This window comes from Asterias rubens, chromosome 10 (genome assembly GCF_902459465.1).
Source record: "Asterias rubens chromosome 10, eAstRub1.3, whole genome shotgun sequence".
In the NCBI taxonomy this organism is placed as follows: Eukaryota; Metazoa; Echinodermata; class Asteroidea; order Forcipulatida; family Asteriidae; genus Asterias; species Asterias rubens.
Genome location: NC_047071.1, coordinates 17,417,866 through 17,540,310, shown reverse-complemented (window position 1 = coordinate 17,540,310; position 122,445 = coordinate 17,417,866). Strand labels below are relative to the sequence as shown.

The window sequence follows — 122,445 nt, the reverse complement described above, 5'->3', positions numbered from 1 at the left end:
ACCTTTTATAAGTTTATTATTATTGACATAAAATGTGTGCGATGAACTAAAAAGCAAAGTAGCGTGACGATACTTAACATGGTGTGTGTAAATTTGATAAGCGATTTTTTGTTTGCATCTAGCATGTCGCTGCTTTCAGCTGACAAGTGCTTCTGTTGCATGCGTTTATCCATGAAGGTAGAATTACATCCATGGTTGATCAGTGTATACAGGACATAGCGATGACCTGAGTTTTCAAACCCGTCCTCGCCAAAAATAAATAGTAGACCTACTAAAGTTGTTTCGAAGACAGGACGATTAGGGTTGTTGAATGGATTTTTCTTTCCTGCGAAGTGGCAATGAGAAACAAACTGCCATTACTCTGGCATGCAAGAGAACACTGATAGAGATTTCAATCCAAATTTCCTGGGAACATATTATGAGTCCTTGCTCTGTGCATTGAGCCTGGTCCTTGCTCTATGCTCATTATGAGCAAGCTAAAATACTTGGACATCATGTCCGAAGATATCTTGCTAAACATGAGCATCTCAACACAGGACCACTATGCGCAAAGCACTAAAGGCACTGGACACATTATTGGTAATTTAATACTCAAACTAATTTTTAGCATAAAAACTTACTTGGTAACAAGCAATGGAGAGCTTATGATAGTGTAAAACATTGTGGGAAACGGCTCCCTCTGATGTAACGTAGATTTTGAGAAAGAAGTAATTTCTCAGTAAAATATTTGAATTTATTTCGAGACCTAATGGGAGGTCTCGAAATCAAGCAGCTGAAAGCACACAACTTCGGGTGACAAGGGTGTTTGTCTTCCGTAATTATCTCGCAACTTCGACGACCTTTTTTTTTAGTTCAAATTTTCACAGGTTCGTTATTTTTGGCATATTGAGATACACCAAGCGAGAAGACTGGTCTCTGCCAATTACCAAAGGTGTCCAGGGGTGGATTTCACAAAGGTAGTCCTAACTTAGGACTAGTCCTAGGCAATGACTAGTCCTAGGCAATGCTAAGAGAAGAGATATGACCAGTCCTAATAGGACTGGTCCTATCTCTATGCTAAGAGAAGAGATATGACCAGTCCTAATAGGACTGGTCCTATCTCTTAGCATTGCCTAGGACTAGTCCTAAGTTAGGACTACCTTTGTGAAATCCACCCCAGGTCTTTAACTTCTAAGAAAAACCATAAACCAAGAACGTGAAAATTACCTCCGAGACAGTTGAGCGATAAGATCCCTTATCACAAGTAATAATAAACCTTCACACAGTAAAACTTGACAAGGGTTGCCCAGGGCCCAGTTACATAAACCCTGCTTATGAGCAGATTACTTATCGTTCATAATATTTTGTTTTAATAGGTAGAATATGAGCTCTTCGAGGAGCATTTACAACTTGATAACAATATTTTAGAATTCATATTCGTTTTCTTTTTCTTTGACGAGAATAATTCAAGTTTGAAGTTAGTATTTAAGTTTTAACAAAATAAAAACAATACAAACAAACAGACAGAAATTAATTGTTTAAATCGAAAGTCAGGTTGTTCAGTCGTTTTAAACAAAATTGTAGTATTTGGTAATAATGTCTCTAGAAACGAGTCCCCTGTGTAGCATCATGTGTAAAGTTTTCCACTCGCAAACATAATATTAAAGGAACACGTTGCCTTGGATCGGACGAGTTGGTCTATAAAAAGCGTTTGTAACCTATTTTTATAAAATACATATGGTTGGAAAGATGTTTTAAAAGTAGAATACAATGATCCACACAAATTTGCCTCAAAAATGCTTGGTTTTCATTTTACTGTGCGAACTAACACGGTCGGCCATTTATGGGAGTCAAATTAATTTGACTCCCATAAATGGCCGACCGTGTTAGTCGACGAGGTAAAAGGGAAACCGTGCAATTTAGAGGCATGTTTGTGTGGATCATTGTATTCTACTTTTACAACATCTTTCTACCCATATGCATTTTATAACAAACGGTTACAAACGCTTTTCAAAGACCAACTCGACCGATCCAAGGCAACGTGTTCCTTTAAGTATAAGGTTCATGAAGTCTCAAACGCGTATTATCCTGGGGGGACCCACCATGGTGTAGTGGGTAGATGTCAGACTCCGAAGCGAAAGGTCCCCGGCTCGAGCCACGGTGGGGCCAGCGCGAGAAGTGGCCGGCCGCGAAGTCTCGACTCACCGCGCAGTGGAACTCCAAGTACACCACATACACTATGTGTTGGCTTCGTGCGCAAAACAATCATCTTTATTTTTTAGGCTTCAATGGTAATTTTAACTTATATAATTTTGGGGTCTAGCAATGAATAGGTTGTTTGACAAGTCATCACAATCTGTGGGTTTCTTTGCCTTAAAGGGAAGGTACACGTTTGGCTATTACCCAAAACAAATATTAACTTAAAAACTGACTAGGTAACGAGCATTGGAGAGCTGTTGATTAAATATAAAACATTGTGGGAAACGACCCCCTCTGAAGTAAGAGAAAGATGTTATTTTATACACTAAAATAATAGAAGTCTTTTATTCCTATCTGAAAGCACACAAATTCGTCCATTGAGGATGTTTTTTTCTTTCATCATTTTCTCGCAACTTCGATGACCAATTGAGCCCAAAATTTTCACAGGCTTGTTATTTTATGCTTATGATGGGATACACCAAGTGAGAACACTGGTCTTTGACAATTACCAAACGTGTACAGTGCCTTTAACCTTTGTGGAGACAAGGACAGGGTTTAGACCAAACACCAATAAAATAATTGAAAATGAAACATTGTGTCGTTTTTTGAAAGTACTTTACTAAACATTATATACAGAAGCTACATACCTAAATTAAGTTTATGTGAAGTAAGATTTTTCTGCAAAAAAGAAATCGAGTAAAATTTCAGATTTTATATTTTTAAAATATTGCATGAAAAAATGGACGAACAGTCTGACTTTATACTAACTAGCAGACTGACTACTTGAAACCAGAAATACTGATTAATGATAATTGTTTACTGATTAATGATAATTGTTTACTGATTAATGATAATTGTTTACTGATTAATGATAATTGTTTTCGCCAAACCGTATTATGTACATAGCCTCTATCTGTGAATTAAATTAATTTACTTACTAGAAACAATAGTTATTTACACTGACTGACGATACACATACAATCCTAAAAGGCAGTGGACACTATTGGTAATTGTCAAAGGCTAGCCTTCACAGTTGGTGTATCTCAACATATGCATAAAATAACGAACCTGTGAAAATTTCAGCTCAATCGGTCATCAAAGTTGCGAGATAATAATGAAAGAAGAAAACACCCTTGTCACACGAAGTTGTGTGCGTTTAGATGGTTGATTTTGAGATCTCATCTAAATCCGAGGTCTCGAAATCAAATTCGTGGACAATTACTTCTTTCTCGAAAACTATTGCACTTCAGAGGGAGCTGTTTCTCACAATGTTTTATACCATCAACCTATCCCCATTACTCGTCACCAAGAAAGGTTTTATGCTAATAATTATTTTGAGTAATTACCAATAGTGTCCACTGCCTTTAAAGGTATTAGTAAACAGCATGTCATTACACAAATGGCAACCTAGTTACTTATTTTATAATCATCTTTTACGACTTGGCCGTTTCTTTTCGTCTTGCCTTTTTACACCATCTTTTGACCAGACAAGATTGGGGGCATGGTATAGCCTTTCCTTGCAAAACAAAAACACTTTTCAAAAAATTTGTTGAGCCATCGTACTAAATTTTGTTCCCAACGTTGGTCTTTAAAAAGCGTTTGTAACCGTTTGTTATAAAATGCATATAGTTAGAAAGATGATTTAAAAGTAGAATACATTGATCCACACGAAATAATTTGCCTCGAAATTGCGTGGTTTTCCTTTTACTTTGCGAACTAACACGTTCGGCCATTCAAAAATTTGACTCCCATAAATGGCCGACCGTGTTAGTCGACGAGGTAAAAGGAAAACCACGCAATTTCGAGTGATACTTGTGTGGATCATTATATTCTACTTTTAAAATATCTTTCGATTCATATGCATTTTATAACAAACGGTTACAAACGCTTTTCAAAGACCAACTCGACCGATCCAAGGCAACGTGTTCCTTTAAAAATTAGGGCTTCGTTATATAAAATTGAAGAAATTCATATCTGTCATTTTTTAAGGATATAAACTAAATTGGAGACATTTGTATGTACAATCATGAGTATGTTACAATGGAAGGCATTTGTTTGTATCTATTGGCAATCAACAGAAGTAGGCTAAATCTGTATAGCATATATACATGTATAACACTGCTAGTCTTTACTCAAGGCGCGCATGGTACATCCAGTCGAAAGGGGCTAAGAGGGAAGACTTCGCCATTCAAGGAGCAGTGGCATTAGTTGTTCACCAACCTGGATTCCAAACGCGCTTTGATCAAAGACTAACACGAGTACACAGTGTGATGGCGCCAATTTCTGAAAAAATGTATATGAGGCGGGAAATTGTGCTTAGCTAATATTTCTAGGCTAAGCAAGAATTGACAGGGAATCAGTTAGCTCTAATACTGTTTCTGCTAAGCAGGTTTTTTTTCTGTGCTCAGAAATGTATTGTGTTTTAAACAGCTTTTATGGAATTCGGCCAGGGTTGTTCTTGCATACTGCTAATTTTGTCTGTTCAGTAATATATTAATAATTTGTTTACTATTTACAAATCACAAAAAAAATACATGCAATACCAACTGAGGCAATCTTAATGCCTAAAAAAAAGAAATTGAGAATTTATGTACACATTAACAAGTATTCAATTATTTACAGACTGAATGGTTGCAGCTAATAAACTGAAGAAACCTCACAAATTGTTTTTCAATTTAGCGTTGATCAAAGAAAAAATTACTGGAACTAGGTTTGATCCCCAACTTCTGGATTACTGTCCCAGTGCTAAACTTTTTGTTAACAAACAGTAGAGGGCGTTTTGCACACGCTTCAGAACGTGAAGATTAAAACGCCGTTATTTTGGTTCAGTGTATGTACATGGAAATTCACTTTAATCTAAGCTTTTCAAAGTAAAATAAAACAAATGTGTATGTCAACTTGTAAACTTGTACACGAAAACTATTAATTAACTTGTAAAATTATAAATTAACTTGTAAAATTGTACATGAAAGTAATATTAATAAAATAACTTGTAAACAGATTATAACAAACGATTATCCCTTCCATTTTTTATAAAATTTATTATATATTTTCTTTTCTTTTCTTTTTGTTTGGGTGGGCGGGGGGGGGGGGGGGTGGAAGCAGTATTTTCTGCTTAACATTTGAAATCATGGCCTGGTTGAATACAAACTATTTGTGGAAAACTAAAAATTAATGTCAAACATTGTATTAATGATCTAAGGTTTCTATTTAAATAATCTACATCCAAAAAAGCTGGATCCATTTGTTTTTCTGGAAAAAATATCTTATTAATGTTAAGTCATGTCTGCACCAAAGTAAAATGTTCATATGAAGGTACTATGTATAAGCAGTAAGCGTTAATTAATCCAATCATCAATGTAGACAAAACTCTAAAGAGATTGTTGCTTAGAATTTTTTTACAAATGGGTTCACTGAGAGAATCTGGACACACGGTGGCAGCAGACAGACCAGGGGTGGATTTCACTAAGAGTTCAGACTAGTCTTATCTCGAGTTAAGACAAGTAAGGACTAGCCTTAGGTTTTAATATCTCCTAGGACTAGTCCTAAGTTCTTTGTGAAATCGACCACTGGCGCATACCATAGACCTTATTGCAAATAATGTTCAGTACGTGCACATTAGGCGTGGAATGAGGTGCATTACTGGTCTAGCTACTCAAGTTTGATCCCTAGCTAGACCAGTCAACAGTTAGCGCTTGCGCAATGGGTGTTTGCGAAAAGGTCTACGCATTATATGTACAGAAACTACTGGTTGGCAAAAGCCTTAGACTTGTGAACAAGGCAGATGCCTAGCGCCACCCCACCATTATTACCCTCATACAAAAATAGGTGCGACACTCCCTCACATTTCATAGAGATGCTTTTTAGCAGAAAAGTTGCTTAAAAATATTCTGAGCTAAGCAAAAATAAGCAGGATACCAGTCACAGCTTGTACATGTGACATGGTATTTCAGCTGGTTATTTTATGCTTTTAAGCAGAAAAGTTTCTTTAAAAATTGTCTGCTTAGCAAAAATAAGCAGGATACCAGTCATAGATTGTACATAAACAAGGTTTTTATTACAAACAGATTCTTTACTTCCTGTCTGCGTTGTTCTTGGTGTGGATTCCACTGGCGCGTTGACATGATAAGAAGCTACATCTGTCAGTCGCAAGGTGGATAAATCAGATCTTGTATTTGTAGAAGCTCGTAGAATCTTGAAAACAAAACGACACAATACAGTTTAATTCAAATAAAAGTTATCCATTCCCTAACCTGAATAGCCGACTCAATGCTCCACAAGAAAAATAGAAAGACATTGAAATACTTTCAAAGTATTTTCTTTTCTTGGAGATTGCCTGGAACTGGTTGCCTGTAAATTGCCTTGCGTAACATGGCCTCATCTAGGCGCTATATTAGTTGGAACTATTCTTAAAGCCATTATACACTTTCGGTAAAAAAAAAAAAAAAAAAAGTTCACAGATTTACAAATTATTTACAGGGTTTACAGAAGGTAATGGTGAAAGACTTCTCTTGAAATATTGTTCCATGATATGCTTTACTTTTTGAGAAAACATTAAAACAATATAAATTCTAATTAGCGAGAATTACGGATTTATTTGAAACACATGTCATGACACGGCGAAACGCGCGGAAACAAGAGTGGGTTTTCCCGTTATTTTCTCCCGACTCCGATGACCGCTTGAGCCTAAAGTTTCACAGGTTTGTTATTTTTATGTATAAGTTGTGATTCACGAAGTGTGGGACTTGGACAATACTGTTTAACGAAAGTGTATAAAGGCTTTAAGCTGGGACTGCATTCGATTGCATTCACCAGATGATATCACCATGTTGCAGGCTGACATGATGCTGAATGTAAAAACCACAGAGGATGAATTTGTTGTTTGTTTATTTGTTTGTTTGTTTGTTTGTTTGTTTGTTTGTTTGTTTGTTTGTTTGTTTGTTTGTTTGTTTGTTTGTTTGTTTGTTTGTTAAGATGATCTTTCCATCAAGCCAATCTCTCTCATGCAAACATTGCGTTAGGCTAACCTCTATGACTATGAACTGTACAAGTCAAGAAATAGTGATTCAGTAACGAGATGAAAATACTTGTTCTAGTCATTGTGAAATCAGCGGTTAGCTGGATGGTAGTACAGTATGGGCTCCCAATTGCACATTTGGTTCCACAAACTTTTTTGTAATAAGGGACCGTTTGTTGTTTACTCTTATTACCTGTTCTGATAATAATAAATCCAATGCCAGAATCTAGTGTGAGTTTGCATCAAATACAGTCATATCTTCATCTTCATCATCTTGTTCAAGAGGTCTCAACTCCACTTCCGATCCATGAGTCGCCAGAACTCCGTACTTCTTTGTTTTCCTTCTACCCTTTGATCTGTAAAAACACAAAATAAAAGACGATAATACAAAGTGGTATAATTTTCTGGATAAAATACTTGATTAGCATCACTTTAGACGATGTGACCTCTGATGTCACTTGAAAACTGTAACATGATTCGTGTGCATACCGCCGGGCAAAACCTTTGGCAGCCAGCTAGAAAGTGTATGCATTCTTACCATGACTACGAGTCTTTTTCTTTGCCCGGCGAAACATGACGTCTACAGTGTTTTGTCAACAGAGGGCGGTTTGAATGTAAACATAGGTCACATCGTCTATACTATACTTCAGTAGAATTCGTCAGAACAACTTCACACAGAGAGTCTGTAATGTTTGGAACAAACTACCAGCTGCAGTTGTTCATTCTCATTCAACTAACATCTTCAAAAATGGCATTGATGAGTACCTCACCAAAAACATTGACATGTACAGTTTTGCAGGATGTTCACCACAGGATATATGGAAATATTAAGTCCATTCTCTTCTGCTCTCACATTTGACTTTGCTACTTCCATTGCATTCAGTACTTTTGCAGTAAGTTTTGTGTGAATATGGATGGGCGTTTTATAAGGCTTCATTTGGCCTTCATTATGCAGAGCCCGAATCTACAGGTAAACAGGTAAACAGGTAATGAATTTGTCACCCGATGATGATCAGTATGATGATCAGTGGCTAGAGGGTTTTGAAACTCGAACGACCTGTTTGATTAAGAAATCCCTTTGTTTAAAATTTGTAAGCTTTATAGCACAAATTTAACAAAAGGGATTGGTATCATGCATTATTTTACCCTGGAAACTTTAGGCTTGCGCTACTGAAGTCCCACGCTGAAAGAAAGCAGACGTTTTGTTCTGAAATATTTTGCAGGAGTTGAATACAGTATGATTCCGGGCTTTCTTGACAACAAAGCACCGTCAACAGACAATGACACATCTGACCTTACTTCTAGAAACTATAAGGCTCCCAGGGGAGCCTTTTTCTAGAAGTAATCTGACCCTAGGTACTACCACGTACCAGTACCATTACCAGGGCCACTGGTACCAGCATGTTAATTACCCTGCCCCTACCTATACAGTAGTATACATGAATAAAGTAAACAATTTATTATATTTTTTTATAAACTTTTAACTTTTCGAAACGAAAGTCAACAGAAAAAGACCATGAAAATAATTTCATTTATTTTAGCATGTTTTGTTTAGTGAAAAGAGAAGGTGTCCAAAAGTTCATTTAGCTCACCTGACTATTCTGATGACAAAGTAGGCAATAACCAACGATGATATTCCAAGTAAAATAAAGAACACTGTTTTCATATCCATGTGATCCAGATCCATTCCACCCACATCATAACTCCCGGCCCTGGTGTGGTTTAGGTAATTGCCCGTCTGTTTGTCGCCTGTCTCCGGTGGTACTTGCGGCGGCTGTTGCTCTGCTGTTTTTGTTGGTTGCACGGTTTCCACTGCAGCCTTCGGTGTGATCATTATCTTGGGTTCTACTACGGAACTTCTGTATTGCTTTAAATTGTCTCTGATCGTGTCTGGGTCTGCAGGTTTCTTTTCGTGGAGAGTCCTGTAATTACTACGGTGTCTGCCCTTGACTTTGGAACTGTGTTTATGCTGGTCGTACCCGTCTAGTTTACCGACGATGTTGTTCCTTCTGTCGTCACCAAAGGTTGCGAAGACTACAATCAACTCGAAACAAATCAGCACAATCAAGGGATAATATATATGTTGAAGCTTCATCTTGCAGCGATTTCTTGAATTTTAAAGAAGAAGAAAAGAAAGAAAGTGTGCTAAAATGACAAACATACGCTACTTCCAACGTGTATTTACTACGCACTTTATTGCATTTTCCCGTTCTCTGGCCATAATATTCAGTCGTCGTATACATGTACATACATCACCACGCGCAACTTCGATATTTTGGCTGGTAAACTTACGTATTTTGCATGGGATACAGTCACATGTCTTTTTTTTTTGGGGGGGGGGGGGGGGTTAGGGGCAACAGCGCCACCTCTTGTTTCATTACACAAGTTCTCTTCGAGTAATGTGTCAAAAAAATATATCTGCTAAAGATGACTCACCTATTCTGTTAACAATAATCAATAGAACTGTCAAGCACGTTTGAACATGTATATGGCAAATGAATTATTGGTATTATCCCGCCATTTTATAAAACCTTATTATATTATTTCTATCTGCATGATAAAACACATTTTTATCGTGATGTATCATAATAATTCATAAGTACACAATAATCAGAGAGAACTTCATTTTTTTATGGCGGCAATTACGCTTCCATATTCTACCTCTCCGGTTTGACAAACAATAATTCTAGACACTTTGTTGGCACCCTTTTTTTTAAGTAACTTCAAGATTATTGCTTTGCTGCTTTGTTCTCATCAATTAATAATTAGTCTATTATTTTGTTTCTCCAACGTGAAGCATTTTTTGCGAAACGGCACAAGGGAATATCCACTCAATGAGCCGGTTTGAAAACCTACAATGTTTTCACAACCCATTGTTTTTTCGTTTGTTGAATATTGAGCTTTCAGATTGTTCTTTCAGTCACTGAATTAAAGCGCCCCTCTAAAAGGTATAGCTAATAATCGATCACTGTGGATTTTCAACATTTTGTGTTCCTAAAAGTGTCTGACAAGATGATATAAAACCTTCATTAATTATTTTGTGTACTGATTGAAGCCTACATGAAAAACGTTATGTAAATTTTGGCACTACCTTGCCTCTTTTGACCTTCGATGATTCGCCTATTAGCCTAGGTCACGGACGTAGAATATTTCGGGCCGTTTGCGGCGTGTCTGGAATTTCTCTTTCCCTGGGACACCAGCAGCGCGCCGCGGCGGTGGGCACGTATGCGATACCAGCCTTTTTCTAGTGTGCTGTTGTCTCTAAATAAAAAGTTCAAATTCAAGCAATAAACCGAAAGGGAAAAGTTTCTCTTCAGTGGTAGGATGTTTTTTGATTAAATTCTTTTTCTTTTCTTTTTTGCAAAAAGGCATTTTGTGAAGACATAATATTATAGGAGACTAATAATTAATTAGATTGTTGTTATAAGTAGCTGTTTTAACTTTGTGAAGTGCACAGCGATGAGATTATTGCAGTGATTTTTTTGTGAATGTGTGGATTTTTTAGTAGGGACCGTTGTCGCATAATATGCAATAATGTCTATGCAATAATGTCTGCCGGACGGTTTTGCATATGCAATCATGTCCGCGCGGACGCTGCTGCATAATGCAATTGTGTCCGCCCGGACACATTTGCATATGCAGTTGTGTCCGCCCCCGTGCAAAACCGTCTTGCAGTAAATTAAACGCCCCTTGGTTGGAACACGTTCGCCATTATTTTTTTACAAGCTATCATGAAAGTGTATGTCATGAATGACATGGGAAACGTTCGGCCGTTGGGTATTCGCTGCAATCATAAAAATACGTGAATATTCATGCTCGCTTACGCGCGCACATACATGTACAGTCATGTACATGCACGCAGGACGGTTTTTGCATAGCCCTGGCGGTTGCATTATTATGCAAAAGTGTCCGGAGCGGACAGTATTGCATACGGCACAAATTTCATCTGACACGGTCCATAATCCGAAATAAATAAATAAATAAATAAATAAATAAATAAATAAAAATAAATAAATCAATAAATAAATAATGGACAGTAGCGGGCGCCCTTCCAGTACTCCGTTCGCCAGCCGGATACCCGCGATTTTTTGTCAATCAATTACAACCTCGTTTCTTCGCTCGTGTTCGGTATGAATTAGTACAGGTTTCCAAGTAAAATGTCCCAGACCGGGGGTGGAGTAATGCAACAATAATTTCGCGTGTGTTGTGTTCATCTTCAAAAGTCGTAGAGTCTCATAAGCATTTTATTCCGTATTTCCAATTTTATTTGAGAATATGGACGTACTAGATTTGCACGAAGCCGAGGAAGACGAGGAGTTTAAAGTTGACGAAGAATCTGATCGTAAGTATTATTGTAAAGTTTGGTTGGAGTGCTTTTGTTTTTATTTTTTGTGAACGTTGGTTGGAATGATGATGAGTTGGTCAACTCGTCCCACGGCCACATGTCCCATAGTCAAGCATCACACTTCCGTGGGTCTTATAATTTCGTGGTAGGGGCCTACCAGAAAATTAATTTTTTCGTTGTCAAAAATATATCATCTATCTTTACTTTTTTTATACGATGAATTGGAAGCCAGTACTGGTACCCTGTGCGAGCTTCATGGTTCCGTGTATGTTTTGTATACACAAATCACGGATCGTACCCGCCCTCTCGTGACGCACTCTCGCAAAACAGGGTAATTTTCAATTATTGTTGGCAGAGGAGTAACACGTACAGTAGATAGGGAATCCGAAATTACGGTAAGAATTTATAATTTTTAACAATTTTTGAGATTGCGGAGTGGATTCTCTGGTCGCCCCCTGGCACATTGATATATCAAAGGACACATAGAGCCTAATTTTGGCGAGATAAAAAAAAAGAAAAAAGAGAGATTTCTGATTCCAAAATTCATTGAACCATGGGTCGTTAAACGCGTGAGAGATGTTCGTCTATGAGGTTACGGGAGACGATAGCCGGACGAAACAGAAATAGTTCTAGGAGTACCCTCATCACATGTCAGTTTATTAAAAAACAATAAGTTAATTAGTCACGACTAGTGTTGCAGTGACAACTATTTTAGGCGTGACTAGTCACGTAGTAAATTTCACTACACTAGTCGCTCAGATGCCCAGTCTGGCCAGCAATACATGCTTAGAGAAAAAATTGAATATTTTTCGCATCAAGTTATACATATAATTATAACTTCCCTGTGTGTTACCATTAAGCTAGTGACAATGACAACAAATATGTCATTCCTTTATGTCTTTATTTTTGCAGATGGAATCCAGAAACTGAAGCAAAACGCGCGCAAACGCAAAGGAAGGGGCTTCACTGGTGGTGAGTATAAAATGCCTGGAGAGTGCGCACAGGCTATGGAGGCCATGTCAACCATTGCCCCTGGTCTTTGCCTTCGTGCTTCTACTAAAATTTCCCTTTGACTTTAAGATTTTCAATCGAAGTGCCCTTTGCAAAATGAAAATGGCCTTGCCTGTTCACAGATGAAAGTCCAGGCCTAGTTGAAGTCAACCTATTAAGTAATAGATGGTACTGTTTGTTAGCAATGACTGAAACTTTAAATCGGCAAAGACCCTACATGTATTTCCTAGTCTCGGTCTTACTTGACACTGTGTCATTGAGCAAGACCGTTGGGTTGGAGGTAAAACTGTTATGTTTTTTTGTTTTGGTTTTTTTTTGTAAGTTCTCGCTAATAAAGTGAAGGCAGTTTCCACTGCAGCGATAACGAGAACGATAACAATAATGACGCAAAGAGAACGCATTCCATTGGTTAAATGAGCATGTGCGTATTCTGCATGGAGAAATTCAACCAATACAATGCGTTCTCTGTGCGTCGTGATCGTTTTCGTTCTCGTTATCGCTGCAGTGAGACTCGGCCTTAAGGGTCTAAAGTTTTAGTAAGAATAACCAAAAACATTCCATTTTGACAATGACATCCCTTGACGTGTCAGCGTGTCGTGGCCGAGTGGTCTAATTCAACGAAACCAAAGCTCTGGTTTTACCAGCAGCAGAGGGTGGGTTTGTATCCTGTTCATTACACTTGTGTCCTTAAAAGTTCGAAAGGTAGTGCATTCTGCTCTACATTTGTACCCCAGCCAGGGTCTTAGTGGATATGCGAACATCTTTACGAACTGTAAAGGGGGTACCCTGTTTCAGCACCAGAAGTAGCTGGTAAGGTGTCCTCGGAGGCAGTTGATGCCCAAATCAGTCAAGTGTAGCCTTCACCTTGAAGTGGCTGTCCGTCCTTGTGATCTCTCATGATAATGTTTAAAGACACTGGACACTAATTGGTAATTGTCAAAGACCAGTCTTCTAACTTGGTGTATCTTAACATATGCATAAAATAACAAACCTACATATGAAAACTCAATTGGTCGTCAAAGTTGCAAGATAATAGCGGAAGAAAAAAACACCTTTGTCACACAAAGTTGTGTGCTTTCAGATGCATTGATTTCGGGACCTCCCAATCTAATTCTGAGGTCTAGAAATCAAATTCAAATTTTTTAAAGGAAAATTACTATTTTCTCGAAAACTACGTTACTTTAGAGGGAGCCATTTCTCACAATGTTTTTTACTATCAACAGCTCTCCATTGCTCGTAACCAAATAAGTTCTTATGCTAACAATTATTTTGAGTAATTACCAATAGTGTCTAAGTACTACCTTTAAAGGCAAGGGTGTTTTTTTCTTTCATTAATATCTCGCACATTCGACTTCCGATTGAGCTCAAATTTTCACAGGTTTGTTATTTTATGCATATGTTGAGATACACCAACTGTGGAGACTAGTCTTGGACAATTACCAATAGTGTCCAGTCTCTTTAAAAGGGGAATTGTAACATGTTTGGCTGCTCATTGACCATTTCCCATCTGTTTTCCTTCTCTTCTAATCAGATGGACCTGGCATCAGGACGGCCGATGGCGAATTTGAGGCCATGGATATTGACACAGGAGAGAGTGGCCCACAAAGATGTGAGTAAACAAAAAACATCTCTTCGTAAAATCTCTCAAGTAATATAGCACTGAATTTTAAGGTTTTTTATGATTATTAAATAAACTTTGTTTCCCTGTTTTTGTTTTGTTTGTTTTTATTTCAAAATTAAATTTCATTTCAGACGGTGGTCATGTTTTGAGATATCGCCGCAAATCCTGAGCGATTATATCCATGCAGGAATAATAATTTTAATTGGAATACACAATCTGAGAAGTATTACTGACAGTAATGCTTCGTAGATTCAAACTTTGGGGCATAAAAACTGATATCCTTTTACAAAACCACATTACCTTTAAGTGAAATGATTCTCAAAATGCTTTATACTATCGAGAGCTGCTGTAGGCTTCTAACGACTTAAAGGTCGTTTTGCCATTCCATTTAAGAATGGCTGCTGTAGGCTTCTAACCAAAAGTTTGTATTGCCTGCCACTCATTTTAAGAGTGATTACCAAACATATGCCTTCCCTTTAAAGGCAGTGTACACTATTGGTAATTGTCAAAGACTAGCCTTCACAGTTGGTGTATCTCAACATATGCATAAATAACAAACCTGTGAAAATTTGAGCTCAATCGGTCATCGAACTTGCGAGATAATAATAAAAGAAAAAACACCCTTGTCACACAAAGTTGTGTGCGTTAACATGGTTGATTTCGAGACCTCAAGTTCTAAACCTGAGGTCTCGAAATCAAATTCGTGGAAAATTACTTCTTTCTCGAAAACTATGGCACTCCAGAGGGAGCTTGAGCTATTCTCACGATGTTTTATACCATCAACCTCTCCCCATTACTCGTCACCAAGAAAGGTTTTTTGCTAACAAATACATGTAGTTTGAGTATTAACTAATAGTGTCCACTGCCTTTAAAAGAATTCCTGATTATCATTTTTGCAGCTGTAGAGGGTTGGATTCTTTTTGTGACTGGCGTTCATGAAGACGGATCCGAGGAAGATGTGAGGGATAAATTTGAAGAATACGGAGTGATCAAGAACATCCACGTCAATCTGGACAGACGAACAGGCTTCCTAAAGGTTGGTATCGGCGTTTCAGTGCGTGAAGGTCACCAGATGAATTTATCCGCCAGCGAAATTGTGTTTATCCTATCCCTGCTAAATACAAGGAAATGTTGCCAAGTGGTGCAATATGTTGTTATTTGTTGCATTTAGCAGACTACTTCAATTCCATACTCTGTTGCACTGTGTTGCATTTTGCAGGTTTCTACATGGCAATGACGTATCCCCAGCAAACTTCGATGCATATTGGTACATATTTAGCAGGATTGAATGCCAAGGCTGGTGTTAACCAGTTTATATGTACTTCACAATGCAACAAAATTCTCTGTTGCATTCGGCTGGATTTAGCAGGGTTTCCATTTTAACTGTATTGTATTTTGAACAGTTAGCAGGGTTTTAATTTTTAGTGTGTTGTGTTTAGCAAGTTTGTCATTGGTACACTGTTGTATTTTATTGCATTTAGCAGCGTTTTGATTTGTTACTGTGTTGTAGTTCGCTGCATTTAGCAAAGTTTTCATTTCAATTGTGTTGTATTTTGCTGCATTTAGCAGGGTTTTAATTACAGCTGTGTTCTATTCTGCTGCATTTAGCATGTTTTTAATATAACTGTGTTACATTTTGATGCATTAAGCAAAGTTTTCATTACAACTGTGGTGTATTTTGCTGCTATTAGCAAAGTTTTCATTAGTACTGTGTTGTATTTAGCTGCATTCAGCAAGGTTTTTATTTCAATTGTACTGTACTTTTTGCATCTAACTGTTTTAATTTCAACAGGGTTTTCATTTCATTTTTGTTGTATTTGTTTGTATTTACTGGTTTTAGTTCCAACTGTGTTGCACTACGTTGCATTAAGCAGGGTTTTGATTTCAAATTAAAGAAATAATTAGTTTAGAATGTAAAAGATAATTCTTGAAGTTAGAGACCACTGGTGATAATCATTCATTTTTTCCATCAACTTTGAATCTGATCCTAATTCCACTTTGTTTCATTCTCATTTCACACTCAGGGTTACTCGTTAGTTGAGTTTGAGACGTTCAAGGAGGCCCAGAAGGCCATGGATGCGTTGAACGGCAGTGATTTACTCGGTCAAAAGATCGCAGTAGACTGGGCCTTCGTTAAAGGACCCCACAAAGATTCCAAGAAACGGTATGTAGATTTCACACGTAGTCAGGATCCAGATTTATTTGACTGACTTTACTTACATAGGCTTTTGTCAATTATTATATTTTGTGATTTGTCAGAATTAAGATTATTTGGTAATCGGTGGGTTCAAATCCCACATTTTGGTCACAGAACTCAGGAAAGTACTGAGTATACTGTGCTTAGTACACATATTGGTGTAAGGGTAAAAACCAAATTAAATTCTCTGACCCCAATGCAAAATTCTATGACATTTTTGCAGCACCCATTGCTGATTCAAACTGCCGCTAGCTCAGTGGTTGAGTGGTGAGACATCTGATCTAGGTTTGATTTCACAAGGAGTTGGGACTCGTCTTATCTCGAGTAGGACGAGTAACCCGTCCTAACTTAGGATTTATCTTAAGGTCTGCATGCTACAGTGCAGTGTTTGGACTCGTCCTAAGTCCTAAGATTAGTCGTAAGTTAGGAAGAGTTTTGTGAATTCGACGGCTAGCAATGCAAAGATCTCGGGTTCGAATCACACCTGAGTAGTTTGCCTGTGGATTTGTTTTGTTTTACAGTGCATCAAACACATCAGGAAGGGGTAAAAACCAAAAAGTTCTTTATCCCTGATGCAAAAAATATTATCTATGAAACAATGCTCCTTGTTGAAGTGTTTTTTCTCTCTTTTCATTTTTCTCTTTTTAGGAGTGGGCGTAGAAGATGAAGATCCTAGCTGCCTTTCTATCACTGTCTTGCGTAGTTCTCTCCTTCCTCCGCCATTTAAGTTGTGTCCTCATTTATGTACTTTTCCCTTAAAAAGACGGCAATCCCTTCATTTAAAAGTAGAAGGAACATGAGATTGTTTTTTATTTGTTTGAATAGTTGATCTTCCCACAAAGGGAATTCGGCAAACACAAGGGGATAATAAACACCAAGCTGGCAACAGACAATCTCGCTTATACACAAACATTGGTTTAACGTCTTTGATTATGAGTTGCACAAATCAAGAAAATTGTGATTCAGTAACTAGATGACAATACTTATTCAAGCGTTGTGAAATTGTTAGCTTGGTAGGATTGAACCTGCAACCTTGTGATTGCAGGTCCTGCAGTCTAACCACTGGACCATGGTGACAATTAGTTTTAAAAACCCTTTGGGTAGAATTCTGCTATTATAAGTTCTCATGGAGGTGATTACACTATGGACGCAAGGTCTAGAGTACTGTCAGTTTTCAAAAGGATGTCAAAGGTCAGTTTCCACTCGCCTCTGATCAGTTTTTACCTGAAAATCTTTGTACATTAGTAACATTAACACAAAGTTCGGCAAATATTGCCATATCCTGAGTTCATTTTCTTCAGCCAATGTAATCTAATGTTGAGTAACACACATCGAGAGAAAACATTTTCAAAGACAATGGTATGGCAGGAGATTCTGGTGACCCCCCCCCCCCCCTCCCCACTCCGGAGATTTTACCCACCATACAGCAAATTATGTAAACATTTTGTCTGAGTGATGTTGTCCTCTTTAACTTAAACCCTTTTAGCCCATGTTAATCAACTGTATGGGTGGACACATACACACACACACCCTTTGGGACAAAAACCCCTTTGACACCTGGATTCAGAATTAATCAGATTGTTATATTCCTTTATTAAGAAAACATTTAAATCAAGCACTGTCAAACACCTTAAAAACACCACATGGATATGTGTGTGTAAAGTTTTACAAAGTGTGTACAGTCCCTACATTGTGTATAGCTCTTTCGTCCAAAGTCCACACTTCATATGTAACACTTTTAAAAACAAGGCAATCGGCTGTTTCTTTCTTGCAAACGATAATTTAAAAATGAAGTTTCTTCTAAATGTTTGCTCTCGGAAGGTAATGGAAACAACGTTTATGGATTAAGCCTTTTTGTAAATCTTACTGGAAGTTCTTTTTAAATAATAATAAAACAAAAGTTTAAACAGAATGTACGTGTAATTGGGTTGTTTCTTCATTTAGTAGTTGTGAAATATGTGCATGTCTCGGGCCTCGCTTGTTGGACATTTTCGTTGCCATACCTACCCACATTTTCCCCTTTTTTATCCCCTACCCCAACCCAAATCTGTCATCTCATCAAATTGCGCAACAAAAACGTGATTGCTTTATTTAGGACTCGTGTACACAGTTTTGCCGAATGTTGTAACATTCCCACGATAGAAAAAGGGAAAGGAAATTATCTTTGTTGGAATTTTAAACGTATTTTAATGATGCATCAAAGATTGTTCCGATAGGCAGGTGAATAGGGTCAATAGCTTTTTATATATTCACCTCTTTTCATTTTTTTCCCCCTCCTTATTTTTGTTCTCTCAAAAGGTTTTGTTTTACTCGGTGTTTTTTTTTACTCCAATTTTTCCCCATGAATGTGGGACACGTATAAGGGGTGTCTCTAATACCGTTGCTTATCATAAGCATCATATCAGTTGAAGCGGAAAATGAACACGTGATACCATACATATATTGATATGAGAAAGATATGACAAGATACTAAGCTATAGACATTCAAGATACAAAACATGGTTTGCCTTCCCAGGGTTTTGAAACCTTTTGTAGACCAAGGTGTGGTCTTGACATGAATCCCTATTCACTGTGAACGAAGATGTATAAAATATAAGATTTTTGCATTTATACCATAGGTCCATTAATTGGTTGGTAAGTTGTTTTTCAACAGCTAAATTGTGTTTTCTCAAATATAAATTACTTTAAAAAGTTTCAGCTTCAATAGTATTTAAGGTGGGGGTTTTTTCAGAGCAAAAAGTTAGAAGTCAACAACCCTATGGTCACAATAATTATTGGCTGACCGACTCTCCCCCCTCTTTTTTATTTTAATGATTGCACACTTGTGAGAATCGAAAATGCTTAAGGCCGCCCTCTCACGTTTTGCATGTTAATAGCGTAATATTGTCCTAGGGCTCGCGCTACGCCATTCAATTAGTTTTTCAATTTTAGCAAAACAGTAGACCAATGAGCTTGGAGAACTCAACTGGCTACTAACTGAGCATGCGTGGTCACGCCCTTTTTTTTTTTTTTTTTTTCAGTTCAGTTTTTGATGAGGTTTTGGCGGGAGAAGTACGAAGCTTATCTGACCGTCACTGAATGGCTTCACTTTCTCTGTCGGCAGTTGGCGCTGGCCTACATACACCGGCCACATGCCCACGACATGCACAACAAGCCGTTGGTGACAGAGCGAATTTTGATATTCGGGAAACACCAGGCCAGTATGCTTCGTTTTTGAAAGGGCAAGGACGCCAAGACATTTTCTCCTAGGTAAAGGGCACCCCATGGAGGCAATCGCGTGCTCCGTGAAGTATCAGGCCTCTGGGGACCCTAATCTTTGGGTTCAGCATTGCCCTATACGAATCATGAGAAATGTATTACTATATGCTAATAATTGGAGGGGCTAAGTCAGATATTATGGCAACACGTCCCATTGATTCAAAGATATGGTGATAGCCCTAACACCCAACTGATTTTGGTGTGCAAAGTTAACCAATGCACCAGTGATGAGATAACGTCATTATCAATATTAAAAGCAGTGGACACTATTGGTAATTGACAAAGACTAGCCTTCACAGTTGGTGTATCTCAACATATGCATAAAATAACAAACCTGTGAAAATTTGAGCTCGATCGGTCGTCGAAATTGCGAGATAATAATGTAACAAAAAACACCCTTGTCACAAGAGGTTGTGTGCTTTCTGATGCTTGATTCGAGACCTCAAATTCAAATTCGTGGAAAATTACTTCTTTCTTAAAAACTACGTCACTTCAGAGGGAGCCGTTTCTCACAATGGTTTATAATATCAACCTCTCCCCATTACTCGTAATCAAGAAATGTTTTATGACAATAATTATTTTGAGTAATTACCAATAGTGTCCACTGCCTTTAAGCCATGATAGAAAAAGGGTATATTTAAGTACGGGTAAAGCAATACTAGTTTAGTTCATAGATAGGCCCATAGTCTTCGCCTTTTTGACTGAAATATTGTACAGTCGGTGAATTTGTGCTGCTAATCGGGCAAGCACGGGAACATCTTCGGGGACGATCCTCAGGCCACACCCCCTCTTGTCCTAAAAGGTGGGTGGTATTTAACCCCCGCACCCCCACCTCGGGGTTTTGCCCGTGTCTTTGAAGTCAATTGATCGGAGCAACTGATTTAAGTCCTCGTGTTTCTGTGCAAGGAGCTGGAGAGGGGAGACATGACGCTGAAAAACATCTTTACTCCCACTTCATCGAACTCCTACGATTTGTTGACATCTAAAGTTGGGTCGAAGATTTTAATTTTGTCAACACTTTTTTACGTCACAGTGCTGTTTTCGCAGAGAATGTTTCACACGAACGTGTGCGAATTATTCGTTTATTCGTTTGGTGACGTCAAAATTCGTGTAGTGGCTCCCATTCGCATGAACGAACCGGGCCTTGTGCTTTTTTTTGTAGGGACAGTTAATATCTGAATGCACTGGATTTACTCAAAATAATTGTTGGCATGAAAACGTGCTTGGTAACGTGATAGTATAACGCATTGTGAGAAACGTCCCTCTCAAGTCTTAGTTTTTTTAAGAAAGGGGTAGTTTCTCACTCAAGCATCTGAACTCACATCAATTTGTACAAACAGAGGTGTTTTTTCTTTCATTATTCTCTTGCAACTTTAAAGCCATTACAATGTATACACTTTCGTTAAACAGTATTGTCCAAGTCCCACACTTCGTGTATCACAACTTATATATAAAATAACAAACCTGTGAAAATTTAGGCTCAATCGGTCATCGGAGTCGGGAGAAATTTAACGGGAAAACCCACCCTTGTTTCCGCACGTTTCGCCGTGTCATGACATGTGTTTAAAATAAATCTGTAGATCTCTATATCGAGAATTTATATTGTTTTAATGGAATAATATTTCAAGAGAAGTCTTTCCCCATTACCTTCTGAAAACCCTGTAATTTATTTGTAAATCTGTAAACTTTTTTTCTTTTCTGTACCGGCTTTAATGACAAAAATTGAGCCACAGGTTTGTTATTTGATGCAATTGTTGGGACACACCAAGAAAATAATACTGGTCTTTGGCAATTACCAATAGTGTCCAGTGCCTTTAAGAGTGAATATCAAGCGTATAAACCTTCCCTTTAAAGATACATCCTTGAGGAGGGTCCTTTAATGTGGGCGGGATCCACCCAGTGACCTTAAAGCAGCCGTCACGTCTCGACCGAATTCCAAAGACGGTATCAAATCGTTCTAAGAAAATTAATTTCATCCCCCGCACCCCATCCCAAGATTAAATTTGTTGGTTTCCCAAGGAAACAAAATTGATTTTTTGAAATGCAAAATGCAACTAGGTAACTAGGTTAAAAAACACCCACATTATCAGAATTCCCTGCCTACCCTGCTGTGAACATGTAGCTGCACAGAGTTCAATTGGGCACCCATTCAATCGTCTAACTTCCAAGACACAACTTTCCCCGGGTGAAAAAAAAAATTCATACAAATAAAAATTATTTGGTATTGATCATGATTGTATCCCAATTTCATTGGTATCGCAATTTCATTGGTATCCCAATTTCCAATCCATACTTGCCGTATAATTTTTTTTATGGACGACCGTTAGATTTTTCAGGCGTTTATTATTTCATTTTTTAATACGAGTGTGACCGAAATGGGTCAAATTGACGCAGAACACGTGACAATCCAATTATTTGACCAGTTTCTGGGTCAGACTGACCCCTAGGGTCATGTAATCTGGGTCAAATCCGGAGAGCAGAAACGGCTCTCTCGGACGCAACCTACAGTTTTTGAGAAAGGGGTAATTCGTCACTTAAATATAAAAAGACGCCAGGCCTGAAACCTTTTATTAGGCATCCGAAAGCACACAAATTGGTGTATGAATATAGTGTTTTTCTTCGTTATTATCTTGCCGTTCAATTACCAATTTTTGTTTTTAGTCAACATTTTCACAGATTTTTTATTTTTTTTGCATAATTGTGTTGGGATAGACCCAGTGAGCATATTGGCCTTTGACGATTAACAAAGAGGTGTGGTCTACGGACACTATTGGTAATTGTCAAAGACTAGCCTTCACAGTTGGTGTATCTCAACATATATGCATAAAATAACAAAACTGTGAAAATTTGAGCTCAATCGGTCATTAAAGTTGCGAGATAATAATGAAAGAAGAAAACACCCTTGTCACACGAAGTTGTGTCCGTTTAGATGGTTGATTTCGAGACCTCAAGTTCTAAACTTGAGGTCTCGAAATCAAATTCTTGGAAAATTACTTCTTTCTCCAAAACTATGGAACTTCAGAGGGAGCTGTTCCTCACAATGTTTTAAACCACCAACCTCTCCCCATTACTTGTCACCAAGAAAGGTTTTATGTTAATAATTACTTTGAGTAATTACTAATAGTGTCCACTGCCTTTAAGTTGCCATTCCTTGAAAAATGATCTGAGCGTCTGATAGAATCGAAGCGCCTTGTACTAACACCTTGTAAGGCAAAAACAACGCGAAACCGTTCCAACTCACTAATGAAATATTAATTTAAAGGTGCGGTACACGATTGACAGTATTATATAAAAATGAAAACAAATATTATGAAAGCATTATTTAGAAATTGAATTCTGGTAAAACCAGGAACCCTGAAAACAAATCCGCGTGAGATACTGTCTTACACTGCAAGATAATGGTTATTTTTTTATGGTCATTAAATATTGCAGTACAGTCTATTCACCTCTATTTTAAAGGGGAAAATAAATATCGCCAAAGGATTTAAATACAAGAGGAACCCAGGACGAAAGCCCGCAAGTGTTGTACTAGCCCCGCGTTATGTAGAAAAAAAGAAACAGAAACACCATGGCCCGATATATAACATTATTATATTCTTATGAAAAGAAACAGACAAAAAATAATCATAATTGAAGTCTTATATGTGGTGCCGGTGTCAGATGCAATTGTGTCCGCCATGCAATACTGTCCGTTCCGGACACTTTTGCATATGCAATCGTGTCCAGGGCTAGGCAAAAACCGTCCGTTGGACATGTATATGACTGTACATGTATGTGCGCACGTGCACTGAACCTGTGATTAAGCAGCATGAAATGAGTATTCACGTATTTTATGATTGCAGCGAATACCCAACGGCCGAACATTTTCCATGTCATTCTTGACATGCATTTAGCTTGTAAAAAAATGGCAAACGTGTTCCGCGAGCAGGAGCGTTTAATTTACTACAAGGACGGTTTTGCACGGGGGCGGACACAACTGCATATGCAAATGTGTCCGGGCGGACAAAATTGCACTATGCAACAGCGTCCGGGCGGACACGATTGCATATGCAAAACCGTCCGGCGGACATTATTGCATGCAATATAGTCCTCCGTATAGTATTGCATAGAGGACACAATTGCATGCGACACCGACGGACATTATTGCATATGCAATACTGTCCTTTGTATAGAAATGCATAGAGGACACAATTCCATGCGACACCGGTATACGCCAATGCAGGCACTCATGGCGCTTGCTCCCAAAATCTGCACTCTAGTCAGCTGAGCTCCAAATGCACTGCTCGTGACAATAATTACATTTTTATAAAATGCTCTGTTGAAAACACCATTAACATCATTGTTCTATTCTTTTGCGAACAGCTGACTGTGTGTGTGTACCTTTAGGTCATTCATTATTGGAGTACTAATCTATGAGTGGGAAAACTAAATCTCGCCAACTGATTTGAATACAAGAGAAACAAGGTACTTATAAGTTAAATGTACTGTCCCAAAAACCCCACCATTATTTTATTCTTTTGCGAACAGCTGACTGTGTGTACAGGCCTACATCGAGACTACATGGGGGAGCTTTGTCAGAAGGTGAAGTTCTGAATTGTATTTATTGTTCTAAAATGCCCACTCAATCACCGCTCGGGGATATGTACGATGTAGTACAGGCTGAACTTTGATGCAATCTGTCACTACAACGAGCAGTGCAATTTGAAAAGAATGTACTGTACTAGTTCATCATTTCCAACGACTGGGAGTCGTCGAGAGAGTTGATTCGGAAGATGGCCGTGATGTATGGTCTGTGTATTGACCCAGATTGCTGAACTCTTCCGTGTAAATCCTGCTGCCGTGTCCAGGGGCTTGATGTCAGTCAACGGCTAGTGCCGGTGGGGATGAGGGAGTGAGAGGGAGGTCCCCGTTGGGATTGGGATTAATGTAGAAAATGGAAGAACAACAGGAAAGTTGTTGACTAAAATACTTCCCTTTCTTCTTCGTGATCGTGGTGTGCTGTGGGCTTCCTTTGGTCCTTGGAAAGGGGATTTTGGTAGAGCTATGGTTTGTGAAACTCCTTCACACACGCCAACCACAAACTATTTGTGAGCAAATGTCACGGTGAACTCCAACTTTAAGGACAAATAGCTATACCGGGTACGTAGGATGGGTACCGTTTTGAGCAATCAACAAACTTTGATGGGCTTTGATGGGCTTTGATGGTACGGACTTTGGCACGCAGTCAGAAAATGTCAAACAAAATTCGGCTATTAATTTTATAGGTCAGTCGAAGATACAATTTTTTTGGCTGTCATTGCTTGTGACACTATAATTTTTTCAAAGGACAAATCTGTGATGTCACCATCGCCAAATATAATTATTTATCATGACGTACTTCGACTGTTGTGTCTTAAAGTCCGTGTGGGTGACAACGCACAACCCTAACACCTACCTAGGTTTCCCCGCCATTTTCAACAAAACATCCATTCATTTTAACACACAATTTTGTTTGAAAATAAATGCTCCATTGAATCAGCATTAGACATGCAAAAGGAGTAATTCAATTCCATTGGTTCGACATTCAATGGGCAAAGTAAGATCATTCAATTTCCTTACAGGTTGCAAGACTTATTCAATTTCGTAAAAGCCAGCAGCAAGAGCTGGTCAACCATTCAATTTCATCATGTGTAAAATAGGTAGTGGGAAACAACTTAAGAATTGTCCAAGTGCGTGTCTTTTAAGAGTCCATCAATTTCTCTTCAAATGTTTGGCCAGGATTGAGCGCATCTAACAGCCTTCGCGCATCTAACAGCCTCTAGATCTTCTTTGCAGCACTAACTCCTTCTGGGATGGGTATCGTATGAGGTGTGGCATATAGTTTGGGGTAGATGTGCCACAATCGCGTTTGGTGTCATCATCGTCCGACGTATACATATCCCCATTTCTTCATGTTGTCTTGAATTCCCCTGTCGGCCTACAGCTAAAAGGAAACCGCACTTTGAGTTGAATATGGTAAAATGCATGAATTTGAATGAGTTAAATGAAATTGATTGAACTTCTGCTGAAATTTGCCGTGTAAAACCCAGACAGATATAGACACGTTCTATCCCGTTGGTATACTAAAACATCGCTTCACACAAAGAAGGAACCAGACTAGTCTTCACTTCCAGCCTCGCTTTGGTTACACTTAGTTGGAGTTGGGGTAAAACAAAATTGTTGCACCACTCATTTAATGCTCTGTGTTGACACGTTTGATAATAATTGTCAAAGACCAGTATTCAAACTGAGAAAATTTTGACTCAGTTGTCATCGAAGTTGCAAGAGAATAAAGACAGAAAAAAATATCCCTTTTGGACAAATTAATTTGGGTGCTTTCAGATGCATAATAAAAGACTTCGGCTGAAGTATTTTATTATTTGAGTGACAAATTACATCTTTCTCAAAAACTACGTTACTTCAGAGGGAGCCGTTTCTCCCAATGTGTTATACTACCAACAGCTCTACATTGCTCATTACCAAGTAAGTTGTTATGCTAACAATTGTTTTGAGTAATTACCAACAGTGTCAATTGCCTTTAAGATGTTCACTGTAATTCTATCACTAAATTAACAGAATGTACAGATAGATTACATCGTGATCATGCAGTAAATGAACTCACACACGGAAGTTTCACAGTCGGGGCCCATTAATAGCTAGGTAGACATGTTGATTTCTTATCGGACCGAGACGAACTTATATCGCTCTGACGTCATCGGCGTCATGTGCAGACATTCAAAGGAACTCATTACAACATAACGGATTTAAAACCACATTGATACATTTCACTTTTAGCTGTGTATTCCTTGAATTGTGTTATACTGCTGTTGTTATAGTCGTTTGTTTCGTTTTCTTTTTACGAGGATAGAGTAGAGGAGGGGGCAGATGCCACACTACACCCACATATCTGTATATACACATACTTAAAGGAACGTTACAGAATTGGTTTTGCTGGCAAAAAAAAATGGCTAGCAGTGTAAGCACTTTATGTATTAATCCACCATATACATAAACTGACAAACCTGTAGAAGTTTGAGATCCATCGGCCATCTGGGTCACGAGAGAATAGTGAAACACTGATTACAAATTTTGCGTTGCATCGAAACCAAAACAAAAAAGAATAAAACGATCACTGAGCGATAAACTCCAAACGCGAAATTATATGATTTATTTCTCATCAAATATCAAATTTCAGACAGATATATTTCAAAGGTTTGTTTTCTACTGTCATCATGATTAGATCGTGTTAGTTTTATAAATCTGTGATCTTCACATATTTTGTTTCTTACCAATTCTGTAACGTTCCTTTAATTGCGGATTTCTCTCAGTTATCTAATTCTACCTCCATGGTTATCCCGATCATTTTGTGCGAAGTCCCCATTGGTTTTGTCCACGTCCTTGACATATTTAAAACAAGCAGCAACAATTTTATTTTGTTGAGTTCCCTGTCCATGGGTAGACGCGGTTCACACCCCACCCACAGGCACCTGCTTGGGTGGGGTGTTAACCGAGGACGCTGTTATACCCACACCCACCACCCAACACCCACCACCCACCAATGGTGATGCCAGTTTAGTACGTGCAGTTATTACTATTATTAATTGTACATACCATTTTTGTCAAATTCATTGTTCAAATAATAATTATAAACGTTGTCTTGACACACATGTATTTTGTATGAAGACCTTCCTATGTTATCCGTCTTTGTGCACCTCTGACCTTTATCCTGGTGCAGCCATCTCGAATTTCTCCCATTGATGTCAGTGCTACCAAACCGAGGCTGGAAGATCAAAATAGTATGGTTCCTATTTGCAAAATGCTTAGTAGCGTTCATTATTGTTATTCGATCTAAGGAACATGACCAAGATGGAGGCAACATGATAAAGGTCTATTGTCCTTTATGTGAGCCCTCGGAAGTCCGTGTAACCTTTGTTAAAAATAGAGTCATGACCTTGTTGTACATTCAGTGGCATTTCTGGTTGGCAAGATACCACACTGCCACCTACCTGAAAAGCCATGGAATTGTGGTATCTTGCCCACCAGACTGTACAAGGTCATGACTCCTTGGCTGATTTTGTTCTATGGGGGATGTGTGTATGTATATTATTGTTTACTCTACTGTTTTGTTTTACTCCATTGTGCTGACTCGTTGAGATCATGTGAATATTTGTATATGCGCTTTTGAAATGTTTGATTAAAATGCACAATAAAAGTGGTTGGATTATTGCTGATATTATTAATATTATTTATTACATACAGTCACACAAACACATACAATACAACGCTACATAAAATTCCATAAACTCGAGTGGTTCTTGTGTTTTTTGGTTAGTTTTATTTAACATAAGATGTACAAATAAAATCACAGCAACCTTAAACTGAAGCTGTTAGTCGCAATCAAATACATACAGTACATAACACATTATATAATTATTTGCTCACTAAATAACATAATATTGGTCCCAGTTAAAGGAACTGTACACGTTTGGTAATTGTCAAAGACCAGTGTTCTCACTTGGTGTATATCCCATCATAAGCATAAAATAACAAGCCTGTGAAAATTTGGGCTCAATAGGTCATCGAAGTTGCGACAATGTTGAAAGAAAAAACACCCTTGTTGGACGAATTTGTGTGCTTTCAGATAGAAATAAAAGACTTCTAGCTAGAAGTCTTTTAAAATTTTAGTGAGAAATTACCTCTTTCTCAAAAACTACGTTACTTCAGATGGAGTCGTTTCACACAATGTTTTATACTATCAACAGCTCTGCAATGTTCGTTACCAAGTCGGTTTTTAAATTAAAACTTGTTTTGAGTAATTACCAAACGTGTACCTCCCCCTTTAATGTGCTATTTTATTTGCATTTTATTTATTGTTTTATTATGGCGTAGAATAGCTAAATATGAATGAATATTTATAAATGCATGTTTGTCTTCTCCGTATTGTTTTTGCCTACGAAAGACCCTTTCATAAAATGACAAAACACACGTTTTCCATTGATGGACTATGGAGTTAGAACCGGGCCAACATGTACTTTATAAAATTGACATTTATTGGGTTTAGCTTGCCAGACAATGTCCTCATTTCAAGCCTGTATTATTGATTTGTGATTTTCTTCCCCATGCGAAGAATGTTGTTTCTTCGTGTTCGGTGTTATTTCACTCCAACCCCCACCCCCACCCCCACTCTCTGAAAGATGCACATATTTTCCACTTGTTTGTTTCACATTTTGGAGTGAAGAAAAGAAACACTTTATATGTTTTTGTTTCGTATTTATCTATATTTTATAATGTGCGTAGGAAGATGACATGCAAGCTGTATTCACACAAACGGATTTTGCAATTAATGTGGAACACACGATTTGGCACGAGTTTGGGTCGATAACGTGCTTCGGGCTGGGTTAAACTGCGAACAACCCGTACGTCGTTTCTAATGACATTTTTTTTCTAAAACATTTTTTTCTTTGGTGGGGGGGGGGGGGGGGGGCAATGGATTATGAGGTAATGCCGGGGTCGAGGGACTTGTTAACAGGGACCAGGGGGGGGGGACGGTCGCCTGCTTCCAACACTTGTGGACCACACGTCATGCTTGTGTTGTTCCATTTTTCGTAAGTGTGACGTAAGCATGGAGTGACAAACAACTATTTGTGTTTTTGGCACGAGCAGATTCCTGGCGGGGTTTGGAGGGGTGAAGGGGGGGGGGGCATGGCTTGCAACTGTGTGCTCTTTAAACCGACCCCGAAACAGTGCCAATTATTCAAGATCTAAGCCCCGCCGCCGGAAGTATGCTTAGTGTATACAACTCGACACCAGCAGACTACTGATGAATCTTGTCTGTTTCGGTTAATTATGATGCACCATGCTCTGGTGATATTCAACTATTCTCTGACACAATCACACTCTGGTATCAAATGAGTCTTCATGGTCACTGCGAATCATTGTTAACAATTTGAAAAAGCTATATCTCAATATTTTGTAAGCATTATTTGTTATAAATATTAAGCTTAAAAGAAGTGCTGGATAGCGCAAAAAAATGCGTCAAAATTACCCAAAACTTCACTCCTGTACAATTGCTTAGCGTGCAGCCCATTTTTTTGTTTTGAGCCGTTTCAATAAAATAAAGTTAAAAATCGCGAGAAGACCACTTCAGATCCCAGACATCTTTGTCTGGTTTCACGGGTTATGCTATGGCAACTTCAGCGTTAATTTGCATTCAATAAATAGGGGACAGACTCTATTCCCCGTCCATGCCTTTGTGGCTGTTGGTAGTCATGGTGACGTACAGTGGTATATTTCATTGTCTTCCACCTCTTTAGGACCCAACGGTTCAAATCCCGCCGGTGCATGCTTTGTGGGATGGGTTTTCAGTCCCTATACTTGATTGCGTACCTACATCTTAAAACTCCAGTTCATCATTTAGAAAAGAATGTGGAGGACCCGGGTACAAAGTTATTACGAAATAATCCCTTCATCTCCCCTCTCATGTGTTTCTCATACACTATATACCATAAATAACATTAATGTTGAGCAAAGTGTAAATAAACACCAATTTTGTCCCTGTCCCCACTTGGTGTAAATATGGAGACTGGAGCGTCACCACATTTTAGCTAGATCTTTTTTCCCGCCGGAAGACACCCGACTATACATCTTCCATCATATCAGGGGCGTGGTCGGGTGTGACAGGGGGGCCACGATTCCTCATTCGCCACTTTGATCTTCAAGAATAGATGAACGAATGGAATGAGGCTACGGAGACACTGTGCGTCAATTAACATGATCTATTAGTAATACCCTCATGCCCCCCACAACGCAGAACACTTAGTCTCGCCCCAAGGCGCCAGATGGCATTCCTTAATCGCTAAAATGTGAAATGGGCCGGGGGTAGACATAAGCAAAATGCGGTTTGTTTTTACATAAATCTCGCCGTAATTAATCCTTTTAAATAATCAAGTCAAACGTTTTTACTCTTGTACGGACATAAGATGTCATATAGTCAGGATTCACTGCGTCAATGCTTCAACTATGTTATGTTGACGTCACAGCCATCTGGCGTATAGTATGCGTCATCAAACATCAGCAGTAGCCAAATAAGTCAAAAATAAGCAAATTACTGTTTACACATTTTTGCAGCACAAAATACTATTTAAAACCAATCCGAACGTCATCGTACCATCTTCAACTCCTTCTGCCCTCCAGAGTTCTCTAAACAAAGCTAAACAATTTCAATAAATTTCTTAATTTTTACAAAGTTAATTACATTGGTTTTCAATTATTTATGTACATTGATCAAAAGCAGTGGCGTGACTGGTAAAGTCTTACTACAGTATGCGTGCTAAAAAGCGTAGGATTATCGTTTGGTATTTTATGACCCGAAATAAACAATAATTCTATCCGGAATCTTACTTGTTATAAAGATGGTGACAGTAGTAAGCATCCAGAGAAACAATTTCGATTTGAAATCAATTAGAAATCATTTGAAACGGAAAACCGATTCATGCATGAGTCGTTTCTCAGATTTCTGATGGGTGGTGTACCGTTACGCAAATGCGAAATGTCACCATGCTAACGTGGATAGATTCGACGTTCTTGTGAAAATACTGTGATATTTTTGTTGCCGTTTTCTCAGCAAGTTGACACTGTATTCAGTCAACTCTTTCACAGATGACTTTTATTGCATCTAAAAAAAAAAAAAAGCATCACCTTGACAAAAGCAAACGATTACCAAATAAGCCATCTAATCTCAATTAAAGCACGATATAAAGCTAATGGTTTCGTAATAATTAATGTACATTTTTTACCTTAAATATTAACTCAGTATAAGCAACTCTTAAAGGAACACGTTGCCTTGGATCGGTCGAGCTGGTCTTTGAAAAGCGGTATGTAATCGTTTGTTATAAAATGTATATGGGTATAAAGATGTGGTAAAAGTAGAATACAATGATCTACACAATTAATAAGCCTCGCAATTGCGTGGTTTTCTTTTACGTCGTCGACTAACACGCTCGGCCATTTATGGGAGTCAAATTGTTGACTCCCATAAATGGCCGACCGTGTTAGTTTGCGACGTAAAAGGAAAACTGTGCAATTTTAAGTGATAATTGTGTGGATCATTAAATTGTACTTTTAAAAGATCTTTCTAACCATATGCATTTTATAACAACGGTTTCAAACGCTTTTTATAGACTAACTCGTCCGATCCAAGGCGACGTGTTCCTTTAAAATCGTCACTTATCATAGTTCAAAGCAACAAATCAACTCTCTAATGATTCAAAAACGTCATGCCTATTTATAATCCTAGCTATCAGAGAGCTGTTGCAGTTTATTTCATTTATCAGCTTGTTCCAAACTTGATACTAAACTCAGAAGAAGAAAGAAACAAGAGATAAATGGTGTTTCTTCGGAACAATTAATTTGCCAAACGTTTTGAAACGGTGCCAAAGATCGGCTAAGAACGAGACAATCGGACATATTGGAACAGTGCCAGAACCAAAACTTCTTTACCGCCATCTACGACTTTGTGGAACATCATTTTGATGAAGTTCAACCACTTAAAAGTGCTACATACTTTGTTTACACTACTACCTCATTTTCAGCAGCCATTTTCAGTGAAGAGCTGCTTGCTGCACAAAATGCAGCTAAGCACAAGAAACTTCTGCTTATCAGATTAAAGTTACTAGTCAAACTACCATGCCACAAGAACAATTTGTGATTGGTATCCTTCTCCTATTTCTGCTTACCAGAAAATTGTTAAGAAAGATATTTTCTGCCTAGGCAGCTAGCTCTAAGAAATTGTGCCCTGTTCATCCCAGACTTACGTAATCCATCAAGAATCTGGGGTTGATTGAAATGTGTACATCAAGACTCGCTGGAAATCTATTTCATGTTATACAACCGCACAAATTAATTCCTAATCACGGTGGCATTATTTGAGGTTTACGTGGTCGACATTTTGCAATAATGACATTGCAGTGATTCCTGACTCATTTTGTTCTCTTCTTCTTAAATCCCTTGTCCCACCGGTCAAAGGAATCTAGAACATGTCCGTCAGAACACGTATTATATTGTCAAGTCTCTCATGCTCGACCGAAGAGAGGAAAACATGGTCTAGACCGTTCCTCTTCTTGCATCAATTTGTCTGAACCTTAGCGAAAAAGGATGTTCGAAATCAAACTCATGTGGCTTTCCCGGCAATGGGGTCCCATATGGGACAGTAACTTCACTGCGTTAACATTTTACTAGAACATAAATAGCATTCTATATAGCCCAATGGATCATAAAACATTAGTCAGAAGTTTGATGTACACTAACATTTCCGCCATGGTGGTTAAACAGATGTAAAAAGTACAGCATTTGTTGGCAATGACTGCAAAACTGGCACAAAGTTGATTTTAAGATCTATAACGAACCCCAGTGTTTTCCCCTGGCTAACGAAATGAGCGGAAGTAGTTATAAGTTCAGACTTATTTTTTGTTTGGGGCAATATATGCAACTTGTCATAACTGACAAAGTAGCGCTGAAACAAATGCTCTGGGATTCCACACCATAAAATTGTGAGTTCTTGACACATAAGGGTCAAGAAATGACAGAAAATAAACCTGTTTCCCATTAGAGTTTCCTGGTTGGTAAACTCCATAGAAAGGAGATGATATATTGGCAAAAACATTAGCGACTTAGGTGGTCACTGAAAGTAGCGAGGGGCCGCCTCACTTTTGGAACGAGCAGTAAAAGCTCTGAATTACTAAGTTAAAACTTCCAAACGACTTCAATTTTGTCATCAATTTCAGCTGCTCAAAGTTAAGGCTCAAAGTGTCCGCTATGGGCTCTTTGACATTCATGATTTAGGACACCAAAACACACTTGCATTGACAGTAGTGCGGATGAGTTATTGACTATGTACAACAAAAAGTTATAAAGCAACAGGTTTTCCGGGTCCCAGTGAGCCTAATCAATTTCCGGGTCAGCTTGACCCTAAATCTGAGTCAAAAGTTCAGATTTATCCAAAAAAGACTGACACATGATTCCAGGTCAAATTGGCTGAAATTGATTGAGCACCATTTGACCTGGATTGTGACAAGGGAGAATTATAGTGTAGTTTTAATCAATCGACTCTTATTGAGGGCGGGAGGGATGGTTCTTGTTAAGATGGACACCAGGATAGAATTAACTGGGCAAGAGTCTGTATGGTACAGACCCTTTTGGGGTCAGTATAACGACCGGTGAGTAATAAACAGAAAAAATCATGAAAACAGAAAGATAATTGGGTTTTTTTTTCGTTTCACTGCAACGGCTTGAAATAAGGTTACTGTTTCATTATTTTCATTCTCACTTTAAAAAGTACTAGCATTTACAATAAATATTATTAAAAAAAATAAAAAAATGTACGTAGCCTCATAATGATATTTACATGGTTAGTGTTCGACGGATCACCGGAAGTGCCCTCTAACTTGTTGAGATCCTGAGACATTTTATTGCAGGATGATGTCAACAAAAAAGAATAAGATGACGACATCCATCAGAGACAATTGTCTCGGGATGACAACATCTCGAAAGTTGGATGTTGCCTTCAGAAGAGTTCTCGCAAATCATTCACTAATGAAAAGAACGGGAAAATCTCAATCTCATGATGTCGACACTCCAAGATAAAATATATCGGGACGACGACATCTTACTTTTTGATGTCGTCATCCAGGGATAAATCGTCCTGCAGGATTAGTATCTCAGGATATCAAGCATGTCGTATGGCACTTCCAGAACTTCGTAGAGCTCACGTACCACTTCAAACCCATCGTTCGACCAGTTTGCCACAGATTTCCCCCGTAGGGTACAGTCAGCACACGTGAAGTGGCATAGTGTCCATTCGGGTTGAACTTTTTGCACTCACTCACATCCTCTGGTTTGGAGAAAGATAGGGCCTACAACAAAACTAAGTATTTCACCGAATTCGGTGGTCCCGTTTCAGTGAAATCGGCCAAAAAATTTATCTTATCAGAGCATGAATTTCTACCTCCATGATCAGATGTTAATAATTGCATCGGGAATGAAGAACAAATATTTTTATTTCATCCTTAAACACACCGATCCGGTTTTTTTTGTAAAGGTTTAGTTCAGGGTATTATATAAAGCGCTTCAAATGAGGACAAGTCAATACAACGTTTGTGAAGTGCTTCGTTTTCAAATGAGAGGGACTCCGTCAAACCTTTCAATTTCCGCATTTTCTACAATATAGGCCTACAACATCATTTCCAATACCAATCATTGCTGTACTTTGAACGCATGGGTGAACTTTAAGATAAATCTATAATTAAGATTACAATGTGATTGACCTTTATATACGAAATAATAACAGCGTATAAACATAAATTACGGTTTTTATTTGGTACAAAAGCATAATACTTCTTCTATCAGTGAGAGAGGGTTGGCACTTCGCAAAAAAGAACATACCTTTTCCACTTTCAGCCTTATAGTATTTTACTCTGACTTCTTCTGAGAAACGTAAATAAGGTTGAACTTGTCTTTGGAGGGCGTCACATTGACGTCAGCAAACCCAACCTCTTCGAGCATTTTGCAAGCCATCTCTCGCCCCCACATCGTACCCAAGCCGGCCCCATCCTCGCACTCTAACGACACGGGCATGCAGTGCATCAGGCTAATGACGTAGCCGTCGATAGCTCGCGGGTTGCCGATGTTCTTGGAGGGGTGACTGTGGACATTGAGTTCCAGCATGGTGAAGATACCGCCGGGAGCCAGTGCCCGGTGCACACCACTCAAAACAACCCGCGGTTTCGGCATGTCGTGGAGAGCGTCGAAGCAAGTAATTAAATCAAAATGCTCCATCCACGACTCCGGCAAGGACGCTGCATCCTGTACCATAAACTGACAATTTGTCAGGCTCAATCGCTTGGCTTCGTTTCTGGCGAAGTTGATCGCCTCGTCCGAGATGTCGATACCGCAGAACGCGCTCCTGGGGAACCGTTGGGCCAGGAGAAGCACCGCCCTCCCTCGGCCACACCCAACGTCTAAGCATTCAGAGCCGGCCTCTGGAAATACAAAACATAAGAGACGCAAATTATAGTTAATTTATAATAATTTGTTCTTATATAGCGCACATATCCTAGAAGAGATCAAAGCGTGCTACAACATTGGTACAACATTATTATCCCTGTTGATTACTTCGACCATTCCTCTGTTTGTTCCACTCCCGGGATCCATAAAAAAAATACAGCCTAATCTGATTAAATTAGTGCCAAGGGGTTAATCCAACGCAGTACTGTCTCAGCTGTCTCAGATTCCCATTTGAACACATGGGTGAAGAGAAGCAATAATGGCCGAGTGCGATACACTCAAGAGGATTCAGTGTACCAACCAGACTCGAACCCATTACACTCCGATGATTCAGTCATCGGATCCGATGCAAAAGGGAGACTGCTCGGCCACAACACATCTCATCAAAAATACTGGTTGAAGTTTTTTGGTCTAAATAGGAGGAAGCTTGGGCAGACTTCCTGAAGAAACTAGCCAGCAAAAAAACAATAATATCACACTCGTGGCACAATCCCTTAAAAAAAAATTTTCTTTCAAACATAAGAGTATATGCTTATGAACAATAAAACAATTTTTTTAGTAATTGTTTGCTGTTTAAAAAATATATAAAATTGTTTGGGGGGCTGACTCCGCCTACCCCTTTTGTGACGTCAATCGAGGCGGACTTTGCCTGCAATGCGCATAGTAAACACACGTGCAAAGTACATGTACGTCCAAGTCGTGAGTTGGTTCATTTCAAAAAGTGTTTTTCTGCATTCAGCAGCAATACACCTGGTCGGCATTGCCGGAAAAAAACAATTTTTTTTTTTTTTGAAACGCACAAACTCACGACTTGGTCCGTACATGTACTTTGCAATTGTGTTTACTCTACGCATTACAGTGTTTTATACTATCAACCTCTCCCCATTACTCGTCACCAAGAAAGGTTTTATGCTAATAATTATTTTGAGTATTTACCAATAGTGTCCACTGCCTTTAAGAGTGATTACCATACGTATAACCTTACTTTTAAATGAATGTATACGTAGATTCAATTATGTTTGATTAGGTTGTAGGTTAGATTAGATTAAACCTGTATTATCCCTTGGGGGAAATTGGGGGAACGGTTATTGCAATACGATAAGTAAGAAAAGGGCTGGAAAATGTTGATCTGTTGATCTGTGAAAAATAATAAAGCCCTGTTCATACTTACTGCGAATACGATGCGAGTTTTGACGTCACAGGGATGCCCTTGAAGCGAGTGTTTTGCAGGAGTTGAGCACAGGTCAACTGTTATTATTGAAATTATTTGTTACAAACTTGTGACGTCAACATTCGAGGAAGTATGAAACGGGCTTTACTTGTTTATTTACTTGTTTATATACAAACAAACATTTAGTACAATATTTACACACAAAATGATAGTTATAGCTGACATTTTGATTGGTGATCTGGGACCAATTTCAAAGACCTGCTTAAGCACATATGTATGAGCAATAAGCACTACCAACCAAAGTGTACAAAAATAAGGTTACCAGCGAAAATACCATTTCACATGCACCACTGGTGTCTGGTATCACGTTCAGATAAAGCTTATAGCAGAAAACTTTTCATCCATATTTTCTGCTTAACAATAACAGCAAGCTCCAAGGAATTGGGGCCTGAAGTTGTACATCTTACCACACTAAAGGGTATCCACTAGTGTTTAAACAAGTCAAGGCCCAAGCATCTGCTGAATACTTTGACTTGATAAATATGTCTTCAACGTAAAGTTCATCTACTTCAGACAGTTGTGTATTGAGGCTAATGACATATTAAATCCACTTCATCCCATTACATTACATGGCACATTAAAGCGGTCTTGTCTCCACCTCATCGGGTATTAACTAAAGCATTAAGTACGGCAGGCACCAAGGTCGCTTTTGCTTTTCAACGTACACTACGCGAAACAGAGCGTGGGTTCGTATTTGACTGTTTAATACACCGGCCACCCAAGCGGGTGATGTTTCATTGAACCAAATCAAACCAGACGGTTTTTAAATATCGTTCATGGTTAAAACGAGCAGTCAAGCCAGACATTGACTGTAATAATTATTTTCCCGGAACGAGGGGAGAAGTCTTTTCTCTTCATTGCAGTCTGTGGTAACAAAGATTCCCAGGTCTGGACACTTGGACACCATAGTGACTGTTGTTTATGTTATTTTGTTAAAACTAAATTTTAATTCAAACTCACATTTATTTCTATACTTCATAAACATTTCTAAATAAGACATGACCAAAAAGTTGATTTAAAAGGGTCCGTATATGACTCTTGAAAATAAATGGCAATAAAACTTGCTTTGTGAGAAGTACAGACGCTTTGGCAGGTTCAGTGCATTGTGAGAAACTTTTCACTTCTAAGTACTGCGGCTATTTGAAACAAATATATAACTTATTATTCCAACAATTTGAATCTGAGAAGCGTCACTGGCAGTAACGCTTATTATATTGTGGAGGCTTATTCCAATTGCAGTTTATTCTTACTGAGTGACATTAACTGCTGACCAGATTTTCGCTTCCACCTTTTAGATTGTGTATTCATGTTAGGGGTTATTTTTCCACGTTAACAATACGCTCCGGATTTTCTGCAATATCTTAAAAACGCGATTACCATTTGAAATTAAATTGTCTCGAGTTATTTTAATTGTTTATGTAAATTTATATGTAGGTTTCAAAAAATCCAAAGAACCAAAGGTTTGCCTTAACCAGGGGCCAATTTCATAGAGCTGCTTAAGCAAAAAAATTGCTTAAGCACGAAAATAGCTCGCATATTTTACACATGTTACTGGCCAAAATTTCATGCCATGTACATTGCTTATGACTAGTATTTAGCTGTTGTTAACTTAGCATAACAATTGAGTGGAGTATTGGCTGGTAATCTGATTTTACTAAGCAATGAATTGTTTGCTTCAGCAAATTTTTGTGCTTAAGCAGCTCTATGAAATTGGGCCCAGCTTAACACAATCGTTTAGATTGTTCATCAAAATTTGCGAAGATCAACTCGCAAATATCAGTTGTTATAATTATGCATGTTCAAAAAACAAAGGTACAGTAATTATTTACTAAGTCGACTTGGCAAGTTAACTCAACATAATATAGGCCGGGTCGTGTTTAGCCGTCTGAAAAGTAGTGCAAAATAGTTCGTACGGAGCTTCAGAATGACCATAACAAGTTTAGTTATTCAACAAAGTCGACTTATAATAGTGGTAAGATAAGATAAGATAAGATAAGATAGGAACTTTATTATCCCACACTGGGGAAATTAAAACTGGCCATGATTCAAACAGTACAGACAAAAACGCTAAAATTTGTATAACAGTAAACAGACAGTATTATTTGGTATTGTATATTAATTGACTTTTACAGTGTTAACTTGCCAAGTCGACTTAGTTAAACAATAACTGTGACTTCATTTCGTTTTGTATAACAGGCATAATTGTAACAACTGATATCTTTTACATAACCACATAACTTCGAAGTGAAATTATTCTCAAAATGCTTTTCGAAAGCTGCTGCTGTAGGGCTTCTTACCAAAAGAGTTTATGCCATTCATTTTAAGAGTGATGACCAAATAACTCCTCTTTACCGTTGAAGAACGTGACTTTTCAGGATTGCGGACTTATAGTCACTGCTGTGGCTATCAATTGGGGCACGGCCTTAAGTTTGGCTCAAGTGACTCGGACCAATCATGCTGCCAACATCCTGGTCTTTAATGCATGCTAGTACTCATTGTACAAAAAAGGAACCAGACTATTTCACCTCCCAACCTCGATTTGGTTTGAAAGTTGATTTGAATGCGGGAGAAAGTCAAGACGGCTATACTATATACCTTGATGGCAGCAAGTCAGCAACGCCTTTAAGGTAGAAGCTGTACAGTCGTGGCCTTTAATTTGCCAAATTGCTGGATGTTGACGGCGATAGTGCCCCGACTTTATAACTCTTTGTGATCGGTGGTGATCGGCATGGTCTTCGTAAGGTCGCAGAGGTGTGTGAACGCCAAAAGTCTTTACTCGAGCTTCGAAAAGAATCTGCTACCTCTGCGAGAGATTCTGTATATATCGACCTTGACAAGCTCATATTAAACAAAAAACTGTGTCAAATCCCATGGGATTGAAACTTTATTGGAAACGATCTTGGAGGGTTTTTTTTTCATGATAAGCTTTTAGGCACGCAGAGCCCGTTTCGGAATCGCTCGTGATTTTCACGCCACGGCCCAGTTCACGTCGAATGCATCCACCGGCTGACCTACCAAAGTTAACGGTGTGTGTTAAAAACAGTAGTTAAGACACGTCCAGGGAAACCTTAATGCGAGGTGAACCGCATAGGTTGCATTGATCAGGGGGGGGGGGGGGGTGACAGGTCCGTCACGTATTAACCTGTAATGACCCTTAAGGTTAAAACAAAACACAATTAGATCACTTAGAGCGTGTTTGAAGGGTTCCATGATTAGCGAAGATATCCATCAACAGCATGGACGTTTTGGTTTGAGCTCATTTTACAAAAAAGCAAAATAAAAACACAATTTGTTTATAATTATAAACCTGGGAAGGACGTCGACGTCGGTGGTATCCTGATTTCCCATGGTTCCCTCGAGGGTCATTTGTTAACAGTTTTGACGTTTTATGTCACTACACGACTAACTTTATAACCTAAAGTCGGTGTTGAAAAACCGGGTCGACGGCACGAAGCAACTTGTTATAAAACTTTATACTTTACTTTATTGCAAGATTCAAACAATTGTAAAGTGATGTTTCTGTAAGATTGTGTTTGGACCGCCACATAGTTACTGCCGACATCAAACTATTCCTTTGTGAACTGTTATACGTATAGGCTTGTAAGCGTAACAAAATACGTTTATGGACAATGTAATAAGTTTAGTAGTTACCAAATAAGAGGTTAGAGGTGAATGGCTCCTGAATGGCACCCCGAACAAAGACAAAGGGGGACCGCATTTGGCTATAGTTCAGTTGGTAGAGCGACGGTTTGTCCGGAGGTTGGAGGTTCAAGTCCCGCTCTAACTTTTTGTGTTATTACAATATTATATATTTCTTATGTATAGCGCATTTTCCAATAACCGTCTTAGTGCGCTTGACATTAGTACCTGGGGTGGATTTCACAAAGAGTAAAGACTAGTCTTGTATCGAGTATAAGACGAGTTATTCGTCCTAACTTAGGACTTGCCATACGTTTTTAATATATCTGAATATCTCTGACTAGTCCTAAGTTAGGACTAGTACTCTTTGTGAAATCGACCCCTGGTCATTTGGCCCAATAACATTCTCTTTATCTTTCTCAGCTCCCTGGGGAGTATACAACCTGGCAACCATAGCGCTCCAAAGGCTTTTTCATCAGTAATACCAACCCCCGAAGGTACCTATTTATACCCCATGGGTGAAGAGAAGCAATTAGTAAAGTATATTGCTCAAGGACACAAGTGCCACGACCGGGATTCGAACCCACACTCCGATGACTTAACCACCAGAACTTGAATTCGATGCTCGTAACCACAACAACAACAACAACAACAACAACAACAACAACAACAACAACAACAACAACAACAACAACAACAACAACAACAACAACAACAACAACAGTGATTCAAACCTACCTAATAACGGCATAAGACCGGCGATAGAGGGCACTACGTCAGGGATAAGCGTCGTATTGTGAAGCATATTCGACATGTGATCCATAAACTGATGAAATTTACCATATTTGGTATAGCTCACACCTGCAAGGTAATAATAAAAGAAACCAGCAACTTAATCATCGTCTTGGACCAAAACTTTGATGCTCGTGTTCTGGGTGAAGAAAAGAGAACACTGCTCAAAGGGCTAGCTATTTGTGGGTTTTATAAAGTTCGTGACTCATTTGTAACTCTTTTCATTGTTGGTCAGAACACACACACAAGAACCAATTTATTTGTGAACTTCTCTAAGCGATAAACTATAACTCCAGGGGGAACACACTAAGCTGAATTTGTGAATTGGAGAGTTACAGTTTAATTTCACTGATTCTGAGCCCCTGTTTGTGTCTGGATTACACAAGAATCAATTAAATGAATTAACACGTGAACTTTCGTAAACGATATGCTAAGTTTATCTTAAGGGGATAGGGGATAATGCGTGTTCAATAGTTGTTGAGAAGTTAACACAGTTGATATTTACCGAGAATTCTGTGTATTGAAAAGTACTCTGTAAAAGTTCACGGGCATTGTGCCTCTTTAACCAACATCTGCGGTCTGTGTGATCCATTTTAAGAACCCTATAGGGCCGGGTTAGAGAAGGGGGATCAAGCTGGGCGGGACTCGCTAAGTCCCTGTATTATGTACCTCTATAAATTGCATCTCTGTTTTCAGCTCTCTTTTTTTTTACCCCCCTGTGATTTGGGGATTGAGTAAACCGCACGTTGATCCCCGTAGGAGTAAGGACCCCGGGTGTTAGGATTGTCTGCTAATAACATATGTCATCGGTGCTTATAATTCGGCTGGCAAAGTGGCCTTTTACATATGCCATTATACCAGCCTCGAGCAGGCAAGGTGTTGCATTGGTCTATAATACCATCATAATATTCAGAAAGGTCTCTTTCTCTATTGGCATACCATAACCATCAATAATGCGGCACCATGTGTTTACAAACAATGGGGCTTTTCGAAATTCTCAGTGCCAAGTTCTTTATAGTTCAGCCACCTTAAATTTGTTGACTTTGAAGGAAAATGTTGAGTTCTTTCCAATAAATTCAAACGCAAGCGTAACTTTTGATCATTTTGTTTTCTCCCTCTCAAGATTCCCCCTCTCTCAAAAACCACTACCTGGTGTTGATTTCACAAAGATGGTCCTATCTTAGGACTAGTCCTAGGTGTTATTAGAAACAAGTCTTAAAGTTTAGGACGGGTAACTCGTCCTAACTCCCAACTCGTCCTAACTCGAGATTATAGTCTCAGGTCGTTGTGAAATCAACTACAGGTTTTATCTTGTTCATTTTGTCCAAATTTATGACTATTCTTAGAACTATTTTGTGAAACCCATCCCAGGTTTTATCTAATTCACAAGTCCTAGATGCTATTAAAAACTAGTCATAACTTAGGACCGGTAACTCGTGCTAACTCGTTGTGAAATCCATCGCAGGTTTTGTCTGCTGGGAATATTTTTTCTCGTGTGTTGGAATGTGGTAATGAACCTTGAAATGTGATCGGGCGGGGACAAAACGGTAGGCTTTACGGGGAGGAGGGATGTTTTCAACGGGGCTTAACGAGGCGTGTGTGTGGTACAAATACCTGGACTTGTACTAAGCTTAGTTAGGGTTAAGGTCAACAGGTGGGTAACCCCAGCAATTCAAGTTTATAATTGAAGAGCCGAATTTGTGGTCACAACGACTGGCTGGATTTCATTGCTTTACATTTTCACCAAACCTGTCAGAGAACTTTTAATTGAGAAAATATAATTAGCTGTTGCAAACAGCTTACCAGCCAAAAGGACCTATGGTGTAAACCCAAAAACAAAATGGTTTAGTTAACGGTCTGACGTTTCAACCCTATATCAGAGTCTTTCTTGCCCCCCTTGGGCTTTGGACGCTATTGGTAATTATTCAAAATAATTGTTAGCATAAAACCTTACTTGGTAACGAGTAATGGGGAGAGGTTCTGATAGTATAAAACATTGTGAGAAACGGTTCCCTCTGAAGTAACGTAGTTTTCGAGAAAGAAGTTATTTTCCACGAATTTGATTTCGAGACATCAGAATTTAGATTGAGGTCTCGAAATCAAGCATCTGAAAGCACGCAACTTCGTGTGACAAGGGTGTTTTTCTTTTATTCTTATTCTCGCAACTTCGACGACCAACATTGAGCTCAAATTTTCACAGGTTTGATATTTTACGATTTGTTGAGATGAACCTAGTGAGAAGACTGGTCTTTGACAATTACCAATAGTGTCCAGTGTTTAAATGACAATACAACACCAATTAAAAGGTTTCCTTACACTCATACTGTTCATGTGTGTTGTGTGTTATTGTGTTGTGTTGTGTTTTATTGTGTTGTGTTGTGTTTTATTGTGTTGTGTTGTGTTGTGTTGTGTTGTGTTTTATTGTGTTGTGTTGTGTTGTGTTGTGTTGTGTTGTGTTGTGTTGTGTTGTGTTGTGTTGTGTTGTGTTGTGTTGTGTTGTGTTGTGTTGTGCTGTGTTGTGTTGTCAGTTAGCCTTCGAGATAAGCTGCTAGTGTCGGGTCGAAACGTCAGGTCATTAATGATTTTTGAAGAACTTTTAATTGTGAGGAATGGAAATCAGTTTTAAAAAGATAAATGAACTGATGAAAATATTTTAGATTGTTGGGCTTTGAATGACGTTTTATTTGTGACGTCATGTATGACGTAGGCCTACCTGCTGGGCCGTCTCTTCGGAAGCAATCGGCGACGTTATCGTAAGCTTCGCACAGCATCGGGATCAGTCGGCTGAAGGCAACGACGTTCATGGGACCATCGACGAGGAAGGGGAGTCGATCTGGCGGCACGTAGTACGTATTCTCAATTGGGTTGACATCCACAATCCGGCCCACCACCATAGCGCCTAACCACTCTCTCACGTACCTGTGTGTATGGTGTGACAGAAATAAACACAATTCGTTTTACATGACTTCCTATATCCTTTACATGTCAATAGCAGGGCAAGTGATGGATCCCAAGTTAGATCTAATGTGATTTTATTCTCCAAGGACCAAGAACTGTAACACCGAGCGGAAATGAGTGGCCTACCTCCCCGTTCCAAACGAGCATCTTCCCCGGGCCATTTTAGCCAATCATTACCTCCAGACTGCGTCATTCCAGAACCTGTCTGTGTTCATGGCGGAGATCATTCATTTTTCATGTTCCTTTTAGAGGTGGTCTTTGAATCATTCATAACTCGGGGAAAACCACAAAATACTAATGGAGAGAACACCTTTGGGGAATTGTGATGTAATTGCATCCATACTTTACTTGATATCTCCGCGGGTTGCGTTTTGTGGACGGGGAAAATGGAACAACCTACCGCTATTCTGTTTGTTCGTACAACTATTAGACTGTAGAGGACATGGTTTAGGTCTGCATAATTATGGAACTCTCAGAGCGTACCGTGATTTCACAAAGAGTTAAGACTAGTCCTAATTTAAGACTGGTCCGATGAGATATTAAAAACAAAAGGGTAGTCCTATAAGTTAGGTAACTCGTCCTAACTCGATATAAGAATTGTCTTAAAGAACACGTTGCCTTGGATCGGTCGAGTTGGTCTTTGAAAAGCGTTTGTAATCGTTTGTTATAGAAAGCATTATGATTAGAAAGATATTTTAACAGTAGAATATAATAATCCACACAAGTATCACTCGAAATTGCGTGGTTTTCCTTTTACCTCGTCGACAAACACGGTCGGCCATTTATGGGAGTCAAATTTTTGACTCCCTTAAATGGCCGACCGTGTTAGTTCGCAAAGTAAAAGAAAAACCACGCAAATTCGAGGCAAATGTGTGTGGATCATTGTATTCTACTTTTTTAAACATCTTTCTAACCATATATATTTTATAACAAACGGTTACAAACGCTTTTCAAAGACCAACTCGACCGATCCAAGGCAACGTGTTTCTTTAAGTCTTTGTAAAATCTGCTTCTCTGGCTTAAATTTTGGGCCATAATCGACTGATAACATAACCACATTTATATCGATTATTATTTTTATGTAACAAATTCCTGTTTAATCAGATCAGCAAATACAAGCTTAGCCAGTACCACATAACCTTTATAAGAGGTGTTTGACCTAAATGTGAACGTCTAAATGAGAATACCATCTAATTGAGGTACCATGTACTATGGAAGATAACACTTCAGTGTTCTTCGTGATTCTGGGTTAATAAGAATTCCAGCCTAAAAGAAACATTGTGTTAATCACCGTCTCAACACACATCTGGTTCCTCAACCACTTAAATTACATTTAATGTATCATGGCCTATTTAGAAGTTTAAGCGAGCTCACTCGAACCTGTTCGCCACTCGTACAAACCAATTGTTTCAAATGTTGAAGAGAATTTGTTGTTTCGGTAATCATGATTCTGTGTGTATATAGTGTGGTAGATAGGTTATAACGTGTACATAAACATAGTCTGCAGACATTCTCAAAAATGCATCATTTTGGGCATGATTCCTTTGTCCTTGCACTGGGAACGAGGTTGAGTCTTAAGAGTTTCCCTATTAGGCCGAGTAAAAAAGAAACGTGTTTAGCGTCCAGGTTTCTCAAAAAAAGGAAGGAGGAGGTGCTTTTTTTTTTCTTTTTTTTTTCAAGATGGCCGCCATTCTTTTTAAAGTGTCAAATATCCATTGTTATTTCTACTGCTGAAACACACAATACTTAAATGAAACATTTTGGTCAAGACGTTCAGACAAGACATTGTGTTTTAACTGAGATCGTTTAAAATAACCCTTTTCATAAAGTAATTTTTAAAAAGTGTGCATAAAAAAATATATAATATAAAAAAAGGAGGCGGTCTCTAAAAAGGAAGCGGGCGGGGACGCTAAACATGTTTCTTTTTTTACTTGGCCTTATGGAGTCCTTTGTTTTTTCTTTCCACTAATGAAAATTGTGTACCGTTCAGCTTCTACAGGCCGGTCCAGATAAAATAGAAATCCGTAGTTATCAAAGATAAAGCATCCAATCAATATCACCGGAAACGTTTCTCAGATTTACTTTTTTTTTTAATGACTTCCTAAAACGGTTGAAACAAGTTGAAATACTTCCCGCTCACCTCCAGCCGGTCCATATAAAGTAGAAATCCATGGGGCATACTCGTTATCAGAAGTGTCTGATCAATATAGATCAGTATCTTACGAATTGACTAATATTCGATAAGCCAGGTCAATTTGGCAGGATCAGTAGTTACGTTACCTGGACCCAATTTCATAGAGCCGCTAAAGGTACTGCCGTCGATTTCACAAAGAGTTAGGACTCGTCTTACTCTCGAGTTAGGACGAGTAACTCGTGTTAACTTAGGATTAATCTTAAGGTCTGCATGCTACAGTGCAGGGTTGGGACTCGTCCTAAGTCCTAAGATTAGTCTTAAGTTAGGAAGAGTTTTGTGAAATCGACGGTGGACACTTTTGGTGATTCATCAAAATGATTGTTAGCAAAAAAACTTACTTGGTAACGAGCAATCGAGAGCTGTTGATAGTATAACACATTATGAGAAACGGCTCCCTCTGAAGTAACGTAGTTTTTGAAAAAGATGTAATTTCTCAATGAAATAGCAAAAGACTTCAGCTGAAGCCTTTTACATGCATCTGTAAACACATAGTCTGCAACAATGGTGTGTTTCTGTCATTGTTCTCTTGCAACTTCTGCCCAAATATTCACAGGCTTTTTTATTGTATGCATATTATGTTGAGATATACATCAAGTGAAGAACACTGGTCAATGACATACCAAACATGTCCAGTGCCTTTAAGCGCAGCAAGTATAGCTAAGCATAACACATTTCGCTTGCCAGACTAAGGTTACCAGCCAAGCTACCATGTCACATGTACAAGTGGTGACTGGTATCCTTCTCATTTCTGCTTCGTAGACAATTTAAAGCCACCATTTTCAGCTCCATGAAATTGAGCCATGAACAAGAGGTATGACATTTCTGAGGCTTCGATTTTTGATCATAGGCGAATGTCTTAACGACATTTTTATATCAATGGCGTCTGGCCTGGGACTACACGCAGGCCACAAAGGGCATGTCCTTCGTTGCCCCTGGTCTTGGTCTTGATGTCCCTCCAGAAAAGTTCCCTTTGCAAAATGAAAGGGGCCTTGCCCTTTCACAGATGAATGGATATCAGGCCTATGACGTCACAGCGAATCCCAAACGCCTAATTATGTCCAAGCTTGTTAAAAAGCTTACATAGACCATGGAAATTCTACCTCCATGCATAGACAAAGACTGATAGCATTTTGTTAAAGCTGATGGAAGAATCATTTCAAAGCCCGTAAGTAGGCTATGCAAAGGTCAGTGTGCTTTAAGTTCCCGGAAAGTTAAGTAATAGTCTATACAGAATGCACATTGTATTTTCATTAATCCTCAAATGAACATTACTGGATTACAAGAAAAAATCATGAAAAGCCATTAACCTAAATGCCGTCGGTATGTGTGGTTTTAATGGATGGGAATAACGTGTAAATAAAGGTGAATGTAATTTAGTGTGAATGACCCCCCCCCCCGCCCCACCCATCACCCCTATCCTGTAATCAAAGGAAATGAGGAAACACGAGTTCTCAACGAATATAATATCACCAATTTTGTTTAAAGGAAAAAAGTACAAGTTCTATAATCGGAAACCACGCGTGTGATTACACAATACGCCAACACATTCTTCTCAAAATCTGAAATTTCAGATTACACCTTTTGGTGAAGGAAATTCTAGGAAGCTGGAAGCGAGCGCACACATGGGAGCGAAAGCGGGTTAAAAGGTGTTAAAAGCCACCCTTCGCTACTGTTGAGCGGTCTCACTGCCCTGCCCAGAGGCGTTACAGACGGCATGCTTTTCTTTCAAGAAGTTCATCCACAATTGTACCATGTGTTGATTTGCCGACACATTTGAACATTGTTGTTTCTCAAAAATGAAAGGGGTGGTGATACTCGGCAATGTTTTCTTTCTAATTGTGCCTCTGCCACAAGTTGTTTTTGTAGGTAATTTTTTGATCTTTGATAGTAACTCACCTTATGTTTGGAATCATTTATACCAGATTGGTGTACAATTTGTGAGATTTGGGGTCCTTGGTGAGGGGTTGTATTGATGTTTAAGAGGCTATACATGACACTCAAATCACTTAAAAACCTCTTGGAACACGTTTTAGAGACATGTTGTGTTTTGATAGGTTTCAAATTATAAAATGCACTTGAACAAACAATATTGTCTAAATTGACACCATATATGAACGTTATTATGGGCACTATCATAAAGCTTACAGCCCCTCATCTTGCCTACAAGTTTAGCTCGAACACCACACGTTCAGCTCACACTGAATCAAATATCATGATATTAAAGGCAGTGGACACTATTGGTGATTACTCAAAATAATTATTAGCATAAAACCTTACTTGGTATCGAGTAATAGAGAGAGGTTGGTAGTATAAAACATTGTGAGAAACGGCTCCCTCTGAAGTGGAGTAGTTTTCGAGAAAGAAGCAATTTTCCACGAGTTTGATTTCGAGACCTCAAGTATAGAATTTTAGGTCTCGAAATCAACCATCTTAACGCACCCACCTCCGTGTGACAAGGGCGTTTTTTCTTTCATTATTATCTCGCAAGTTCGATGACCGATTGAGCTCAAATTTTCACAGTTTTGTTATTTTATGCATATGATGAGATACACCAAGTGAGAAGACTGGTCTTTGACAGTTACCAATAGTGTCTATGTCTTTAAGGCATTATCGAGGATTGATAGAGCTGACAAGATAGCCACAGGCTTTGTTCATGTTGTGTACTTTCATCAACTATTATACATGTAAAAACAAACTCAAAAATGTCGGATTATTTCGTTGCGTATGAGTCAGGAGAAATATTGAAAACCGAGCACTTTTTTTATATAGGTTTTCCGAACAAATTTACTTTATTTCAAAGTGAATCATTTCAAATGAACTCCCTAAAATCATTGAGCTAACTCAAATTTTGTTTTTTGTTTTGTATCCCTACTAATTTTGTTTAAACTCGCTAAAGCCCTATGATAGCAACATGGTGAAACAAACAGAAACTTTAGCTCTGCATCAATTGAACCAAACTCAGAACCCCCCCCCCCACCACCACCCCCCCCCCCACCCCCTAAAGAAAAAAAAAATGAGAAAAAAATGAAGCCATTCAATACTGAGGTCGAAATTTTGGGTGGGTGACTGGTTCGAAAACACACACCTAACCAAACAGGTACTATACAGGAGTGGTAAGGGTAGGTAAAACGTTTTTTGTTTGTTTTTTTATTCTAGTGAAGAGCAGACGATGTGGCTTGGCCTTCAAATTTTCCAAATAGTTATGATGAACAAAATTCGGCTTGTCGCACAAAGGCAAAATGATACCACTTTCTTGCAATTTTGATTTTGATTTTTTATGCAAGTCGCCAGACACACAAGGCCTGAAAGCCACTTCAAGGTGTGGGAGGCCGTTGCCACTTACTCCTAGGCCTGAAACAGGGTTACCCGTTTTACAGTCCTTACGGAAGTAGGCTTGGGTATCATCAGTCCGAAGCCTGGCTTCGCGCTATACTATAACAAATCACTCAATGTGAATACTGATATTTGCCGAATAGTGGCGGGTGGGTGAGTCGAGCGGTTAAAGGCACTAGACTCAAGCTCTGGTGTTTCTGATCAGGGGAGTGTGGGTTCGAGTCCCGGTCGTGATACCATAATGCACTAGGAGTGAGTGAACTTAAACGAACCCTTAAGACTAGTCGTGGGAGCATACTGGGGGTTAAAGACACTGGACACCTTTGGTAATAATTGTCAAAGACCAGTCATCTCACTTGGTGAATCTCAACATTATGCACAAAAATAACAAACCTGTGAAAATTTTAACGTCGAAGTTGCAAGACAATAATGGGAAGAAAAAACCCCCATTGTCACACGAAGTTGTGTGCTTTCAGATGATTGATTTCGGTACCTAGAAATCTAATTCTGAACTCTCGAAATCAAATTCAAATATTTATGTGAAAAATTACTTCTATCTCGAAAACTACGTTACTGCAGAATGAACAGTATCTCACAATGTTTTATACTATCAATAGCCATTGCTTGTTACAAAGTATGGTTTTATGCTAACATATATTTTGAGTAACTACCAATAGTGTCCACTGCCTTTAACACTGGTGTTTCTATAATAGTTCACATAGCAAAGCACCCTTGTTGACAGGTTCCATCAGGCTTGCGAGCTATGTTCTGTGGTTAAGTTCACCGTTAATTATGAGGCATCTTTGGTTTCGATTTAATAACAATACATAGTACATTATTCAAACTTTGGTTTGGTTTGAACCGCTTTTAATGTGGACTGTGCTAAAACAGTATAAAACGTGTGTGCCAAGTCGTTGACATGAAACGCAATCACGATAGCTACAGGGAGGCGTTCCATCTACACCCATCACGGGCCGTTGCACCCCCCCCCTCCCCGTACTCCTTACGATTTAATTTGATTCGTGATTACAAATTGAGGAAAATGCCCTATTGTTGTACTTTATGTCGAAGGAAGTAACAACGAGAACATTATTGATTGTGTTGCTGGAACTGGTGAGGGGGGGGGTCGTGATTTTCTTTAATGAACTTTAAAGGGGTGTGTAACATTGGTTAAGGAAAAATTACATATGTTCTTTTTATATCAATATTAAACAACCCGAACAATTGACAAAATAGGGACACCACCAATATAGGGCTAGATAGCTCAGTTGGTAGAGCGCCGGCACGTTAATCCTAAGGTCGATGGTTAGAATCCCACTCTAGTCAAATCTTTGTTCAACCACCCCCCCCCAAAAAAAAAAAAAAAAAATCTTTTTCACATTTTCCACAGGTTAAATTTATGTAATCTATAGGATTGAAACAATCAGTGGGTTATAACAATCAAACGTATACAATCCATTTAAAGGCACTGAACATCATCGGTAACCACTCAAAATAATTGTACAGCATGGTCACGAGCTATGGAGCAAGGGTGTTATTCTTGTTTTATTTTCTTGCAACTTCGATGACCAATTTAGCCCAAATTTTCACAGGTTTGCTATTTGATGCATATGTTTGGCTACACCAAGTGAGAATGCTTGTCTTTGATAATATTACCAAACGTGTCCAGCGCATTTGAGCAGCCGTATATGAAATATGACCCAGAAGGAACTTGCAACTATTTAGTTCTTCTTGAGGCGTCAGACAAAGGATGGACAACATCGTTGGTGGTGGAGACAAGTTCCAACTACCAGGCAATCTCGGTGGTCTAGTTGGTAAGACACTGCTCTAGAATTGCCAAGTTCAAGGGTTCGAGTCCCACCCCATGTATATATGCCTGTGACTTTATGCATAGAGCTCTAACATACATCGGTGTATGTGAGTAAAACCAAACAATGAATAGAACTTCCAACAAACTATAAAAAAAAAAAAATGATAGTGGTCGGCCACATGAGAGTCATTAGCGGTGTATTAGCAGTACGTGCTTCGTAGAGGGTATTGGGTACTTACCGTTCTTTGAGTCCGGCCATCTGTGCGATCTGAGAGCTGGTCGACGGTTCCTGGAGTCCGCCCATGACTTTGAACAGTCCCGTCTCAACACCCAGGCTGAGTGCCACTGTCAGAGTCGCGGAGTTAACCATCTTCATTATCCGCTGTGCAAACTCCAAGGAGCTCTCCATGCCCGAGTCAATCGTCTTTCCTCCTTTCAAAATATCCATGATTCAAAACAATGTATCCACACAGTATGCAGCAAAGGTAGAGTGCCACCTCGGTGCTATTTGTGGCCTTTTTATACCGACGGCATACCACTTTTCAAATTTTTTGAGATTTTTTTTATAATAGTTATAAGAGGGCAGCCTTACTTTTCTATAAGTGAATTTTAGGTATCGTTGCTTGATAGTTCTAGATAGTTGGACATTTCCATTATTTTCCACCAGGGGTGTCCGTATGATCTTCACTTCACGTAATAGCAGTGATTGACATCACCAACACGTCAATGTCACGACACATCTTCATACGAACCAACGGTAAATCACCCCGGGGGTGGTGTCTTGATAATTCAGTGATATAACTCTCGTTGCGAAACAAACTCAGAAACGCACACCCCTCCAATCGAATGGACTCTACTTGACAGTCACTCCAATCACCGATCTTACACATCATTTTAATGCCGATGACGTTTTTCTCGTTCAGTGAAACTTGGTTGGATCCTGAATGGAGGGGGATCCAAGGTATCAGTGACATAGCTTCAGAGTGTTCGGGGTCAGTCCAGACTCTGGAGGCGTTAATGAGATTGCCTGCAAGATGCATTCAGTCGTTCAGTTCTTGTCTTCTTGCCATCAGCTCTCTCTCCAGCGCTGAACCGTGAACCAAACCGTGTCGACCTCACAACGGAGCACGGCATTGCGACATTGTATGTGTGTATAGGGGGTGTGGGGGTGTCTATTACCCGTTGAAGCCGAGCACGTCAACACACATGCAGAGGGACCGTAGTGGCAAAACGATTTTCTGTACATCAAAATATTGCCACTGTCGTAGTACTTTTAAAGCCATTGGACCCTTTCGGTTCAGAAAAAAATAATAAAAGTTCACAGATTTACAAATAACTTATAGGGTTTACAGAAGGCAATGGTGAAAGACTTCCCTTGCAATATTATTCCATGAAATGCTTTACTTTTTGAGAAAACAGCAAAAAAATATACATTGATACCTCACCATGCAATGCCTCAAATCCTATAATATAAATTCTCGTTGACGAGAATTACGGATTTATTTTAAACACATGTCATGACACGGCGAAACGCGCGGATACAAGGGTGGGTTTTCCCGTTATTTTCTCCCGACTCCGATGACCGATTAAGCCCAAATTTTCACAGGTGTGTTATTTGATATAGAAGTTGTGATACACGAAGTGTGGGCCTTGGACACCTTTCTTGATTACGAGTAATGGGGAGAGGTTGATGGTATAAAACATTGTGAGAAACAGCTCCCTCTGAAGTGACGTAGTTTTCGAGAAAGAAGTAATTTTCCACGAATTTGATTTCGAGACCTCAAGTTTAGAATTTTGAGGTCTCGAAATCAAGCATCAAAAAGCACACAACTTTTTGTGACAAGGGTGTTTTTTCTTTCATTATTATCTCGCAACTTCGACGGCCGATTCAGCTCAAATTTTTACAGGTTTGTTTTTTTATGCATATGTTGAGATACACAAACTGTGAAGACTAGTCTTTGACAATTACCAATAGTGTCCAGTGTCTTTAAAACAAAAATCAATCTTCCTCGTCAGAAAAAGGTTTCCGCCTAACTGATACTGAAAACACACAGAAACACAACACAGAAACACAACACATGCCATCTGTCTATAACATTCCATGTGTTTGGGGGGTCCTTGAATTCGGTGGGGCTGCGGCCCACCACATTTTCAATAATGATGACACTATTTCTAGTTATTTATGTTATTTAATATTTGTTTTAAGTTTATGAACCTCTATAAATATATTAATTTTCTATAGAGCTGGTTACAATTAACCACTCAAAAATTCATCATTGACTGATGATTTCCATGTTATCGCCCACGCTGACCAAATTTGACATTTTGAGAGAGACAATCAAACTCACACTATAGACGTATGCTATCAGGGATCTAGCCTATATAAAAGTATAGGTTAAAGGCACTGGACACGTTTTGTAATTTGTCAAAGACCAGTCTTCTCACTTGGTGTATCAAATAACAAGCCTGTGGAAAGTTGGGCTCAATCATTGTTCGTTGAAGTTGCAAGAGAACCCTTGTTGTACAAATTAGTGTGCTTTCAGATGGGAATAAAGGGGTTCTGTCCAGAAGTCTTATATTATTTTGATGAAAAACCCTCTTTCTCAAAAACTACGTTATTTCAGAGGGAGTCGTTTCTCACCGTAAATGTTTTATACGGTCAACAGCTCTCCGTTGCTTGGCGTCACCAAGTAAGGTTATGCTCTATTTAATATGTTGAGTAATTACCAAACGTGTACAGTGCCTTTAAGCAAAATATGAAAGACATAGTTCACAAAATCTGCGTTGGCCGGTTAGAAAAAAATCAAAATAGATACAATATCGATTATGGTATTGACCCTTGACACTTATTACATGGTCAACTGTTTCAGTCTATACATACACCCACTGCCTGGATATTAATACGCCTTCTTGAACAGCCCATTGTTCCTTCCTTGGTGATATTAAAGAATACATCTTGTTGTTCACACCTGTTGGTCTACGGTGCTTTGAGGGGGAGGACCAGTCAATTTGGATTGTTGCAATCTTTTTGCGGCGCTCTGTTTCATGGTTGCAACGAGTGTTGTTGTCTTTTTGTTTTCAAATGTGTTTAGCATAAAGATGTAAAGTAAAAAGTGATTGTTAGCAATATTTTCGCATCTGTCAAAATCAGTGAGAAACAGTCACAAACAATACACAACCCGAATCAGCTCAGCGAAATATGCAAAGCAAGTTTTTGTGCTTAATGACTTTGTGAATTTGGACGCTGGGGTAAAAATGCCTTGTTTTCCCTGGTATACATCTCAATTGGCCGATTCGCCGTGGATGCAAAAGTAACGTTTTCAGCAGGGGATTATTGTTTGTGTTTTAATTTGTTACAGACCTATTTTTATTTCGATATTTATTGTTTATTTGTTAATTCAGTTTCTTTCTACATACCACATACCCATCAGGTTTTCGTTCCGACTCGGCCTTTTCTGTTTGTTTTTCTTCTTCTTCTTCTTCTTCTTTTCTTACCCCTTTTCACCTTGTTTAATCAAGTACAAAATAACTCGGTTTGATTGGGTCATGAAGAAGGGGGGAAAGACATAGACAAATAATACACCAACCAGCGCTCTTGCTATTCATAATTTTCAAATACATTGTCTGCATATGAAACGATAGTTTGAAATTATCACATTGAAGCCTATAAAATGTAACCTAACTGCTCTTGAGATTTTTAATCTCACTGCCCCCCCCCCCCCCCCTCCTTCCCCTTGGTACAACACTTCTAAAGTGTACGATGTAAGTTCCTGGCCACAGATTCGTTGAGAGAGGCATAGGTGCGGAAGGGTGTGGAGCGCGCAGCCGGTCCTGTGATACGGTCCTGCGATAGGCTATATAAGGGGTTAGGCTTGATTACAAAATGGGAGTGAAGTTACAACAAATCATTCCTCATTATCAGTTTTCTCGATTAAGAAAGGACATGTTTACATGTTTCGTGGGTGTGATAACAACCATTATTTAAAGCCATTGGACACTTTCGGTAAACAGTAATGTCCAAGGGCCACACTTCGTGTATCACAACTTCTATATAAAATAACACGCCTGTGAAAATTTAGGCTCAACCGGTCATCGGAGTCGGGAAAAAAATCACGGGAAAACCCACCCTTGTTTCCGCACGTTTCGCCGTGTCATGACATGTGTTTAAAATAAATCCGTAATTCTCGATATCGAGAATTGATATAGTTTTAATGTTTTTTTCAAAAAGTAAAGCATTTTATGGAATAATAATTATTTCAAGAGAAGTCTTTCACCATTATACCTTCTGTAAACCCTGGAAGTTATTAATTTGTAAATATGTGAACATTTATTTATTTTTCTGTGCCGAAAGTGTCCAATGGCTTTAACCATTGTCGCTGATAGACAATTTTGTTGTTTGTATACCCCGTGACACATTCAAGGGCCGAGCCGGGAAAAAAAACATAGCAAGACTGTGGCTGTGAGGTGTCACCGTGGTCACGGGTTGTGGGTTCGAATCCAGCCAGGCTAACCACTGATTTCACAATAAGACTGAACTTGAGTAATGGGTTAGTTAAAAACTGGTTTAGAGTTCATCACTAATGATGGGGCTCATGCACCCCAAATCATGCGCTTAAAATGCACCCAAGAAGGTGACACTTTGAAGGTGTTGCACCCCCCCCCCCCCAACCCCGCCGACCTGCGACCAGTCAGTGATGATTTACTCGGGTTACCTCCTACGGTATTATAAAGCTTCGTCTGGACTAGAGCTGATGTCCTAATGTAATCAATATCGCCCTTCATTTGTGTTCATAGCGAATGGATAGTTATTTACTCGCAGTCCGCGTACTATGAGAAAAACATGATTTTACCACTATAGAAAAACATGGTGAAAATAGCAACTTTTTACGTTTTCGCTTTTAAAGCTAGAGTAGAGGGTTGTTATTTTTGGTATGAAGAAAAGGAGTAAAAATGCTTCAGATTTTGAGTAGGCAAAGGCGAAATATTATAGCCTTATCAATTTTTAAAGCTGGGTCACTTGGTAACCCTGAACACTCAAAAGTAGGTCTATGCAAACATTAGCAATGCATTTTATCGGTAGAAAAGGTGTACCGTACACAGAGAAAGGAGTGGCAGAACCGGCATGCAGATACCACTCGGCACAGAGACAAACAGCTGCACCGGGTTGAGAAAAATAATTGTCAGAGCCAGTTCTGATAGGGGCCCGCTCTTTCCCTGCTTTCTCTTTTGGTTAAAATATTATGTGAATTTGCAAGGAGCGCCTTGTATCGTTTTTCACAACAGTATTTTGCTTTCATTATGCGGGTGAGAGTAGTTTTCTCATTATTTTCTGCCAAGTCTTAATTCCTTCTCAGCTAGGATGAGATTTTATTCAGTTTATTCATTCACAATGATATGATCCACGACTATATGAAGCATAATTAGTAGTGATACTATTTCTATTTCAATTAGCATTTGCTGAACAGTAAAACTTCACTTTTTAAATACGCGTTCAAGGGGGCATGCATTTCCTTTTTAGCGGATCTGGCAAAAGTAACGACTTTATGTCAGGGCCGTACTTTTAGCACAGCGCCCCCAACGTTAAAAAACTACATCATCATCTACCTACGTCTGTTCCCTGCCTCTCATAAACGCTCTATTGAAATGCGTGCATTTCTTAAAAGCAACCTGTCACCGGATGTCAGACTAATAAATCTCACGTGAACAAAATGGCAGACAGGGAGCCTCCGCCTCTTTTCGACGATGAAGACCAAAATGAGGTCAAAACCGACAATGTTTCAGAAGTGAGTACTGTTAGTTTTCCATTCAGATGGATGTCTAAATTGCCAAGCATTTTTGTTCAGCTCATCAAGTCGGGAATGTGTTTGTATACGATTTGACACCCATAAACTGGACACAGTCGTCGCAGTGTGTTTTGCACTTCTTCAAAAAATGGGTGGAACTCGAAAGTATGTCCAATTTCCGGACACTTCATAACCACAGGAGCTATTGAATTTCCATTTTACAGGAAACAGAGACTTTAAAACTTAAAAAAAATATCTTTATTATCAATCAGTGACTCGGCCAGTCACCGAGTCAGTAACTCACACTCGGTTCTTTGTTCATAATCAAATTTGTTTTGTCATGGGTTTTTTTGTGTTCATTCAAAACTTCATTCAATTTCAACAATCAGTTCAATAATTATAAAACAATAAATATTGAATGAATATCATTCAAAAAATCAAAATTAAATCCTTTCTTGATTGACCTTGTTCTTGTTAGTTGGAGAATGTTGTCCTTGTTTGGAAAAGTTTCCGTATGGCGCCACCACTTTTTCATTCGAAATAAAATAATATAGTATCTAATTTACCTGATTGATATATCCCTTTTTGCAAAAATGAGTGAAAAAGTGGTGGCGCCATACGGAAAGTTATCCCCTTGTTTTACCTTGAAAGTTGAATTGAACTTAGTTTTCCTGGATTAACTTTCTGTATGGTGCCACCACTTTTTCACTAGTTTTTACAAAAAAGGGACATCTCATTGAGGTATAAATGAAATACTATATTATTTCATATTGAATGAAAAAGTGGTGGCACCATACAGAAATTTTTCCGTTTTACTTTTTGGACTTCTCCATTGTATTGCAGATGCACTGCACTCTTGCATTGCAGTCTTTGTTAAATCTTGGGGAAAACTTGCCATATTCTGCAACCACTTTTTCACAAATTTTTCCGAAAAGGAAAATAATACTATTTTATTTCATAACATAACAAATGAAAAAGTGGTTGCACGATACAGAAACCCTTTTAAAACCTTGGCCTCTAAGCCTGGGCGACTAGTCACTAGTGTCAAAGTTGCCACTATTTTTTTGCTTAGTCGAGTCATGACTACACTCCTAATCCTGCAATCCATTCAGTGGGAATGTTACTATACTGCGCCTGCGGCAAACAATATGCTGCAATGCATGCATCTTGGGGGGTCCTACTACTTGCCGTCAACTCGCCGTCAACTCACTTGCGCCGTCAACTCGCCGTCAACTCCTCCAATATACATTTAAAATCCACAAAAGAAGCATAGAACTGTAAAGTATCAGCTCAAAGAGCATTCGCGTAAGTTTTAGGTCATATTTCGGAATAAAAATTGATTTTTTTTCTCGTGAAAAAAAATTCTCGAAGCCAAAAAACTGTCGGCCGCCATCTTGCTTTTTCACAATGATTAGTCTTGGCCCAAGTAGGGCCACTGATTTTCCGTTTCAGAAAAGTGCAAATTCCGTTTGGCAAAAACATGAATTCCGTTTCAGGCACAAAAAATTCCGTTTCATGTTTTTTTAATTAGATAAAAGGTTTAATACCCAGGGACACACTTATAAAAATCAATTTGAGATAAGTTGCACTGTTGACTTCGTAAAATGTTCATTTGAACTGACAAATTTCAAAAAAATACTTTTTTTTATAATTGTGGATTATTTTGTATACTGCTGTTCTAAAAAGGTTGCACTGTGACTGCAGTATCAATGCACATGATGTGATAGACTTGATTCCAAGTCTAAAACTGCAGTTGATTATCTGCATCAGCCACATTGTAGGCTAATGACAGGAGTGTATCCACAAGAGGGCACTGTTTCAGCATGATCAAAGACTTGGAAACAAGTCTATGGACGTGACCATTCTCCATCCACAAACAAAATGTCAGCCATTTTGTTTTCGCTTTGGCGACAGAATGTTGACAGTTTACGGTTTTATTTTAGACCTTTCCGAGATGAAAAAACATTGTATGTGTTCTTATAGATCATAGGTAAGCTAGTTTGTGTATTATTGTTGGTAAAAGAGAGGGAGAAAATGCAATTTGGGTGAACAAAAAATGTTTAAAACGTGCCGCGAATAATGCCCTTCGCTTAACCATGTTAACAACGTGTGTACATCATGTGTGTAAACATTGAGGATGGTGTGAAGTAGAACAGAATGATCCACGGTTACGATCTCGTACTTTTTAATGGTCTGATTTCTGATGCCTTTTTAGTTTAACAAAAAGAATCTTAATAAAGAATGCAATTTCAATAGTTTTGGCGTCAAGAAAAAAAAAAAAAAAAAAAAAATCAAATTTTCTGAAATCCCGTTTTCCGTTTCAAAGGGCGGATTCCGCGAATTCCGTCCGTTTTCCGCGATCGCGGAAAATCAGTGGCCCTACCCAAGATGTCAATGATTGGTACTTTTTTTTTATCAACACAAAGTCGTTTTTGTGAATGAATTTGTACCGAAAACCATGAGAAATATGTAGTTTAGCCCAGACTTAACACTTCCGTGCCCCCTTTTTATAGATTTTTCATGTAAATTTAATGAGTTGACGGCGAGTTGACGGCAAGTCGGCGAGTTGACGGCAAGTAGTAGGACCGATCTTGGGAATTAAAAATTAGTCACGACTAGTGTCATACTCATAGTCTTGCTTGAAGCGCGACTAGTCGAGTAATAAATTTCACTAGTCGCTCAGGCTTATTCTGGGCAGGTTCTAGATGCTGTCTGGCCTCGACTTGATTGATTGTAATGATGGTGATATTTGTTGGTTTTTTTTTTTCAGGATAAGCCGGCTCCAACAATCGTAGTTGATGAAGAAGAAGACAGTGACCTCTTTGCAGGTGAAGTAAACAAAAACAAATGTATACATTTGATTATCACTCTTAAAATTTATGGCAATGGAAGCTTTTGTTAGATGCCTACAGCAGCTTTTGATAGTATCAAGCATTTTGAGAAACATCTCACTTCGAAGTAATGTGGTTATAAACAGTTTTTATGCCCCAAAATTTTAATCTTAGAAATATTTCTGTCATGCCACAGCACCTTTTAAAGGCACTATACATGTTTGGTAATTGAAAGACGAGTGTTCTCACTTGGTGTATCCCATCATAAGCATAAAATAAACAGCCTGTGCAAATTTGGGCTCAATTGGTCATCTAAGTTTCGAGAAAATGATGAAAGAAAAAACACCCTTGCTTGGACGAATTGGTGTGCTTTCGGATGGGAATAAAAGACTTCTAGCTAGAAGTCTTTTATAATTTAAGTGAGAAATTACCTCTTTTTCAAAAACTACAATACTTCAGAGGGAGTCGTTTCCCACAATGTTTTATACTATCAACAGCTCTCCAATGCTCGTTACCAAGTCAGTTTTTAAGTTAATATTTGTTTTGAGTAATTACCAAACGTGTACCTTCCCTTTAAACCATTACCATTAGGAATAGGTCTCAGACATGTACTTCAAAACTGTACGTAGCTTCTCATACCTTGCAGAAAGGGATGTGATATAGAACATTGTATAATAATAATATATTAATAATTTTACTGATACCTTTTGTTGATGGGTCTTTTAGGAGGGGGCACAGAAGTGTCGCTCGACGATGACCCGTTGAAGGAGGAAGTCAAGGAAGAACCTCCGAAGCCTGAACCTGTCAAGGAGGCTCCAGTCAAGGAGACGCCCCCGGCCGAGTTAAAGACAGAGCCAACCCCTGCTGCCACCTCACCCGCAGTCACTGAAACCGTTAACACGAAGGGATCAGCTGCGGCTAAAGTTACGGTAATTTGGATTTTATGTGTCCATTCTTGTCCTTTCCGGCTTTATAGAAATCAGACATTTGAATCTTCACACTGCCAGTCAGCTGGGCCTGATTTCAAGGCTTTTTTTACCGCCGAATTTCAGCTCACTGTGCAAGCTTTGAATTTCTGCACTGTGTAAGCGAAGAATAACTAGTAACGTGCAGAATCAAAAATTTCCTGCTTACCCGTGAATAAAAATAAAGTGTCGGGATGTGATTTCTCCTTTTTCAACCAGAAATCCAGTTTTTTATCCCCCCCCCTCCCACCAACAACTATTTTGAGTCATTACCAGTAGTGGCCAATGCCTTTTTAAGCAGCTCTATGAAATTGGGCACTGAAAAAAGTATGAAAATAAATGTGAAGTTGAACTGAATTGCATCCCTTCCTATTATTCAAAACGTAGTAAACTAAACAATTATTTCTTGATGGTTTATTTGAAGGATGAAACTGAGGAGGAGGTTGAGGAAGACAAGAAGGAGGCCAAGGCTGTCGATGAGGAGGAAGAGGAGGAGCAATTGGACACCTTTGATATGGAGATAACTATCACAGAACCATTCAAGAAAGGTACAAACTTTTCTCAGATGATGGCACTATGTTTATTGCTGGCCATGCTGGACTAATGAAATAGGCATGAAAAGTAAAGTTAAGTCTGTACAACATGGCTTATCAGGCCAGTGTTTACATTCGGTTTCATCATCGGCGTTAAACAACCGAGAAAATTTCTCTCCCCCTGGATAGTATCACAGTACATTGCATGTTACTCCCTAGGGGCCAATTTCATAGAGCTGCTTACAAAGCAAAATATTTGGTTAAGCATGAAAATGGCTTGCTTATTTTACACACGCTACTGGCCAAAATTTCATGCCATATACATTGCTTGTGAATGGAATTCAGCTGTTGTTTACTTAGCATAACAATTGAGTGGAGTCTTGGCCAGTATTCTGATTTTACTAAGCATGGATTTTTTTGCTTCAAAGCAGAATTTTGTGCTTAAGCAGCTCTATGAAATTGGGCACAGCGCTCGCCAGTACCCATTTGTGCTCCTTGGTGGAGAGAAAACATTTATGATAAAGTGCCTTGCTCTAAAGAACCATTCAAGAAAGGTACCCACCCTTCTCATATTCATATCGTCACTGGATTACTAAAACAAGCAAGTCCAGGGCCCAATTTCATAAAGCCTGTAAGCACAAACATTTGCTTAGCATGAAATTGTTTTCCTTGATAAAAACAAGATTACCAACCAAATTTTAATTTGTTGCATATCGCTTGTTGCTGGCATTCAGCTGTTGTTTGCTTACCCTGAAAAAAAACACGTGGAAGTTTGGTTGGTAATCCTGTTTTTATTAAGGGAGAAAATTCATGCTAAGCAAAGTTTTGTGCTTACAGGCTTTATGAAATTTGGCCCTGGGCTCAAATTTTACACAGGACCACAGGCCTAAGGTCAGTGATTTTAAGGGTCTGGGTACATTTTTGTAGGACACAAAGCATTAAACTCACACTGTTTGAAAATAGTGATAGTAGAAAGCTTCCCTTAAAATATTACTTGCTGAGGTGCTGTAGTTTTGAGTAGAAATGAGTAAAAAAAAGTCACGAAAATTATGTTGCTCAGTGAGAGCCCTGAAGGATATAGATTTTCAATTGATTAATGAAAACTTTGGTTTTTTTTCCACCAGGTGACGGGATGAGTGCTTATATGGCGTATAAAGTGACCACAAAGGTATGCCCCCCCACATGTAATTTGTACACCCCCCCCCCCCGACCTTAACTTCCACAAGTCCATTCCCTTGTCAAGCCCAAGTTTTGTCTGATTCTGTTACAGGATTTTTCCCTCAAACTTTGGTTTCAGATTTCATTCCATATGTCAACTATATTTTGTTTGTTTTCCTCCCATCAAAAAGCTTGACTTGATCATCAAGTCAGTGGCCAAAGACACCCCTTACTTTATTCAAACTCTAGTTTTAGTGAAAGCCTGGTAGTTCAGGAGTGTCACAATCTCCCCCCCCCCCCCCCAATCTCAAACACCCTTGCACGTGTACGATCTGTGCTTGCTGTGGTTTACACGTGCAAGGCCAAACCAACAGGCTTGGTTTGAAGCCAAACACGTCCGATTTTATGTGGGTGCAGATGTTTGGGTATTTGAGGTTTCAAGTCGTTAATGACATTGATTAGAGTCGTGAGGGTGGGTAGAAGGGCCCGGATAAGAGTGCAATTATCAATTTAAAGCAGTCATGGTATTTTTCCAACTTTAATCCCGGTTGATACTTCCTGCGAATTTGACGTCACAACTCTGTTTTCGCTGCGATATTAACCCCTGCGAAGTATTTGTTGCAAACTTGTGATGTCAACATTCATATCGCATTCGCAGGAAGTATGAACCGCGCTTCAGTCTGATTTCCTTTTTCTTTTTTTCTTTTTTTCTTTTTTGCCCATGGGAAAAATCCAGAAAATTGTAAATAAATAGCCTGAAATATCTATTGCAGGCTATATGCAAGTCAGCCCTTTAACTCGATAACATGTTTCTACTTTTTTCAAAGGACCAAATCAAAGTCACACAACTTTGTTCAGGTTGTCTTCATTACAACTAATCAATTTGTTTATCCTTCCATTCATGCGTTGCTTATGAATTGATGGCCACAAAGTTTGGATTTAGTGTATTCTATCGTGCCAGCCATGCTCCTGTGGATGACACCCATGCCTACATCCTTCCAGACTGTGAAGGGCTAACCCTGTTTCTGTTAGGGTATAACCCTGTTTCAGTCCCAGGAGTAGGTGGCAACTTGCCCCTGGGGACGGTTGATTTGGGGAGATAACCCAAAATACAATACATTATATAATAAGTACAATACACAAAACTCCTGTGGATGACACCCATGCCTACATCCTTCCAGACTGTGAAGGGCTAACCCTGTTTCTGTTAGGGTATAACCCTGTTTCACTCCCAGGAGTAGGTGGCAACTTGCCCCTGGGGACGGTTGATTTGGGGAGATAACCCAAAATACAATACATTATATAATAAGTACAATACACAAAACTCCTGTGGATGACACCCATGCCTACATCCTTCCAGACTGTGAAGGGCTAACCCTGTTTCTGTTAGGGTATAACCCTGTTTCACTCCCAGGAGTAGGTGGCAACTTGCCCCTGGGGACGGTTGATTTGGGGAGATAACCCAAAATACAATACATTATATAATAAGTACAATACACAAAAGCGGTTAAGATTGCTGGATTCAAGCTCTGGTGTTTGATCAGCAGAGTGTGGGTTCGAGTCCCGGTCGTGACACTTGCTCTATAAAATTGGGGAGGTAGTGCTTTCTGCTCTACCAGCCAGGTTTCTGATGGATGATACCCAAGCCGTTATCCGCATGGACTGTAAAGGGGGGTAACCCTGCTTTAGGCAACCTACGAGTAGATGGCCTCTAGAAAAAAACAATTGTAGCCCACACCTTGAAGCGGCCTTGTGTGCCCGGCGACTTGCATAAACAAATTAATTTGTATTCATTAATACCTCAGACAGTTTCGCTATTCCTATTGGTGGAGAGCGTGTCACGTGGGTGTGTATAAACCTTTGTTTGCGACCAGTAAAAGTGTTGAAACACGGGCGTGACACGCGAGCTTGCACCTGTTCTTATAAGACAGTTTCTTCATTCCTATTGGTCGAGACCAACGGCTGAAACAGTTGTGCCACATCACGCTATATGCGCGACGCACACAGCATTCCCTTATAAGGAGTTGTTTACCCAAGGGCAGCGGAGGGCATTACCATTTCATAGCTGGAGGGGTGTTGTGTTGAAAGAAATCATTAAACAATTATAATGTTTGCATTTATTCTACTTTTGACCAAAAGTGTTGATGTTTTTGACCGAAAAGGTATGAATGGGAATCAAAGTGTGTTGAATCGGTTTTCAACTAGTGGTTTAAACCCACCGAGGCCTGGTTCTTGATAATTTACCTTGACTTTGTCTCGGTAAAATTATCAAGAAACGGGCCTCGTTGGGATTAAACCACTAGTTGAAAACCTCTTCACCACACATTGATTCCCTTAGTATAAACTTTATTTACACATTTTGTTCTACATCATCAGACAAGTAATCCATCCTTCAAGAAACCAGAGACAACCGTTACCAGACGCTTCAGCGACTTTCTGGGTATTCACCAGAAACTAGTGGAGAGACACACCACAAAAGGACACATTGTTCCCCCAGCCCCAGAGAAGAGTGTTGTTGGTGAGATATTTTTGCATATTTCTAGAGAGGTTTCTCAAGCGTACGGATACAGATACGGTAACCATATCTGTTTACCGGGGATGCACATTAGAATATTTTTTTTGCGATCGTGATAGGCCTAGGCCAATCCACAGCGGTATATGTTTTGTGAGTAAACAAATCTTAATATAGTCTTAAAGGGACATGTTGCCTTGGACATGTTGGATTTTGTGATTTCAGCTTTAAAAAGCTTTTGAAAGCATTCTCATGATGATGTTTTAAAAGTAGAATATAACAATCCACACAAGTATTCCTTGAAATTGCCTGGTTTTGCAAACTAACGAGGCACGCTAATTTGTGGAGTCAAATTTTTGACCCCGGAAAACGTTTTCAAACGCTTTTCATAGCCCAGCTCCCCCGATCCAAGGCAAAGCGTCCCTTTAACAAACATCAGTGTGAGGGTTAAAATACATTATATTCTTTATCCCTGATGCAAAAATAACATAAATTACATCTCCGGTTAGAAATAGAGACCCTGCATTATAGAGACAGCAGTTTTCTTGTTCTTTGAGAGAAACAAAAAACCCAGAAAACCCGGAGGCTATCATCCTTCTCCTTATCCTTCTCTTAGGTATGACCAAAGTGAAGATGTCCAAGACTGCTGAAGAGTCCAATTCCATGGACTTTGTAGAGAAGCGCCGTGCTTCTCTGGAGCGATACCTCAACCGGACTGCTTCCCATCCTCTGCTACAACAGGATGACAAGTTTATAGAATTCCTGGAGAAAGAAGAGGTACAGTAGATTTTGTAGAAGTGTAATGGGGTCACTTTCGAAATGACAAAGGTGCCTTTTCTGGAGGTCGCAAGTTTAAATGCCGCTCGAGTAACTTCTTGTTTGTTCAACCCAGACTTGGATTTGTTATTGGTAGAAAACGCATTGTAGGGCTCCTGGTTCAATGTTTATTGATGGATTAATTTCTTGTATTTTGAATATTTCCATTTTTATGGGTTTAGGCCCTATATGTATATCTAGGTATGTTGTTTCTTATGTTTTAATTTTGTATCTTCTTTTGTTTGCATTGTTGAATCTTTTATGTCGGTTATTTTCGGTTTAATAGTTTTTAGCCTATATTTAAATTTGTCTTGTTTTTCGCCTTTTAGTTTCTTTTGTTGCGCCTTATAAATGCTGTTTATTATTAGTATTATTTGGCGGATACCAGCGCTTTATAAGACTTCAATTATTGTTATTATTACTATGAGATTGGGCCTTAGTTACTGAAGAGGAAAGCTCATAATTTTTAAACATGTTTTTGATTTTCAGCTTCCTAAAGCAACCAGTACATCAGCATTGAGTGGGGCAGGAATGCTGCGTGCCTTCAGTCGTGTGGTGGACTCAGCCTCAAAGATTACGTCCAAGGTCACCGAGTCAGATCAGGTCAGTGGCAGCCAAAATCAGGCCTGGATTTAGTGGTATTCATCTCTTTATGTGGTAATTTCTGTGGTAGTTGCTAGGGTACTTGTTATGGTAGTTGCCATGGTAAATGGTATGGTATCTCTTGTGGTAACTGCTTTTGGTAAAAGGAGACTTTGGAACGCTAGGTGGCAGTAAACTTACCAGGTAAATTTCCATTGTTTGTGTAGTTCTGAGCATGCGCACATTCTGGAGAACAATGGATTTTACCTGGTAAGTCTGCTGCCACCAAGCGCCCAGAAAGTCCCCTATTGATGTAGTAGTTGCTATGGTAAACGCTTTGGTAACTACTGTGTTAATTGCCATGGTAATTGTTGTGGTACAAGTACAAGTACAGTTGTGACTACTGAGATACATGTTTATACTGTGGTTACTATTGCGGAACATGATACAACACAAACAGTAACACTGCCCTCCACCTTCCAAAACTTCTTATTTTATGAATATTGCTCTTGATTAACACCTGGCCGAGGTGTTCTGGCCTAGATACGTTATGGTATCCAAAAGTAGCAAGGCTCTGTTTCACAAGATTTTGTTAGAACTCAACCCACTTTTGTTGTCTTACAGTGGTTTGAAGAGAAGCATCAGCAGATAGATGGCCTTGATTCCCAGCTGAAGAAACTTCATCTTAGCGTGGAGAGTATGGTCGCCCATAGGAGAGGTAAGCCGATCCACCTCCGCTATCTACGCTCCAACGGTAGAAATGGATGAAAATATTAGCTTTAAATATATTAACGTAATTAATGCTTGTTGATGTTACTTGGTGTTAGGATGCTGCTTCTAAACGCTCCTTGAAATTCATAACGCCTGGTTCGTACTTTACGCGGAATTCAAAGTGAAGCAAATTTCTTGTGTCAAACTTGGAAAAAGTACAAAGTTTTTAGATTGTGCTTATTTTTTAAACAGTAGACAAACTAACGTCTAGTTGCATGAATTTTTTTTTAATTTTCCATGTTCCTTGAATCTCAAAAAAATATAAAGAACACAAAAATACTTTTACCATTTTCTTTTTTTAAATGTAATTTCTTTTCCCTCCACAGAGCTTGGCGGTTGCACAGCTCTTTTTGCCAAGAGTTCAGCGATGCTCGGAAACTCTGAGGAGCATACCGCCCTCTCTAGGGCGATCTCACAACTGGCCGAGACCGAAGAAAAGATTGACCAGCTTCACCATGAGCAGGCCAACACTGACTTCTACGTCCTGTCAGAGTTGTTGAAAGACTACATTGGCCTTATTGGTTCAGTCAGAGTGAGTTTGTTTGTTTTTTTCCTTTTTTTTTCTTCTGAAATTGGCCCTGTCTGTTGTATTTTACAGTGAGTAGGGTTCTCAATGCTAGATTATGTTTAATTAATGGCTTTTAACCATTTAACAAAATGTTAAAGGAACTAGTTGCCTTGGATCGGACGAGTTGGTCTATAAAAAGCGTTTGTAACCGTTTTTTGTAAAATGCATATGGATAGAAAGATCATTTAAAAGTAGAGTACAATGATCCACACAAATTTGCCTCGAAATTGCGTGGTTTTCCTTTTACTCTGCGAACTAACACGGTCGGCCATTTATGGGAGTCAAAATTTGACTCCCATAAATGGCTGACCGTGTGAGTCGACGAGGTAAAAGGAAAACCGTGCGTTTTCGAGGCATGTTTGTGTGGATCATTGTACTCTACTTTTACAACATCTTTCCAACCATGTGCATTTTAGAACAAACGGTTACAAATGCTTTTTATAGACCAACTCGTCTGATCCAAGGCAACGTGTTCCTTTAATACTGGACTCAAAATGCAAATCTCAATGAAAATCACCCCTTTTCCCTTTTTTTTCTTTGCCATGTTCATACAGGATGCATTCCGCGAGCGAGAGAAACTGTTCGGGACTTGGCAGTCGGCACAAATGACGCTAGCTAAGAAGAGAGAGCAGGAGGCTAAGCTCAAGATAAGCGGCAAACCGGACAAACTGGCCCAAGTACAGGAGGAAATTAAAGATGTAAGATTTCAGCTCCCACCCAGGCGTGATATTCTTCCTACTTAAGTCTGTTTCTGACTGTTTTCCCCCTGGCAAAAAACCTGAAAATTTTTATCAATTAAAAAGGCCTGAAAAGTTTATTTGAGCCTTCACCATCTGTACATTGAGGTCAGCCCTTGTACTCAATGAAATTGTCTCACTTTTTTACAAGGACCAAATATTATGCCTGCCACCCACCCCTCTTACTCCTTAACAAAAATACAATTTATTTATAAAGTGAAGTAATAATTTGGAAGGCTAATAATCCTTACTTGCAGAAGCTGAATTGCGAAGGAGGCGGCTTACAAAATGTTCAAGCCGCCGTTATGCAAAAGCTCCTTATATATATATGTATAGCATCCACATTCATCCATATGACCACAGAAGCTGAATTGCGAAGAAGGTGGCTAACGGCATGTTTGAGCCGTAGCTATGCAAAGGCACCTTAGTTAGCCATCCACATTCACCTATATGACCACAGAGCACAGCCATGAATCCAGACTAATTGAGAACCGGAGAGTCCAGAGAAAAACCCTTGTGGCGTAGGAGAGAACAAATGCAAAACTCTAGTCAGGAATCGAACCAGGTTCACCCCACCCAAGTGCGTTTTTTCACGCAAGGCGGGCCACTTAAAATGCACTACACTTTTAACACAGGGATGAGATTGTTCAGACTTTTGGCTGAATTCAGTACTATTTATGTTGGCCTGGTGAAGAAAATCAGACAATATTTTTTTCCACAAATAAAGAAATCCTGCTCAATGGTCTACTTCCCTAGTGCTTTGGATACTGTTTCTAAAAGCTCCTTGGAATCTATAACCCCAGGGGTTACCAAACGGTAGAAATGGCATCATTTCAAAATTCCTTTGAATCTGTATCAAAGTTTCAGACTTTTTCGTTAGTAATGACTCTCACCCCTGTTAACCTTCAGCATTCCAACATCATCTTTGGTGGAAAGGTTGTACTCAGACAGTGTTTTCTTTTGTTTGGTTTCTCTCACAGTGGGAAGGCAAAGAGACAAAAGGACAGAAGGATTTCGAACTGATCTCCAAGACGATTCGTAAAGAGTATAGCAGATTTGAGGTAAATAAAAGAAAGGGATTTTTTTATTATTAAATTTTCTTAGGACACTAGACACTTTTGGTATAAAAGACTAGCCTTCACAGTTGGTGTATCTCAAATGCATAAAAAAAAAAAACTGTGAAAATTTGAGCTCATTCGGTCGTCGAAGTTGTGAGATAATGAAAGAAAAAAACACCCTTGTCACACGAAGTTGTGTGCTTTCATATGCTTGATTTTGAGACCGCAAATTTTAAATCTGAGGTCTCAAAATCAAGTTTGTGGAAAATTACTTCTTTCTTCAAAACTACATTACTTCAGAGAGAGCTGTTTCTCACAATGTTTTATACTATCAATTTCTCCCCATTACTCATTACCAAGTAAGGTTTTATGCTGTGTTTAACGTAAAGTGTAAATTGTAGCAAAGGTCAATTAATTTTTTTTTCTATGAAGTAAATTGTTTATTTTCTTAAAATATTGCAAAAACTTAAATTTGATTGTACAAATCTTGTTTGTAGGCGAATCGAATGACTGACTTCCGTTCCGTGATCATCAAATACCTGGAAGCTTTGATGAACCATCAGCAACAGGTAAAAACAAAATTCCTATTTTTATTCTAATATTGTGTGACCAATATCTGTGCTTTCTTTTGTTCAATTCTCTCCCACTGCAGAAATTATGTTCGGTTTTCAGAGGCGTGTGCACATATGAATGGAGTTAAGCCCGTTTCATACATGTACTACACATGCGAATTGCGAAAGTTAGTACAAATATTCTCTGCCTTACAGCCGTACAAGATTGTTTGTGTAGTGCATTTCGCATAGCATTTGAAAGTATGAACCGGGCTTTATGCATTATTTTGATGCTTTGTTGTTTGCTTAGGGTCTGTTTGATCATTAAATGGCTTTAAATTGGTGAATTTGATCCCATTTTGTTATGTTTAAAATGTACAGTATATATGTTTTATAATTGATGTATTTTGCACGCATTTGTCGTGTTTGAAATGTTTAAAAATTTATGAATTAAAAAAAAAAAAAATTAAAGTTTGAAATGATTCTATATTTCCGATCAATAATGATTTGTGATTGCCGTCGTCGTCTCCCTTTTGTCTCTTACCTTATATTTCTATATACATTTATTATTTAACCAAACAGATGTATTTATTGTGGGTTTATTTTGATCTTTGGTAGTTTCCTCGTTTGGCTATAATATTTATATGTCAAAAGCAAATAGTATTTTCGTTGAAGTGTCTTATTTTTTCATTTTATATTGATGATGATGTTCATTATAATTGTCTTTTAAGTGGATTGCAGTATAGAATACATTCACCACATGATAGCGTATCATAGGCAGGCATAGTTTATCAATCACTTAACGTCACGATGGGTGGTATTAAATGGTCAGGGGGGTTATACAGAGATTCACAACTGAATGGTCAGACAGTTGGAGGGTCGAGGGTGTACTGTAGGCCTATAGAATACATGAGAGCATATCATAGGTAGGCATAGTTTATCTATCGCTCAACACTCACGATGGTTGATATTAAATGGTCACACGTAGGAGGGTTAAATAACTTATCACATTGCAAGCATATTTATCTGTCACTCAGCATAATGATGGATGTTATTAAGTGATCACACTGTAGGAGGGTTAACTAACTGATCCGATTCCACTGTCTTGTCTTTCAACAGTTGATCCAGTATTGGGAAGGTTTCCTCCCTGAAGCCAAAGCCATTGCATAAGTCCACCGTCTCTCACTTGCCCAGCTGCCTACAAGTTACCCCACTCATTATGTTAAAACCATGACAGCGGCTTTTAATCTACCACAGTGGCTTGTATCTACTGCCACTGTGGCTTGTATTTACTACCACAGTGGCTTGTATTTACCACAGTGGCTTGTAATCAACGCAGCAACATTCCAATAGACTACAGAGGCGAAGTCGTGCTTTCAGGAAGACTTTGAGTAAAAACTGCTTTCTTTCCAAGAGTAAGACTGCCCGAATTAGCGGCTGCGGCTGGATCTAACACGTGTTGATAAGCATAGGAGACCCATAGCAACACCCTTAGTAACAGCCATAGCTGTAGCCAAAATAATCTGAGGTTTCATTACCAGGTCCCCTTCTACAGTATGTGTTAGTTTTTGTTTAAGCATTACCGACAAACAGTTAGGAAAGATTTTACTTCTAAGCAACTTACTGATACCACTTCGGTACCTGAAACTGTGTGTGTGGTGTCCCCCCCCCCTTCCAAATTAGGGATAATTTCTGGCCATATATTTCTAAACACAACCATCAGTCTTTCTACTCTTGATGTATAGGCTCTACTCTTGATAGAGGCTTTACTCTGATGTAGGTTCTACTCTGATACAGGTTCCAATGTCCAAGAGCCAATTTGGGGGTCATTGACATTTACAACAAGAATCATGTGGTCAGAAACTCTGACAGAACTTTTTGTCTAGAGAGGTGAAATACTGTTCATGAGTTCGTCAGCATCCAAATTTATATTTTCCTTTTTGGGATGTTTCTGGCAGCTGGAAGTTGGGGGAGGGGTATTAGATAGGAAGCATGCAGTAACACCGTTAGAATTATCTGCGGCAGCCGATTCGGACATGTCAAGCTTTACTCGAGCCAGTCATCTTCCTGGCTGCGCTCCGCTGGTTGGAAAGATTAATTATTAAGAATTAAAGAAAGGAACTTATTTTGTTATAAAATTTCACAAGCAATGATTACGCTAGATTGGTTTACCACTGTGAAATCACACACAAAGTCGGTCAATACCCCTGCTTTCTCCGTGAGATGAATGTTTTAGCCTTGGCAAGCTGGGCCGGATTTCACAGAGCTGCTTAAGCTTCAAAAGTAGCCCAGCGCAAGAAAATTGTGCTGACCAGAATTATACTGAAGGGGCACAGCAGGTAAGGGGCACTTCTATGAAGAAAATGTCAGTTTGTGATGAAACCTAGCAAAGGGCACCACAGCAAAAGCAAAGGTCACAACGGCAGTTGCTGTGGGTTCGAGAGGGTACCTCGAGGACTGAATACCATGTCACATAAAACAAAATTTACATGCAACAAGTCTATTTCTCTATTCGTTTGTTCGTTAGGAAAGAAAAACCAAATAACAAAATGTTAAAATGATACATCCCATTGCAGTGTATACACATGTATATATCCAGCATCTGACTAGAGAAGGATTGACCGTATGAGGGGGGGGCTTTCAATTGTACTCAAATTACAGTATTGTCTTATTTGCTTGCCTGTACATTGTATTCTTGAATCAATGCCCAAATAAATCAAAAGAACAACAAAATAAGAAAACTGTTACTTTCAGTTGTTTCGCATCACAGAAATTTGATCTTCAAGCGCCCTCATGCGCTAGAAAATAACTGCGATTGATGAAAACAAATATTGCAGCAGACCTCTCAAATAAAAATGTGAATACCAATCGGCCCTTCTCAGTGTATATATATTCAGTTTACTGTGCTGGGAACTCTTGACCAATCAAATTAAAATGAAGTACACCAAGATTTCGGATGAATGCTATTGACTGATTTTGAGATGAGGCAATTAGCGTTTCTCATTTGCTTGATTAAATGTAAACAAGATGTAGATAAAACAAAATGATATACCTGCTCGCTACGTGTTTGACATGTGTCGACTTGTACTGGAATAATTCCAATCATAGTAGGCATATGTGTAGTGATCCATATATAATGATGACGATTTGCGTATACTGTTTATCTTAGAGTTGATTTCTCGTCAAAAAATAATCAAATAACCTCAAATATATGATTTTACTTACTTGAGTACATTTTTTAAATTGAACCACAACAAACCAGTATGTTTTATGTTAGGCCTTGGTTAATATAAATCTATATGTAAATGATTATTTTGAAGAGTTTAAAAGTTGGGGCCTAGTCTATAGTTATCGTCTCTGTGTTAGAATAGAAAAAGCATGTGCCTAGTTAAAAGTTTGTATCTTTATGTTAAAAACAATTCCACAACCGATGAACCAGTTTATCCGTCAGTCTTCTTTTTCTATTTTCAAATGTTTTGTTAGGGAGTATACCATTCTACTTTTTATAACACTATTTTCCTTTTAAAAATACTATCATTTTGAGAGTGATTTTGGCAAGGATAAATATATACACCAGCTGTGTTCAAATCGTGGCGATCGTTCACTATTAACTTAAGTGTGTTTTGCTCCTGTCTCTTTATTTCAGTTGTTCATGTTGGTCGAGACTTGAAGATTTGCTCTTAAAACCACTTCTTTAAAAAAAAAAAATATGACAGTGCCTGTGGGCGTTATTCGTTATTCTAAAATAAGGGAATAAATTGTTTGTTTCTGCAGTCATGTCAGACTGGTTCTATTAAGCTGATTTCCTCTTTGTTCTTCACTTTCTGTGTACAAAAGTTTAGGAATATTATCTATTCCTCTTTTTTTCTTGCCCGGTTTTCTCTTTTCCTCTTTTCATGGATAGTTACTCACATGCCTGTTTCTGAGAATATCGCTTGTCACAATGAAACCCTGACTTAGCAAGGTTTAAAGACAAACCCTCTCATAAAATGCATCTGGATTTTGATTTTTTTTCAAGAATGTATGGTATGTCTTCACTGTGATCCGGCAACCCTTGGCTGTAAGCCGCAGCCGATAATTGGTCATGGTATGTTGAGAACTCAAACCTGCCTCCCATATGTCGATACAGTGATAAACAATAGTGGCTGCCCATTGACCTCTTGTAATCCTTGTTTGTACAACAACAGAACAAAGGCCTGGAATCATAAGGCATACTTTTTCTTTTAAAATGTTCAGTTTTTAATAAACAACCGGTCTTTATTGAGTCAAGTCCAGCCAACTTAATCAAGAAGACAACAAATAAACGCTACAAATACATCATTAAATTTGAGTTAAATACTTGTACAAACAAAAACATTTCAATAACGAGTGAGTGAAGGCAATTATGTAAGCTAAGAAGGGCCCAATTTCAAGGCTCTGCTTACCGTAAGCAAAGAATCGGCGCTGGCGAAAGCAGGGAAATCTGTGCTTCTGTCAAGCGTATTTCACAGGTTGGCAGGGAAGTTTGGATTTGTGCAAGTTTGTGCATGTGCGTACTCCACCATACTAGAAATTCTACGCTTAAACAGATAACCTAGTGATTTGGCGCTAGCGAGTAAGCGGAGAATGGTGATCGTAAGCGCAGAATTCAACGGTAAACAGAGCCATGAAATTAGGCCCTGTTTTGTTTTGTTTGTGTTTATTTTTAAACCAACAGACACATAAATCCGGGGCTGGTGTTGCCCTTTTGTAAAACTGGACAAATTTTCTATCAAATAAAATTATGTATCATAAAAACATAAAAACATCCAACAAAAAAAACATATTTATATATATACATGACAATTATGTATTTTTTTCTGATGAGTTCAACAACGGCTTAAGGCCAGTTCATACTTCCTGCGAATGCGATGACTATGTTCAAGAATTGCAGAACACTTTGTTCTTGTAAAATTCTAAACAAACTGACGAAACAAAACGTTTGGAATGAACATGAAACTTTGAGGTACATTTTACCCGCATTTAATACCATCAATTTAAAAAATTTGGTCTTTTCCTTGGTTTTTAAAAGTAGGGGGGGCATCATTGCATATTTTGCACCAATTCATTTGTTTTGTGGTGGGGTATTTTGTGTGTATTGGGGTTTTTTTACAAGTGAAATTACACGTACATGTATTTAAAATAAAGTTACTACCGACCTGACATTAACACCACTTTGACGAGTTTCTTTTTGAGTAGTGGTGGCTTTGAGATGAGCCAATTTGTTCTTGACATTTTGACCTGTACACTTTGGCCGACAAACACATACGCCACTAAGTGAAAACTAACAAAAGGAGGCATGGACACAGAGTGCTATGTAAAAACTATTGCATACAAAAATTACATGTACACGTATGCGTCTTCGTGTGAAACTCTAAATTGCAATAGGTCAACAGATACGCCTCTTCATGATAATGCAGAATTCCTACTACCACTAGACAATCCGCATGTTTTACACTATCTTAGTGCCATGTTTTAACGGCTAAATCGGCATCGTGAAATGTCACTTCGTGGAAACGAAGAATGGCAAATTGTAGTGATATCAGTCATGCTAATTAGTGTAATTATGAAACGGTTCAGTGTCGGGGAACTTGTAGGCAATGTTGAAAGTAATGAATTCATCAATTACTGTACAAAAAAACATTTTGCAAAATGTTATGATTTTTAAGTCATACTTCAGTTTGTGGCACGACTTGAAATTTTGATCATGACGTGACCTCTGAGTTCCAACTGTCGTGTAATGCCTGGAGATGATCGGCCGCTCTTTGGCTGATGTTTAGAGATGGACTTATAGGAAGAATGTTGGGTTCTCCCATCAGTGAAAGGCCACACACTCCGAAGTACGCATGAAGAGCATCTGAAATAAATATACAACCAACTTATCAGTTCATGGAAACTATTTTACATGAAAATCTTGTACTAGGATGACTAATAATGACCATTATCCAATCAGATTTGCAAAATGGGGTGGTGATATAAACCTATATTGCACAGCTAATATCACTACCTGCGTCTTGTGTGTTCTATGTCACGCGCCAAGTTTGCTTGAAGATACCTACGTTATCACACGCGCGCTCGTTGAAATACCGAAAAATATTGCGCGTTTGCGTAATAACACCTTCTAACTTTTAAGGCATTACATTGTAATATTGCAATACAACCACTCTAATCACATGAGGTTTGCATGTGTAAACCTCTCTGAGTAGAGTTGGTTCTGAGAAGAACCAGTGGTTTCGATCAAGAAACTCTGATCGTCTTCAGGAGGATGCCTATGCTAGTCAATGTAGAGACACTTTCCCAACAATATTTAAGAATATAATCCACCTGGCAACTAGATATACATGTGGTGTTACCACAAACCAAATAAAAAATATTCAACTCATGGAAAGTATATATTAAAGATGCTATGTCAGATTTTTGGCCGATTTGACCCAAAAATGTTGATTTAAAATTCAATAGGTATTTTGATGTGGGTCGAGAAAGTTACAAGCTTTTATTTGAGCCATTACTCGACAAAGTCCGCCAATTATTAGTAGCAGTGAAATAAAGTGCTCAAAATTAGTTTTTGTCGGGATCCCGACAATATATCATGTGACCAATTCTTATGTGTTTTATAGAAACGTTTTAAATTTTTGTCATGGTTCCTGACCATTAAAAGTAAAAGTTAAACTTTTTTTCGTTAGAGCGGGTGATACTCTTTGAAATACCATTCACTCAAAAAAAAATATTTTTAATGTTTGGGGCCAAAAATCTGACATCTTTAATATGGTGTCACTACAGACTGAAATTTGTGAGAAATACATGTCTTATCAGCTTTCCCAATGAAAAAATAATTTGATTTCCTCAAATAATGACAGTTTTTAATATCAAGTTTCATTCCTCAGTCACTTGGGCAAATGTAGATCACATAAATTAGCAGTAACTTGGATACTGAAATTCAAGTTTGTAGGGTGAATAATATATTTTAATTGCTGGAGGGTTGATTTTGTCCAAATGACGGCAAAATGTGTGGGTGGATAGAGAGTATTCATGGGCAGAGTAAACCGAGTCATCAAGTGGCCGACATCCAAGATGGTGTGAATTGGAACAAAATTCGATCATTAAGTGATGATTAATTTGATAGCTGGAGGGGGGAATTCTCAAAGACGACTTAAAAATAAGTCGGTTAAAAAGGTTAAGTGTTGACCTAATTATGGGCTAGCACCATAAAAGATTCAAACCATATACGAGTCAATTTTAGAGGTGACGCAACATAGTGCAATCCCGGGCCACATATTAAAAATGTTGAGTGCAAACCTTTTAAAGGAAAATTACCGAATTGGTAAAAAAAAACTTGTCTAATATCACAGATTTAAATAAAACTCAAACTTCTACAGGTTTGTCAGTTTATGTACATGGTGGATTGTATAAAGTGCTGACACTTCCAGCAACTGTTTTATTAGCTTTGTTATTATTGAAAATCATTGTTGTTGGTTTTTTTTGGGGGGGAGGGGGTAGGGAATGTTTAAATTATGACATTTCCACTTGTTAAAACCCCCCGAGGTTAAATAGATTTCAATGAGCGTTTTGGGAATATCCTCAGCATTAGAGAAGTAGGTCAAATTTTTACCTGGAGAAATTTTATGAATTTTTTTTTTCACAAGGTAGACAACAAGAAAAAAGATAAAAGATTAAAATTTCACATCCCTATGTACCTGACAGTAAATATGCTGTTAACGAGAGAGGGTGTCTATGCGTTTCGTGGACATCCTATTTTCAATACAGACGCTTTTTTTTATTTCATATTTTTTTTTTTTTTTAAGTTGCCATACACAAGTCCAGTGGGCCACTTAAGGAGTATTTTAGGAGTAAATCACCCCCCCCCCCCATCCAACAAAAAAATGCTCTGGAAGGGTATCAAATACAGTGGCATTTTACAACATTTTAACCTTGAGGTCAGAGACTGATTATGTTCTCGCCATTTTCCTAAGGACTCTATTTTGGGGGAAAATGAGTGGATCACAAATCTGAATTTTACCTGGGAATCCTTCTTTAAAGGGAAGGTATTTGTTTATGTAATCACTCCAAAAATTATTGCCAATAAAACCTTGAGTTAGAAGCCTACAACAGCATTTGAAAGTATAAAGTATTTTGTGAAAAAATTTCAATTTGAAGTAACGTGGTTGTTTTGCCCCAAGATTGGAATCTGCAATGCTTCTTAGATTTTGTAATATTCCTGATGGGAATTATTCTTCCTGCGTTGAAATATTCGCTCCGGATTTTCGGTGATATTTTAAAAACACGACCACCATTTGAAATGAAATATTCAGATGTTTACTTAAAGGAACACGTTGCCTTGGATCGGTCGAGTTGGTCTTTGAAAATCGTTTGTAACCGTTTGTTATAAAATGCATATGATTAGAAAGATGTTTAAAAAGTAGAATACAATGATTCACACACATTTGCCTCAAAATTGCGTGGTTTTCCTTTTACTTTGCAAACTAACACAGTCGGCAATTTACGGGAATCAAAAATTTGACTCCCATAAATGACAAACCGTGTTTGTCGACGAAGTAAAAGAAACATCACGCAATTTCGAGTGATACTTTTGTGGATCATTATATTCTACTTTTAAAATATCTTTTCAATCATATAATGCATTCTGTAACAAATGGTTACATACACTTTTCAAAGACCAACTCGACCGATCCAAGGCAACGTGTTCCTTTAATTGTGTTCATCTACGATTATATAGGATTAAAACAATCAAATGGTTCCAAAAACCAAAGGAATACTTTGGCTCTAATAGTCTCTAATAAAAATCCTCTACAAAAACGTACCTGGATGGTAATCTGTCCACTTTGCAAATCCTCCAACAGTATCATCTTGGGTTGACAGAATGAAGCCTCGATTGCAAGAAAAGTCTACAAACTCATAGGCATTCAGCAGCTGCAAAAAAAAATAATAATAAAAATAGTCTTCTTTTTAAAATTGTTTTGACCAACCCACCCCAAAATTCGATTTTAAATATTGATGACTTTATATTTATCTCTATGAAATAAGAGGTTAAATGTATAAGGTCTTTGTAATGCGCCAAATCAGTCTTTACAGATGTTCAAGACAATGTAAACACAACAATACGGTTCCGACACACCAAGTGTTTTATCCTACTCCTAACCCTCATATAATCCTAGCATGTCAACTATGAGAGGGGTTTCGGAATACAGGGATGTTGAAACATAGGAGTGCGGAAACATAGAGCATTCACCCTTAGGCAAAATTTCCTTGCGATCGGAAATATTTTTAACCTTCGTTTGGGTGGATTTAAATCTTTTGAGAACTTGTCTTGCTGCATATTCTACTACCGCAAAGTAGTTTTTTGTAATTCCGAGAAAACTGTCCTGCTTATTAACTACTACCTGGTAAGGGAACTACGAGGGGACTTCCTGTGACTAACTTGACTATAGCAGAGTGAGTTCCTTAAAGGCACTGGACACTATCGGTAACTACACAAAATAATTACTAGCATAAAAACCTACTTGGTAACGAGTAATGGGGAGAGGTTGATAGTATAAAATATTGTGAGAAACGGCTCCCTCTGAAGTAACATAGTTTTCAAGAAGTAATTTTCCACGAATTTGATTTCGAGACCTAGAATTTTAGGTCTCGAAATCAAGCATCTAAACGCACACAACTACGTGTGACAAGGGTGTTTTTTCGTTCATTATTATCTCGCAACTTCGACAACCGATTGAGCTCAAATTTTCACAGGTTTGTTATTTTATGCGTATGTTGAGATACACCAAGTGAGAAGGCAGGTCTTTGACATTTACCAATAGTGTCCAGTGTCTTTAATTGCTCAGTGTCTTTAATTGCTCAGTGTCTTTAACTGCTCAGTGTCTTTAATTGCTCAGTGTCTTTAACTGCTCAGTGTCTTTAACTGCTCAGTGTCTTTAATTGCTCAGTGTCTTTAACTGCTCAGTGTCTTTAATTGCTCAGTGTCTTCAATTGCTCAGTGTCTTTAATTGCTCAGTGTCTTTAATTGCTCAGTCTTTAACTGCTCAGTGTCTTTAATTGCTCAGTGTCTTTAACTGCTCAGTGTCTTTAACTGCTCAGTGTCTTTAATTGCTCAGTGTCTTTAACTGCTCAGTGTCTTTAATTGCTCAGTGTCTTCAATTGCTCAGTGTCTTTAACTGCTCAGTGTCTTCAATTGCTCAGTGTCTTTAACTGCTCAGTGTCTTTAATTGCTCAGTGTCTTTAATTGCTCAGTGTCTTTAACTGCTCAGTGTCTTTAATTGCTCAGTGTCTTTAGTTGCTCTCTGACTGATTTGCCTACCTTTAGAGTAGCGCCAACCCAGAATGAATAACACGTATCCACAGGTTTATTGGGTCTGCCCTGGAATCCTGAGTGTTGCCTCTTGATGCACCAGGACTTTATCCTCTCCTGTTGTCTCTTGTTAAACGTGGAGTCCAATCTACCCATTAGAACCAGGGAAGCTACCGCACAGAATGTTGTACCTCCTGTAAAGGGAAGACACCAATAACTCAATTTACTCAGTCATTTTCCCTTGTGGTTTATGACTTGATATTTGAAGCAAGAATGTGTTTCTTCTTAAAGCAATTGGACACTTTCGGAACAGAAAAAAAATTAAAAGTTCACAGATTTACAAATAATAATAATAATAATAATAATAATAATAATAATAATAATAATAAGACTTGTAATGCGCACATATCTACCCTGCTGGGTGTTCAAGGCGCAGAAATAACTTACAGGGTTTACAGAAGGTAATGGTGAAAGACTTCTCTTGAAATATTGTTCCATGAAACGCTTTACTTTTTGAGAAAACATTAAAACAATATCAATTCTCGATATCGAGAATTACGGATTTATTTGAAACACATGTCATGACACGGCGAAACGTGCGGAAACAAGGGTGGGTTTTCCCGTTATTTTCTCCCGACTCCGATGACCAATTGAGCCTAAATTTTCACAGGTTTGTTATTTTATGTATAAGTTGTGATACACGAAGTGTGGGCCTTGGACAATACTGTTTACCGAAAGTGTATAATGGCTTTAAGGTGGTCCCTCTGGTGTCGCCTCCCAGGTTGTACCAAATTTTGTTTTTGTTTTTTTGTGGAGTATCCGAACATCACAAGGCGTTCCGCCACCTCTTAACTGATTTGGCCTGTCCAAATCAATCGTCCCCAGGGGGCACATTGTCACCTACTAACCCCCTTCACAGTCGGCATAGGTAAAATCCTCTAGGATGCCTGGCTGATAGAGCATAATGCAAAGTAATTATGGTTGAATACCCTGCTTAATGGAATAAGTGTCATGACCAGGATTTGAACCCACGTTTTGCTGGTAACAACAGAGCTTCGGATACCTTGAAAAAAAATCGGGTCTGTTTCTAGAGAGTTGACCAACCACTTGAAATTATTCAACTGCACAAGTTTTGTGTTGTGGCTCAACTGTTCAAAGCACATGAGATTTCTACCATTTAGATTTGTTTACTTTTTTTGAAAATCATTATAGTTTAACTACATACCATGACCCTCCTGGCCTGGACCCTGTCCCAATCCAAAATCATAGCTCTGTAAAACAAACGGAAACATCAGTTACACAGTCTCAAAATAAGTGTGAAAAGAATTGGTGCCAGCGTCAGAGTGTTGTACACTTCAAGAAATGAAATTCACGGCTTGTAATATTACTATTATTATATTTTTTACCAATTTTTACCAGTTTTTCCCGAGATGGCAATAATATCAGCTGAAGACAACCTCTCGCTCAACTACTACCAGTTTTAAAGGCAAAGGAAGAACTTTGAAGACATCCCGAAATCAGAAATAAACTCCTGACAAATCTCAAGCGTGCTTCTTACCAAACTCTTGTGGATATATTCGGCCGCTTTGTTCGTGTCGATTCCATTCCAGTTATTGAGTATTGAGCTGATGCAGCAGGCACAGTAGATAAACCGCATATCATTCTCACTTCCGTTTAGAGTTGCTGCAAAACTAATCAACATAAATTATCAAGTTAAAGATGCTATGTCAGATTTTTGGCCCTCAACATTAAAAAATATATTTTTTTTAGTGAATGGTATTTCAAAGAGTATCACCCGCTCTAACGAAAAAAAGTTTAACTTTTACTTTTAATGGTCAGGAACCATGACAAAAATTTAAAACGTTTCTTATAAAACACATAAGAATTGGTCACGTGATATATTGTCGGGATCCCGACAAAAACTAATTTTGAGCACTTTATTTCGCTGCTACTAATAATTGGCGGACTTTTTTCGAGCAATGGCTCAAATGAAAGCTTGTAACTTTCTCGACCCCCCATCAAATCGGCCAAAAATCATACATAGCATCTTTAAATAACATTCAATTTGATTCCCACAGCGGGAGACTTTTTGAGATGATAGCGGGACGTCCCAATCACCAGTTTCATCTATAATAATAACTAGTTCTAATATAGCGCATTTTACAATAATGTATCAATGCACTTTAGTGCCCTGGTCAGGTTCTGGTAGTTAAGTCATCGGGATGTGGGTACGACTCCCGAGTCGTAACACTTGTGTCCTTGAGCAAGAGGCTTTTCTATATTTGCTTGTCTTTGCCCAGGGGTATAAATGGGTACCTGCAAGGGTACAGGTTGATAATATGTGTTTGAAAAAGCCTTCGGAAAGCCACAACAGCTCAGGGGATAAATCTAGGAAGCTGAGAAAGATTACAGTAATGTTATTGACCCAATGACCAGGGGTCGATTTCACAAAGAGTTAGGACTCTCCTTACTTCGAGTTAGAAGTTCTAACTTAGGATTAATCTTAAAGTCTGCATGCTACAATGTACAGTGCAGTGTTTGGGACTCGTCCCTAGTCCTAAGATTAGTCTTAAGTCAGGAAGAGTTTTGTGAAATCGACGGCAGGGCACTATTGTAAAGCGCATTGATACCTTATTGTAAAATGTGCTATATAAAACTATTAGTATTATTAACACCACAATGTTTTTAACAAGAAAATTTCAGGAAGTAGATAATATGGAAATGGAGAAAGCCCACAATAGTACTCTACTAAAGGTGTATGTCGGTATAGCTGTAAAAAAATTGTTATGATGGAGTTGTATTACCTTCCGTCTTCCAACTGAAGCGCCTTGAGGCCTGCCACTACAGCTGGTTTGTTGACCCGACTTAGGTCATCACCAAGAATGAGCAGACTTGACAGACCCGTATACGTCATTGCAATGTGACCCCAATCATAGCGGTGACTCTCTGATGGAATGCTCTGAAAACATAATCCAACATGACATGGAGGTAAAAGGTGCGACTATATCGAAGTCTTGGTCACGTCCTCTATTTTCATTTCTGAGGGTGAATCGTGGTGGTAACCTCTCCCCTCTTGTATTTTTATATCGACTCTTTTTAAATTCATAATTGTTATTAGTATGTTTTTTTTGCTTATCTGCTTTTTGTAAGATTTTATGAGTGTTTTCTCTTTGTATTTTTATGTTGCTGATTTATATATTTGTGTAAAGCGCTTTGAGGCTTTGCATAAGGCGCTTTATAAATATTCATTTATTATTATTTCATTTACTCTGGTTGGGACGCCAAGGACTCTCAGAAAAGTGAACTTAATCAGGGTACTAGCCAAGAACCCACTGGAGAGAAGAAAAGGAAGGACAGATTGAGCGCAGTACAGTAGATGGGCTAAAGAATATCACTTACCATGGATGGGTTGTATGGAGTGCCTAAAGTTGCAGATCCTCTAAATCCACAATGTTTGGAGCTTTCCTCTGAAACAATAATTTAAAACAATTATAAATAAATGTTTATGATGGTTGAATAAACACACACTGATGCAAGAAAACCTCACATTCAAGTAATCGTACAAAAATAACAAAATTCTGGAGAAAAAAATTGTGTCAATCTCCTTCTGGAGATTTGAATAAAAAATGTGTACTAAAGATTTGCTGATGATTAGTTGATCCAGTTGATCTGCTGTGTTCAAATCCACGCTTTAATAATTGGAAATTCTTAAAGTCATAGGACACTTTTTTTGGAGTGACACCAAGGACAAGACAAGACAAGGGCAACTAAGGGGCAACAGAGGCAATGGCCTTCACAGCCTTCATGTAATTACACGCCTGAATAATCAATTGAAAAACACAAGCCTTGTCTAGTTATGGGTTTAAAGGCACTGGACACTATTGGTAATTACTCAAAATAATTATTAGCATAAAACCCCACTTGGTAACGAGTAATGGGGAGAGATAGTATAAAATAATGTGAGAAACGGCTCCCTCTGAAGTGACGTAGTTTTTGAGAAAGAAGAAATTTTCCACAAAATTAATTTTGAGACCTCGGATTTAGAATTTGAGGTCAAGAAATCAAGCATCTGAAAGCACACAACTACGTGTGACCAGGGTGTTTTTTTCTTTCATACTTATCTCACCACTCCTACGACCAATCGAGCTCAAATTTTCACAGGTTTGTTTTTTTATGCATATGTTATAAAGACTAGTCTTTGACAATTACCAATAGTGTCCAGTGTCTTTAAGCCCTATCTACCATTTATAACATTTATTGATGTAGTTACCATAGTGATTAGGGTCTGGAAGAACCTGTAGTGAATAGATCCAATCAATTATGTCTTGTTTCTCTTTCTCAACAACATCTAAAGAATCAATCACATCCAAGCCAGACAGGGCAAAGAAGCATACAGTCAACCTGAGTAGAATAGAAACGAAGGGCAAACAATTTAGTTACTGGAATCAATTGAATAAATTTTATAATCATCTTTACAAATGCTCTGAATCTGAACCTGAATGATAGTCAGAAAAGCATCTTCTCTTAAGAGTAACTATGAATATTAATATGAATAGTAAACTGAAGACGAGCAGAGTATACTGTTCGAAACGTCGAGACCAAACCGGCTCTTTTCAGAGCCACCACTCCTTCAAAAGAGATTTTACTCATGGTTGTACCCGCAAGTTTACTATTCATATATATATTAATAGTTACTCTTATTGAATATTCTCCACACCATGCAAAGCTTCAATCACCATTTACATTATTTCCTACCTAATGGAAAAATCACACCTTTGTAGAGTCAGTCATAGTCAGTGAAGAAATTCCAGTTTGAGACATGGGAGGAAAAACCCCAAATGGGAAAACCCACGCAACCAGGTAGGGATTGAAAAACCCAATCCACATGCAATTGCAAGGCTCCGGTTCAGGCAGGCTTGAACCAAGGTCCACAGAGAGGTAAAGAAAGGCATTGAGAGAAACTACTGACTGAGCCAACCCGACTGCCAATGTATGTTAACAACATAGGCAGTTGGGTTGGGTATTCGTCAGGTTGGGTATTCGACAGGTTGGCTATGGTTGGCTGTTGTTGCCAGCAAGGTGTTACAACCCGAACCCTTTCCCTTTGTTGTGCAGTTAAGCTGCTTGTTATACGGGAGCTATTCCCTTTTGTTTAATGTTTGGCCTTTCTATATTTATATAAATTGTTGACATTGATAATTGACTATAAATCGGGATCAAACATGATTTAATTTTAAAAACAAAGAACAAACACAATTTCTAAATATAACTGTAATATTATAATATTAATTAAGAATAATACAGTCACACTCACAGCGTGACACTGCCACACTCTACCTCTAATAAGTCTAATCTATATATCACTTTGACACTTAGTTAGTTTTGTAAAGTGTCACTTTCTGTGTAATTTGGCCGTCATTTAAGTTAGTAATAATGCACTTGAAATGTCATTACTCATTGTCATTGCTGTGTTGCAGATCGCACTGAACGGGTCCTACTACTTGCCGTCGACTCGCCGTCAACTCACTTGCGCCGTCAACTCGCCGACAACTCCTCCAATATACATTTAAAATCCACAAAAGAAGCATAGAACTGTAAAGTATCAGCTCAAAGAGAATTCGCGAAAGTTTTAGGTCATATTTCGGAATAAAAATTGAGTTTTTTTCTTGTGAAAAAATTATCTCGAAACGGCAAAACCGTCGGCCGCCATCTTGCTTTTTCACATTGATTAGTCTTGGTCCAAGATGTCAATGGTGGTACTATTTTTCTATCAACACAAAGTCATTTTTGTGAATGAATTTTTTACCGAAAACCATGAGAAATATGTAGTTTAGGTTAGCCCAGACTTAACACTTCCGTGTCCCATTTATAAATTGTTCATGTAAATTTAATGAGTTGGCGGCACGAAAATGAGTTGATGGCGAGTTGACGGCAAGTAGTAGGACTGCACTGAACTGACTGGGGAAGGAGAGTGGGTGAGTGGACGGCTAGCGCCCCCTCCCCCCCCCCCCCCCCAAAAAAAAAGGCCCAATCAATGGGTAGAGTGCGTTCGTTTAGCTTCCCTGGGTCTACCCCTGTGTGTGGCGGTTTTTTCTTTCAGAACGAACGTGAGTAATTATCTGCACACGTTTGTCCTGGGAAAAAAACATGCCACGCACCGGGGTCGACCAACACACCCAATAGCTGTCTTCAGTGCGTGAGACTGAGAGTGAGACTGGAGAGTGTCGACACACTCAAGACTCAGAAATCAGAGTCAACGTCAGTTTCTTTAGTATTTGCAAAGTACTTCACACCAGAGTTTCATACCTGCTTGTGTCGAGGGAAGTGTAACTTTGTGGAAGAATCTGCAGACATCGTGAGAAAAACTTGATATGTTTTGCCCTTAAAAAGGAGATTTCCTTCTTGTTAGTTTGCTGGGTTTTTTCTGCCCTGGGCGCGGCCATCTTCAATTTGGCTTCCCCCTCGTTCTAAATTAATAATTATGCCGTACACAATTTGTTTGTTAATATTTTATATAGTTACAGTTTTGTTCACTGAAAATCATTGGAACATTACTTTTGTTATTTAAATGCTTTGTTTCAATTAATTAAACAAACAAAACAATTATTCACAAGTGCATAATTTGCAATTTCTTTTAAACGAGTGAGAAAAAAGATGGCAACCTCCATGGACGGCGCGTGAGTTTTGAGTTTTGCATTTTTATCACGATTTTTTAACATTAAAAACGTCAAGATGAGTATCGGAACTAAACTTTTTCTTCTTCTAGCTTGGATTGCCTCGCTATTTGTCATTGGAATCACAATATTTTCCTGGGGCTTTTTGCTAAATCGACTTGAAATTCCAGACAAGAGTTCGTGCAATGATGAAACTACAGAGGGCGCTAGTCACGCTTGCAGAGAGCACAGCAGATACAACAAAGCGGTTATAGTTGTAATTGATGCCCTCCGGTATGATTTTACCATATACAATACATCCCTAGACAATGAGATATCCCTCCCTTTCCAAAATAAGCTCCCGTTCATACATAAAATTCTCAAAGAAAAGCCACAAAAGTCCCTGCTATGCAAGTTTATCGCAGACCCGCCCACAACGACAATGCAGAGGTTAAAGGGTCTGACGACTGGAAGTCTGCCGACTTTTGTGGATGCGGGTAGTAATTTTGCAAGTGCAGAAATCGACGAGGATAATTTCATCCACCAGTTCCATCGGTTTGGCAAGAGAATCACATTCATGGGGGACGATACGTGGGAATCGCTCTTCCGTGGTAAATTTTCTCGCTCGTATCCATTCCCGTCGTTCAACGTGAAGGATCTTCATACCGTGGATAACGGAGTCTTGGAGCATCTCATCCCGGAAATGGCCGAGAAGGATTGGGACGTCATTATTGCTCACTTTCTTGGCGTTGATCACTGCGGACATCGCTTTGGGCCTTACCATTCTGCCATGGGGGAAAAGCTGTCACAAATGGACCAAGTTCTGAGGTGAACTTCAAGTCTCACAATTTAATCAATTGATATTTTCATAAGCAGATAAAGAGCAATATTAATATTATTGTTTAGTGTAACAAAACAGATGCAACCTAAGGTGGAAGCAGGCCTGATATTATATTCTTCCTACTTTATTCTGATTTTCAGTTGTTTGCCCTCGGTCTAATAAAGCCTACACAACACATGTAGTTCAGCCATTTTACTAAAAAGCATTTTCCTACTTTTTCAAAGGACCAGATACCATGCCTGGATGGGACATCCATTAAACTGGGATTTTAGTTGCTACATTGTAGACCAAAGATAATTTTATTAGTTCAAGGAAGGTACTTATGTTGAAACTTTTATCCTTCTAAAATAATTTTTTTTTCTTCAAAATTCAGAATATCTTCAAAATAGTTAACCTACATTGAAGTTTGATTTCTTCTTTGTTTTGAATATAAGATCTTTCAACTTTTTAAACTGACTACTCTTTTCAGATCTGTTGTAGAGAAGTTAAGTGATGACACCGTGCTGTTTGTATTCGGTGATCATGGAATGACCAGGACAGGAGACCATGGTGGGGACAGCGCAGACGAAGTAGCGGCAGCGCTTTTTGTGTACAGCCCATCAATCTTACACCAGGAGTCTCCTAACAAGGTTAGTGTGTATGTTCCGGCCCAACTTTAGAATTGTCCCAACTGTAGTTAGGACTGGTCCCAACTTGAGCCTTACAGTTTGGACGACCCAACTATGTATAGATGATGTGACCTCTGGCGTCACACAAAAACCATAACATGATTCGCGCGCATGCCGCCAGCAAAACCTTTTTTTTTTGGCAGCCAGCTAGAAAGTACATGCAATCTTACCATGATTACGCATCTTTTGGCCTGCAAAACATGGCTTGGACAGTGTTTCGTCAACAGAGGGCAGTTTGAATGTAAACAGGTCGCATCATTTATAGCTGAGGATCGTCCTATATTGACAGACTGACAGTGATAAGTTTGGCTTCTAAAATGCTTTTTTTATCCTCTCAAGTTTCTCTAGGCTTGCATTTCGTTTCATAAGTGATACATGCATTCATGATCAACCTTTGATTTGAAGAAAGGAGGCACATCTTGAATCTTGTTTATCTGTTATTTTTGTATTCCATAAATTAATTTGGAAATGATTAGTGTAAAATTTCCCAATGACCAGTGCATTATCTTGCCTGCCAGATAGACACTGTAATGCACAAAGACACCGTAATAAAAATCTTGTGAAATTTTGTTTTATATCACAGGAAGCTCTCTGCTCAGTATCTCAGATTGATTTAGTCCCAACCCTGAGTCTGCTCCTCGGCACACCCATCCCATTCTCCAATCTCGGAAGTGTCATCCCTGAGTTGTTTAGCCTCCCACCTGCTGATCAAGACGCTCCATCAAGCAGCAAGAACTCATCTCATATCAAACGATGGTCTCAGGAACTACAGTCGCTCTACAACAAGGTTGCCGCGCTGCGCACCAACGCAGACCAAGTCAACACTTACCTCCGAGCCTATTCCAAAATCTCGGAGGAATTTCCTCAAGCGTACTTCTCCCAACTTCAAACCATCCTCGACAGCGCTGAAGCTGGCGTCAAGGGGGCGCTTAAAGATGCAAGTGTCGATGAGGAGGCTGCCATGGCCCTATTGAGGAACTGCGAAAACATTTACGTGGACTATTTGAATCGAGTGAAGGAAACGTGCCGCAGCATGTGGGCTCGCTTCGACATGACCTTGATCATCCTTGGTTTGTCTATCACTATAGGAGCATGTTTCCTTACTCATGTCCTACTAACGCACAATCATAACTTTGGAAACCGGAGCCAGCTGGACACTGCTCTTGGGACATTGCTGAAGGTTACCGCGGTAACTATAATCGTATGTGTTTTGATGAGCATAATGATGAGTGCGGCCCTGCCGAGCCTGCAATTACATTCCACAGTTTTGATTTTGACCATACCAGCAGTCGGAAGCCTGCTAAACTCAATCGTATGGATAGTGTTTCTTTCCACCGAGATGAAAGCGTCCAGCTTTGTCAAGCTCTGGAATTATTCCAGCAAAACCTTGGTCGCCGTCGCGTTGACATTCCTATATTCAATGTGTTTAACTTCCAATAGCTTTGTCGTATATGAGAGTTACGTTGTATCATTCTTCGCAAACAGTCTTCAGTTTGTCTGTGTGTGCTCAATAGGTTCCGTCTATGCACTTGCTAAACCCACCAAAGAACAGGCAAGAAAGAAAGCCAAAGCGGAGAAGTCGAGAGACATTGGTCATTTCCTGACCCATCCTGGCACGATATTTGTTCTACTTGCAGTGGCATTCCACACGTGCGTGCGGTTCAGCAATGTTTTCTTCGCCTGTCGAGAAGAGCAAAATCAATGCCAGGAAACCGATCTTTTGAGACCCTTGGGGTCATTCTCCGATGACTCAGGCAGCTACAGGAACTATCGCTACTTGTTGTCTGTAGCTTGCCTGGCCGTCATCCCTGCATCGTTAACCTTCTGGTTGAACAAACAAGGGAACTTAAATGGCGGTTCTGCTCCTATGCTCAGTGTTGTTTACGCTCTACCCTTCGCCACCGTCTCCATTTGCCTTAACTGGGGATTACAGGCTCTTCCGCAGAAAATGGTTGACAGTCTACCCCCTTGGCAGCAGGTGTTAATGCCAAGGGTAGCCTATTCCATGTTACTCTTTTCATTTGTCTCCGTTTTATGGAACCCCTTGTGCATTTACTTAGTACCAAGGGACAAGCACAAAAAGAAAATCGACTACCCCGGAGAAGGGGAGACCGTTGTGCCTAAACTCTTCAACCACCTGAAGAATACCTGGAAGCGGAGCCCTCGCCAGCCTAACCGCATCCCTGAGGAGAGTCAGTTGGACCCTGATGAGTCAGCTCCACCTGTTGTGTATGGGTTAGGGACGGTGTACTCGTCGGTCTGCTTGTTAGTCAGTGCATCAGTGGCTCTCCTCCTGGCGCTGCTCCTTGGGGATGGCTTATCTCCGGCCGTCATCACCATGCTGATCCAGATGCTCATCTTCCTGGAGTTGTATGCTGTGATACGGAAACAGCAACTGGCTCCACTGGAAGCTGTACCAGATCTCTTACATTTTGGTAAGAGCTTGTTTAGTTTAGCAGGCTTGGGGTTGATTCCACAAAGATAGTCCTTACTTAGGACTAGTCCTAGGATATTAAAAACTTGAGGCTTGTCCTAAATAAGGTTTATCGCGATTCAGAACCGCAATGCGTTGTGGGAAGGCAGATGGGGCAGTTTGCTATGCGATGTATGTTGTCATGCACGACTCGCGCCTGCATCGCCTATATCTTTGTGTGGGTTCAACAGCGCCCTCTCTTGATATTTTGCTGGTATAACTTATTGGGATGATAACTCATTCTTCACTGCCAAAAAGGCCTAAGACCTAGCTTTTATCTGACTTTCAAAGGTCCCTAAAATTCTGGTTCAACTTGAGATCATTGCGATGATTAAATTTATACTGTAAAATAATCCTTTCTTTCAATGAGGGTTATCCTATCACAGGCCTGTGCCAATTTCACAAACCACTAAGATTCATCTTATGATGTGCTGTAAGTTTTACTATAGTGATTTGTATTGTGACATCACGGTTTGCTTAGCTGATTCCAAGTTAAGATCAATCTTAGCTCTTTGTGAAATCGAGCACTGGAATTTCATCTTTGAGAGGGCAAGGCCATTTTCTTTGTGAAAAGGGCACTTCCATTGGAAATTGTTTAGGTCTATAGAAAACTTTTGAAGGGGGAAAAAGGCCAAGACCAGGGCAACGGAGGGCATCGCCTCTGTGGTGTCAGTGGAATTCCAGGCCTGTTTTCAGGGCCCAATTTCATAGAGCTGCTAAGCACAAAAGTTTGCTTAGCATGAAATTTCTTCCTTTATAAAAACAGGATTACCAACCAAATTTCCATTTGTTGCATATTGCTTGTTACTGGTATTCAGCTGTTGTTGGCTCATCCAAAAAATCATGTGGAAATTTGGTTGGTAATCCTGTTTTTATCGAGGTAGAAATTCCATGCTAAGCAAATTTTTGTGCTTAGCAGCTCTATGAAATTGGACCCAGTAGTTTCTTAGAAGCTATGACGTGTTCTCAACATTTATACACGAGTTCATCAAAACGTCAAACTTGTTCAAAGAAGTACTTTGTAGTTGCAATTTATTTTGTTTCATTCCTCTGTACAGGTATGCAGCAAGTTCCATGGTACGCGGTCGCAGCTTGGGGGTTCATGTCCAGTCAGTATTTCTTCTCCACTGGTCACCAAGCAACCATCTCCTCCATCCGGTTCGACTCGGCCTTCACTGGTTTCCACGGTGATTTCCCGCCCTATTTATACTTCATCCCTGGTGTGCTAGTCACCATCAACACGTTTGCGTCGCAGATCTTCTTTGCTGTGTCGCTCCCGTTGCTCCTGATCTGGCCATTCACCCGAGGGAAGATGTTCGATCGCCGGAAGGATGATGACCGCAAGGGTGAACTGGGCTTGCACGTCAGCACCAGGGAGCTTCGTATTGCTTTCTTCCAGGTTATACTGGCTTATATGCTGTTCCACGCAACACAGGTAATTCAATTCAATATTAGATTTTGTTTCCCATATGCAGGCCTGCGAGTTGTCCGTATTTTTAAAGATTCAAGGATTTTTCACTGATCTCCCAATTCTCTTCGGACTTTCTCAAAATGGGGCAAACTTGCCATCACAGAGGTAAAAAGACATGGCTTTTGTTATGACCAGACCTGATCTATTTGAAATGATGTAGACAGGTCTATAAACTGATGAAATGTTCTTTTGTTCATTATGGGTGCTTCACTTTCCACACCAAGAAGAAACTGTTACTAAATTTTCAGGATTTTCCCATTTTTCTGCAATGTCATCCCTGCTATAAAAACATTTAGCAATACTGGGCACAGAAAATACACGATACATTACTGATACCGAGAAAAGTTCTCTCATTGTAAATTTCTTTTTTCTATTTCAGTTGGTTGGGGCCATGACGTCAGCGGCCATTCACCGACGCCATCTTATGGTTTGGAAGATCTTTGCACCTCGATTTGTTTTCCAAGGGACGTCGTTCCTCGTCATTCTAGTAGTCCTTCTTTTCAGCTACCTACTCATCATTAGAGTTGACAGAGCTGTTTCCAACTGGCTCCAAGTCTTATTCCAGAACTCTTGAACTTGAAGGGAAAGCATGTATCAGGCCTGTATGCTTCGTTTTTTGAAAGGGCAAGGGCACCAAGGCATTTTCTCCTTGGTAAAGGGCACACTATGAGGAAATTGTCCATTTCTACTGGAGCATTTCAAGGGCACCAAGGCAATGACCAGGGGGCATGGAGGCAATTGCCTTAGTTGCCTCTGTGAAGTATCATGCCTGTTGTATATATAATTGTGATATTTTGTCTGCCGGTTATGACAGTGTTAAGGAATGTACACAGTTTTATCCTGTTAATATGCACAGCGCCCTCTTGTGTTGGAGTTTATGATCCAGTCGCAAAATAATGATGATGTGATTGGTATTAATTTAGGAAATGATTGCATCAGGGCTAAAGATTATGATTTATGCAGGCATGTTATTCTTTCTACTTTAGTCTAATTTCTGGGTTTCTTTGCTCTAAGAAAAATCTGAAAAATTGTGATTAAATAGCCTAAAGTTCATCTTCCTGAACCTCAATCCTAACTTTTTCCAAGGACCAAATATTATCACTGGTATTGATGCAGGCATGATATTCTTTGTACTTAAGCCTGATTTCTGGTATTTTTACCCTTGGGAAAAATCAGAAAAATGGTGATAAAATAACTTGAAAAGTCTTTAACGCTTATATCATATACGTACATGTCGGTCTGGCATACGTGCATGTCGGTCTTTTTATGTCTTACCCGTGAACCAATGTGTGATAAGCACAGTATAGGCCTACTCAGTGAAGTACCAAGTCCTGTGTGATTCCAAAAGGCCATTTCCTCTTGTTATTCATGTCTCTGCTTACCAAAAGCAAAGAATCAGCGCTTACGAAAGCAGGGTATTTCACAGGTTTGCTGGGAATTATTGCTTGTGTGCCTGCATACTCCTTGTTACTAGGCATTCTTCGCTTACACAGCTAGCGCAGAAAATTGGCGCTTGCACAGTAAGCGGAGCCTGGTGATCGTAAGTGCAGAATTCTTGCCATGTTGAAAGTTAGCTCAAACATAATTGATAAACATATATGTAACATGATAAACATGAGGGAGGAAATGTATTAATTTAAGATGTATTGATTTGAAATAGTTTGTATAAAATTGCTTCTCTGAATTGCTTTCTCATCCATTCTCCTTAACAGAAGGCTTGAAAGATTCAAATTGGTTGTGTTATATACAAAGTTTAGTATTCATGAAAGATGGTCCATAAAACCAAAACTAAGATCACAGATTAGTACAGCTACTTTAAATCACTGTAGAAACAAATTGCAGCTGGGACAAAGGAGTTGTCGGAGCATTGTGTTCTAAATTTCTGTTGCAAAAAGGCGACTCAAAATTAAAGATACATGGGGCAGTATGGGTCAGACAGAATCATGTTCACTTTAGTACGCACTTGATCATCATTTTGTAAAGCAACCTTGATCTAGCTACTAAGATAAGTCCGCTATAAGAGTATTAGTTTTAAATAAGAAAACTCAGCAATCTTGTTTTTAAATGGCTTGAAAAGTCTACATGAGGGTCAGCCCTTGTACTCAATAAAATGTTCCAACTTTTTTCGAAGGGTCATCAAATATCTTGCCTGGTAGCTACAATAGGAGACTTTCTGGGACGATAGGTGGCAGCAGACTTACCGGGTACAGCCATTGTTCTCAGAATTATGCGCATGTTCAGAACTACGTAAACAATGGAAATTTACTCGGTAAGTCTGCTGCCACCTTGCGTTGGAAAGTCTCCCATTTGTTTTTGCACGTCAGCAGTTTTCAATCCATTGTTTCGTCCCAACATGGCCGCCCCAATAAAGTTTGCATGCTGTTAGAATTTACAGTTGGACATAATACAAGATGTGTAGGCCAAGATCCTATTTGGTATCGGATACAGGATGTTATTAACTTCCAGAGGAACTGATAGAGGTCATCCTTAGGCCTGGGGGGGGGGGGGGGCTTGGGAGCTATAGTAGCAGGCAGGAAGTTGTGTTTGATGGCATTGTCTTGTGTGGTCTTTCGATAATAATAACCAAATTGCGTTTTGTGCAGCAGCTCAACAATCAAAATAAAGGCACTCTGCAGATGGATGCACACTTGGCCTTATAACTTACTTTGATTTGGCTTCAAGTTCCTCTTAACTTTGTTTTCGTCATCAGTTTCCCGTTTGCTTTCCAACAATTTGTGGAATCCTGATTTAGGCAAAAGAATTTTGCAAGTCTTTGCAAAGGTAATGGCCTGTTGTCTCGACCCTAGCAGAGTCTTTCTCGAAGGCTAAATGACAACACAATAAACATGAACAGAAAAAAAAGCTAACGCTTTACAGGGCTCAATCGACCAAAGCAGCCACAAGACTCGGTTATTCTATTGATTGTATGTTTCAAACAGAACTTCATAAATTTAGGGCAAACCAAAAAATGATGTGCGAAGTTAAAAATAACCTCAAATGAAACCACCATCCCCTGAGTAATTTGTGCTTGAACATGACTTCATTTTGAAAATGATCATTTTAAAACTCAGGTTGTCAATTATACATGATGTATCCATCTATATGCAGCACAGAAATTGACTGATAGGTCCCTTCTAAGTTCACGCCAAAGAATTATTTAATAAGAAGATTTGAAAATGAAGGTCCAGTATCTAGAATTTAAGAAACAAAATGTGAAAAAATGCACGAATAATTTTTTTTTTAATGAGAAAAAAATATGAATTTAACAGTTTATTTGTTTGTTTTGTCTGTAGATGTGAGTTTGCTTACCAAATAAAATCTTGGTTTAAACTAAGTATAAATCTATAGGTTTTGTCTTGTATCCATGCATAGGGGCAGATGGTACCCCCCCCCCCACTAACAGAAATTACCCCCCTAAATTAAATTACACAAACAAATTGATGTATTTACTTTTTACTGAACCCACTCACCGAAATTACATTTCTTCTTTTTCCCCCATTTTTATGAATCAAATTTTGAAACATTTCTGAATTCCTCTAAGGCGCTTTAACGCTTGGCTTAAAATCCCCAAGTAGTTTATAAGTTAGTCACAAATTAGACATGGTTAGTCATACATAATGTATGTTTACGTCCTACAGGAAGGAGTGAGTCTTTGATTGATGTCTACTATGACTAACGTTGGAACCTAACGGAACTGTCGGCTAAAAACGACAACCAGTTCTGGGAACATTCATAGACATAGCCCCCACAAACTACCTTGATGTCTATAAATTTTACCTACTATTACCCTTTTTGAGCAGAGTGTCCTTAGAAGGTTTGTTGGTTCTGTTTTAAAACATTGCAAGCACCCCCCATCCCTTTTCTACAGGTTTCCTCTGGATTGTGAGCTACAGTGATAAATTAACTTATGTCACATCCTTTGTGTCATTACCAGAAGTATACAACAATAGTCATATTGGGTATTTGTACACTTAAAAAACAATCAGACTTTTGAAAACCATTTTAATGCTACCCTGAAAAATATCGAAACAAAGGTTTCAGAAAATTTTTTAGAAAAAAACAAATTTGACAGGTACACAATTGTGAGAATAAAAACATGCAAACTTTTCTTTAAAAACCACTACACTCACTTCCAACAATGGTTTACCAGGGGGAATAACCTAATTATGGTTTCCCTAAATTATGCGACTTTAAAATGTGTTCAATTAACACGTTTATCTCAATATCAGTTTCTGTCAATTATTCGGGAAAAATCCTATTTCTGATACCTGTGGTCTCATTGCTAGTAACACACGTAACACGAATCACCCTGTGGTCACACTGCCCGTAACACAAGTCACCCTGGAGTTATCCTGTGAGTGGTTTGCTACTTGGACTCAACGTCCGGGTGATTCACTACCAGTGTGAACACTATATAAAAGCAAGGATACCTTTAAAATCAGCCAAAGCTTTCCTTCCGTTGTTAAACTGAACTGAAACGTTTCCTGTGCTGAATTTTGGGATCATACATGTAACCAGTTCTGCCGTCCAAGTTGTAATACGATCCAACATTATTCATTGGTAAGTGGTGACTTGTTTATTTTAGTTTTATTGCATTCCTCAAGGTCACACTCATTCTATAGTACATTAAATGTCTATTTAAGAATGATTGGAAGGGTTTACACGATGAATGTGCCTGTGTGCGAAAATCTCAATAAGTGACCGAGTGTATGTCTGAGAGGAACCAGATGCTTCAACATTTCAAACAGTGCTCTGTTCATTGTTGGAGATCTAAGAGCCTTGTCATACTAGGCAACTTTTACAGGCAACTTGGAGGCAACCAGCTGCAGGGCATACTACATATATATGACAACTTTCGTAGAACATGAGTAATTGTAAAACACTGTCTTACGATCCCTAAGAAAAATAGGTGAACATTCAAATGTGAACGGTATTTCTTCTTGGAGACCGCCTGGAACTGGTTCCCTGTGAAATTGCGTTGTGTGACATGGGCGTGCATGCCTAATGACAAATAGAACATACTGTTTGGAATGTCTAGTTACTTACAAGTAGCATTTTCCCTTAAAGCCATTGGACACTTTCGGTTCACAGATTTACAAGTCATTTACAGGGTTTACAGAAGGTAATGGTGAAGGACTTCTCTTGAAATATTATTCCATGAAATTCTTTACTTTTTGAGAAACATTAAAACAATTATCAATTCTCGATATCGAGAATATCGGATTTATTCATGACACGGCGAAACGTGCCGAAACTAGGGTGGGTCTTCCCGTTATTTTCTCCTAATTGAGCCTAAACTTTCACAGGTTTGTTATTTTATACTTAGTTGTGATACACGAAGTGTGGGACTTTGGACAATACTGTTAACCGATGTTGTGCGATTGCTTTAAAATTGGTTTCAAGACAAACAAATGACACTCAAAAGTTCAGTAAAGCCTATATTTAACAAGCACTCACTGCTGCTTATTAGGTAAAAAGAAGAATGAAAAAAATTGATCATTCCTTAGAGGAGTTATGTCTATTTTAATAACGATACTCTTTTTGCAAGCTGTCCGTGGAATGACTTTTTATAACCTTTGCTACTTACTCAGATGTTTCTAAAGAGTCAGTCAATTGCATCAACATTCCACGGACAGCTACAAACATGAGTGCTTTCGGGCAAACTTCTCTTAGAAATTAACAATTTGTTTCATTCTTTTTGTTGTTGAAAGAATGCTTGTTTAATATGTGCTTCACTTGGGTTTTGAGTGTCAGTTGTTGTTTTGTTTTTAAATCGTAAATCTCAATCAACTTCATTTTTACTCGCCCTGTATACATGTATGATAGACTAATGCAAAGGTGATGGACTATATTGAAGCCATGCTGACTGGTCCCCCTGGTCAGTCACTGAAAAATTAAAGGGCAACCCTGTCATGTACATGTACAGTTCTTTTTAGAGCCACTCGTTTAGAGAGCCACGTATTCAGACTAGATTTACATGTACATTGTAACACATAGTGTCTCCACAAACTTCCCTCTCATGATCATGTCTATGATAACCATCATAAGAGGGAAGTTTGTGGTTTCAGCGTGTGTCTAAACACGGATTTTCAGAGATTTTTTTTTAGAATTTTAAATTTCTAGGAAACTTTCCTTTCACTTATAAAAAGTAAGTGCATCGGAAGTTTGTATTTTTATACGTCCTGTGAACTGCACGTATACATTGTAGGTCAACATGTACATCAACTTCTAACTTGTGAATATTAACTTGTGATACTGTTTTGAGTCCTCAGATTCAATGGAAATGGTGCTTGGTAATTTGTTTTCATGTAAAACTTGCATGATTGTATTAAAAAAATAGTTAATGGCCTGACGTTTTGACTCTACCCAGGTCAAAATTCCAGTTAACTGGGGTCAACTGGTTCAACTGGAAAGTGACCAAACTCGTCCATTTTCCATATTAACCAACTGGTTTGGACTAGGTTTAACTGTGTTCAACTAGGTTGAAATTATAAACCAGTTGGTCTCTGTCCATTTTCCATATTAAACCAACTGGTTTAACTGTGTTTAACTAGTTTATCAACTGGTTTCAACTAATTCCAGTTAAACCCAGTTTAACTAGGTTCAACTGAAATTTTGACCTGGGTAGCAGAGTCTTTCTCGTTTAGCCTTCGAGAAAGACTCTGCTAGGGTCGGAACGCCAGGCCATTAACTATATTTTTGCATTAATACCATCAGTCCATTTGGTTGATAAGTTGTTTGCAACGGCTAATTCTATTTTCTCATGATTGTATTCAGAAAACTTGATAAAAATCTCAAAACAATTATAATTATTTTGGGGGCTGATAAACTTATATAGATGTTTCTTTTGTCACAGTCGCAAGATTTGCCCGTTACTGATTGAGTTTTTGTTGAAGTTTGTGTGATATCATTTTGATGAAACAAGTTGAATGTATTTAGTATTTTTAGTAGGAAATGATTGAAAAGAATGTCTTATCCCAACATCTTTAAATCACCTGCATTTTATAAATAACTATTTATTTTCTTTCTCTTTTTATTGGCAGTAATCAACAAAATGTCAGTGTTACGTCACCCATCGCTACGACTACTATGCATTCTAGTATTTAACATGATGTATGTTTGTCAGTCTCAGTTTGAGAAATCTGTCAGAAGAGTCTCGCCACCATATCCATCTAGCTTCAACATCAGCCGTAAGTTTTACCCTTAAGAATTTCACATCAATAATCCATTTGCGTGTTAGATTTGAATATTGTCTGGTACAATGACATGCTTGATCACACATTGATACTTAAATTTGAATTCCTCAGACTATCGAGACAGTTGCTACATGTATGTCACATGATTCGGGACAAGCTTTTGCGTAGTTACGTAAGAGACGGCGAACACCCATACACAATTCTGAATGAATGTGTACGACACAATTGTAATAGAGTTTACTCATCTAGAGGTTGCTTTGCACAAGCTTGCCCTGAACCATTTGACATGGCAACTGTCTCTATAGTATGAGGGATTCAAATGTAAGCGGTTACTTTTGATTAAGCAGGTCATTGTACCAGACATTATTCAAATCTAATACGCAAATGGCTTATTGCGGTGTACCATAACATGGCCGAGCTGTGGTTAAGCACACTGCGCTCAAACTCTAGTGTTTCTGATCAGCAGAGTGTGTATTCAAGTTTCGTTCTTGAAACTTGTGTCCTTGAGCAAAACTAAGGTCGAGTCTCATGTTTCTTTTCGTTCATCAAACTATTTTTGTGACGTCACTCTATTGCTGAAAGTGTAGATTATTTTTACGAATCTACACTTTCGTTATGAATCTACACTTAAGTGTGGATTCGTAACATAATCTACAGTTGAGTGTAGATCCATTACAAACTAAAGTAAATAGTTCAACTATGTGACCAACCATCGTTTTACAACGTATACGAAAATTAAATACACTTACTAGTGTTGTGAGAAATCCAATTCATTGAAACTGTGTTACATAACCGAAGGGGGAAATAGTTTCAGTCAGAGAATAGACTCCAAAGTGTAGATTCGTGACTACAATGTACTTTCTCCTTAAAGGCAGTGGACACTATTGGTAATTACTCAAAATAATTATTAGCATAAAACCTTTCTTGGTGACGAGTAATGGGGAGAGGTTGATGGTATAAAACATTGTGAGAAAACGCTCCCTCTGAAGTGCCATATTTTTTCGAGAAAGAAGTAATTTTCCACGAATTTGATTTCAAGACCTCAAGTTTAGAACTTGAGGTCTCGAAATCAACCATCTAAACGCACAGAACTTTGTGTGACAAGGGTGTTTTTTCTTTCATTAATATCTCGCAAGTTCGATGACCGATTGAGCTCAAATTTTCCCGGGTTTGTTATGTTTTGCACATGTTGAGATATACCAACTGTACGTGTGAAGGCTAGTCTTTGACAATTACCAATAGTGTCCACTGGCTTTAACTTAGTTGTAATTTTCAATTTACCATTTATTTATTTGCCATCAGAGATCAATGGTGCTGCCATAACATTTGGTCCCGAGGGATCAGAAAATGACGGCAAGTTCTACCGGACACTGACGTTACTGGATAATAAACTATTTGTTGGAGGAAATACATCGTTGTTTTCAGCAAGAACCCAAGACCTGCAAACGGTAATTCTTTTTTTTATGGCAAATTGTTCAGAGAAATACCAACTGCCAGCTTATTCTTGCATGTTATACCAGTGTTTTATTAAGAAATAACACCATGTGTATAGTTATTTACTTGCTAGGTATAATGTTCTTTTGAGAACTTGTCTTGCTATGTATTCTACTACCACATTTATTATCAACTTGATGAATTAACTTTTTTTTGTCTTTTTTCACCCAGCTTGACTCTGTCTCGATTCCGAAACAACCAGAGCTTGGATGGTCTTGCGATGAGAAATATGTAAGTAATTAATATATACAAATAATAAACTACCATTTTCAGAGTGTAAACTTGTTGTATGCACAACAGGAATTTTTTTCTAAATTTGGTGTGATAATAATGATAATATAATAGTCTTATATAGCTAAGCTAGGTATCCAGCAATATGGTACTCATGGCGCTTGAAGAAACTTAACAATTTTAAAGGCACTGGACACTATTGGTAGTTGCTCAAAATAATTGTTAGCATAAAAACTTACTTGGTAACGCGCAACGGAGAGCTGTTGATAGTATAAAACATTGTCAGAAACGGCTCCCGTCAAAGTAACATTGTTTTCGGGAAGAAGTTATTCCTCACTAAAATATTTGAATTTGATTTTGAGACCTTAGAATTTTATTTTGAGGTCTTGAATTCAAGCATCTGAAAGCACACAACAAGGTTGTGTGATGAGGTTGTTTTTTTCTTCCATCTCGCAACTTCGACCACCAATGGAGTTCAAATTTTCACAGGTTTTTCATTTTGTGCATATGTTGAGATACCTAGTGAGAAGACTGGTCTTTGACAATTACCAATAGTGTCCAGTGCCTTTAAGACAGCTGGTTGAAGTTTTTGAATTATGAAAAGTTTAGGGTTGAGAAGGTGCTGTGGTGCATTCAGCAACCACTGCCAGAAACAATGGTTGGAAGTTATTTATGCGTAGGCACAGTCTAATTAATAACTTTTTTAAAATATATGTTTCTCTTCGTAGTGCAATAACTTCATTCGTGTCATCCAGCCAGTTTCCGATGATGTTCTCTTAGAGTGTGGTACAAATTCATTCAGACCTTACTGCCAACAAAGATCTTCCCAAAATGTAAGTACGACCCCTGTTTTTTTTTCTTCATATAATTCAGGGCTCAAATTTATCAGGAAAATCCACGAAAATGCAGAGCTTGAAGATAAAACATTTTTAGTGAGCCAGTTAACAACACCCGAATCTCATAAAAAGTAACGTTTTAACCACGTTGATTTTATCCACAATGCAAACTAAACATCTGGTACTAAAGCCTTTATTTGTTTATGTCATCTTAAAGGCATTGGATACTATTGGTAATTGCTCAGAATAATTGTTAGCAAGAAAACTCAATTGTTAGCAATCAATGGAGAGCTGTTGATAGTATAAATCATTGTGAGAAATGGCGCCTGAAGTAACATAGTTTTCAAGAAAAATAATTTTCCACTAAAATATTTGAATTTGATTTCAAGACCTCAGAATTCGATTTTGAGGTCTCGAAATCAAGCGTTTGAAAGCACACAACTTTGTGTGACAAGGGTGTTTTTTCTTCCATAATTACTTCGCAACTTTGAAGACCAATTGAGTTCAAATTTTCACAGGTTTGTTATTTTGTGCGTATATTTTGAGATACACTAAGTGAGAAGACTGGTCTTTGACAATTACCAAAGGTATGCAGTGTCTTTGTATGAGAGTAAACTCTGATCAGCACCCAGCACTGCTTTCAGTGGAGGTCCTCGGGACAACAACTATTAAAACATATTTCACAATCAATCTTCCTTAAAAAAAACCTTTAAAAAAAACAATGGTTTCCAGCTAAAACAGGAACAACTTTACAAAGAATTGGAGATAAAAATTCATAAACTAGAAATTTAAAGGAAGCAGAATATGTTGAACAAAAATGTAACTGCTAATTAATTTTAACTTGAATGCCTAGCGAAAACAATGTTATTTTAGCGTTACATTTTTTCAGCATAAAGCATTCTTGACATTTCATGACTTGTTTGATGATATTTTGTTCAGTTGTTTAATTCTACTTCTTTTGTCCCTTCTGTGTTTTGTAGCTTTCAAAAACGATTGGATCTCCGCAGAAGCGATCCTTTGTAGCCCCTTCAGTGGCCCATCAAAACTCAAGTTGGTTACTGTTAAACGACTCAGGTAAAAATGCGGTAAAAGGATTGAAACAGGTTACTCATCCGAACTTAGAACTAACGATAAGTTTTTAATGTCTCCGAGGATTAGTCCTAAGTTAAGACTATTCCTAACTCTTTGTGAAATCAACCCCACAACTAGTAATTCTCAACATCAACAAAACTAGTTTTACTCTGAAAGCTCACTATTAATAAACTCCATATCAGTTCCAATCCTCCAGAGAAATGTATTTTCACTTAAAACACTGTCAACATTGAGAAAATAGTATTTCTATATAGTTACTATAATTTATTCAAAGTAAATTACTATAATTTATTCAAAGTAAAAAAAACTAACCAGACTTACTTTCGCTTCTTGACAGTTTCAGGTTATCAAATATTCGCCGGGACGAATCTAGAAAACAGTTTATCGGGAAAAATGGCGCAGCTTGGAATCGTCAAAGCAAATCTGGAGGTGACACCAACAGAGGCGAAGATAGATAATGTATTAACGACTAAAAAACATCAAGATTACGTGCTCAACGGTAAGTTTTCACATAAACCTGTTTACAATTGAAGACCAATTGCGGGTTACATTTGAATTATGTCTGGTACAATGACTTACTTAGTCACAATTTACCGTTTACATTTGAATTCCTCAGACTAGAGCAACCCCCAGATGAGCAGACCCTGGTACCATCGTGCCATACACATCCATTCAGAATTGTGTATGGGTGCTCACCGTCTCTTACGTATCTATAAGAAAAAAGCTTGGCCCTAAGCATGTGACATAGCAACTGTTTGATAGTCTGAGGAATTCAAATTTAGGTAGTAGCTTGTGATCATCAAGCACGTCATTGTGCCAAACGTTGTTAAAATACCACGCGAATGGCATATTATTGATTTTGAATTCTAAACAATAGATTAGCTTCATTTTGAAAGCTCATAACCATCATGATTGGTCGACTACAACTTGCGGTTTCATCACGCACCAAGACACATGTATTTGTGAAGGGCACCCCTTACCAAATTGAGTGCAGATGTGGGACACATTTTGGTGTAAGTGTTTTCCAAAGACTACTGGGAAGAAACCTCTGAGCCATCTTGGGAGGTAGTGCTTTCTGCTCTACCATCCAGGCTGCTAGTGGATCATACCCATGTCTACATCCTTACAGTCTATGGAGGGGTAAACTGTTTTAGCCCCAGGAGTAGGTGGCAACGTGCACTAGGTTACCGGTGATTTTGGTCGATGGCCCAAATCATATTAGTCTGGCCCCTCAACTTGAAGTGGCTGTCTGGCCTTTTAAGTTTGGTGCTAATTCATAACAAATAAAAAACAGACTTAAAAATGCAATATTTCTTGTTTGTCTTTTGTGTGCAGGTCCTCAATTTGTTGGCGATCCGATAGAATACAATGACAACATTTACTTCTTCTATCGTGAGTTTTCTGCAGAGCACATCAACGCTGGTAAAATTTTGTACTCGCGAGTGGCTAGAATTTGTAAGGTAAGATAGGCATTTGGCAGTTTTGTTTTACTCCGTTAAATATTGTGTGGGGGTGGTGTTTGCCTTTGAGCTGGGTCAAGCTTTGTAATTTGCCTATGCAATTATATGCAGCCAAGAGGTTCACCTATCAATTACGAGAAGAATTTTTTTTAAACTCGTGCAAGCCCTTGTCAAAAGGCAAGTATATTCCATTGATATAAATAAGCCAAGTATTCACACAGGCACCCTAATCCATTTTAAATTGCATGATCCAAGATCGAATGAGAGTACCATAAGACTTGATGCCTGTTTTGCGCGTTACGATATTCCAGGGGTTACGAGCGAGCAATGCATGCTGGGTAAAAATGGCGCGGCAAGATCAATCGCCCTAGGGAACGAGGTTAGAACTGTAAACATCTAAGTCACGAATGTCAATTAGTCTTATCAAACAACTAATTATTTCTTAATTTCCAACTTACATTGCCTATGATTTGATACTGATTGTGATTTTGAAACTGTGGAAATAAACTGATTTACTGATTGATTAAGTGCCTTTTACTTGGAGTTATTGAGGTATTGACGTTCATACAATGATGTTTAATTTTTCTTTCAGAGTGAAGGAGGAGGAGATGCCTACATGTCATTTGAAAACAATTTTGTCACCTTCATGAAAGCACGCTTAGAGTGCTCAATAGCGGGCGATCACCCATACCATTACAATCAAATACGTAAGTCACGCAATCAATACCTCAATCAAGTGCCTCAAAACCTATCAGAAATCTGCGTTCCTGTTCCCAAACTTCAATTTTTCACATTCAAAGAACTCAACACAGTTGGGGGATCGTGCAATTTCTATCGCAGAACCAAGGATGTGGAGTCATCTTCCTCAGAACATCAGGCAATGTTCTTCATTAGCAAAGTTCAAAACTTTGCTTAAATCTCACCTTTTTTTCAAAAGCCTACTGTATGGCGCTATAAGCAACGATTGTTGGATTAGCGCCTTATAAATTTATCGATTAATTGAATCACAGGCAAACATTCCATGTAACATCCTTGACATAATACCAGAAAATTTATAATTTGAAATACCATGAACTGGTCATCTTAAAATGTATGATCAAATTTTTCTACTCTAAATCAATACTAATCAGTTTTTGCTAACGGATCATGTTTTCTTTAAATCATAGAGGACATCTACCAGTCTACAAAAGATGAAAATGTAGTGTTTGCTGTTTTCGCCACTGGACCGTAAGTTGAAGAAAATTAAATTTGAATTTCTTTTTCTCCCCTCCTCTTGAAGACACTGGACACCTTTGGTAATTGTCAAAGACTAGCCTCCACAGTTGGTGTATCTCAACATATGCATAAAATAACAAACCTGTGAAAATTTGAGCTCAATCGGTCGTCGAAGTTGCGAGATATTAATGAAAGAAAAAAACACCCTTGTCACACGAAGTTGTGTGCTTTCAGATGCTTGATTTCGAGACCTCAAATTCCAAATCTGAGGTCTGGAAATCAAATTCATGGAAAATTACTTCTTTCTCGAAAACTACTTTACTTCAGAAGGAGCCGTTTCTCACAATGTTTGTTACCATCAACCTCTCCCCATTACTCGTCACCAAGAAAGGTTTTATGCTAATAATTATTTTGAGTAATTACCAATGTCCACTGCCTTTAACCGACCATTCCATGTCATCCAAATATGTTTTTTAGTGAATGCTAGCCAGGAGTAATTTTAGAACGAAACCCCACTCAACTTTTCGTTGTGCACCCCCACATTGCTCACCCTGTAAGACAGTTCACACCAAGTGAGGATATTGGGCTTTATGACAAGTGTATTGACCAATCACAACCCATTGCGCAACCAAAAGTCTGACAAAACAAGGTCCAACATGCGTGCGCGTATGCTGGGCATGTGCGGCAGAGTTGTGCAGAATGGCATTGGAGAGTCTCACGTGTTCTTGCTCACACGTGCGCTGTGGGCAGAGCCTAATGGAAAGGTCTATTACCAAAGGTGTCCAGTGCCTTTTCTGATGAATAAACGTCTGAAACTGGGACCCAGATCTTAGGATGTTCAATAAAATGAGGGCGTTTTCACCTGTTGGTAACCCATTGACGGAAGCTCTCTTTTATTCCAGTGGCAACCAAACTTCTGAATGGTTGATGCTCTGCTTCAGCGTTTCCATCCAATGTTTTCAGTGCAATTATAATCTTGTTGATTCATTCCATTTTCGTGTTTTCTTTCATTCACAAACATAATTTTGTTTATGGTGTTTTGTGTAAATATGTATATGCAATTTGTATACCTCTTTTTATAGTGGTTTTGCCCTAGTTGGGATTTTTAAAACTTTTTTTATGGAGCTAGCCAATCTTTTGTAATTGCCTATGAATGTTTATTGTCAGTGGAAAGTGTACAGGGAATGGTTTTATGTAACGTTAGGAATGGGTGGCCCAAGCATTTTGGCTGGGATTTAAGGATAAATAAAGTTTTTTTAAAGCCATTGGACACTTTCGGTAAACAGTATTGTCCAAAGGCCCACACTTCGTGTATCACAACTTATATACAAAATAACAAACCTGTGAAAATTTAGGCTCAATCGGTCATCGGAGTCAGGAGAAAATAACGGGAAACCCCACCCTTGTTTCTGCACGTTTCGCCGTGTCATCACATGTGTTTAAAATAAATCTGTAATTCTCGCTATCAAGAATTGATAATTGTTTTAATGTTTTCTCAAAAAGTGAAGCATTTCATGGAATAATATTTCAAGAGAAGTCTTTCACCATTACCTTCTGTAAACCCTGTAAGTTATTTGTAAATCTGTGAACTTTTTTATCTTATCCGAAAGTGTATATGGCTTTAATTGAATTGAAATGTACTTTTGTTCACAGTTCAGGAGTTGCTAGCTCTGCATTGTGCGCTTATCGCTTGGATGAAATGGAATTCTCGTTTGAAAATAATCCCTTTAAGGCACAGGTCCATGGAGATGTTCAAAATTTATGGTTGACAGTTCGGAAACGAGAAAGTGAAATACAGAATCGAAAAACGGTAAGTTTTTCAGAAAATTGTAATTTGATTTATTGGTACACTCACAAAAATAGTTATTGAAAAACTTATTTATTTATTTGTTATTTATTATTTATTATTTACCCTAGGGAAACCTCTCAGTCAAACTGTTTTTTTATTCAGAGGTTCCCAGCAACTACAATTACATTAAAATTTTAAAATTGTATTAATATAAAAAGTTTTTATAAAAACATATTGATAAAGAGCAATATTAAAAAAAGAAAAACTGCAAAGTTTAAATAAATAATACGGACATACGACAACAACACAAAATCTTTACAACAAGCAAAATATACAACAAAAAGTAAGAAAAAGGTTACAAATTTGGTCCAGCCAGGAAAAGCCCCACCTATTAAAAATTCACAGCACTGCCGAATCGTCCCCTCTATAACATCTCTTGCCATTGCGTACCCGCTGCCATAATATATGATTCGAACTGCCTCTAGCTAGCGGGCAACCTCGGTAGTCTAGTTGGTAAGACACTGCTCTAGAACTGCAAGGGTCGTGGGTCGAATCCCACCCGAGTAACATGCCTGTGATATTTTTTTCACAGGACTTAGGAAAGTGCTAACACACATCGGTGTATGGGTTAAAAACCCAAATTAATCATTTGTATCTGGAAATCTTATTGTTTGGCCAAGTGTTGAACATTTCAGAAATGTTGAGAAAATTTGAGCAAATTACAAGAATTTTTGTTGTTGTGTTTTTTCCTGCAGTGTCCTGCTCAAACCAGTTTTTCAAACAATTTATATCTGGAGATCTTATTGCTTTGCCAACTGTTGGACATTTCTATGTGACATTTCAGAAATGTTGAGAAAATTTGAGCAAATTACAAGAATTTTTGTTGATGTGTTTTTTCCTGCAGTGTCCTGCTCAAACCAGTTTTTCAAACAAATTATATCTGGACATCTTATTGTTTGGCCAACTGTTGGACAAGACAATGAAGAGTAAACTCCACTATAAGACCAAGGGAACAGAAGATTCTAATCCTCTGCTGATTGCCTCAGGAGAGCGTTTCACTCAAATCGTTGTGGATGAGGACGTTAACTCGGTTGATGTTTTCTTCATTGGTACAGGTAAGTTGCTACCACTGCTCTTCAACATTAATAATAATAATAGTAACAACTGCACTTCTATAGCGCCTAACACCTCCAAAAGAAAGTCTCTAAGCGCTCAGAGGAAACAAAAAAATAATTATGTATATGATGAATTGAACAGAAATGTTTTGAGAAGAGTCTTGAAATTTGAGATAGTGGTGGCTTGTTTAAAGGCAGTGGACACTATTGGTAATTATCAAATACTAGCCTTCACAGTTGGTGTATCTCAACCTATCCATAAAATAACTAACCTGTGAAAGTTTGAGATAAATCGGTCATCGAAGTTGCGAGATAATGATGAAAGAAAAATAACCCTTGTCACACGAAGTTTTGTTCGTTTAGATGGTTGATTTCGAGACCTCAAGTTCTAAATCTGAGGTCTCGAAATCAAATTCGTGGAAAATTACTTCTTTCTAAAAAACTAGGCACTTCAGAGGGAGCCGTTTCTCACAATGTTTTATACCATCAACCTCTCCCCATTACTCGTCACCAAGAAAGGTTTTATGCCAATAATTATTTTGAGTTATTACCAATAGTGTCCACTGCCTATGTGAAGAGGGAGATTGCTCCATAAATGAGGTGCAGCAAACTGAAAACTACGTTGACCATACGCTTTGGTGGCAACATTAGGGATGACAAGGGTGTCTTTGTTAGCAATGGGTCTAAAGCCTGGTTTATACTTCCTGCGAATGCGAAGCGAATATTTTGACATCACAGGACTGTTTTCGCTGTCAATGTTTCGCAGGAGTTGAACACAATCTCTACTGTTTTAAATTATCCGTTGTGAGTTAATGACGTCAAAATTCGAATGAAGTATGAACCGTGCAAAAGTGTTACTTGAAGCAACATTACAGAATTGGTAAGAAAAAAAACTTGTCTTAGATCACAGATTTACATAAAACTAATGATGATGATAAAACTAAAACTAATGATGATAGTGAACAATTTCCTAAAACTAATGAAAAATTTCCTTGAAATGTTTCTGTCTGAAATGTCACATTTAATGAGAATTAAATAAAACTAACTTCCCGTTTGGAGTTTATTGCTCAGTGAGTGTTTCATTCAAACAAATTTAAATCGATGTCACGCAAAATGTGAAATCAGTTTTTCACTATTTTCTCTTGACCCAGATGGCCGATCGATCTCAAATTTCTGCAGGTTTGAGAGTTTATGTAAGTGAAAGATAGCAAAGGTTTTAAAGCAAATTTGTGTGTTTTTTTAGCTTATCCCCAAGTCAACCATGTTTTTTTTTTTTTTTTTTTTTATCATAGAAAATGGTACTGTGTTGAAGGCTCATCTTGGAGGACGATCTGAAGCAAGAATCGCTGAGGAGATCAGTTTAAACACAAATGGAGTCAAGGTATGCAAGCCTGTCTTATGGGTCTTACTTTGACTGTGTTTTTTGTTGTCACAAACATAATTACCGTGTATTTTCTGTGGTTGATAATGCAGATTTTAAATAACGAAGTTAATTAGTTGATGTCATGATGTACAGAAAGGACTACATACAGCAAAAAATAAACTTTGAAAAAAAATTACGTACAGTGTCGCCATATTGACATCACGTAGTGCGCACCAATCGCTCCGAAGATAAACAACGTTTGCGCAACAGTTGGGATACGTTTGCGCGAGTGGAACGCACCCCAGGATGCATCAATTCAGCAGGATGCGGGCACCACTAAGGATCATTATGCATAAAATATAGTATAGATCTATCAATGCATAAAATCTTATTGTCTTTTTTTACCAAGGTTTTTAGTGTACAAATATTGACTGCTTCAAGTGGCATAGTAAAACTAGTCACTCGAGGTGATCCCCGGAGCAGCCTATCTTCCTTCGGCGATCCCCGGAGCAGCCTATCTTCCCGAGGCGAAGCCGAGGGAAGATAGGCTGCTCCGGGGATCACCTCGAGTGACTAGTTTTACTATGCCACGAGACAAAGCAGTCAATATTTGTTTTATAACACCCCTTCCTTTGATTCTATCTGTATACTTTAATAAAAATTAATTCACACAACACCTTTATTCATGTGATCCACTATCTCAAACGTTGTGCTGCGTACAGAACAATACTGTTGAAAAATTCTTTCGACGTATGCTGCTTTTAGTGTTCTTTGAATCTGCTGAGTCTATAAAATCTCGTAATTCATCTTCAGTAAGTAAAACAAATCGCGGACACAATCAATCGTCAAACAAGAACTGTAAAATCTTACGTTGAAACACCGAGTTCTGACAAAATAAGAGGGTACCAGATTACTACTGTTACGTTCGTTCTCTAAACCGTATCTCAAATGCACATATGTTGTTCATACACCGGGTTCGAGGTTGTCAAGCAGCTCGTTTAAATCAATGGTAGTCAATGTAGTCTGGGTACCAGGGTATCCATGCACTAGTACATCGGTTGCTAGGCTATCGTTGAATAGTCCGTGGAGTATTTACTTTGGTCGGTGAACATGTACAAGAGTAAAAAATACACAACACCATGTGACACGCTCTCGGCCAATCAACAGATATAATCAAAGGAGGGGGTGTTATAAATCGATTTATTTACAGGCACTTAATATCTTTGGTAATTATCAAAGACCAGTATTCTCACTTGGTGTATCTTAACATATGCATAAAATAACAAATCTGTGAAAATTTTAACTTGTTGGTCATCGAAGTTGCAAGAGAATAAAAAGAGAAAAAACACCCTTGTTGCACAAATTTGTTCGCTTTCAGATGCCTAACAAAAGACTTCGAGGCCTGAAATCTTTTAATATTTGAGCGAGAAATTACCTCTTCTCAATAACTTTGTTACTTCAAATGGAGCTGTTTCTCACAATGTTTTATACTATCAACAGCTCTCCATTACTTTTTACTAAGTACCGGTAAGTTTTTATACTTAAATTTATTTTGAGTAATTGGTATTGTTTATACGGTACTTGACAACTCATGTTTATTGTGCTCCCCTGCAGAAGCCTGTTCTTACAATGTTGAAGAGCGACGCAGATCAAGCCGTATTCGTTGGGACAGACGTTGGAGTGTACAAGGTGCCATTCCAACATTGCCAAGACTACACGTCTGCTGAAGCTTGTCGGCACCCCTATTGTGATTGGAACAACAGGGCATGCATAAACTCTACAGCTAACAGGTAAACAAAATTAGCAAGAAGTTGTTATTGATTTATGTTACTGTATGTTTTACTGTGTGTACAAAGCCTATTCTCTATTCTCTTAAATCTTTATTGCAAACGTTTTCATACTTTATGTTTGACATTTTAAGAAATAAAGTTGTTGCTTTTATTTTTTATTGTACCATTTTATATTTATGTACAGTGCTTTTAGATTTGTTATGGATGATGGGTTCTTTATCAGCATAATCTATGTTTATCATTTTCATCATTAGAATTAGGATTTGAAACTTTTCACGTTGGGAGTTAACTGTGAGTTTAATAAGGTGAGGTTTGCGATTGGACTGTGTAAATCTCTTTTGAGTAGTGTTGGTTCAGAAAAGTATCAATGGTTGACAACTCAATGTTTCGATCAGTATCCGCTGATTGTTGAGTTGTCATTGTTGAGTTGTCAACCACAGGTTCTATACCCTTTTGCGAATATAGTGTTGGTTCTGAAAAAAAAAATTACAACTCAGTGTTCAGAGCATACTGAACGAAACATTGAGTTGTCAACCACTGATTCTTTTCAGAACCAACAAAATTCAAAATTTACACATGGTGCTGCGACAAACCTCACCTAAGCATTAGAATTAGGATTGATATAATATGGTTATTTTTGGCGTTTACTAAAAAATTGTATTTAACTCCTCTCCTGAACAGAGAACCGGATAGCATAGGAAACGAAGACAGTAACAAAAGTGAGTGGAGTCTTTCTTTTTCTTTTTATTTACTTTTTTTCAGGCATGCAGCTGCTTTCCTTGTTTTGGTTTTCTCAGGTGTGTGATTAAAAATGGAAGAAAAAAAACAGTACAAAGTTTTGCTATGCCCGACGCCTTTTTTTTTTCCTTTTTTTTTTTCACAAACTGCAGTTGCAAGCCTAACTTGCGTAAGCAAGGGCCACAGCATTTAGTGTATCCAGGCAGCTTTTAGCTATTTTGTTTTCTTCATGTTTTGTCTTCATTCTTATATTTAATGCTTATTATAATTTTCACTTTCGTGAATGACACATTCTCACCTAAGGACTGTATTTCAGGTTGAAATACTTTCTGCCCCCTTTTTTTAAAATCTTGTATTCATATTGATGAATAATTTGTTATAGTAAGTTATGCGGTAATACCAAGTAATGATAATCCAGTTGGATAATCTCTAAATGAGTTGGGGGTGGTTCTAAAAAGAACCGTTGGTTTCAACATAGACTTGATGACAAGTCGTTAGGCGCTGCCTATTTGTCTGCCGTTCATGCAACAGTCACAGTGCGATGTTACACATGCAACAGTCATAGGTAGTGCGAGGCTCACACACACATACTGGGATCGAGGGTGTGTGTATCGTCCCCGTAGCTACCCTGCGCTGTAACTACACACCGCGCTTAACAATTACCGTCTTGACTTCAAGACTAGTTTCAACTCGACGTTTCGATCAGTGTGTTCTGATTGTCTTTCGGAGAACGCTGGACTCTGATGCTGCATGCTGCTTAAGTACTGATGATGCGGATTACTTGCTATTGATTAAAACCTTGTTGCTATTTCCTTCTTCTTTTTTCAGAGGAAAGAATTGCAATCTTTCGGAAGCCTGAAGATCAGACGAGATTCCCTAACAAGCCTGTCCATCTGAACTTAGTTGCACGTGCCTTGAAGGGTACTAACCTCAATGTTGATGGCGAGACAATTTTATGCACTCCCTGCTCAAGTCTTCCTTTTACCAAAAGAAAATCTGTCAGCTCAAAGTACGAGTTTCTCCTGCTGAGTATAAATGGAACTTCCGCTGAGCAGAAGAGCTGTGCATGCACTTGGTTCCTAGCAACAGGGGATGGAAAGACAACTGCAACAGGAACCTTCAACCTGGCGTATGATAACTCTGGTATGAAACGATTAAAAGACTTTGTCACACTTGTATTTATTCTTAGGATTCAGAACTCGCCCTTATAGAACTCTTTCACTTGGTGTATCTCAACATATGCATAATAACAAACCTGTGAAAATTTGAACTCAATTGGTCGTCGAAGTTGCGAGATAATCATGAAAGAAAAAACACCCTTGTCACATAAAGTTGTGTGCTTTCAGATGCTTGATTTCGGGACCTCAAAATGTAATTCTGAGGACTCTAAATCAAATTCAAATACTATAGAGGAAAATTACTTCTTTCTCGAAAACTACGCTACTTAAGAGGGAGCCGTTTCTCACAGTGTTTTATACTATCAACAGCTCTCAATTGCTTACCAAGTAAGTTTTTATGCTGGCAATTATTTTGAGTACCGTAAATACCAAAAGTTTCCTCTGCCTTTAGCACTAGCCCAGCGTACACTGTCTAGTAAAAACTGCTACGAGCAAGTAAAAACCACCTCTAACCACCTCTCAACTTGCCCTGTGGGCTACTAAAAACTTGCAACCTACTTGTTTAAAATGCTCATTTGTTCTTCCATTCAGATGTGTATTTATATTTGAGTGTTTGAGTGTAACTTTATTTGCCTATTATACTAGTTGTGATTGCTAATCCATCAGAAAGATACGTTAGTGTTGACAACACATATTTAAAACCAGGGCTACTACAGGCTGGATTTTTTGTTTTTGTTTTTTTCACTATTAAAGTTTGCTGTATGATGTGTTTAATGACACCTAAAAATGAATTAATTTTCCCTTTTGAAAATTGATAAACAGTTGGTATTTATATTTTGGCTCAGATCAATAATGTCTTCTTTTTGATTCTCTTCAGACAAACAAATTTTAACACCAGCGGAATTAAAAGCACTGAAAAAGTACGACCAGCAAGTCTTAATACACTTGTTCAAGCAAAAAAGATGGAGGGCGAAAATGGTAAGTTGTGTGAGAACAATTTTTTTTATTTACCAGTTGTTGTTCCAGCAAGAATGTTTGTTGCTTTGCCATTTAAACAGTGGGGTTGCATGCTGGGCCCAACTTCATTAAGCAAGTAAGTATAAAACTTGCTTAAAAGCACTGGACACTAATCAGGGAATAACAGTGCGAGGACCCGGTCTTCACTGTGTGGTAATGACCGGGTTGGTGGCTGGTGCTGTTAACGGACCGAGCTGGAGGAAGTAACATAAATTTTGAGAAAGAAGCAATTTCTCACTAAAATACTTGAATTGAACTTGAGACCTCAGCTAAGGTCTCGAATTCAAGCATCTGAAAGATCACAACTTGTGCCACATGGGTCTTTTTTCTTCCATTATTCACTCGCAACTCGATGACCAATTGAGTTTTTTGTTTTGGTGCATTTGTTGAGATACTCCAAGTGACAATTACCAAAGGTGTCCAGTGCCTTTAAGCGCAGATATACAATGCTTCACAGAAAAAGGTTACCAGCCAAATTACCATAGAGTTGACACTGTTGCGACTGGTACCCCACTTGACTCTTGCTCAGCAAAAGATATTTGCTTAGCAGAAAACATATAGACCAGCGCTTTGACCCGGGGCCTAAAGTTACCTGTGTATGGGAAAGAGAGAAATAATGAACACAAATTCGGTTTAAAGGGAAGGTATATACACGTTTGGTAATTACTCAAAACAAGTATTAACTTAAAAACTGACTTGGTAAAGACAATTGGAGAGCTGTTGATAGTACAAAACATTGTGAGCAACGGCTCCCTCTGAGGTAGCATAGATTTTGAGAAAGCGGTAATTTCTCACTAAAATAATAAAAGACTTCTAGCCAGTAGTCTTTATTCCTATCTGAAAGCACACAAACTGTTGCAAAAGCTCGCAATCTTGGTGTTATATTCGACTCTTCCATGACACTTAGTTCACATATTTCTAGTATTTCACGCTCTACAACATTTCATATCCGTAATATAGGCAAAGTCAGGAAATATTTGACACAAAATGCAACTGAGCAGATAGTCCACTCTGTTGTAGTTTCTAGACTTGATATGTGCAATTCACTTCTATATGGCCTTCCTTGTACTCAAATTGAACGTCTTCAACGTATTCAAAACTATGCTGCTCGTGTTATTACCTTAACTAAAAAGTCCTGCCATATAACGCCGATTTTAAAAGAATTACACTGGTTACCAGTAAGCAGTAGGATTAAGTATAAACTTTTGCTTTTCGTGTATAAATCGCTCACCAGTAATGCCCCTGCATATATTGATGATCTTCTCAGCTCATACAATCCTCCTTGAAAACTCCGGTCTTATAATTCTAGCCTCCTTATTGAGCCCATTTCCAAACATTCATGGGGAGACCGATCTTTTTCACATGCTGCCCCTCGTCTATGGAACAAACTGCCTGCACTAGTAAAATCATCCGTTTCGTTGACCCAATTTGAAAAACAACTGAAAACACATCTCTTCAAACAGGCATTTGATTCAATGGTTTAATTATTGTTATTTTTGTTACCTTTTAGGATGATTTTTTCTTAAATATTGCATTTGTATTGTATTCTATACCACATGTTCTAGATTTCTCTCAACTTAGGTTTACATTTTAATTGCTGTTGTTGTTATTGTATATTAAATAATGCTATTGTTTGTATTTTAGCGCCATGAGCACTTTTGTGGATTTGTGCGCTTTATAAGTTTTCATTATTTTTATTATTATTATTAAACTCGTCCAACAAGGGTGGGGTTTTTTTCATCATTTTATCTCAATTTCAATGACCAATTGAGCTCGAATTTTCACAGGCTTGTTATTTTATGCTTATGTTGGGATACGCCAAGTGAGAAGACTGGTCTTTAACAATTACCAAACGTGTTCAGTGCTTTTAAGATGTTAGAGGAAAACCCAAATAGGAGGGAAGGAAAAAAAGTCAATCACTCATTTGGGATTCAAACAGGGATCAACAGAAGTGAAAGACCTGTGGAGAAAGACACTGAGCCAACCTGCGACATTTGTCCACAAGTTTTATATTTTTGTTCCTTTTTTTGTTTTCACAGATCAACCAATCCAAAATGCAGGATCTGCAACAGCATCTGCGTCAGTGCCATGGAGGGAACATCTATAGTCAAAGTTCGGAACCACCGTTTCACTTGTCGGGTGTTTTGGACTGACATGTTAATAATAATAATAATAATGATATGAACATTAATAATGCACCGGTATCCATCACACAAGATGCTCATGGCCAATTCGAAATTTAATAGAAAGAGAAAAGTATAATAAATACAAAGCTACTACAAGAACCAAATAGAAAACAGAACAAAAACTTTATGAGCTATAAGCTTGAGTGAACAACCATGTTTTGAGAGTTTCCTTTAAACAACTCAAAGAAGATATGTTGCGAATGTTTTGAGGAAGTTTATTCCAAAGAAGAGGACCAGCATTAGAAAACAGATCGATCCCCGGCCCCAGGAATTGTGAGTGAGAGAGACAACAAGATAGGACAAATCGGAAGATCTAAGGTTCCTAGCAGGCATATTTTGTCATTAGAGAAGAATTATATTTAGGGGCAAAACCATGTAATGAACGTAAAAACAAGTAAGAGCAACTCAAATAATACTAACTGAACAGTAAGCCATCAGTGAAGGGAATTTAGAATAGGAGTGATGTGTTGTCTTTTCCGGGAAAATGAGACTATGCGTGCTGCATTATTTTGAAGTTTCTGCAGACGCTGTAACTGAATTTGGGGTAAGTTATATAACAGAGAATATGTTGTTATGTATATTTGGTTTGCGGTTACACCATGTGTGTGTCTACTTGCCAGGTAGATTTGTTTCTTAGAGAACTGTCTTGCTATATATTCTACTACCGCGGAGTAGATTTTTGGATTTTCTGGAGATTTTTCAGTTCTGAAAAAAAAAAACTGTCCTGCTTTTTAACTACTGCCTGGTTGGAAGGTAGAAAATCGGCTGGGACTACTACTTCAGCTTATAGGATCGTTATTAACTTCACTACCACAGAGTGAGTTCTTTTTTGTTTTTTGGTCTCAACATTATCCTTTTTGATTATTGAATCCGCGACGAATCTGGTTGTGAGACGCCCATGGTCTTCTGAAGGAAAGGAGCTGTTAGAAAACCCGTAGGCTTCCCCTCAAAAACTGTTTATGGAACTATCTATCGGTTATGAAATGTTAAATTATGCTTGCACGATGTTATGGATTCATAACGATTGAGTCTCAAAAGAAAGATACAAAGACTACTCGGCTTGTTCTTAAGATAAAATGAGGGTTAAAGGAACACGTTGCCTTGGATCGGTCGAGTTGGTCTATAAAAAAGCGTTTGTAACCGTTTGTTGTAAAATGCATATAGTTGGAAAGATGTTTTAAAAGTAGAATACAATGATCCACACAAATTTGCCTCAAAATTGCGTGCTTTTCCTGTTACTGTGCGAACTAACACGGTCGGTCATTTATGGGAGTCAAAAATTTGACTCCCATAAATGGCCGACATTGTTAGTCGACGAAGTAAAAGGAAAACCGTGCGGAAAAGCCCTAGGGTATTCTTGATAAAGATAGCAGCTGGAACCTTGAATAGGGACCTAGGTTGGGACAGAGTAAAAATGTGCTGGGGTAACTGTAGGGTAACTAGGGTAACCATGGAGTAAAACAACTCCTGGCCCTCTCAGGGGCTGTATTCCATGGGAATAAGAGTTACAGTGTGAAAAAGGCTTTAGTGGTCACTTGTCATTTTACTTGATGTCATTTTATTGTTAATGTTTATGTTTGCATACTGCTAATAATTTTGCTTGTATTTTGTGAATAACTATACAGCATTTGTACAGCACTTTCTGATGTCTATGCGACATGACAATTGTTGTTTTTTAATAACTAATCATATTTTTATTATAGTTATCTATGTATATGTATTTCTGTTTCTTGTTGTATTTGTTAGTACTTCATAATAAGGAACTGCCCAAATTGTAACTAACTGTGTTACAGACTATAGTTATACTATTATTATGTTATTAATATTGTTTATTTTGATACAGTATACTAGTAGTTAGGTATTAAACATTTTATTTAAATATGAAATCCTTGAATTCTAGGACTGTTTATAACCACGTATTTTGCTACTAGATATTATCCTTGGAACACACCGAGAGTGAGACATATAAATTGATGTTATCTGTACATGACTTGGTTTCTTTGCATAATTCATTTTTTTTTATGATTTGGGGTTGAACAAAGAACAATTGATGGGAGCAGGATTGGAACCAACGACCTCCAGATTAACGTGCCGGTGTCGCATGCAATTATGTCCTATATGCAATACTATCCGGATGACATTATTGCGTAATGTAATCGTGTCCGCCCGGACGCTGCTGCTTAATGCAATTGTGCACATTTGCATATGCAGTTGTGTCTGCCCGCCCCCGTGCAAAAAAACGTCCTTGCAGTAAATTAAACGCCCTTTGTCGACGGAACACGTTCGCCATTTTTTTTTACAAGCTAAGTGCATGTCATGACTAACATGGGAAATGTTCGGCCGTTTGGTATTCGCTGCAATCATAAAATACGTGAATATTCATGCGGCATATACATAGGTTCAGTGCATGCACGCTCGCTTATGCGCGCACAGTCATGTACATGTCCGCGGGACGGTTTTTGCATAGCCCGGACACGATTGCATATGCAAAAGTGTCCGGAGCGGACAGTCTTGCTTGGCGGACCGATTGCATCTGACACCGGCGCTCTACCAACTGAGCCATCTAGCCCTATGTTGTCGGTCTCACTATTTTGTCAATCTTGGTTAAAGGCAGTGGACACTTTTGGCAATTACTCAAAGTAACTATTAGCATAAAACCTTACTTGGTAACGAGTAATGGGGAGAGGTTGAGAGTATACAACATTGTGAGAAACGGCTCCGTCTGAAGTAACGTAGTTTTCGAGAAAGAAGTAATTTTTGCTCTCATTATTATCTCGCAAATTCGACGACCAACTGAGCTCAAATTTTCACAGGTTTTGTTATTTTATGCATTTGTTGATATTACACCAAGTGAGAAGACTGGTCTTTGACGATTACCAATAGTGCTGTCAGTGTCTTTAAGGGGTGCCGGTCAGTTGCCTCAAACCCTGCTCTGGTAACATTTTGTTTTTCTGCAACATTTTTTTAACAAAGTTACACAGCCAGTTTCCCCTCGTGGTTTATTTATTGATAAATAAAAGTTGCATCCCCTTCAGATGATCCCTCGGCTGCCGCTTCCCAGGTTGTATTGTTAACTTGGGTGTATTGGATCTCTAGCTACACCGCTAATGGCTGTAAGGCTTCTGACTTGCACCCCTGATGAATAATTGACAAAAATATAGGGCTAGAATTAAAGTTCAGTTGGTAGAGCGCCGGTGGCGCATGCAATCATCCTCTATGCAATACTATCCGGAGGACATTATTGCATATGCAATCCGCCGGACGGTTTTGCGTATGCAATTGTGTCCGCCCGGACACATTTGCATATGCAGTTGTGTCCGCCCCCGTGCAAAACCGCCCTTGCAGTAAATTGAACGCCCTTGGTCGACGGAACACGTTTGCCATTTATTTACAAGCTAAGTGCATGTCATGAATGACATGGGAAATGTTCGGCCGTTGGGTTTTCGCTGCAATCATACAATACGTGAATATTCATGCTGCATGTACGTAGGCTCAGTGCATGCACGCTCGCTTACGCGCGCACATAAAATCACATACATGTACAGTCATGTACATCATGTACATCATGACCACCGGACGGTTTTGCAAAGCCCCGGACACGATTGCATGGCGGACACAATTGCATCTGACACTGGTACAATATTCCGGAGATCGTTGGTGAAAACCCTGTTCAAGTCAATTTTGTTTTTGTTCTAGTGCACATATTCCGTGCATGTTAGTGACCAGAAGAGGGTCCTATTTTGCCCGTTCACTATTTCTGCCTCAATCCCTGCACTGCATGTGCATGGACGTGCCCTCGTAAAAAAAAAGTAGATTGACAAGCAATGTTCACATTTTTCAAAATGGCTGCTTACTTGTTGTTCGTCCCATGCTTTTCAAAGAACAAATTGGGTGCGTTCGTTTAGCTTCCCCGAGTCGACCCCGGTGTGTGGCGGTTTTTTTTTCCATGACGAAGGTGGGTTATTATCTGCACACGTTCGTCCTGGGGGAAAAAACTGCCATACACCGGGGTCGACCCGGGGAAGCTAAACGAACGCACCCAATATATGCGACATCATCCCTACAGCCAAATATCTTTCTCGTGACTGGGACTGGAACTGGGTGCCAAATTCCATCATAACACCTATAACCCCATGGGCCTATACGTGTACAGTACTTGTTTACCCCGCCATACATGCGTGTCTGCCTCAAAACGCGTCAGTAGCTTTGTACAAAAGATGGCACTATTTGCGCATACCGAACAAAGACTTCAAATCTGTTTAAGGAAACTCGAGAACGCCACGGGGGAATTCCCGTTTTCACTCATGAGTTTTTTTTCAACAAAAGCAATGCTAGAATTCTTTAAATACATAGTTTTGATAAGTGCAGTAGACATACATGTGCGCAATTTGAGAAAGTTACTAAACGTTCTAAGGCAAGACAAATTCTCAAAAGAAAATAGTCTACCCATCAAGTAGGCCTACCGTAGATATTTCATACACATGGTGTTACTGCAAACCAATAAAGGCCTACAAAATGTAATCATAATGACACTTTTACAGATATTTGTAATTATTAAAAAATTAAAGAGTGAATGAAATATCTGTTTCGAAACCCGCGATATGCTTTCTCTTTAGTAGCCCACTGATTCATAGAAACTTTGGCCTTCGGCGGTCTTTATGCATCCCACAGGATATCAACGAATGACACAATTTGGTGTTATAGTGGTTTATGATAACTGGCGTAGTCTGTCATAAAAGAATGCTCCACTTTATTGACAGTTTTGTTACTTCACCCCCATTTTGGAATTAAAGGCAGTGTAAAATTACCACAAAAATAACATACTTTATACCTAAGATGCCTTGTCTAT

General features: G+C 38.6%; 7 protein-coding genes across 8 annotated transcripts; 4 read left to right on the top strand and 3 right to left on the bottom strand.

Moving 5' to 3' along the window:
- Positions 1 to 6,272: 6,272 nt before the first annotated feature.
- Positions 6,273 to 9,437, bottom strand: LOC117295817 (membrane protein FAM174A-like). Its single transcript, XM_033778583.1, has 3 exons — positions 8,788 to 9,437; positions 7,389 to 7,551; positions 6,273 to 6,372 (listed from the first exon to the last, which is right to left on the bottom strand). Exons 1-2 carry the CDS (start codon positions 9,288 to 9,290, stop codon positions 7,422 to 7,424), a joined length of 633 nt encoding a protein of 210 aa, XP_033634474.1. The 5' UTR covers positions 9,291 to 9,437; the 3' UTR covers positions 6,273 to 6,372; positions 7,389 to 7,421.
- A 1,920-nt stretch (positions 9,438 to 11,357) lies between these two features.
- Positions 11,358 to 17,312, top strand: LOC117296179 (RNA-binding protein 8A-like). Its single transcript, XM_033779064.1, has 6 exons — positions 11,358 to 11,537; positions 12,453 to 12,512; positions 14,083 to 14,160; positions 15,072 to 15,208; positions 16,197 to 16,336; positions 17,018 to 17,312. The coding sequence occupies exons 1-6, from the start codon at positions 11,471 to 11,473 to the stop codon at positions 17,034 to 17,036; spliced, it is 501 nt and encodes a 166-aa protein (XP_033634955.1). The 5' UTR covers positions 11,358 to 11,470; the 3' UTR covers positions 17,037 to 17,312.
- Positions 17,313 to 33,904: 16,592 nt separating this feature from the next.
- LOC117296077 lies at positions 33,905 to 52,236 on the bottom strand. Its single transcript, XM_033778947.1, has 4 exons — positions 51,901 to 52,236; positions 44,080 to 44,285; positions 41,313 to 41,435; positions 33,905 to 35,679 (listed from the first exon to the last, which is right to left on the bottom strand). The coding sequence occupies exons 1-4, from the start codon at positions 52,107 to 52,109 to the stop codon at positions 35,111 to 35,113; spliced, it is 1,107 nt and encodes a 368-aa protein (XP_033634838.1). The 5' UTR covers positions 52,110 to 52,236; the 3' UTR covers positions 33,905 to 35,110.
- A 5,110-nt stretch (positions 52,237 to 57,346) lies between these two features.
- LOC117295406 (sorting nexin-2-like) lies at positions 57,347 to 74,323 on the top strand. Its single transcript, XM_033778047.1, has 14 exons — positions 57,347 to 57,444; positions 60,215 to 60,272; positions 61,002 to 61,204; positions 61,665 to 61,788; positions 62,898 to 62,941; positions 65,308 to 65,449; positions 66,060 to 66,220; positions 66,749 to 66,862; positions 67,466 to 67,559; positions 67,939 to 68,144; positions 68,735 to 68,878; positions 69,898 to 69,978; positions 70,473 to 70,544; positions 71,646 to 74,323. Exons 1-14 carry the CDS (start codon positions 57,370 to 57,372, stop codon positions 71,694 to 71,696), a joined length of 1,569 nt encoding a protein of 522 aa, XP_033633938.1. The 5' UTR covers positions 57,347 to 57,369; the 3' UTR covers positions 71,697 to 74,323.
- Positions 74,324 to 74,386: 63 nt separating this feature from the next.
- LOC117295407 (geranylgeranyl transferase type-1 subunit beta-like) lies at positions 74,387 to 87,299 on the bottom strand. The gene is made up of 9 exons (XM_033778048.1): positions 87,157 to 87,299; positions 85,121 to 85,251; positions 84,250 to 84,317; positions 83,655 to 83,809; positions 82,409 to 82,541; positions 82,076 to 82,121; positions 80,860 to 81,044; positions 79,364 to 79,472; positions 74,387 to 76,401 (listed from the first exon to the last, which is right to left on the bottom strand). The coding sequence occupies exons 1-9, from the start codon at positions 87,291 to 87,293 to the stop codon at positions 76,250 to 76,252; spliced, it is 1,116 nt and encodes a 371-aa protein (XP_033633939.1). The 5' UTR covers positions 87,294 to 87,299; the 3' UTR covers positions 74,387 to 76,249.
- A 212-nt stretch (positions 87,300 to 87,511) lies between these two features.
- On the top strand, positions 87,512 to 93,617 carry LOC117296175 (GPI ethanolamine phosphate transferase 3-like). Its single transcript, XM_033779061.1, has 5 exons — positions 87,512 to 88,331; positions 88,814 to 88,973; positions 89,596 to 91,447; positions 92,544 to 92,920; positions 93,336 to 93,617. Exons 1-5 carry the CDS (start codon positions 87,583 to 87,585, stop codon positions 93,528 to 93,530), a joined length of 3,333 nt encoding a protein of 1,110 aa, XP_033634952.1. The 5' UTR covers positions 87,512 to 87,582; the 3' UTR covers positions 93,531 to 93,617.
- A 3,813-nt stretch (positions 93,618 to 97,430) lies between these two features.
- Positions 97,431 to 118,243, top strand: LOC117295249 (semaphorin-2A-like). 2 transcript variants are annotated; one of them, XM_033777787.1, is made up of 18 exons: positions 97,431 to 97,516; positions 100,000 to 100,146; positions 101,455 to 101,600; positions 101,818 to 101,877; positions 102,606 to 102,710; positions 103,694 to 103,787; positions 104,149 to 104,304; positions 105,141 to 105,265; positions 105,858 to 105,972; positions 106,432 to 106,492; positions 108,134 to 108,290; positions 109,174 to 109,384; positions 110,677 to 110,765; positions 112,362 to 112,537; positions 113,219 to 113,256; positions 114,104 to 114,418; positions 115,271 to 115,371; positions 117,450 to 118,243. In XM_033777787.1, exons 2-18 carry the CDS (start codon positions 100,011 to 100,013, stop codon positions 117,561 to 117,563), a joined length of 2,199 nt encoding a protein of 732 aa, XP_033633678.1. In that variant the 5' UTR covers positions 97,431 to 97,516; positions 100,000 to 100,010; the 3' UTR covers positions 117,564 to 118,243. The 2 variants fall into 2 exon arrangements, with proteins under 2 accessions (XP_033633678.1, XP_033633677.1); XM_033777786.1 differs by having other exon boundaries at positions 104,143 to 104,304.
- The last annotated feature ends 4,202 nt before the right edge of the window (positions 118,244 to 122,445 follow it).

Bases quoted from the DNA above. Each gene is read 5' to 3' on its own strand.
- LOC117295817 (XM_033778583.1), bottom strand. From the start codon at position 9,290: ATGAAGCTTCAACATATATATTATCCCTTGATTGTGCTGATTTGTTTC. The intron at 7,552-8,787 runs GTGAGCTAAATG...GTGTTTTTACAG, and splicing joins TTTGTCATCAGAATAGTCAG to ATCAAAGGGTAGAAGGAAAA.
- LOC117296179 (XM_033779064.1), top strand. From the start codon at position 11,471: ATGGACGTACTAGATTTGCACGAAGCCGAGGAAGACGAGGAGTTTAAA. The intron at 11,538-12,452 runs GTAAGTATTATT...TTATTTTTGCAG, and splicing joins AGTTGACGAAGAATCTGATC to ATGGAATCCAGAAACTGAAG. The intron at 15,209-16,196 runs GTTGGTATCGGC...TTTCACACTCAG, and splicing joins GACGAACAGGCTTCCTAAAG to GGTTACTCGTTAGTTGAGTT.
- LOC117296077 (XM_033778947.1), bottom strand. From the start codon at position 52,109: ATGGATATTTTGAAAGGAGGAAAGACGATTGACTCGGGCATGGAGAGC. The intron at 44,286-51,900 runs GTAAGTACCCAA...CCATACACACAG, and splicing joins ATGGCCGGACTCAAAGAACG to GTACGTGAGAGAGTGGTTAG. The intron at 41,436-44,079 runs GTAGGCCTACGT...ATTACCTTGCAG, and splicing joins CCGAAGAGACGGCCCAGCAG to GTGTGAGCTATACCAAATAT.
- LOC117295406 (XM_033778047.1), top strand. From the start codon at position 57,370: ATGGCAGACAGGGAGCCTCCGCCTCTTTTCGACGATGAAGACCAAAAT. The intron at 65,450-66,059 runs GTGAGATATTTT...TCCTTCTCTTAG, and splicing joins CCCAGAGAAGAGTGTTGTTG to GTATGACCAAAGTGAAGATG. The intron at 66,221-66,748 runs GTACAGTAGATT...TTTGATTTTCAG, and splicing joins AATTCCTGGAGAAAGAAGAG to CTTCCTAAAGCAACCAGTAC.
- LOC117295407 (XM_033778048.1), bottom strand. From the start codon at position 87,293: ATGGCCGCGCCCAGGGCAGAAAAAACCCAGCAAACTAACAAGAAGGAA. The intron at 82,122-82,408 runs GTAAGAAGCACG...TTTGTTTTACAG, and splicing joins AATATATCCACAAGAGTTTG to AGCTATGATTTTGGATTGGG. The intron at 81,045-82,075 runs GTATGTAGTTAA...TTCCCTTTACAG, and splicing joins TCCAGGCCAGGAGGGTCATG to GAGGTACAACATTCTGTGCG.
- LOC117296175 (XM_033779061.1), top strand. From the start codon at position 87,583: ATGAGTATCGGAACTAAACTTTTTCTTCTTCTAGCTTGGATTGCCTCG. The intron at 88,974-89,595 runs GTTAGTGTGTAT...TTTATATCACAG, and splicing joins ACCAGGAGTCTCCTAACAAG to GAAGCTCTCTGCTCAGTATC. The intron at 92,921-93,335 runs GTAATTCAATTC...TTTCTATTTCAG, and splicing joins TGCTGTTCCACGCAACACAG to TTGGTTGGGGCCATGACGTC.
- LOC117295249 (XM_033777786.1), top strand. From the start codon at position 100,011: ATGTCAGTGTTACGTCACCCATCGCTACGACTACTATGCATTCTAGTA. The intron at 108,291-109,173 runs GTAAGTTTTTCA...TTTTTCCTGCAG, and splicing joins AAATACAGAATCGAAAAACG to TGTCCTGCTCAAACCAGTTT. The intron at 115,372-117,449 runs GTAAGTTGTGTG...TTGTTTTCACAG, and splicing joins AAAGATGGAGGGCGAAAATG to ATCAACCAATCCAAAATGCA.